This window comes from Ylistrum balloti, unplaced genomic scaffold (assembly GCF_031769215.1).
Source record: "Ylistrum balloti isolate Yb309-2 unplaced genomic scaffold, AGI_CSIRO_Ybal_v1 Utg369934, whole genome shotgun sequence".
Taxonomy (NCBI): Eukaryota; Metazoa; Mollusca; class Bivalvia; order Pectinida; family Pectinidae; genus Ylistrum; species Ylistrum balloti.
In genome coordinates this window covers 911,841-1,056,019 of record NW_026782045.1, presented here as the reverse complement: position 1 = coordinate 1,056,019, position 144,179 = coordinate 911,841, and the positions used below count along the sequence as shown (strand labels likewise).

The 144,179-nt window shown below is 37.1% G+C and overlaps 8 protein-coding genes across 8 annotated transcripts in view; 2 read left to right on the top strand and 6 right to left on the bottom strand.

The window, feature by feature from the left end:
• Positions 1-2,069: 2,069 nt before the first annotated feature.
• Positions 2,070-9,970, bottom strand: LOC132547132 (scavenger receptor class F member 1-like). The gene is made up of 5 exons (XM_060210887.1): positions 9,930-9,970; positions 9,460-9,555; positions 7,605-7,742; positions 6,375-6,581; positions 2,070-2,161 (listed from the first exon to the last, which is right to left on the bottom strand). The coding sequence occupies exons 1-5, from the start codon at positions 9,946-9,948 to the stop codon at positions 2,130-2,132; spliced, it is 492 nt and encodes a 163-aa protein (XP_060066870.1). The 5' UTR covers positions 9,949-9,970; the 3' UTR covers positions 2,070-2,129.
• LOC132547115 (platelet endothelial aggregation receptor 1-like) lies at positions 9,958-26,290 on the bottom strand (the record flags this gene model as incomplete). Its single annotated transcript, XM_060210870.1, has 8 exons — positions 26,212-26,290; positions 20,868-21,068; positions 19,835-20,089; positions 18,425-18,523; positions 17,654-17,752; positions 17,347-17,442; positions 11,259-11,354; positions 9,958-10,022 (listed from the first exon to the last, which is right to left on the bottom strand). Coding segments are annotated over exons 1-8 (990 nt in total), but the record flags the coding sequence as incomplete, so codon positions are not given.
• A 14,716-nt stretch (positions 26,291-41,006) lies between these two features.
• LOC132547114 (uncharacterized) lies at positions 41,007-42,106 on the bottom strand. Its single transcript, XM_060210869.1, is given in 2 exon segments — positions 41,007-41,534; positions 41,537-42,106. Coding segments are annotated over 2 exon segments (1,098 nt in total).
• Positions 42,107-46,326: 4,220 nt separating this feature from the next.
• On the bottom strand, positions 46,327-48,542 carry LOC132547113 (uncharacterized). The gene is made up of 2 exons (XM_060210868.1): positions 48,519-48,542; positions 46,327-47,499 (listed from the first exon to the last, which is right to left on the bottom strand). Exons 1-2 carry the CDS (start codon positions 48,540-48,542, stop codon positions 46,327-46,329), a joined length of 1,197 nt encoding a protein of 398 aa, XP_060066851.1.
• Positions 48,543-54,218: 5,676 nt separating this feature from the next.
• Positions 54,219-55,319, bottom strand: LOC132547112 (uncharacterized). The gene has a single exon (XM_060210867.1). It carries the CDS (start codon positions 55,317-55,319, stop codon positions 54,219-54,221), a length of 1,101 nt encoding a protein of 366 aa, XP_060066850.1.
• A 17,262-nt stretch (positions 55,320-72,581) lies between these two features.
• Positions 72,582-92,285, bottom strand: LOC132547125 (uncharacterized). The gene is made up of 23 exons (XM_060210879.1): positions 92,239-92,285; positions 91,650-91,814; positions 91,278-91,345; positions 90,453-90,543; positions 87,960-88,106; positions 87,568-87,715; positions 86,992-87,118; positions 86,617-86,727; positions 86,168-86,309; positions 85,500-85,642; positions 84,702-84,871; positions 81,529-81,660; positions 80,739-80,903; positions 79,814-79,928; positions 79,222-79,389; positions 78,624-78,763; positions 77,640-77,858; positions 76,949-77,201; positions 76,502-76,665; positions 75,817-76,012; positions 74,569-74,730; positions 74,061-74,171; positions 72,582-72,782 (listed from the first exon to the last, which is right to left on the bottom strand). The coding sequence occupies exons 1-23, from the start codon at positions 92,270-92,272 to the stop codon at positions 72,672-72,674; spliced, it is 3,282 nt and encodes a 1,093-aa protein (XP_060066862.1). The 5' UTR covers positions 92,273-92,285; the 3' UTR covers positions 72,582-72,671.
• A 1,282-nt stretch (positions 92,286-93,567) lies between these two features.
• Positions 93,568-120,344, top strand: LOC132547082 (pre-mRNA-processing factor 6-like). Its single transcript, XM_060210838.1, has 25 exons — positions 93,568-93,663; positions 93,996-94,055; positions 94,828-94,912; positions 95,366-95,563; positions 97,419-97,513; positions 98,110-98,191; positions 98,734-98,859; positions 99,922-100,016; positions 101,464-101,528; positions 103,857-103,984; positions 105,548-105,674; positions 106,095-106,213; positions 107,436-107,598; positions 108,057-108,165; positions 108,679-108,748; positions 108,906-109,027; positions 109,291-109,384; positions 110,254-110,418; positions 110,859-110,960; positions 111,852-111,926; positions 113,548-113,681; positions 115,233-115,300; positions 115,875-116,013; positions 116,611-116,740; positions 118,032-120,344. Exons 1-25 carry the CDS (start codon positions 93,575-93,577, stop codon positions 118,182-118,184), a joined length of 2,793 nt encoding a protein of 930 aa, XP_060066821.1. The 5' UTR covers positions 93,568-93,574; the 3' UTR covers positions 118,185-120,344.
• A 10,102-nt stretch (positions 120,345-130,446) lies between these two features.
• Positions 130,447-144,179, top strand: part of LOC132547111 (solute carrier organic anion transporter family member 4A1-like) — a 17,316-nt gene continuing 3,583 nt past the window's right edge. The window contains exons 1-9 of the mRNA XM_060210866.1: positions 130,447-130,623; positions 135,529-135,867; positions 136,911-137,025; positions 138,434-138,536; positions 139,442-139,563; positions 141,744-141,911; positions 142,144-142,233; positions 143,509-143,716; positions 144,078-144,179. The exon at positions 144,078-144,179 is cut by the window's right edge and continues 55 nt beyond it. Of these exons, the coding sequence (XP_060066849.1) occupies positions 130,447-130,623; positions 135,529-135,867; positions 136,911-137,025; positions 138,434-138,536; positions 139,442-139,563; positions 141,744-141,911; positions 142,144-142,233; positions 143,509-143,716; positions 144,078-144,179 (1,424 nt within the window). The remainder of the gene's footprint in view (positions 130,624-135,528; positions 135,868-136,910; positions 137,026-138,433; positions 138,537-139,441; positions 139,564-141,743; positions 141,912-142,143; positions 142,234-143,508; positions 143,717-144,077) is intronic.

Sequence of the window (144,179 nt, the reverse complement as noted above, 5' to 3'; positions counted from 1 at the left end):
CATCCCACACCACAAACATCACCTGCATGTACGACATCCCACACCACAAATATCACCTGCATGTACGACATCCCACACCACAAATATCACCTACATATATGACATCCCACATCACAAATATCGCCTGCATGTACGACATCCCACACCACAAATATCACCTGCATGTACGACATCCCACACCACAAACATCGCCTGCATGTACGACATCCCACACCACAAATATCACCTACATATATGACATCCCACATCACAAATATCGCCTACATGTACGACATCCCACACCACAAATATCACCTGCATATATGACATCCCACACCACAAATATCGCCTACATGTACGACATCCCACACCTAAAATATCGCCTGAATGTACGACATCCCACATCACAAATATCGCCTGCATGTGCGACATCCCACACCACAAATATCGCCTGGTTCCTGATTGAAAAGCTGTGACTTGTTTGTGAGCAGGTTGACGCATGGTGTAAGTTTTAGTACATGACAACAGTAATATGCAGAAATGACCCATTTACCTTTGTGTATAAGCAGAAACTCATGTCAATTTCAGTATTCTGCATATTTCGGTCATTCAGGCGCAGTTTGCACTAACAAGACGTTTCGTTCCTAACATTGCATTCATATACGGAGAACCTTGTCGATCTATTTGCGGCGTCTTGATAAATATTCATGAACGTTGTGAACAGTAATAGGAATCTAATGACAGTATTTAAGATTTCAATAGAATGTCAGCCCCTGTCATGATGTTTGATATAAACGTTATAGTTGTTTACATCACGTACACATGTTACCGTACTTACCCTGTTGACAGCCCTGGTCTTTGGCTATGTTTACACAATAAGATTCCGTGCTTTTGTGTTGTTTATCATTTTCCAATTCTGTTTAGCAGATGTGTACATAATGGCACATATTTCATTGAGCGTTTATGACAATTCAGTGCAAATATTGTCACATAATTCTGTGTGTGATTTGGGTTTAGTATTGAGTAGATACGGTATTCATTTGTGTTCATATTCTTAGTCTGTTTATGTTAATTGCAGTGTACATGTGTACCTAGTGCCATTCTACTGCACTGTATCCGGAGAATCACTTCCTTACTGTAATTGTAGGCCCAACCAGTGTAAGTTTAATGATATATAAATGATATTGTTGCCAAATGTAAATCCGATTATCAGTGATATTAATTTGCGAAACCATAAGTTCATTCATATTTGATATGGACATAATGTAATGTAAAAGCGAATCAGATATAATTATAGTTGAATATATCATTTGGTAAACATTTACATGGAATGAATGACAAGGACAGTTTAGAATAATTTGATAAAGTTTAATTGTGAAAATTGAAACAGACATTTTATACTTTGTGTACATCAAATGGTAAAAGTGATTTACAATTCATACTTTGTAGTTTTACGGGATCCAATAAATATTGAGTATTATCTTGAGGAGCTCTGTTATCTGTCTGTCCCATGATAAAGCAACATCTACACGAGGCAGAACAAACACCACGAGGCACAGAACTATTTCAAACACAGAAGTATTTCACAATGTCACATTTTGAAAAGATAAACACCATAAGCTTATAATCTGAAAATGTTATTGCATGTACAATACAGAATTTCCAAACATTAATGAAGTTGGAAACAGAATTTTATAAACTCATCGTAACCAAGCTATATATTTCACGTTCAATATTATTGTGTATAATCTGGATTAATGTCGTAGTGATTGGCTATATAAAATATATAAATTTGGCTGGGAAATCCATCTTAAGGAACAATATTTGTTCATAAACCCTTCTTCTCCAAATCAAATAGACAACTAACCATTCAGAATCGTACACCATGATTCATTTCTCATCGCTTCAGATGGCAATATTCATATTATTAAAAACGTCCTTTATCGTGTTTTATTTAGGTAAAAACGGTAGTTCAAGATAATATACTTAATAACATATCATGCGTTGTATTCATTAAAATACAGTTGAAAGGCTAAAAAAAGGAAATGCACCGCCAACAGGATCGTCTCTTAGGTAATCTTTTTCCCATTATTCTTTCAATTTGATAGTTGACATTTCGAGATAAAACATCGTGGCGGTGTAGCAGTCTTCTACAATGGAACCAAGACATCCTGGATATCGACTGGAAAAAAAGATAGCATGTTTATTTCAAGCCGCCAGGACTTGTTTACTATTGTTCAAAATGCTTTTGATATGTTCTCTTAAAACAACTTCCGGTAATCTTATCAAAGGAAGTGCGTGCAGACATTTTTAGTTTCGTTCTTTTCAGGTTTTTGTAATTTTTGGAGAACCTTGCAATGCGGTACGTACAAAGACTTTTTGCCTTTTCTATTCCTCTAAAGTGTGCTCTTCCGTATGATGCCACACTGTCATGCTTGGGCAATCCGTACATAAAGCAAATAAAGTCCGCCATTACTGAAAATCTTAAATTTACTGAAAAAACAACTGTTTTCAGCGAAACGTGCAAATGAGGACCTCCATCATTGATAATCGCAGCTGTAACGACCATATAAAGCAGAAACTGTTCTGATAGTTAAGCGCCTAAACTGATATGAAAGGGAAGGAACAGACAAACCGCAGCACCGTCGTTCTGATGAGACACCGCGTCTACGTTTACAGACTTACCCAAGCTGACAGGGTGTATTGAGCTGAAAATCCTATATGAAGGTGAAGGAGCAGACGAACAGCAGCACTGTTGTTCGAATGATACGTTAAGCCATGTCCACGTGTGCAGCACCGTTGTTCGGATGAGACGTTGAACCGCGTCCAAGTGTACCCCATGCTGACAGGATCATCCAAACTACATAAACTGAAGGTGGAGAAACAGGTCGTTCAGATTGTATATAGAACTCGGACATCGTATAAAGAGATTTGTTAGATAACTTGAGTTCAGACTTCTTCTTTGTTTCACCTTCAGTAATTGATCAGCAAATATTGATCAGAATAAAAACAAAAATGTATGTCCAAGGCTGACTTTAGTGATGAAAGGAACTTCTTTTTGCAAGCACTGATAGGATACAGACTATCATTGAATCAAGTAAACGGAGATGTAATTTTCTCCATGATCTCGAAACTAGACTTTCTGCAGACAAACATTTAGAGGTACTTTGTCATAGAGACTGTGAATCTATAAATACATCCAAAACTCACACCAAGAGGCACTTGAATAAGACATTTGCAGTAAAACGTCTGCGTCGGTCCGGACCGACAACCTTCAACTTCAGACAACATTGCCGTTTCTGTGGACATTGATCCAAAGCATCCAGATCTGTGGAGAAGGGTTGTTCAATGCAGGACAGCAGGCCGTGCTGTGGGGAGGAAAAATTATAAGGAAACCCTTCCAGGTATCTGCAGATTCCGTAAGGACAACTGGGGACACGAAGTAGAGACACGTTTGACTGGGGCAGTGCGTGATCTGCATGCAGCCGATGGTAGATACCATATAGACTGCTATAAGAAGTTCTGTTCATCACGGTCAGTGAAGTCATCTTCAGCAGCATCTAGTAGCATTCAAGCGGAGGTGGATGTGGCTTTTGAAACGACAGTCAAATACACGGAGAGCAGAATCATTGTGAGTGTGGAATTCCATCGAATTATACGACCTACACCAGTCAAATGGCGGAGAAGGCATTAGCCGCCGAACTTTAGTCTCCAGGTTGTTAGAATAACTCGGTTCGGATCTTCTCGTGCTAAGTGGCACCGGTGTTGCTAGTCTTCTTGTGTTTCAATGTAAAGCATCAACGTTGTTGAGGCTAGTGCCGAGCAGTGATGAAGATGATGTTGAGATAGGACTGGAAAAAAATGCCAACCAGATTGTCAATGATGTAAATGAATCATTAGTTGATGAAAAGAAGTATCATGCCAGAGTCAATATGGACATTGCCCTTGACTGTGTTTCATTTCTGTCCAACTTTCCATAAAGTTGGACCACACTTTACCAGCCGCTCTCATCGGAAACATTGTTACAAATGCCATAAGCGGTAGTTTCACAACCTTCCAGATTGATCTTGACTTGTCTTACAATGGAAGGACCAAGCGCATTGGGACCACTGCGAATGAACATGGACACTTGCTCTTACAACTGCCTTTCAGGCTGTGGCACTGTCGCTCAGTGCTTCGGAATAGGAAAAAGCACAGTCGTCAAAGTTCTCAAGAATTATATAGCACTGGAGAAATTGGGTGTGCTATCTGAGGACATGGGTGACATAATTCAAGAAGTAACATCATTCATGGCTGCATGCTACGGGGTCAAAGGCTCTGTCACGTCGAACATGTCTGAGGCCCGGGGAGAGTTCTGATAAAAAAGGATGGGCAGAAAAAACGTAACAAAGGCTGCAGAGCTCAAGTCACTCCCACTTTCCCAAGAGGCGTTCAAGAAGAATATAATGCGGGCGCACATTCAAACTGCCATTTGGAAGTCTGCTTTTGATTTCGAAACTCCAGCATTTGATCCTGTCCAGTTAGGATGGGAACATGACGACCGTACCCGATGCTTGAGTCAATTAACAGTGCAACCAGACATTAGTGTTGCTCCATCGGAGGTGCTGGAAGTGATAAGGTGTGGCTGTGCTACGGATAATCCCTAATCGACAATAATGTGTGGATGCTTCAAAGCTCACCTGCCGTGCACAATGTTTTGTTTATGCCAAGGGGAAGTACACTGCCAGAATGAGCACACCCGACGTGTTGATGACAGCGACAATGTTTCTGACTGACAACGTACATCAACGCAAGTAATTGGAATGTTCTTTGACGATTCACATACACGTTAAAGTTGATTGTCCAATCTTTGCAGAAAATACAGTTGTGATCAATACTGGAATAGCCTAATCCGATACTTTACCCCTAAGAACATAGGTATGACCACAAAAATTATTTTGCTACCACATGTAATTATTGAGATATTGACAAAAACAAGATTTTCAGTAATGGTCGCCTCAATATGTCTATTCAGCATAAAGTTATTGGTGCATTCTTTACTGAAATGATTTATTCTGATTCATCACCCCTCAAAACCTGGAGATAGACACCAAAATTATTTCGATACCATTCATTGTTACTAGGAAATTGATAAAAACAAGATTTTCAGTAATGACTGCCTGCATTTGCATATTGTACGGATTGCCCAAGAATGACAGAGTGGCACCATACAGATTTTGAAAGGGCACATATCAGAGATATAGAAACAACAAAAAAAACTTGGTATCTGCCACCGGACTATGACGGAATAACAGTTACTTACGCGCATTTGTATACCCAGAGATACCCAAACGTGTTTCCAAACAAGACTGAAACTATCAAGTCTCACTTCCTCACATGTGAGGACCAGAAAGTAATGACATCTCAGGGAGACATGTTGGAAGCATTCTTGAGACTTTGTCCATTTTTTAAATTAGAGTTTCACAACTTGACAGTTTACAACTTGAGCCTCTTGAAATATTAATGTTGGTTGACTTTCCCCGATAAAATTGGAATCTCAGACGTGAAATGCTTGACATTTTGTTTTTGTTTGCTACAGTTGAAACTTGCAAACTGATAAGATTTTGACGTGTTTTCAAAGCCACTAATATTACTTTTGATAAGATTCTAACATTAGTTGGTATTATATAAAGTAATATAGGTAACAAGCAACATTTTGATGTAAATGTGAATTAGCGGAAATGTTGTTCAAGATGTTGTGTACAGAAAGATGAAATATCTCATGATTTCTATTACTTATATTACGAAATTCCGTGTTCAGTGTTTCTCCATTGACATTAATTGTCATCTGATGTAGTAAGAGGTGCTTTTATCACTTGAATATTGAACAATTCATTTTAGTTTGAAAGGGAACACGATGCCAGATTGTTTATGTCCGATGTAGCAATATTCAGTTCATGGTGATGAAAATGTAATTTGTTGCCTTGCTTTCCACGTGTTTAGTAATTCAAAATATAATGACTATTACGAAGTCGATCGATGTTGTAAACAGGATATACCGACATAAATTTCAAAACAGCCATGCATTCTTAGACTTCGGAACAATGCTCTGAATTCTGAAATCTTTTTACGTGGAATTGTTATCGCTCTCTTTTTTCCTGAAGACCTATTTGATGAGTGTTAATAAAAGACATTAAAGGTGATAATTTTCTTGCTTGGAATTGAATTCCATGCGAAAGGATAAGTCCTGTTGTTGATATATCTTACTATATTTGGGTGTCATACCACCATGTTCAAAGTATGTCTTTTTAGGGCGATGACACTATAAGTGGCCTTGTCATTTGTGGACTTTGTAACCTTGGCTGGCGTGAAGACGGAAACATCAAACGAAGAAAATAGGAGAATATTAAACAAACCTGTTTCTGGTTGAAGAAACTTCTCAATATCCTTGAGGCCCACGTTTGCTATGGGGCAATCGTCTGTCTGGCGCTGTGAATGTTTTCGTTTCGCCTGTACAATTATCACAAGTAAAAGAGCTAGGATGGCAACTCCACATCCTAGCCCGACCGAGAGTGTGGTGTGTCCGCAGCTGTTTCCAGTCCTTGATATATATCTATATATAACTGCAAATACAAACCATAAAAATATCGTCAATTATTTAATGCCCACTGAGTGTGATTCATTAATAATAATCTAATAACACTTAGCAAGGTATACTCACCAGGATTAGTACGGGTTGCAAAATCTATGAATATTCACATATTACACCAAACAAAAGAAGTCTAGCTTGATGTATGCATTTATTAGCGATGGGGCACATGGTGACTGTATCGCTAACCTGGATATTTAATAATTTGATCAAAATAATGCAACAGAAGCAGTTGTAGGCCATGAAGATGGGTCAGCAGTGGTGCTTTTGATGGTGAAGCTCACTGTACGAACTGTGGTGGGAGGAAATCAGCATATTCCAGAGATTGTTCTGCTTGGCGCAAGGAAAATGATATCCTTCGCGTCAAGTATACCAACAATATTACTTTTCCTAAGGCAAGGGATTTTGTTGAAACGCCTGTATCGGGTCCATCCTATGTCAGTCGTGCAAAGTCTGGTAATACGACCATGCAGACCAGTGATACTGCTACACAGACATGTGATGCAGGGTCACAGACTGACATGGTGTGCGACAGTCATTCCGACCCACGGCCTGCTGCATCAAAGTCTGCTTCTACACAGTCATCACTACCAGCACCATCACCATCAAAACAAAGTCAGAATCCTCAACCAGCATCAAAACCAGGTCACAACGAAGTAATGAGAGCTGTGATCCATTCAGACTCTCTTTCTGTACTAAAAAGTCTTAGCAATAGAAATATCGAAAATATTTTCATTCGTAATACATTAATACTATTTCATGACCTTGCCTTTTGCTTGGTTCCTGGGCACATGGGAATACCAGGAAATGTGGGGAAAAACAGATCGTGCCGCAATGGAAGCTTTATTGCTACCAACTATTGTTTTTAAACTTCATTTTACTGATTTTAAACCTATTATCAAACAATTTTTAACAGCTCAGTGACGGAGGATTGGAATCAATATACCGATGCTCTCCATAAATCTGTGTTGTGTAAATGTAACTACGATGTTAGTACCTTCGACGTCACATTTGTCGCCAGCATATCCATCTTCACACAGTGTCATACATTTCCCGGTGTCTTTGTCACAACTTCCACCTTTACAGTGTCCACACTTCTCTGAGCATTTGTTTCCATGGTAGCCAGGTACGCACGCTGGTGTATAAAGATCAGTGTCGTTATTGTGTTAAGACTATAGTGGTCATCAATAGGTATTACTATATCTCGAGTTCAATGGACAACAGGTGTAAGTTTATTCTTATCACAACGAAGGCACATTTTGTTTATCAGACAGCCTTTTAAGCTAATGTATACATTATTACATTGCACTCTCCATCGTATAACAGATTAAACTAAATATGATTATTGTCTTTTCATACTTTTCTGATGGGCCATACATTCATTACGCATTCATGTATGGTGAATGGCGAAGATAATCCTAAAAAAGGATGTGACGAGCCTTTCACCTTTAAACTTGTTTTATTGGATTGCATGGACCTTCTGTCTACTCGAGAAACTTTTTATTGTAACGTCTAAAGACCCTTTTTGAAACTATTTAGGTTATGATGATGGTCCATATTGTAGACTATGACTTACCTTTTAAATAAATTATGATAATAAAACCATTTCAGATGTTTAGCATTTGTCTTTTACCTTTTAGTATGACCTTTAAGAATATGATAATAACAATACCCAGAGTCCGTCTTCACACAACCTCACCCTTTTTTGTGTTAACGGTGTCTACAAAATTAAATGGAACTTCGCACTCCTTATTTGTCGTTTAACATTGAGTGGATTCATGAGAACTGGTTCGCCCGTTGGATAAATTTGTTGTGTTAGATGTCAATCGGCCGTGTGATGCACGGTCACTAGTGAATACAGTTTTTACCCTTGTGATGATGAATATATTGTTTCAAGCTCAAAATAGGTAAAAAGAAGGTTAAATGTGAAATAATTTGCGTATTAGTGCGAAGGCGATTGAAAAGTGAAACGATAACACGGCGATATGTCATGGGAAATAAAGTCTTTAACGACCTCCGCCAAGCAGTGCCATGTTCTAAATGAGAAAGAGGGGGTAACCTTTAGTATTGGTTATTATCGGCAAATTCTATTTTTATGCATGATTTATTCATTTATACGGGAAATTATTTAACTTATTTGAATAGAATTGATCGTATAGAATGACAATTTGTTGCACATATTGACTCTGGATGACCCCCAGGGGCTGATGGGCGTGGCGAAAAAAGGTCAAATTAAATGAAATTTCACAAATCTGTTTAATACCCAAAACTGATAGAACCTAATCTCATGGACGGAGTGGTCTTAAGGTAAAACTCGTCTGTCCTTGTAAACATGGTATTTTTGATTTTCTCCTCTTTATACTACACATTCAATTCCTTTGGTAATCGTTTACGCCCCTAAGCCTCTTATGTAGAGCTGCCCCAAGAAAACAGTTTCAGAAACGTCGTGAGCCAATGCTTTTCGGTTATTCACAAACCGTTCGAGTATTTTTTTATTTACGAGTTTGACCACTCTCCTGTAACTTAATTCAAGGTCTTTATTTATCTCAAACATTATCATGTTGCTAAACCGTAAAGGTGAATGTTATATATCATTACCTTCGACCAACAAGATCTACTGAAGGAAGTTTTTATGGACGGACACCTCGTCACCGCTAGTAAGCTTTTGTCAGTTAAAATAACATATCTTTATCAAATTATATAACAAGAATGTACATGTAATGTAAAATTTAACGTTAACGAGCTCATATTGCCAATGCAATGGAAACTACGTTTGTTTTTTTTAATATTGACAATCATGTAGTGTGCTAGACAGCAATGAGTGGTAACAAAATAGACATAATGCCACGTACCATAACAGATCCCAGTATCCATGGTACAAAGGCCATCAGTACAGTTAGCTGGACACTCTTCCCTACATGTGTTGCTGTAATACCCTGCAATACAACCTGGAACATAAAATAAAGTATTAACAGATATATATGTAGTACTTGCCTGTAGACGTTGAAGCCGACCTTTGCATTAGGTATGAACAATGCAGTAATATGATAAAAACGTTCAGGGTTTAATTACCGATTTCATGAGCAGTGATCAAATTTAAAAGAATGACACGTCTTTATCGTGTTATTCCGAGTAACGGATTCGAACAAAAAACTCCAGTCGTAACTTGCCTAAATATCAGTTAAATAAAAATACGTTTCATAATTCACAGTAGAACTACAGACGATTGTCAATGCTAAAGTGGAGTTAATTCAGATATCCGTGTTGAAATTTATTACCCCTCTAGTTAAGATCAGGCAAACGCACTGATAAAACTGCTTACGTGAACAATTTCCATACATGGTATCGCACGTGCTATTGCTACAGCCAATTGGACATGGCACACAGAGAGGGCTGTGGAATCCATCATTGCAGCCTGAAAATAACGTCACGTTATCCAATTGTTTAATAGATAATCGTTGTTTCTTATGAAGTTGAAGTTAACAATGTAGGCATACTACATGACATTTAAGAAAAACACGAGATTCAAAGCATCAACTGAGTTGTCCATAGTCTTAATCAAAATCATTTGTTCGATGTCCAGTCTGAATAAATAAAGTTGTTCTATATTGGCCTCACTTAGGAAATAAAGGAATCTGTTAAGTTGTTGGGGTAGTGCACCGCTTCTAGAAGTCGATATTGTTTGGTCACTTGAGAGTTTCCTCAATCACCTCCTCCTAGGTGTCAAACTTCAAGCCATTAACATCCCTAACGAGTCCTAGAAAGACCTAGAAGTCCCAAAACCAAAAAGTCACAAACGGGTACCAAAAGATACCAACAGATGAAATTAGAGAAAGGTCAATGGCGAACTTCAAGAAATAGCCCTTACAACTGTTAAAATCCAAGAGGATCGCTTATCATCAACCATTTTAATTTTCCGATCGTTACCAAGAATGCAAAAGGATAAAAGGAACATCATTATGTATTTTGAGAATGATCAATTATTAAAGAATTTTCAATAGATAGCGACAACAATAATTGTTGAAGGACTGAAACGGATGGAAAGAAAAACGGACAATGTACAAAGTGCGATGATAAAAGTGAACAAGACTACTGATATGAAAATGATGAATTTAATTTTGAAATACTGAAAACAATTCAGTTGCATCATGAATGAGTTTGATACTCGTGAAAGCATGTGGTCTATCGGCGTAATTGGGGGAAAGAACATGTTGCAGAAATAGTGTCATCGTTTAATGAGAAACTCTCTTGAAATAACATACTGTACAACGGTTTTCCCCACGAATTTCGTCGTTTGGTGTCGTAACCGGGATTTTAAAAGCATAAGATAAAATTGTGTGAAGTTGCCCCTTCTCCATAAATAAAAATTACCACATTGATATTAGACATTTGGCCACTGGTGAATAAAACCGTCTATACGGTATGTATAATAAAATTGAAATTCTGTTAATGTTGTTGTTTTCGTTGGTACAAACATATATCGCCAACAGTTTATACCATCATTTCAATACAATCATAATCCAAACTCAAATGCAATAAAACAAAGGTTGGGTCCAGTCGCAAACGGATCTCATTAATCGAACGACTTCATTGCTAACAATTTTATCAATTTATTAACTGATCTTTAGAAAATGATCTAATAATGACTTACTATAACACATTCCGGTATCCATATCACATAGACCATTCGAACAACTGGCGGGACATTCCTCATTACAGGTGTTACCATGAAACCCCGCAACACACTCTAAAACAAAAGAATATGGAATTACCCTTTTATTATCTGGTAAATACGTGCTCTGACACAATATACTGTTTGGATATCAGTGTAAAATGTAACAAAACGTATTTGTGGTAGTTTCAGCCATTGCACTAGTGATAAAACATATCTGAGCAGAATCCTCGTTTTGGGCCACTACACAATCCCTTGTTTTACCTAAGATTTAGAGTTTTATCATAAACAAAGGCCCTTCGACTTTCAACAAATTCTCTAGAAAAAACCTACCTGAACAACTTCAAGACGATACGTCCTATGCGCCATTGTTACGACCAATCGGGCATTGCATACACAAAATAAATTTATCAGTTACATATAAAAACGGTTATGGATTTGTAAAGTATTAATAAAATACAGAAGAATTATACAAAACCTGATAAGTCCTCGATGTTGGATGTGAACCTAATTTAGTAAGGAAAGACTTAAGAATCCTTCATGTTATTCCGACATTCATGCTAAACTGTTTTTTTCCACACTCAGCCTTAATTCAAACAATCCGACGACCATCTGCCATGTTGCTATACCGTCCTTGTAAGATCTAAATTACGATTACTTCAATATTTCCTGAATTGGTTTTTTTTTCATTTCAAAGCAAGTATCTATACTGGAATGATGTTCTGCAGAATCAACTTCGATATTCGACCATCATTCGTCCACAGTTAACTATGTTCATAACACGATTTCTTTAAAAAAAATATATGGTAGAGAAGCATAATAATTTGCTGGAAGGTTCCTTTGATAAAACCTGACAAAGTTTCTTAAAAGAAATGACCGTGACTTCAACACAATCAAGTGTCGGCGCTAGTCTCTAGCAAGGATACCATAGTCACTTTAACTGTAAACACTATGTTACCTGTATAATTGTTCCGATCAATTTGCCAAGGTGATATTAAAAATCGGTTTGAGAAAATATCGACGAGTCATTCCAACGAATAACTGTTTCTGGCATACGCCTCGAGATAGTCTCCGTAACTGCACACGTGTTTATTTCAGGTCGGAATCAACTACCAAAAATCAAAGACGTCACATATACAGTACACACAACATTCAGGGAAACCAAATCCCAAAATTTTAATTTACTACCGAGGTAAACGCGAATCAACAAAATCAACACAGTTCAATTTCACTATTATAGTTAACCAAAGAACATGCAAAGACACTGACTAAACATTTAGGTGTGAAAGATCAAATCAAATCCATTAATTCATATTGATTTATCTTCGAACACAGTTCATGTAATAATCGTACAGTTTAACACTTGAATGTCCAAAATTTATCTGGTACTTCCAGTCAATAACACAAATAAATCGCTTAACGCTTAACACAAATTTAAACCAGTTACTAGGTTACATAATATTCAAGTCTCCAGGGATTAAAGCTAACCCGACCACTTCTGGTGGACACGACATTGGATTTGTCGGAATTGGTTAATGGACTGTCCGGTGGTTTGGTCCGTGGGGTGTTCACCGGATCACGGGATACCACCGGCGAATTTGTAAGTATGACGTCATGATCCGCCGGATCGTCAAAAGTGGATATTTTAGGTATTATCGGAACACATGTAATGATTTTCGTAAACATCAAGAATTCAGCAGGGCTTACTGCTGCAGCTTCGATCGGTGTTGACCGACAATCCATCAAAACATTGAATACATCGTCCTGCTTCAGAATTCGTTTCGCGAATTTGACTCCGCTCTCTACAGCCCCGTTCGATTGCGGATAATGCGGACTAGATAACGTTTGCTTGAATTGATATTTTTCCACAAATACCATGGACTCTTCACAGACAAATTGAGTCCCGTTGTCGGATACTGTTTCTTCCGGATTTCCCCATCGGCAAAACATGTTTCTGAGTTTACCGATGACAAAAGCACTAGTCGTCGTTTCATGGTAAGCAAGTTCAATGAAACGTGATTAGTAGTCTGTGACAACGAGATACTGTTTCCCTAGCGATATACACAAGTCCATTCCCAACTTTTGCCACGGCCGGAGAGGCAAAGGTGTGAACTTCATCGGTTCCCGGTGCTGTGACGGCTTGTTCACTTGACAAAATTTACACGTATCAATCTTGTGTTGAATGTCCTTGACTATTCCGGGCCACCATACAGTCGAAGAGGCTTTGAGTCATGAAGACTTTCAAGGATTTCTTCCCGAATATCCTCCGGAATAACGATTATATCTCTGTATAGTAACAAGCCATGCGATACGGACAGTTCATAGCGTGCAACAAAGTGGTCACGAAGCTCTGTACGAACATCACTGATGTGTGTCGGCCATCCATACCGGGTATTGTTCATAGCTTCCTGTAGTGTTCCATCATTAGCAGTAGCTTTGTTGATCTGTTGTAATCGTTTGTCGGCAATGGGACGTGACATTTCAAGAGTCGACATAACTCTCGATCTTGTCCTGGAAATCGCTACGCACTTCGTCAATCGGACATCGAGATAATACCTGACACATGTTCAGTTTTCAGATTGTAACCTCTGAGGCGCATAAGCATACGTTGTCAACGAATCGGAACTTTGTCTAAGTCCTGAGTGTTCATAAGCGGTACAAGCGGCCTGTGATCCGTAAGTAAGCGAAATGAACCTTGGCCAATGAGATAACGAGAAAACTTCTCACATGCCCATAGTGAGGCGAGACACTTTTTCTCGATCTGGACATACTTCATCTCGGTGTTGATAAGTTTTCGCGAACAGAAGGCTATCGGTTTCAACATATCGTCTTCCTGTTGAAATAATGCGGCTCCGTAGCTACTGGCATCAGCACTGACGACAAGTGGCTGATTTTCGTCATAGAATGTGAGTACTGGGTTATTAGTTAGTACAGATTTAACCTTTTTGAAAGCCCCTTGCTGTGACGATTCCCATGTCCATTCTTTCTCAGACTTCAGTAGTCAGTCATCGGACCGATTACGGACGCACGTTTTGGCACGAATCTACCCAGATAGTTAATCATACCAACCAATCGGCGTAGCTCGGCAATGTAAGTTGGTGCAGGCATTTCATTGATTGCGCGAACTGGATCCTCCGTCGAACTAATGCCTTCTGCACTAACCTTATGCCCGAAATCTTCCGCCTCGCTCCTCCGAAACTCGCATTTGTCACGGTTCAACCTCAACCCGGAATCCTGAATCCTACGAAGAACATCTTTGAGACGATTGTCATGTATCTCGCGATTGGCTCCGGATATCAACACATAGTCGATAATGACATCCGTAACGTCCAATCCGGTAATCAACTCGGTCATTTTCCGTTGAAAAATCTCATTTGCACTGGTGATACCAAAGGGTACCCGCGTAAAGCAGTATCGGCCCATCGGAGTAATAAATGTTGTTACCTCACAACTGTCTGAATGTAATGAAATCTGATAGAACCCGCTTGAAGCGTCAAGCTTGGAGAATGCAGTCGCTCTAGCCAATTTTGGTGCGATATCATCTAAGTTGGACAACATGGAGTGTTCGCGTTTTACGGCCCCATTTAGCTTTTTCATATCAACGCAAACACGCACGTTTCCATCTTTCTTTAGTACTGGGACCACCAGTCAGTAGGGCGTTGGATTTTCTCGATAATTCCTCGGCAACTTTCGACATAAGCGGAAATGGGACTCGGCGGGCAGTAGTAAGGCAATATGGAGTAGCATCATTGCGCAGTGTAATCTTCACAGACTCACAAAAGCCCAAAACTCCCAAACACATTCGTTTGAATACTGTCCAGTTTCTGAATCAAACCTAGGGTATGTGCCGCAATACGACCCACTAGGTTGCTCCTACCTTCAATAACATGAACCGGAAATGAGTACCGTTTACCTTTGTGCACGGTTTCACCCATGAAATGTCCTTTGCACTTATATTTGCTATCTGTGCCTGGTCCATAAAGAGAAGATTTCAGTGGTTCCAACTTGGATGGGTGTTTCAATGAATCATACACATCATCGTTCATAAAAGAAGTGTCTGCTCCAGAATCAATCTAAAAATTGACAATTTTACCACACAGTTTAAGAATTATTCTCCATCGTCGTCATTACATGCGACTCTTCCGAGGAAAAATTTATTATCCGGGTCAGTTTCATTTACTTCCTGGACATCGGCGCGAGTGCTAGTACAACATACCGCGAAATAGTTGTAACCTAGGCAACGCCAACATTGCTTCCCTTTTGCATAGCAACGGTCCTGCTGATGACGTTGATTGCATTTATTACATTTCGAATTTTGCTAATTGTTATATCTACCTGGTTTATGGGGTTCATAATTACCACCACTACGGTAACTACTCCTACCACGGCCTTGACCGCGACCTCGACCTTTGTTGACACGCTGACCAGTTTGACCTTGATGGACACTCTCGACATGTTTTGTTGACACACCCTGATCTTTCATCTGTTGTTTTACTTGCTCAGACTGTCTAGCTCTCAATAGCTTGCTCCAGGGTAAGATCAGATATCGGTTGAAATTTCTCTGACAGTCCCGTATCCAGAATTCCAATGACAACACGATCTCTAATGTGCTCATTCTTGTCAGTAAAATTACAATGTTCCGCTATTTCACACAAACGTCACACTAGAGTTTCTACTGATTCACCTGGATTCTGTACTTGCTGATGAAATTTCGCTCGTTCATGAATAATGTTTCTCTTGGGCACAACAAATTCGTCTAATTTCTCTAACACTTTGTCGTGTTTTTCTTTGTCACTTGCCTCTTGAAACTGCAGTGATTTAGATACATGCTCGGCTTCCTTCCCATCAGCATAAGTAAGGGCGATAATCTGAACTGCATCGTCGTCCTTTTTCAGTTTCGGCGCCATTCTAAATCTTTTGAACCGTTCCATCCAACCCTGCCACTCGGACAGATTGTTGAAGTTTAAGCTCTCCGGGGTTTAAACCGAGATATACCTGTTTTGCCTGAACGTCCTTTTTACCTTCCTCTGGCGATAGGTGCGACTAATCTGACATCATGTTTCTTTCAAATGACTCCAGTCAGTCTCTGTAACTTCACACGTGTTTATTTCAGGACGGAATCAACTACCCAAAAATCAATCATGTACGGACTAAGGAGAAATACATATGAGATATGTCGGTAATTTTATTGCTAATTTTTCGATCAATCCCAAAACGTAAAATAAGGAACTAGGGACAAAGTTGATTTTACACATAAATTTGATAACGATCCATCCTGTACTTCTCCAGAAAGGGAATAAACAGAAACGTACTGTCAAAATTCAATATAGTAGCCCGTTGGCCATTTGTTTTTCAAAAACACCAAGAAAATAGCAACATGTCAACGTAATCATAATCATAACTCAATATCAAAAGATAGGCCAATGACAAATAAACCAAAATATTTACACTGAAAAAAATACAAGAGAATAAGACCAGGTGTTCCTGAAAAATAAGCGTCTTCTGCTTCATTGACGACACCCGCAATGTAAACTTTTGTCAATCCAGGTAAGTAATGTCAAGTTCTCAAGTTTTCAAAAAATAACAGGCAAACTAACGAGCATCAAACACGCCAAGACAATTTTAACAAGGGAAACGAGGGAACCTACGTATGAAAGAAGAGAATGTTCCAGCTTATAATGCCTCAGCTGAGCTGATACATCTGATAATAACAAACTATTACTGTAAAAAAAATAACTGGCACCTTTTGTCCAACATGCTAATCCTGCATCTGAAATTTGATATTGATTCATATAGTATTCATCGACGATAGCTCTAAGAAATTGTAAATGTCACAATCCAAGATGGCCGACTGTCGGCAAAAATGTTTTTCCCATCACGTACCAGGGGAACATACAAATGAAATATATGATCCTTCTCTAGAAATAGTAGAAACAAAACCAGGATAAGAACGAAAGCATGAAGAGCAAATTCATCAGCCGCCGTCAATATTACACGAGTTATAATCAACTTACCGTAACATTGCTGTGTAGAGTAATTACATTTGCAAGTAATAAGATGTACTTACGAAAGCATCTTCCAATGATTTTATCACAGGTAGTGTCGAGACAGTTCGATGAACAACTGTATTCGCAGGTAGAACCGTACTTTCCAGAAATGCAATCTGAAATTGATATGATATAAATAATCAGTAGTTCAAGCATGATAACTGAAATTCGATAGTAAGTAGACCAGCACAAAAGCTTTATATATTTTGAACATTGTATTGGTAGTTACTAATTTTGTATATCATTTTTAACATGTTGAATTGAAATATATACGTTGGTATGACCAAATAGCTAAATGATATTGCACATTGTATTGTAGTTAATAACCGTAGCAGTAGCCGGTGGTCTTATCACAATCGTTGTTAAGGCAGGACGTTGAGCAGTCGTCTTCACATTTGTCACCATATTTTCCATGAACGCAACCATCTGTAAATACCCATGAAATCTATATGGTAATATTTATCACCAACAATAAGTGGAATATGTCAAGTTCGATGTTGGAGTATAATTGTTTTAAAACATTTTGTGGTAAAAATATCCAATATTTGAACTTTCAACCCGGAGACAATGAAGTTGACAAACGCCTTCTTGATCAAGTTTGAATAAAATATCTTTAAAATATATGTTAAGCGGTAAAAAAAATACCACTACTTTGACTTTGACCTTTGACCAAGCACTTTTCATATCATTTTGTTCAACTTTGCTTGATGATGTCTTAACATATTGACCAAAAAATATATATAATCGAACATATACATATTCCGACTTCTTTTCCAACTTGACCTTAGAATGGCTTAAGCCCTTATTGCATATCTACACATCATACTGCATCATGTTATCGGTTAGAAAGTGTGACCTACTATATTCTGAGATAATCTCTCGAAACGAAAGTGCTGACGGACAGGCGGACGTAAGGACAGACCGAAAGACATCGTTATTACTTTCGGGCACTTTCCATACGGGGCCCAAAGTAAAAACTTATTAATATATATGTTATTTCATTCTTATTTTATTTAACGTTAATAAGATAAATCCCACTGATTTGTCTTGAATACAAATTCGTTCAAACACAACAAAGCATTCATGCAATTAACATACATAGACAAACTCCACTAGTAGGGTCACAGGTTCCGTGAAAGCAGCCCATGGAGCAAGTCTGACTACAATCACCCCTTCCATACTTTCCTGCTATACATCCTGTTAAACGTAGTAAACCGAACGAAAATACATGACAAATCCCATTATAGGCAAGTAGTTGTTTTACATATATACCTACTAAACTACCATCGCAACTGAAGAGGATATAAACTCACATATGTTTTTAACTTTCGATTTTTGATCGCTCCAAAACTAAAGTAATTTACACTTATATAGTTTGAATGTGAATAATCCACATGATAAAAACTTCGAAGAAATTTGGTTCATTTAAAATCTGTCAGTTTGAAATGGAAAACGCCATATTTTGTTTTGATTAAAATGCAGCATTTAATGTCTCGCCAGAACAATATAGATAGTCTGGAAGTTGAACAGCAAATACCAACTTACAACTTGTTGGACAAATAATGCATAACAAACTAAACTTTAGAAAACTTAGAATACTAAGATAGAATATTTTTTACTACTCATGACTACTAATTTTTTATTAATCTGCATAAATAGGTGTGTATATATATAGTGTGTGTGTGTGTGATATGTAAGATACATTTAAACATGTTATGATATGCATCTCCCCAGTGTCGTACTTTTCTTATTTGGAACTTAAAATCTAGAACAATCATATTGCTTGTTTGTTTGCTTGGTTGACGTCTAATGGCTGTTGATTGGTAATTGATTATTCGGTCAATCTGCACTGCTTTTCATAACTGTCAAACTCTGATTTCGCTATCACTTGATTGGTTCAACGTAGGTTGTAACTAAATATATAAGAGTATCTTTAAACATTGAATGCCGCACAAAACAAAGACCCACGAGGATAAAATCTGAACAAACTAACGATTTACGACCTTTACAAAGAGAGTAAGACGGGGTGTTTTGGAAAGTTCTGCTTGATCAACCACACACGAAATTCGATTGTTCAATTGATCGACATGTGAGTGATATCATTTTCTCAGATAAGAACAAAATTAACAACGAAATTGTTAACAAAAATACAACATAATCTGCAGTTAACAAAATTTGTAAACCGAAAATTCAAAATTATGACTAGGTGTTCCGGAAGCATACGCGTCTTCTGCTTCATCGACGACATATGGCCTGTAAAGCTTTGTCAAACCACTTCACGTCAAGTTCCCAAACGAGAACAAGGCAGACGAGCATTCCTCGAGACACTGAGTTTGAAAGTTGCTAACTTTTGCATTAAAATTATAATATTCAGTGATGTTGGGAACAAACCCTTTAATATTGAATCAACTACGACATGCAAATACCATCAGTTGGGGATGCAGGGATTTCGTTTTCACCTTCACATTATACATTAAAATGCTTGCCGGAATTTCTTTTACAACTCACCAAACACTTGAACCTCACAAATTTCTAGAAATGCCTTGTCAGAATACCAGTTATGCCGTTTTGGAGTTTCCCTATGATTATAAATGGTTACGTAGCGTGTCGTGTATGTTCCCGTGTGTGTAGCTGGTGTCTGCACCTCATCCGCCGTCCTGCTGGTTTCACTGTATACTAGAATCCCGTGTCCCATCAAGTTAGCATGCTCTGAAGAGTTGGTGACATAAATTTGATACCCAGCTACACGTTCTGGAAACTTTGCTGATAAACAATATCAAAATCATGATTAAGAACTGTAATAAAAAATGTCAATAAACATAAGAAATGACTTCCTGAGCAGAGCACCTGTTTTTCATTGTTGCGTTTTTGTTGTTGTTTTTTGTTTTTTTGTTTTCCTCAAAAATTGACTTTCTGAGCAAAGCATTTCTGGGATTTTTCTGTTTTTTTTTTTCAGGTTTAACATTTTCGCAACAGCCAAATTCATTTGTGGATGGGAGTAAAGAGAACACTAGTAATGGAGAGCACAGTTCTCTGCCGTGTCTCCAAAGATTCAAAGACACTGAAGAAAGCCTCTTTGCTTGGAGGGGTTCAACTTTAAGTCGCTTCCTATGATCGTACGATTGGAAGATCAGCGGAAATCGGAGAAAACACTCTCAGTAAGCCACATGAAATGCGACATACAAGGAGGTACGTTACGGTTAATGTTTCCCGCCAAATGTATATCGGTTCATAAACTTAATTTGACGTTTTGCTTATATCATACACAGATCGTCTTCAGAGTATAACATATAATTACTATTTCGCAGTGAATCGTATTTGTTAGGTACATCCAGTCAACACTGGGTAATTTTTCAATGCTACAACCAAATATTTAGAACATTCTTGTCTACATAATATTGCTAGACCGTTCAAAATGCATACCGAACCATGATAATTTTCATGACTGATTAAGCTGTGTGGGTGTATTGACGTGTTGTCATCTGTCATTTAGTTTGTTTAATAGAGTATTTTTCGCATCATGATTTACACCTTAACTTACTCCTAAAGTATATTCTGATAGCCTTGACGATGCTTAGCTGCCCCAAGTCGACGCGCCACCAAGCCGTTATCTGGTTAGCACTTGTATGTGAACAACAACCATTGCCAAAGTGTGTATCCAAACATCCGTCCACAGCCTTTCCTGCCCAATAACTTTGATAAGCATCCTTTTGAATGGCCACTTTCCTTAACGCAATGTTTTCTGAAAATAGGTAGAAGTTCAGCCAAATTTATCTGCAAAACACTGCGTGCGACATGCATACGCCATCACTGTTATGGAAGATTCTAAAATATTTCAATGAAGATAGCTATGTTTGGTCAGATGGGGACATTGTGTTGTTTATGTGTGTCTTTCCAGCATTGTATCCTACTACAGTTATAAGAAGGCTTATAAAGTGTATGCTTTGTGTGATGGGGACATCAAGATACACTAGATATTGAAGATATGAGGAGAAGTTTTATATAATAATAATAAACTTTATTTATTGAGGATATAAAACAAGCCAAATGCTAATCTTCCACATGGTCCTCTGGTTAGTAAAATAATGTTTGTTAAAATCTACAAAGTTACATACATGAATCAAGTTTAAACTACAAACTTCATATTAACCAACAATAGGATTTAAACCCAAAAAAATCAGACATTAATTAAAATTATCACAGAATGCACAATTACTCATGCAAAAACATTTTGATCAATTAAATGGCTGTTGCCTAATATACATACATGCTAATATAGCAAACAGATAAAAATTGACATAGTTATACGCTAATATAGTATAATCTAAAATTTAGGTCAATATGGTGGTAAAAAAGTTGAATAAGAATGCCAAATATATCACTAAGATATCTAAGACATAGATATAAGATGTTGAATAAGTTTTCCTTCAAAAGTGGAAAAACAGTGGACATTCTTAATATCGTTGGTTAAAATATTCTATTTTTTAATGCTGTCAATAAGAAATTGTTTAGAATAAAACACAGTTCTATGTTTTGGCACTTGGAAATTGTTTTCAGAAGCATATCTAGTATTCCTGTTGTGACAATTCCTCACTAGTGATACATTGTTTGACAAATATTCTGGAACAGTCTGGTGATAACATTTAAATAACATACACAGCCTTCTAAATTTGTAATACATATTAATTAGCATCCATCTAAGTTGCTGAAACATTACACTGGAGGGTGTGTCAAAAGGTACATTTAAGATAATACGGGCTGCCTGCTTCTGAGCTTTGAGTTTTCCCATTAAATTTTTGTTGCAACCTGACCACACAGTACCACAATATAAAAGTGTGGGAAAACACAAGAATTAAAAAACCTAAGTTAAACTTCAGTAGGTAGATATGGACTAATGCGTCGTAATAAACCAAGTCCTTGTCTAATCCTAGATACAACAGATGTAATATGACTTGACCACGTAAGCCCATCACCAATGTTTACACCAAGTAGTTTATCATTACAAACCTAAAGGTTCATCACACATAAAAAGTTTAAGATTTAAATTGTTTCTCCTTGGTTTTTGCTTTGATGAGATACACATACATTTGTTGTTTTTTTTTTATTTTTATTTTTATATAGGCTTTGCCTGATGGGAACATAAAGATATACTATATTTGTTGCATAACGCCAGCATTACGCCCGTTGTTCGCCACCAACGCCAGTATGTAGTATGTCTGTAGTTGTTTCGTGTCATTCCTATTCTAGCATGTAATTACATTCTACATATAAAACGATTATTGTTGTTAATTTTTGTGAATAAGCTACGACAAAGAACGCCAGCTTGGCAGGCAGACGCCTTGAGTATTAAAGAGATAAGGAAGACTATATGTCCATTGTATATAAGGGTAGTACTTTACTTTGCAATGTATATGTTAAAAGTGCATACTTCATGTGTAATTTATGATATCCTTGACATCGTAAGCACGTCTTACTTACAAGTGCCTGTGCACGTTCTGGGCACTAATATCGTCCATAGGTTAAGTACCTCCCATATACTGAACGTACGCGATATTTCTGTACTCAAAGGCTTCGGAGCTATTCGTCTAATAATGAAGGGTCGTTTGTAGAGGATAAAAAACATGATACTTAGACCACATCAATGTTCGGATAAATTTGTCATATTTCATGTGTGTCTACTTGTATAACGTGTTTGTTTATTAGGTATTTTATTTTGTTTTCTACCGATGTTTAGTTGAGAATAACGTGTTTTCGTCTACAAGAGGATCTTGTATGAGTGTCCATTTACACATTTTTCAACGAATGCAATCATTTTTTATGAAGCAGTCATTCAGACACCTTTAATTATAGGACCTATTTAATCAATTAAATATGACATGGACATAGATGTAACGTTTTCTTTATCTAATAATCTATATCTATCCATACAATACATAACTTCGTTCATAGAGGTGAATGTTAGTTTCGTTTCGAGGGGTAGTGATATTGGAGATTTTCTGAATAAAAAGTGAGGATGTAGGAAAATCGTTTAGATGTTCATAGGTATAAGGAATCTGATATAAAGGAAGGAGGGATCTGGGAGGTTTGTTTATAGAGTTGGGATGTGAGGGGTTTGTGTGGAGATTAATGTATGTATGGATGTATGTGTAAGAGACATATACCCGTGTTAATGGGTTTGTTTACAAGGGCATGTGATTTGCTTACAGACCATGAGGGACATGACAGTTTTGTTATGCGATAGGAGACAGGAAGAGACACCAGGACAGGATAGATTAGAGGGTAGGAGATGTGAAAGATTCGTGAAAGAGACAATGGAATATATGAGTAGTTTTTTGAGCGTTACGTGTGATAGATTCTTTCAATAGTTTCATACAGAGAAAACTTTGGGTAGACGAAAACGGATTTAAATTTCCACAATCAAAAACATTTTGTATGCATTTTTGACAAATGTGGAAACAACACGACGATCCAAATCTATCTCTCTGTGGTGTACCCATTCCGGTTGTTGAGCAAACCAAATTCTTATATGTAATATTCGACAGAAAATTATCGTTCCTTACATATATGAAATACCTCCAAGCCAAATGCCTTAAGGAACTGAATATTCTAAAGGTAGTGTCCCACACTGGTTGGGGAGCTGATAGAAAAAAAATGCTAACACTTTATAGAGCTCTTATTAGATCAAAATTAGACTACGGTTCGATTGTGTATGGATCTGTTAGAACTTCATATCTCAAATTATTAGACACTGTCCATCACCAAGGTCTGAGGGTCGCTCTCGGAGCTTTTAAGACCACGCCTACAGCAAGCCTCTATGTAGAGGCTAACAAACCATCACTATATAGCCGTCGAAATAAATTGGCTTTGCAATACACCATTCACCTAAAGTTAAATCTTTCAAATCTTGCTTTTCCATTTGTATTTGATCCAAAATATAAAAACACCATTCCATAATTCTGTGTTCGGATTTCCGCTATTTTACAAAACACAAATATTGATATTGACCAAATTCAGTCATTTGGAACGATAGAAATTCCACCCTGGCTCTTGAATTCACCTGAAGTTGACTTTTCATTCCATGCTATGGTTTAAATCGGACAGTTGCACCTTTCGGTCATTCTTCTCGAACTTGCACTTAAACTATAAAACAGTTCTACATTTATATACTGATTGTTCAAAAGATAAAGTTGCTGCGGCCATGGTTACACCAGATGGAACCTACAGATGCCGGCTACCTCACAACGCCGCAATATTCTTGGTGGAAGCGCGAGATATCTACTTCGCCCTTAAAAATATTCGAACAAACAAAGTAATGAGAATTGTTATCCATTCAAACTCAAAGTCTTAGCGATAGAAATATCATATACATTAATACTACATCATGAACTTGCCTTTAACATTCATATTGCTTTTTGCTGGGTTCCTGGGCACATGAGAATACCAGGCAATGTCAAACGAGATCGTGCCGCAAAGGAAGATTTATCGCTACCACCTGTTGTTTTTAAACTTCATTTTACCGATTTTAAAACATTTATTAAACAAATTTTAAAAGCGCAGTGGCAGGAGGAATGGAGTACATATACCAATAACAAATTGCACTCTTTTGAACTTCTTATCGATGAATGGTCTCCAGGCTGTAGAGACAACCACCGAGACGAAGTTGTCATTGCCCGCCTTCGGATGGGTCACACATACCTTACGCATTCATATATGTTGAAAGGCGAAGATAATCCTTGGTGCATAGGATGTGATGGGACATTCACTGTTAGACATTTTTATTGGACTGATCTTCTTTCTACCAGTATCGTAACTTTACAAGTCTAAAGACCCTTTTTGAAACTGCCGAGAATTTTTTTTCTGAAAAATGGTGGTCTATACAATTTGACCATGACTTCACATACAAATTTTTTGTGATAATATTATCATTTAAGATTTTTAGCATTTGTCTTTGCCTTTTAGTATGTTTGATGTTTTTTTTTTTTTTTTTTTTCGATCGCTGTGTATTTTACCAGTTGATGACCCTAATGACCTTTTATGTATTGACCGGCCATTAAGAATAAATGAACATAATTGCATTGGACACAATGAGGGGTATGACAGTTTAATTTAGAGGGCGAGAGGTATGAGTTACTCGAAAGGAGATATAACAAATGTTGGATCAGAGTGAGAGGAACGAGAGTTTCGTTAAGTGATCAAGAGGGATATGAGAGTTTTGTTGATTGAGTGACAGGTATGAGTAATTCGATACGAATCAATTATGTATGTTAGATTCCTTTCAGAAACAGGAAAGGAAGAGCAATTTTATAAAAGTGAGAGGAATGAGATTCGTTAAGAGAACACGAGACATGGGAAAGGGAGGAATCAGAGGACTTTTTGTTAGAGATTGATAGGTAAGAGGTATTCAGCAAGCATATCTAGCTTTATTACATTTTCAGTGTAAATTGTTTAAGTCGTATTGTACTACTAATTCAAACTTGGCATGCAGCCGTTATGCACATTTCAATTTTGCAGTAAATGTACATTTGGTTCGAGGTACCGTTTTTTAATCAGATGAGTCTTTAATCAAAACGAAAACCGAAAAGATAACTGATTTATGCCTTGATCAAATTTTAGAATAATTCAAATCATCGTCCTTTTTTTAAGTTAAGTGTATTTGAAATAAGGGCGTATAATTATGAATTATAAAATGAAAATCCAAAGCTTATTCTTTACCGATAGCCTGAAATTTTGAGAAAGACATTACCTGTGATATTTACTGAAATGTAAAAAGCCTTAAATAAATAAATAGGTAAATAACGCATAACAATAATTAAGATAAAACGAATCAAAACAATTAAGGCAGTGTCATTCCTTGTAGGGATATGCATAACATTTCTTATACTAACCTTCTGATAGGGCAACATATAGGATGCTGTAAATGACTATGACAATTCTTCTAGTCCGTAACTCCTTACTTGTCGCCATGCTATCGACCAACAATTAGGGAATACTTGATCTCATCCCCAAGTATCACTCCACGTCACCACCTGTATGTACATAATGTTAATGACAAAAAGCCTAGGCTTGACACAGGATGAATGAAAGCATTGAGTGACGTATGCTCCTTCTGGTGTCCGTGTTGTTGGCCTCGTCTCCAGCAAAGTACATCTTATAAGGATATATAATTGCGTTTAACATATACGAGTTGTGTCAACAACATAAAAAACAGATTACTTGCAAACTTTTCTTTGTTGATATGGTACTTTTGTCGATCTTACAAATGTAATCACACTTTTCTTAAATTAAATGCTTGACTGTCCAAGCTGTAATATTACTATGCAATAATATCTTAAAATTCGAAATATTTGACGAACAATTTGAAGGGCTTTTCGTCTATAGTTGCAAGCTAACTAAAGTTTGTTGTCTAGTACACTGGAGCTCAAATTGTAGCGTCATCGAATTCAATAAATTAAGAAAGGGAGTTGAACATTGTAGTCCACTGGAGTTCACAAGCTTCTGTGCTATACGAAAAAATCGGAATAGATCTTGTTCTAAGCAGTATATTGCATAAATGTTTTATTACAGTACATTCATTTCACGACAGGGACTGTTGGTCTACCTTTACAATGTTTTCCCTAGGCCTACTTTTTTCAAATATAGAAGAAAGAGAAAATGGTGTAATAATCTTTGCGTACTGTTTCATTTAATTTATATGCAAGTTGCGTTCTGAACATTTTTTTCATTTTCTTACACTTTGTCATATATGTATATCGTATATCCACTCATCATGATTTAGTTATTAAAAATACAGGAAGAGTCTACGCATCTTTTATAACATTTTACATACTTTGGTATGTGTTTGTACTGTTTTACACGGCTTTGCTAAAACATTACACAGAACACAATAGCCTATTGAGAAAGTAATAATGAACTCATAAAAAAAAAAAAAAAAAACTCCAGACGAAATCGTGCTTCTGTACTGATATAGTAGCGATGACATTTACTTGCATTCTACCTGTGATATGACGTTAAAAAAGTAAGCAGCCCTTGCGATATCGTACTACATATGAAAACGCATCTACTACACATGTACAATTTATTTTTTTTCGTGGCGGCATTCTGAAGTGTTTATAACATTGGCTAGTGGGACGCACTTTCACAGCTTTGTAGGATTGTTTTGTAAATTTAACTCAACAATCTTCAGCTTTCAATCATACATTTTTCATTTAATAAACAAACGTCTTGTTTCGTGAAGATCAGTAATAACAACACTTCAATATGTAAAGCTGAGTTTATTTATTAATTTACTTAACGAGTTTAACGTCCGCTGTTACGACCTGCCTCCCATTCAACATTTCAAGAGACGATATAAATTTGACAATCAGGTTATTATGCATAGAAAAGAATGTCCCTACTCAGCTTATACAGGTTAATAGAAATTAATTCATTAATCTAGGTGATTCAACCTTGTTCATTATAAAGCCCAAACTTGCAGTCAATGCGATACGCTTACGAATAAATTTGTGAACGAACGGAAGAAATTGGAAAAATCAATAAAAAAAATATGACATTCTATTTATATGAATGTTTATATATATCAGCGTACAATATTCAATGCTAAGATGTGACGTAATGCATAAAGTTGTAATTTTCATCAGTTTCCGGTCTCTGACATGATCGTCATGTGTAAGAGCATATCTTTTTGCTAATACCACAGCTTCCCTCTTCACTCCTATTCTTAATACAGTGGCATTTGATTGTACAAGTTGAGGCTTCCTTCAGTCATTTACATTTGTTTATTTATTTATTCAATTTTCCCCTGCGGATAGGGGCTAGAATATATCCGCTTTATCCTACTGCACGTTGTAAAAATCCTCTAAAAGTGGTAACCTGTCTGTCGTGTTGTGTCACGTTAGTACTGGGAGAATTATTATTATTATTACATTCTTAACGGCCCGTCAACATATCAAAGGTCATTAGGGCCATCAAACGGTAAAACACACGGCGATCCAAAAGGAAATAGCATTAAACAAACCAAAAGGTAAAAGACAAATGTTACAAATCTTAAATGGGTATGTTAACACAAAAGATTAAAATAGTACGTCATAGTCTATTATATAGACCAACATCTTTCAGGTAATGTAGAATTTTACAAGTCTCTACAGTTTCAAAAAGGGATTTTAGACATGTAATGTTACGAAAAAATGTTCTCGAGTAGACAGAAGGTAACTGCAGTCCAATAAAAAAATGTTTAACTGTGAATGGCTCATCACATCCTATGCACCAAGGATTATCTTCGCCTTTCAACAAGATATGAATGTGTAAGGTATGTATGACCCATCCGAAGACGGGCAATGACAACTCAATCTCGATGGTTGTCTCTATAGCCTGGTGACTATTAACCGGTAACAGGTTTAACAGAGTGCAATTTGTTATTGGTATAGGTATTACAATCCTCCTGCCACTGCGCTTTTAAAATTTGTTTAATAAATGGCTTAAAAATCTGTGAAGTTTAAAACAACAGGTGGTAGCGATAAATCTTCCTTCGCGGCACGATCTGGGTTGTCATTGGTATTCTCATGTGCCCATGAACTCAGCAAAAACCAATACGAAAGTTAAAGGCTATGTTCATGATATAGTATTAATGTATAACGAATGAAAATATTTTCGATATTTCTATGGCTAAGAGTTTGTAGAACAAAAAGAGAGTCTGAATGGATGACAGCTCTCATCACTTTGTTTCTTTGAATATATTCAAGGGCGAGGTAGATATCTCGCGCTTCTGCCGCGAATATTGAGGCGTTGTTCGGTAGCCGGCATCCATAGATTTCATCTTGTGTAACCATGGCCGCAGCAACCTTATCATTATCTTTTGAACCATCAGTATATAAAAGTAGAAACGTTTCATATTTTAACTGCAATTTCGAGAAGGATGAACGAAAGGTGCAACTGTCTGTGTCTGATTTCATGAAGTGAAAATCAGCTTCAGGTGAAATCAAGAGCCAGGGTGGAATATCGTTCAAAATGACTGAATTTGGTTAACGTAAATATTTGTGTTTTGTTAAAGAGCGGAAATTCGAATACAAAATGATGGAATGGTTTTTGGTTTGCCTTGAAACAGGGTTTTATATTTTTGATCAAATCCCTGGGAAAAAGGATTTGAAGGATTTGACATTAGATGAATGGTATATTACAAAGCCAATTTATTTCGACGGCTATATAGTGATGGTTCGTTAGCCTCTACATAGAGGCTTACTGTAGGTGTGGTCTTAACAGGTCTTAGAGCTGATGATGAGCAGTGTCTAATAATTTTAGATATGAAGGTCTAGCAGATCCATACACGATGGAACCGTAGTCCAATTTTTACCTAATAAGGGCTCTACAGAGTCTTGGGGAAAACTTTTCTATTGGCTCCCCAATTAGTGTGTGACACAACCTTTAGAATAGTCAGTGCCTTAAGGCATTTGGCTTTAACGTATTTTATGTGTGGAAGGAACGACAATTTCCTGTCGAATATTAATTACACCTAAGAATTTCGTTTGCTCAACAACCGGAACGGGTGCACCAAAGAGAGACAGATTTGGATCGTCGTGACAATGACAATTTGAAAATGCATTCAAACTGTTTTTGATTGTGAAAATTTAAAACCATTTTCATCTGCCCAAATTTGTAATCGATTCAAACATTGTTGTAGTTGTCTTTCGATGGTCTTCATATGCTTAGATCGATGGCATATGATGAAGTCATCGACATAAAGACCGCCCTCTATTGACGGGGGATAATGCTTTGACAATACTGTTAATTTTAAGTCCAAAAAGTGTAACCGAAAGAATGCTACCTTGTGGTACATTCATTTCCTGCTGATGAACATCGGAAAGGGTCGTCCCATTCCGGACTTGAAACACTCTATCAGATAGAAAATTTGAAATAAAAATTGGTAGATTACCTTTACTACCTATATCGTGCAGATCTTTCATTATTTCCACGTTGTGTCGAAAGCCTTTTCCAAATCGAAGAAAACAGCAACCAAGTGCTCCTTCTTTAGAAAAGTCTCACGCACAAATGTTTCAAGTCTAACCAAATGATCGTTGGTACCTCGCTTACATCTAAAACCGCTTTGTAGGTGTGATATTATGCGGTTCGATTCCAGATACCAAATTAATCTTGAATTTATCATCCGCTCTAGAATTTTACGAACGCAACTCGTAAGTGATATTGGGCGGTAACTGGAGGGATCTGTTGTATATTTACCCTGTTTGGGGATAGGAATCAAAGTTGCCATTTTCCATGACTTTGGAACATTTCCCGATCTAAAAATATGGTTAAAAATATCTAGAAGTTTTTCTAATGATAACTCTGGTAGATGTTTTAGGAGCTGATAGTGAATATCATCAGGTCCTGTTGCAGAGTCATGTGATTTTTTCAACGATTTTCTAAGTTTTTTGGAATGATTAGTTTAGGCGAATTTTTGGAAAAACCAGATCCTAAAGCATTTGCAATATCAAATTTCGATGTGGCTAATTTTCCATTAATTTTCAGATATTCCATTGTTTTGAATGATGTTTTACCACTGATTCGTTTTATTGTATCCCATACCTTTTGGGGGGATGTATTGGAATTTAATTTGGATACATAAGATCTCCAAGATAATTTTTTGTGTAAGCGTATAGCACGACGGGCTTTCGCTCGAATATATTTATAGTTGTTTATTCTATCGCTTGTGGGGCTGTTTTTGAATTGCCTCAAAACGGTTTGCATATTTCGAATAGCTTTATCACAATCTTCATTAATCCAAGGTTTTTTATTGCGTTTTCTTTTTGATATTGGTATACATTCTTCGGCTATCTGAAGTTCGGTAGTAAAGGATTCTATCGCGTCTTCCAAATTCAGGAAATCAATGGTGTTGAGAATTTTGGTACTGAGATGTTAAAATTTACTCCAATCTGCTTTATATAATTTCCAATGGGGTACATGATTGCTCTCCGAGGATCCACAATTCCTTAGAAATATTGGAAAGTGGTCGCTTCCACAGAGATCGTCATGCACCGTCCATTCGAAATCCAGTAACAAAGATGGGTGACATGAAGTTAAATCAAGGTGCGAGAATGTTCCGGAAGAGAGATGCCAATAAGTTGGAGATTTATTGTTGTAAAGACAAAGGCTATTTTCCAATATGATTTTTTTCAATTTTTGTTCCTCTGTCATTAGTGTCGTGTGAACCCCAAAGGTTGTTATGACCATCAAAGTCACCCAAAAGTATGAAAGGGGAAGGCAGTTGCGAAAGGAGTTTGTCTAGGTGGTTGTTCGTAAAGTCAGAGTTTGGAGGGCGATAGACAGAACATACTGTTAGCGTTCTATGGAGCGTAACACTAACAGCAGTTGCCTGGAGGTCTGTATCTAATGGTATGTGTCTGTGAGGAACTTGGTTGTCGACCAGGATAGCAACTCCACCGGTTGCTTTGTTGCCAACAGGACCGAAGCAATAAAGCGATGAATATTTTCTGAAATTGATATTTGTCTCGGCTCTAATGAGCGTTTCTTGGAGACAGATTACACTAGAATTATGTTCCTGAGATAGTCGAAGAATTTCATCAATATTGGATCGAAGACCTCTACAATTCCATTGGATTATTGTATCCATTATGACGAACAAAAATAGAGATAAGTGGGGACCACTGATAATTAGCTAGACTATTTATTTAACCTAAGGTGGTTTGACAGCTTTAATACAGATCTTGGAAGATCCGGAATTAGTTACCTGATACTCCATATCCTCCAGAGATTCTAATTTGTTGAAAGTGTGAACTTGGTCGTCAGACCCTTTTTTCCTTCTATCTGAGGAAATTTGATTTTTTTTTTTTTGTTTTGGTTGGATTTTCACTTTTTGAGTTTTGGGAGCAGGTTTTGATGGTGATTGAGGGTTCTGATTCTGTTTTGATGGTGATGGTGGTGGTCGCGATGACTAGGTTGAAGAAGTCTTTGATGCATCAGGCCAAAGGCCAAAAAGATTGTCGCACGCCAAGTCAGTCTGTGTACCTGCATCACATGTCTGTATTGCAGCATCGCGGGTCTCCACCAACCTTTGCACGACTGGCATAGGATGGACCCGACACAGCTATTTCAACAATTCAACAATAATGCTGTTTGTTTACTTGACGCGAAGGATTTTTTTCCCTGCGCCAGGCAGAGCAATCTCTTGAATACGCTGGATGCCTTCCACAGTTCGCGCAGTGAGCTCCACCATCACAAGCACCATCTGCCGACCCATCTTCGTGGCCCGCAACTCATTTACCACAAACTTTCTGTTTTTTAATTATCAGAATGATGACCAAATTTCTGGCAACCAAAGCATCGCAGTGGATTTGGAATGTACACATCCACACCAACACTTTCGAAGCCAACCTTTACACGTTTTGGTAAAATTGGGGTGTTGAAAGTAAAAACGAAAGTACAGTCATGACAAAAACCTTTGTCATTCCAAAGATATTCTTGGCCTGTTGCTGGCTGATAACTTCCACGAGGAGTTCGCAAGACCGCAGTTTTTTAACACTCTTCGACTCTTCGGAGTACCGCATGTACTTTTTTTCTTTTACAAATGGTGACACGGTTGACATTTGTTTATCCTTTTCCAACAATCGTATTAACTGGTTGAAATCATGGTCATCTTCTGAGTTTAATGATGGACAAGGTCGTTTATTGTGTTGCTTTTTGTTTTTGTTTTTTTGTGCCCATTGATAGGTGTTTAGATTTTCATTATCCATGCTCCTCATCCACCTCGGAACCAAACAAGGGGACACTACTCTCTCGATTGACCCTTAAGTCACTGCCTTCTGGGACACAACTGCAAAAACTATACTGTTGAGTGAAATCAAAAGGAAAAAAAAATAACACTGGACATATAGTTGACCCAGGGCTTGGCATAACCAGCCGATCAATCATCGTCTTACTTAGATATAGGCCAAAGTGATGTATTGGGGGAGGGCCATGCGAGAATGCTTGAGAATAAAGCGCAAACAACATACCAGCCCCTCAACCACCAGCATCCTTTCTCCCAGTACTAACGGGACGCAACCTACGGCAGACAGGTTGTCCCTTTTAGTGAACTTTTACCACATGCAGTAGGACATAGCGGATATATTTTAACCCCTTTCCGAAGGGTACAGTTTTAAAAAAGCAAATTTTTGGTTGAACAGCTACAAAAAGCAACTAACTTTAATAATTGTAATGAAGAATTTATCGACAACAATTCCAAAAACACAGACAGTAGTAGAGAGGCAATAAAGGATGCTAGGAAAAGAAACACAAATACGAATTGTCCGTTTTCCATTCAAGAATATTTAAAAACACTTAAGTCCAAGAAAAGTTCATCACTGGGCTAAGATAATTTATGTTATACCATTCTGAAGCATTGTCCGCGCAAAATCAACGATATAATTCTGGTACTTTTTAACGCAATTTGAAAATCAGGCTTCTATCCGAATTCCTGGAATGATGCTATCGTTATTTCAATACACAAAATTGGTCGGGATAAAGATGACCCAGCCTCATACAGACTCAAAGCATTAACCTCCTAACTATGTAAGGTATCAGAAACAATCATAAACAACAGACTCAAACACCATCTAGAAAAACATTACATAATTATTGAAAAACAAAGCGGTTTTAGAAACAGCAGGTCAACACTAGACTCATATGTCAGACTCAAACGTTAAAAACTCACTTAGCAAAATCCATCATGCTATTGCAGTATTTTTAGACCTAAAAAAGCTTATGATCTAGTCTGGAATGAAGGACTTTGTTATCCATTAAAGAAATTGGTATTACTGGTAATATGTTATGATTCATTACGTAATTTTTGAAAGATAGAAAAAGAACAGGTAAGGGTAAACAACTCCGATTGAGAGAGAGGAGAAACTTCTAGACAATGGCGTCCCTCATGGTAGTGTTATCTTCCCTACTTTGTTGCATACCCTTATAAATAAACTTAATCAAAATCTTCATGATTTCACACATCAACAAATAAGCTTATATTCCCCAGTTCGCAGATAATATCAGTATTCGGAGTATTGATAAAGTTTTCGCAATTGATAGTAGGGCCAACTTAATTAAAGAGCAGGTGGATCAATGGAGCTTCAAAATTTCAAAAAGACAACAAAAAAATAACTATCGCTATGTCCTTCTCAAGAAAAAACTCAATACACCAAATCTATATCTTGGCGACAAGCGCATTGAGTATGTTAATAAAGTCAAATATCTTGGTATGAGTCCAAAACTATCATGGAACCAACACGTAAAATATGCAACAGAAGGGTGTAAGAGAGCTCTCACTTTTGTTTCCGGCAACTACCTGGTTGATCAAAAATATATTATGGTTGTCAAATATACTATTCGGCCTCCGATAATCCGCTAGACGTAATATAACACGGAGCGTTAAGAATAGCACTAGCAGCTATACAAAATACACCGTCAATTAGTTCACTAGCTGAGGCGTGCGAATTGCCATTAAAACTTCGACGAGAGAAACTAGCTCTGAAATATTAGGCTAGGACAGAAACTCTAGGACCAACTTTTCCTGCCATTAAACTAGATAAAAATACTAGGAAAACTGTATATGAATAAAATAAAATCTCACCAGCAACCAGCAGACATCGATCAGGTTGTTCATTTATTAAAAGAATTCAAACTGGATAAAAATTAAAAAAAAAAAAAGAATGAAAGAAAGAAAAAAAAGGATAAACGATCAATTATCCCGATTTAGTCATGGCTTAGACCGGAAATTAATGATGAAATTCTCCACGCAACTTACAAAAATCTCTATCTAACAGAGGCCAAATCCATGGCAACCTTTGGTGATAAATATAACAGTTTTGTTAAATATTATATTTAGTTAAAAAAAAATACCACAAATAATGGAGTTTTTTTCCTCTGACAACAACACAAACATAACAGTTAGGATTTCAGACAATTGCTCTGTTTACTCCAGTGAGTTGATAGCTATAGGCTTAGCATTACGGCTAAAATATATCAAACAAAGGTATACAGGGCTGTTATTTTATCTGATAGTCTTTTGGCCTTACAATCTATAGAAATCATAAACAGCTCGAGGCCCGTCACACTAAATTCAATCCTATGCTCGTTACATCTTTTAGAAAACAACAGGGGACCACTGTAGAGTTTGCATAATCCCATCTCATGTAAATGTCCCCGGTAACGAAAAAGCAAATTAGCTGAGAAACCTTTAGATCATGACGTCAAACATAACAAAACGGAAGCTTACTCCTGATTAATAAAGCTATACGTCATAAATGAGATCAAATAGGGAAAGATTTAAGAAACTCGAGCAATCTGAGGCAAATATAGACAAACCAATTAGAAAGTATGTTGGTTTTTATAAAATGGAAGATAAAATTATTCCAAGAATATGATTAAGCAAAACAAATTTAAAATCAAACATCAGTATCATGTTAAAAGAAATAGCAGCAAACTGTGGTTTCAGTGATAACGTAGAAACAATTGATCATGTCCTCTTTTTCTATGTCAAACATCTCACAGCTAGGACAGAACTCTATAAGGAATTAAAAAGAGAATTCCAAAACTATCCACCAAAAATCGTTTAGCATCACTGGATAAACAGTGCATTGTCCACAACACAAGCATTAGATATTTGAAAACAATAGGCTACTACAACAAAATATAACCCGAGTTGGCAACAACACATTGAAAAGACGATGGTGTCAGGAGCTGGAGACTCGGGCTCATTCTTTGGGCATTGCAAGGGATACAGTAGGCTCTTCTGTTAGACATCACAGCCCTGCGCAACACTCCTCAATAAGAAGGATTCCCCATGATATCTAGGAAGATTGTACCAAAGAGGATTACTACTGATCCTATTATTCATGTGTGCAAACTGACACCTCATGAGGTATGTGGTGTCCTCCTCTGTGCCCAACCCCCATCATTTTCATTTTTGAAAGAACTTGAAATGGGAAAAATAATGAAAACAACACACATAAGTAAACACGCCCCTTCAAGTATTAGTTAAAACAAACGACCAAATGATCCTATGATTCATGTGTGCAAACTGACACCTTATGAGGTATTTTAACATTTCTACAAGTAAAAGAAAAATCGCTGGAGCGTGACGAATTTATGGAGCAGCACAGAGCCACACAGGTGAGAAAGTGTTTAACAGCAAAACAAAAACGTTCAATGTTCAAACAAATGTATATGATGGGACGAACCGATAACTGTCAACGGATATTGATACCAGTCTATATTTAATGGTAGAAATGTTCCGAAGCTCACTTGCTAATTTTCGGTAATGAACGTGGTGAAATAACAAAATTCTACCGAGCATCTAAGACCATCAACCGGTAAAACATACAGCGGTCCAAAAGGAAATAACATCAAATAAACCAAAAGGTCTAGGACAAATGCTAACAATCTTAAATGGGTATATATTATCTCTAGAGATTAAAATGGTACGTCATAACATCTTTCAGGTAATGTAGAATTTTACAAATCTCATCATTTTCAAAAAGGGTTTTAAGACTTGTAATTATTGAGTAGACAGAAGGTCAATGCAGTCTAACAAAAAAAGGTTTTACGGTGAATGGCTCATCACATCCTATGCACTGAGGATTATCTTCGCCTTTCAACATATATGAATGTGTAAGGATGTTATCCGAAGATGGACAAGGACAACTTCGTCTCGGTGGTTGTCTCTATAGCATGGAGACCATTTTTTTTAGATATATGTATTCCATTTCTCCTGCCACTAAGCTGTTCACATTTGTTTGATAAATGGTTTAAAATCGGTGAAATAGACTAAGACGTACCTTTTATGTGTTGATGTGTCAGAATGTCATAATAATGATAATACTTCCCTACGATTTCTGAGATACAGTTGTATATATGGGGAAATTATTTCATTACCGATATCAAGGTATGCGGAATGATTGGTTGATTATAAATGATGGACACATACTGTCACATGTTCATATAATTCGTATACATGAGATCACAGGGGCTTAACACGAATTCCGAACCGACCTGTCCATATATGCATTACAATATCAAAGGTAGCAAATCGAAAGAAAGGTCTAGTAAAGTATGAAAATGTATTAGAAAATAGTGCAAGTTTTTATGTACTTCGTACATCATTTATAACCAATGTTTTCTTGGATAAATAAATTGATTAACTTTTATCGAAGAGTTGAGTATAAGGAACATATCTGAAAATTGAAAATTAAATATTTCCATATCTAGGTCGAAGTAAGTGATGATGGCAGTGACAGACTTGTCAACCGGAGGAGAGGTAGAGGAAGAGGTGCTGAAGGTAGCCGGGGCATCGAGGGAAGAGGCAGTAGGGGAGACAGGGACAGCAGAGGTAACGGCAGTAAATCTAGGGAAGGCAGGAAGGATATGACAATAGAAGGAGGAGTGCTACTGGTAGAGGAAAGACACAGCCACACAGAGATGTAATTCTCCAACTTATCCGAATTGTATCTTTCAGATATCCATGTTGTCCATTTAATTTATTCTTTTGTATAAATATCACAGATTGATTGAATAAATATTTGTATATCAACAAAATGGGCTAACATTGTAAATGTAGAGCTACAGCCCCTGACGCGAAATACATGGACTGTAATAATATACAATATATTATTCATTCAGAATTTTGCTTGTAGCACAAAACAAGCTTGTTTACTCCAGTGCAGTGATATTAACTCCAGTACACAAGCTAGTGAACTCCACTGGACAAGCTAGTGAACTCCACTGGACAAGCTAGTGAACTCCACTGGACAAGCTAGTGAATTCCACTGGACAAGCTAGTGACTCTAGTACATTAAGTATTAACTCCAATGTACAAGCTACGTAACTCGAGTGTACTACAATATTAACTCCAATGAACAAGCTACGTAACTCGAGTGTACTACAATATTAACTCCAATGTACAAGCTACGTAACTCGAGTGTACTACAATATTAACTCCAATGTACAAGCTACGTAACTCGAGTGTACTACAATATTAACTCCAATGTACAAGCTACGTAACTCGAGTGTACTACAATATTAACTCCAATGTACAAGCTACGTAACTCGAGTGTACTACAATATTAACTCCAATGTACAAGCTACGTAACTCGAGTGTACTACAATATTAACTCCAATGTACAAGCTACGTAACTCGAGTGTACTACAATATTAACTCCAATGAACAAGCTACGTAACTCGAGTGTACTACAATATTAACTCCAATGTACAAGCTACGTAACTCGAGTGTACTACAATATTAACTCCAATGAACAAGCTACGTAACTCGAGTGTACTACAATATTAACTCCAATGAACAAGCTAGTATAACTTCAGTGCACTATAATGTTTAACTCCAGTGTAAAGCTAGTAAACCTCAGTGTGTCACTATGATGTTAACTCTAACGTACACGCTAGTGAAGTCCAGAGTAGTACCATGTTAACTTTCAGTTCACTTTTCTTCTGCACTCTAGCGCACATTTCTAACTTTGCTTCAAAATTCCGATGAAAAGCCCGTCAAATTGTACGTTCTCTTAGATTCGTTTCACCAATCTTATTTGAAAGAATATTCTATTTACAACCCTACATAGTTTATCTGGTTGACTTGTTACTGATTCCCGGACGAAAGTATATCTAGAACAAAGTATCATATCTCGTCCTTCGAACAGTCCATAATCAGTGTTCCGAACGAATGCGACTAACATGCCAAATCTATCATTCCATGCATCTTGTCAAAATATAGAAATCTATTATTTGCTTCCTTCACGTTGGTCATTCATACCTGACTGGTGGAAATGCGTTATTTATCCAGATGTATCTATCATGTTTTCAGGGTATCGCTCTTTAGTAAATGTTTTCACATTGTTTGTATCAGATGCGACAAATAAGGCATACCCATATCTGTTTAAAGTGTTAATTTTTTTTACAGCGGCAGCTGAGAACGTTTGCCGTACTCTATATAATTCTGGCTTCTTTGGGCAGTTCAATCATTGTTTGCAAGTATTATATTATTTCAGTGTATCTTGCATTTTCACTAGTTTCTGAAATTGAAAACTTTTTTTTTTACTTAAAACAGAGATCACTAGTGTAACTTTAGTGACTAAAGAAACGATACAATATTAAGTTTAAAATTAAAGATTAAGTGGTCTCAGCATCTTTTTTTCTTTGTGAACAATCAAATAATTAAATAAATAAATTAAGATGCATGTGCATGGTATTCCGTGTCTCACAGAAATAGCCACTCCCACTAAATATCATATATCGGGATATGTATTTGTTTAAGTCTTTGTCCGAAATACGGTCAATGTAACTAGATGGTCTACTCCAAGGTACCGTTTAACAAACAGAGTGTAACTTACGACTGGGTGTAAGCCCGTATGTAAGTCATACGTAAAAGTTACGGTCCGTTTCACAAAGCATGTGTAATTCACGAGCGGGTGTAAGTAATCCCTCAAGCCGGCTGTAATTTACACCACCCCCAGAATTAGTGTAAATCCGTATTTATCTTTATACCAACTTGTCTCTCCGAATAGAAAATGGCGGCTGCAGTACATTTGGTAGAGGTGGAAAAGAAACCAGAGATGAGAAGCGGAAGAGAGAGATTATTTAGGGACAGGTCCAATTATTTTGAGTAATACGACGACAGATGTCTAATGGAACTATACCGCATTCCAAGAGGTGCGAATCTTGATCTTAAGGGCTTATACCGTAAATTAAAATAAAATAAAACTCGCACTCCGTATATGTACATGTATATCCAGTAAATATATTTAAAATCATAAACAAACGTATCAGTGACAAACAAGTATTTTTATTTATCTACATCGGCTCGGTAGTCATCTCTTGTTTTTTCCTCTTCGTTTCCAGCAACCAGGCACAGAAACAAGTAAACAAAACACAGTAGATTTACGGTTAACAGATAAAAGTGTATTTTGTGTTAAGTTTGATTGCCTTATTATGTATAAATTCTAGCTTTATTTGTATAAACGCAGGTATTAATGTCGATCGAAAATTACAAAAGAGTAAGTTTTGATAGAATTAAGAACTGATGGACCCTCAAAATACATTCGACACAAACGCAGTGTCCGACTCATTGTGTTCGATTCATCCGTGTTTAATTTCTTAAGAGAAAGAATCGAGACCGAACAAAACATTCAACTTATACGATGTATTCGATTCAAGCGTTTTTTACTTTACATCATACATATAGCAAACTAATTTATGGTTCTAAAACATGCAGGCAAATCAACGAAATCTAATAACATCTAATGATATTAATGTTTCATTGACTTATCCTCTATATATTTATTTCCTTATACTTAATGTTTTTACTTATTTCATAACCAATAATACAATATGCTGAAACATTTACTTTGTTATAAAATGTGTAAATAAAACGTATACCATATTGATAACTTATTTGACCCCATGATCTGACCGGGATCCCAAATTTAATGTGCACTGATGACCTAGTGAACCACGAGTCTTTTAGACAATTGAAGTGGGAAACCAATGACAGTCAACTTAAACAGCAGCACCAAAGACTCATAAAAACTCAACACTGACATTGCCCTCCCTTCTGGTCGATAAATGACTTCTCCTAAGTCCGTCTGTCATATTTACCTGCAAAGTGATATTAGACATGAACGACTGAGCGGATTTCTTACCAACTTTGATAAGGGCCATCAAAGTGGAAGGGAACGAATTGAGTATAAAGAGGTTTTATATGTTGGCTTTTTAACATGCCAAATCCAACATTTCCGGAAATTATGAGAACATCACATCTCGTCAAAATATAGAAATCTAATATTAGCTTCAAAAATCCTTTACGTTCGTCATTCATACCTGACTGATCGATATGCGTTATTTCTCCAGGTGTGTCTATCATGTTTTCAGGGTATCGCTCTTTAGCAAATATCTTCACATTGTTTGTATCAGATGCTACAAATAAGTCATACTCATTTTTGTCCAAAGTGTCAAATAATTTCCACAGAGCATCCAGCGGCAGCTGACTTCGTATTGAGTCATTGGGCATGTTAGGATTTCGCCCATGACGGATATGTGCACATGCTATCTTCTTTCGCTTTCGTTGTGTTCGGATAAAATTGTTAAATGCACGATCAGGCACGGGTGCAAGTTTAAAGAAATAATTATACAGATGTTTGTAAATATCAGTTTGGTGATACTGTGTGTAATTCATGGAATATCGTGTCCTATGTTTGGTCTTTTTCTGAAGTCCGCTATAAAGTCCCAGTTCATTAAGATAAATATCACATCGTGTTTGAAATACGTGTCGAAATCGTCACCTTGGAACATATATTTAGCTATCTTTTTATGGTTCAAATTCTTGTAGTAGTGGAAAGAACTAGTTCTATGTTGTAGTATAGAAGAATTATACCGCCAGTCAAAGTGTGCTGGTATGATATAATCAGTTAGAAAACACGGCGTGTCGAAGTGAATGAGAAAATGCCGTTTTGTAAGTATAGATATGATATAAGTAGTCATTATCCCTGCTATTCTATCAGACCAGCCACTGCAATGCATTCCCCTGGCCTTCGAACACTCGTATACAATGTATTTTGTTCTATGTCGACTAAAATTTGTGGCATTCTCTACGCTTTCTTGAGAAAATATTTCAAATATATATTTTTCGTAATCTAGTGTTAAATCGGAGTGCTTAGGCACTTCTTTGAGAGTCCGTTGGAATCCAGAACAATATCCCAATAATGGTATTGTAACGGCAAGAAGGAATAGGACGGTCATACGAGCCAAGTGCTGAAATATTAATTCATAAGCATGCTACAAGTGATAAGCGTTTAAATGGTGGTTCTCTGGACATGGATCCGTTCCGTATTTTATCAAAGCATTCTTGGGTAAAGGAGGATTTTTCATAAATGGTTTTGCTGTCCCTCTCTGGCAGAGGGTGGAACCCAAGAAAGAAAGAAAGATAACCTAAGAATGGGTTCATTTTCCGTTACATTGGATTTCAGCCAAACAAAGCCATGTGAGAGATACAGGTCCTCTGGGCCTCATGTTAAATATCGTAGCCTACATATAGAAATGTTTTGAAATACACAATATTTGTAATTCATGGTAACAAATGGGAAGAAAAATATGAGACATGCACGCAGATTCGAAAGACAGGAATCTGAAATAATATTGGTCTTTTGTCTGTAAATTTTTTGACAAAGAATTTGGAATAAAATCGGCCTTCCTGAAAATTGTATAAGCAAAGCCTGTGAAAATAAAACTGGAAAGCTTTCTGCAAAATCTATGAAAAAGAATCTGAAATGAAAGATTAATGATATCTTACTTTAATCTGGTCTGTGGCCCAACAAAAGTTTATACGAGGGTGAAGGTAACCCAGTCTATGACGAGAGTTACATTATGCATGTTTTTTCTCTCACAAACCTAAAAGCAGTTGTAATTAGTTGCGAAACATTCTCTTTCTACTATGATCCATGATAAATAAAATATGCATTGAAAGAGTTGATGTTATTAATTTGCGACATGGTTACGTTCCAGAGAATGATAAGACTTCTCCATTTTAAGTAGCGTCATAGCGAATGCTTGTTGTTAAATACTGGAATAAATCTGTGAAAAATGGGAGAAAATTATTATCATTATCATCTGAATGGTTCGTCAACACATAAAATGTCATTAGGGCCATCAACCGGTGAAACACACAGCGATCCAAAAAGAAAATAACGCAATGTATACGTATGTAAAAAACACTAACAGAAGAGATTCCTAGACATACTGTCCATATTTTATCAACTTTTACCCCTGTTACATAAGGTTTAGCGTTTTTGATTATACGTTTCCTGTGATATAATTACGATCGATGTGATGTAACTTTAGAACAAATACTTACGTTGATTGATCCAATTGAAGCCATCTTCCTGTAAACGGATAAAGCTTACATGATGGAACCAACTGTTAAACACTATAGTTATGTGATTGTACTGCTCACCTTTGCCCAAGAGGTGAACTGATTGATATTCATTTGTGCTTTTTAATGGATGATGATTTTTTGTATTATTACAGTCTGTTTCAAATAAGGTTACCGCTATATAATATATCTACTGTCTATGATAGTCAATATTATAATTTCAGTAGTTTTTATTAACATCAACCTGGTGTTTTCAACACACATTGATATGTAGCAATCACGTAATAAATTCAATAGATACATGTATATTTTGCTGTTCAAATTATGCATCGTTTGCTAGAATGAACGTGCAGACCTTATAAGTTTTCAAATATGTAACGAAAATTATATAAGTAACCACAACCGTTTTTGTTGGTTTGTTGTAAATTCTTCGAGAATTCTTAAGCAAAATCAATAAAGATTGATGTGGAAATCTTTCTGATCATGACACAATCATTCAGTAACCCCTACTTTTCCTTGTACACGTTCATTCATATTTTATTTCTGGATAGCGATATCCCTGCATCACCAACCTATAGTATTTACCTGTCACAATTGATTCCATATTCAAGGGCCTGTTATCATTATCATGACTGTCGTGCAGGATGTCGTTGACTGACTCGTAACACGAAGGTTCAAATATTGCAGGTTTATGAAAATTATGGAAAGTTTTATGGTCACCATAGTAATCTCATTGAAACATGTTCAATTTTTCATCGTACATCGTTCTTTTCTTCATGCTTTGCCCTAGTTCAATTGACCTTGAGTTTGGATTATGGTTATGTTGCCATGTTTGTTTTTTTCTTGATTTTTGTTTACGAATTGTTTCTTAACATTATTAAAAAATAACAAGTTGTTGGATATAAAATGTTTCAGTTTTATTTCTAATATATCAATCATTTATGCTAAAATGTAACATTATACTATTATTTTCTCTTAGTTTTTTCTGATAATTTTTTTATATCTCATTGAAACTGATTTTCCAAGTTCTTCATCGCTTCTGGTTTCCCCTGATCGTAGACTCTAATATTGCTCTTGAGATTTCTGCACCAGATATTATATCTACTCCATATCTCCTTCGTAGCTGCAATATCTTACATCGTATCTGTGACATATCTAACATGTAACTGTTTCTGCTGTTAATCACAACCGGAATACTACTTGGGCTTGTGGTCAAGATGATGTTTGCATTTTGCGGCTAGCAATTCATTAGCAAACCAATTAGGATCTTCGACAAATCAAACACTAGAGATATCACGCGTTACTTCACTGGCAAGGAAATACGAGAAACCTAAATATCCATGGCTATCTTAGACGATTGGTGGTTACTGTTATGGATGATAAAAATGAACAATCAAAACGTTCCTAAACAATGCTGGAAGAAATAGACAGCTGATCGAAGTTTTGTTGAGGACTTCATCATACCATTGATATACATTTAAAAGCCTTGAAGCTAACCGACTGAAAAATATTGACTGACATTGATAAAGACATAGCTCAAAACGTAGAAGAGATCAACAACATTTTATCTAACTGAATTGCCTGAAGGTATTGGAATGTATTAAGATGAAAGAAGCTAATGGTGTATTTTATAGACTTTCAATTAGAGACCTCAGCTATATAAGCTGTCTTCCTAAAAGCATTCCCATCTATACCGACTATGATCTAAAAACACTAAAAACAACGATGGTGATGAAAACACATGAATAGAAGTCTTTACCCTAATTCAATCATACTTAATCCGTGTATTATTTCTCTTTTACCACGAGAACAGTTACTTAATATTCACAACAATTGCTTAGCATTCTTTGTGTTAAGGGTAAAATTAAAATAAATGATCTTCTCTGCAAATCCAGTGTTAGATTTAAGTAGAGTTTTCGCCCCTTTGCGAAGTTTTGAGTTTGCTCCCTGGTAGAGAGTCTACAAAAGTATTAGTTACTGGTCTCTGCTTACCGCACACTGGTTTGCCAGTGGTCATTTTAATTTCACCAGGTAGTGTATCTTGCTGGAGGCCTTCAGCAGCATATTTCAGTTATATAGCACTATAACTATATCACAAGGAGGCTAACATGAACATATCGCAGACTCAGACTGAAAGACTTCACACATGCAATCAACTCAGATACAAAATGAGGTAATCTTTAAAAGCTCATATATCTTGATAGAACGTTAAACGACAAATCACATTACTAAAACAATCACGTGTCAACATTTTATTTTGGTGTAAAATGAAAACATCAAAAAGTCATATACTTCCATTTATCTTTTAGAATTAAATGTCTATAGGAGTAACCACTTAGGCCACTTTACGGCCATTATTGAAGTCGAAAGGTTAGGGGGAGCTGATTGAAGTTGTGACCATTTTTGAAGTCGAAAATTTAGGAGGAGCTGATTGAAATTGTGAGTCGTCTTACACAGGGAGGTCCTTTTTCAGGTCTGCTATTTTCTGACTTTTTAAGGTCGTCTTCCCAAATTCTGGAGACATGTGGTCAGTTCAAGTCGAAGAGGTATCACTCTAAAGTAAACAAGGTAGAATTCGTTTCCAAAATGGTCAAAAGCGCTGAAAGAGCACTGACACAATATTTGTATAAGAAAGGTCTAGCCCCCTTGGCTTTGTATTACATGTATTACATGGCTGTGAAATGTAGGGTGTATTTAACATACTTCTGCAGTATACACCAGAGCTAATCAATTCATTGGCAAAGGTAAACAGATGTTGAGTCAAATTGAAAAAAAAAATAATTAAAATTGTTCCAATATCTTCTTAACCAACCAACTTAACTCTGAACCTGGACGTCTTCTTTTTTTTTCTGTCATTACAACTCTACCAAAATACTTTCAAGATCCAAAAAATAAAAAAGTAATTTACTCTATGAGGCCTACACGTGCGACAAAGACTTGAACAATAAAAATATTGAACAAGGTTTCATCAATTGATCAACTCATAAAGAAACGTAAAAGCAATACCTTTTCTTTTTTTGTTTTTGTTTTTTTGTTTTTTTTTCCTGTTATTTTTTAACATCAGAATCTGAAAAACGAGTGCCGTGCCGAACTACTGCCTCAAGGTCTTTGGCTTTTTACCGAATTTCCCAGACGGAAATATATCGGTCACCGTATATCTAGAACAAGGTATCATGCTTTCTCCTTTCCAACAGTAAAGTCCATAATCTATGTTCCGAACGAATGCGGCTAACTTTCCAAATCCACCATTTCCGGAAATTATGAGAACATCACATCTTGACAAAATATGGAAATCCAATATTTGCTTCAAAAACCCTTCACGTTGGTCATTTATACCTGACTGGTCGATATGCGTTATTTCTCCAGGTGTGTCTATCATGTTTTCAGGGTATCGCTCTTTAGCAAATATCTTCACATTGTTTGTATCAGATGCTACAAATAAGTCATACTCATTTTTGTCCAAAGTGTCAAATAAATTCCACAAAACCTGCAGTGGCAGCTGACTTCGTATTGAGTCATTCGGCATGTTAGGATTTCGCCCATGACGGATATGTGCACATGCTATCTTCTTTCGCTTTCGTTGTGTTCGGATAAAATGGTTTAATGCACGATCAGGCACGGGTGCAAGTTTAAAGAGATAATTATACAGATGTTTGTAAATATCAGTTTGGTGATACTGTGTAATCCATGGAATATCATGTCCTATGTTTGGTCTTTTTCTGAAGTCCGCTATAAAATCCCAGTTCATTAAGATAAATATCACATCGTGTTTGAAATACGTGTCGAAATCGTCTCCTTGGAACATATATTTAGCTATCTTTTTATGGTTCAAATTCTTGTAGTAGTGGAAAGAACTAGTTCTATGTTGTAGTATAGAAGAATTGTACCTCCAGTCAAAGTGTGCTGGCATGATATAATCAGTTAGAAAACACGGCGTGTCGAAGTGAATGAGAAAATGCCGTTTTGTAAGTATAGATATGATATAAGTAGTCATTATCCCTGCTATTCTATCAGACCAGCCACTGCAATGCATTCCCCTGGCCTTGGAACACTCGTATACAATGTATTTTGCTCTATGTCGGCTAAAATTTGCGACATTTTCTACGCTTTCTTGAGGAAATGTTTCAAATATATATTTTTCGTAATCTAGTGTTAAATCGGAGTGCTTAGGCACTGCTTTGAGGGTCCGTTGGAATCCAGAATAATATCCCAATAACACAATTGTACCGCCAACAGAAAGAAGTACGATCATACGAGCCAAGTGCTGAAATATTAATTCATAAGCATCGTTATTTATTTTTTGAAGAATGTAAAAAGCTGGCCTATTCCATTACAAATGAAACACACTTCTATAGATCACCATGAATAATAATTAAATGCTACACATGCTTAATCTCCATTTATATGAGACCCTGCCTAAAAATCACAACATGTCTTCTGCCATACCGCGGCGTCTGCCGTCCGTCACCAATTTTCCAACAAAATGCTACAAGACATCAACGTGACAGATAATTTTTATCAAAATTTGGTCAAAGGTACTTCTGGCGAAGGGAAAGTTTTGTTTAAATGGTGGGTTTCGGCCAATATTGGAAATAGATCTAGCCTCTTCCTCCTTCTGCAGAAATTATTGGATTTTGCTCAAATTTAGTCCAAAGAATAATTCGGCACGTGGAAATCAATTTCGTATAAACCTGAAGCAATGATTGGATTTTGGTTAAATTTGATGTGCAGCATTGCCTAGTTAACTTTTGAATAAATGGCTTTGCTGTCCCTCTCGGACAAAAGGGTGGAACCCAAGAAAGAAAGAAATATAACCTAAGATTGGTTTCATTTTCCGTTACTTTGGATTTCAGCCAAAACAAAGTCATGTGAGAGATACAGGCCCTATGGGGTCTCATTTTAAATATCGTAGGCTACATATAGAAATGTTTTGAAATACACAATATTTGTAATTCATGTTAACAAATCGGAAGAAAAATATGAGCCATGCACGCAGATTCAATCTGAGAGGAGAGGAATCTGAAATAATATTGGTCTTTTGTCTGTAAATTTTTTGACAAAAGGTCTGGAATAAAATCGGCCTTCCTGAAAAATGTATAAGCAAAGCCTGTGAAAATAAAACTGGAAAGCTTTCTGCAAAATCTATGAAGGTAACCCAGTCTAGGACGAGAGTTACATTATGCATGTTTTTCTCTCACAAACTTAAAAGCAGTTGTAATTAGTTGCGAAACATTTTCTTTCTACTATGATCGGTTTTACATGAAATGTAGCACAAATACTTACTTTGATTGATCCAATTGCAGCCATTCTCCTGTGAACGGATAAAGCTAACATAAAGTTCGGACCAGCTGATAAACGCTCTGTATGATAGTTATAGAACTGTACTTACTTTTGCCCAAGAGGTGAACTGATATTCATTTGTGCTGTTTAATGGATTTTTTTTTATTATAGTCCGTTTCAAATAAGGTTACCGCTATATAATATATATAATGCCTATTATAGTCAGTATCATTAATTTCAGTAGTGTTTATCAACTTCAACCTGGTATTTTAGACATGCACTGAAATGTAGCAATTGTATAATAAATTCAATATATACATGTATATTTTGCTGTTCAAATAGTGCATCGTTTGCTAGAATGAACGCGCGAACCTTATAAGTTTTCAAATATGTAACGAAAATTATATAAGTAACCACAACCGTTTTTGTAATTTTACTGCATATAATTTATTTGTTGTTATGAAATTGTTGAATTTTAACCTAGCTGTCGGGTTTTATTTGCTGTACGTTAATTCCGTAACGTAACACATCTCTTACACGTAACTGTTTCTGCTGTTAATCACAACCGGAATACTTGGGCTTGTGGTCAAGATGATGTTTGCATCTCGCAGCTAGCAATTCATTAGCAAACCAATTAGGATGTTCTGTTCGCAAAATCAAACATTAGAGATAGCACGCGTTACTTCACTGGCAAGGAAATACGAGAAATTCTAGTAGATATTAACGGATTTTACAAAAGATATTTCGAAAAGATAAATAACCATAGCTGTCTCAGACAATTGGTGGTTTCTGCGAAAAACTATCCACTGTTATGGTAGCAGTATACAGTTTCCTCGTGTGACCATGGGTAATACAGTACAGTACAGAACCTCTATGTAAATACATGTAGAAAAATGAATAAAGGCTTAATTTGGTATATTCATGATGACGTTGGATATTGGGGCTTTACATTTAAAAAAAGAAAAAAATGTACCTGGTTTGCGATTACAATTTTGGCCATTATACGAAAGAGCACCTACACAGAAAAAGCTACCATTACCAGCAGCCACGGGGTATTGTTGTGAAAAATTTCCGAGTAACCTAATAATTTTGCTCTCATGTATGTAGTTGTCACATGCCATTTCTCTATACACCAATATTTTTGATTTTATTCGTTTTTATCTATATTTTGTTGTAATTTCTAGAAAATTTATATTAGCGCGTCTTTGGCGGGCGTGCATGTGTGCAAGAAAGGTTAAAAGCACGCTCAACGAGTTTAGCGTTTTGGCTCACTAAAATGCAGATTAGGGTTATAATTTAATATTTAATTTAAGATTAGTTTCCTTGTAGCCATTTCTGTCCAGATGAGTGATATTTAAGGTGTTTATGAGTCGTCAAATGTTGCCTGTATTGCTGTGTATGGCCCAGAAGCAATGACGCTCGTGTGGTCCATTGTGTGATAAACGCGTGTATGTTTACGAGTACTTGTTTGGTTTCGGAAGTATCTAGTGTGTGATTCTTAATAACTAACAATGGCAAAATAATTACTTTATGAATTAGGTGTAAAGTTAGCTTTAAATATTATATTGTTGTAGCTTGTTGTTCCAACTACGTAATGGTTGATCGTCATATTGTTGACAACCACCTGCGCTTTTGTATGGAGGCCCGGAGCCAAGGATACGGTACCCTGATACGTTTCATGTACCTGTCTGTTTTATCTGTACATCACGGATGCTGAATGATGATCTGATATAGACTGTGTGATCAGCTATGAATGGCTGTTTGATACCATGTACCTAGGGTGATGTTTGCCATTGTTGACGCTGTTTTATAGCTTACAGTGTAGTGATGACGTCACAGTATTTACGCTACGTCTTGGAAACATCACAGCTGACGTATAGTTTCCGTTCTACAGTGTTGTTTCTTTTGTTGCACGTTAAAGAAACGCTATGTGTGGGACAGTTATCGTTGCGGAGGTCATAGTTCGTTACATCCTGGGTGTCGCACTTCCATGTTGAGTGACTTACGACGTAACAAATGACCAGTTATTTCGTCGACAAGCATGAAGCCGAGGAACCATACTGGAAAGTCAGTTGACTACGACATTGTGTGAAGAGCTATGGTGACCTAACAGTGACATTTTAGAGTGATAGTGCGGTCATACATATTCATATTTCATATCTACATGTGCGTAAGGGATAGCTGTGTGTGTGAGGTGGAATGAGCGGAAGTGTGAGGTATCTGTGTGTAAATGCAGGGTAAAGACTTTGTAAATATTGTGAAAAAAACAATGTAGATAAATTTTGTAAATATTGTAGACTGTCTTCTCGTGTGGTGCAACGATCCCGCGCAGCATACGTTACAGTAGTGATATTTTTTTTTTATATGTGTCATAGTTGAAATTTCTGTCTTATTTTCAGTCAGAAATCACAATATTTTGTTTTTTAATGTGGTAACCATGGTTTTTTGACAGAGTTTAATACAGAGTAAACATGTGTTTAGACAATGCTCTATTGTATATCAAAATTGCATGTGGCGCGTAGTTTATGAAAATATATACTTTCATATGTCTGTTTTGCACGGTTAAACTCACCGTGTGTAATTAGCTGGAATGTGTCCCTTAATTTTCAGAAAACGGTCATTTAAACATTTCCTGCTACCAATGGCTGATAATATTGAACAAGTAAACATTAAATTGATGATCTTCAAACGGAATTCCTAAACAATGCTGAAACAAATTGACAGCTGATCGAAGGTTTTGTTGAGGACATGTTTTAAGATGAAAGAAGTTAATGGTGTATTTTATAGACTTTCAATTAGAGACCTCAGCAATATCAGCTGTCTTCCTAAAAGCATTCCCATCTATACCGACTATGATGTAAGAACACTAAAAACAACGATGGTGATGAAAACACATGAATAGAAGTCTTTACCCTAATTCAATCATACTTAATTCGTGTATTATTTCTCTTTTACCACAGTTACTTAACATTCACAACAATTGCTTAACATTCTTTGTGTTAAGGGTAAAATTAAAATAAATGGTCTTCTCTGCAAATCCAGTGTTGCTGGTCAATCACTGACTGCTGCCTTATGTATGCGAAGTTAGTGTGTTATATGTGTACTTTGACTTAAGTTGAGCATTTGCCCCTTTGCGAAGTTTTGAGTTTGCTCCCTGGTAGAGAGTCTACAAAAGTATTAGTTACTGGTCTCTGCTTACCGCTTCAACAGCATATTTCAGTTATATAGCACTATAACTATATCACAAGGAGGCTAACATGAACATATCGCAGACTCAGACTGAAAGACTTCACACATGCAATCAACTCAGATACAAAATGAGGTAATCTTTAAAAGCTCATATATCTTGATAGAACGTTAAACGACAAATCACATTACTAAAACAATCACGTGTCAACATTTTATTTTGGAGTAAAATGAAAATATCAAAAAGTCATATACTTCCATTTATCTTTTAGAATAAAATGTTTATGTGAGTAAACACTCAGGCCACTTTACGGCCATTTTTGAAGTCGAAAGGTTACGGGGGCTAATTGAAGTTGTGAGTCGTGTATTGAAGAAGTTAAGAAGGGAGGTCCTTTTTCAGTTCTACTATTTCCTGACTATTTCAAGCTGTGTACTCAAAGACTGGTGTCATTTGGTCAGTTCATGTCCAAGAGGTAACACTCTAAATTAAACAAAGCTGAATTCTTTTGCAAAATGGTCAAAATCTATGAAAGAGCACTGATACAATATTTGCATAAGAAAGGTCTAGCACATAAAGATATCCATACTGATATGGTAGCAACAGTAGGGAATGATGCCCCTACAGTGAAAATGTAGGTGTCTGAATACAAACGTGACAGGCAAAGCCCTGAGGATGACGTCTGTCCTGGATGGCGGCCTCTCACTGTTACAACCACAGAAATGGTAAATAAAAGTCGTGATATTGTTATGGCTGGTAGGTGAGTAACAGAGAGATATATAACCAGTAAAGTCTAGATTTCACATGAAAGAGTACATTCCATTCTTACGCAATACCTTGCAATGAGAAAGTTCTCAGCCCATTGGGTAACGGGATTTTTAACGGTTGATCAAAAGCACACCAGGTGGACTTTGTCGCGTGTTAATCCTAACCTTTATAGAGGCAGATCCTGCTAACTTTCTGCAGAGGTCTCTGGATGAAACATGGGTCCATCATTTCATCACAGAGGCCAAAAAACCACTGGTTCATCCCTGCCAAAGAAGACAAAGACTATTCTACAAGCTGGAAACGTTATGGCTTCGGTTTTCTGGGATGGTTGTTGTTGGTATGCTGATGGTTGATTATCTAAAAAGGGACAAACAATTGATGGCACATACAATGCATCACTTCTTAGGCAGTTAATAGAAATTATTATTATTGTGTCAATACATGCCTGGTGATCTCTTGAAGAGTTTTATCTGTTGAAAGTCCATGGAAGTATGTTGTGTAGGCTTTGTAAGGACCATATGGTATCCGAATTCTTGACATTTATGAACAAAAAACAAGCACTTCAAAAGTAAGTGTCAATCGTTAGTATTTAATAGCAGTGTTATATCCCTAAGTCCTTTTTTAGATAGCAATAGTGTTAAGATTGAAACAGGTGTATTAGATAAGCATTTACAAAAAACGAAGTTGATAAGTGAAATGGCACGATTAAGATACCGTATTACAGCGAGAGTTATCTCTCTTTAAACGATAATTGCAAATATTATGTACATATTAAAACCTGAAGTTATATCCCTCTTACACATATTAGGTTGAAATAGCCTCAACACGACGAATGTGTTTAAGGACATGTATGATAAACGTAAACTCTGTATTACGGTCAAAAGTAATACTTTACTCAATTTCTGTCTGCAGTGAGAGTCACACAAAAAAGTTTCCATTTTGTTGAATTCGTTCATAAGTGATACGCAAGATGTCCTAGATTTGGAATGCATGTTGCTGATGTTGAAATATCGAGAAGTAAATGTAGACTTCATGCACAAATTAACAAATTGGAAAAATACTGTGATCACCTGCGCAACGATGTGGGTTTTCCTCGGCTATGACGGTTTTATCCCTTGGTAAGACCCTCCGCTTTTCCATCCGAACTATTACGAGTTAATATTAGAAAATACAGTGTAAAAACACAAGTAAACAGAAATTATTTTCTCCTAATGGATCCTTGAATCACGCAATGGAAGAAGAATAAAAATACATCCAGATATCTATTCATATTAAAATTTAGTCTCAAATCACAAAACCACAGTACCAGTACAATTCTTATCGTCTCTTGCATTAATTTACATGAAAATCAATTTTATGACATGACTGTGAAATGAAGGGTGTATTTAACATACTTCTGCAGTATACACGACAGCTAATCAATTTATCGGTAATTAGATATTGAGTAAAACTGAAAACACGCGTGTAAAATTGTTCCAATATCTTCTTAACCAACCAACTTAACTCTGAACCTGGACGTCTTCTTTTTTTTCTGTCATTACAACTCTACCAAAATACTTAAAATAAATAAGATCCAAAAAATAAATAACAAAGACTTGAACGTTAAAAGTATTGAACAAGGTTTCATCAATTGATCAACTCATAAAGAAACGTAAAAGCAATACCTTTTCTTTTTTGTTTTTGTTTTTGTTTTTTTTTTTTTTTCTGTTATTTTTTAACATCAGAATCTGAAAAGCGAGTGCCGTGCCGAACTACTGCCACAAGTTCATTGGCTTTTTACCGAATTTCCCAGACGGAAATATATCGGTCACCGTATATCTAGAACAAGGTATCATGCTTTCTCCTTTCCAACAGTACAGTCCATAATCTATGTTCCGGATGAATGCGGCTAACATGCCAAATCCACCATTTCCGGAAATTATGAGAACATCACATCTCGTCAAAATATGGAAATCTAATATTTGCTTCAAAAACCCTTCACGTTCGTCATTCATACCTGACTGGTCGATATGCGTTATTTCTCCAGGTGTGTCTATCATGTTTTCAGGGTATCGCTCTTTAGCAAATATCTTCACATTGTTTGTATCAGATGCTACAAATAAGTCATACTCATTTTTGTCTAAAGTGTCAAATAATTTCCACAAAGCCTGCAGTGGCAGTTGACCTCGTTTTATGTCATTGGGCATGTTAGAATTTCGCCCATGACGGATATGTGCACATGCTATCTTCTTTCGCTTTCGTTGTGTTCGGATAAAATGGTTTAATGCACGATCAGACACGGGTGAAAGTTTAAAGAAAAAATTATACAGATGTTTGTAAATATCAGATTGGTGATACTGTGTAATCCAAGGAATATCATGTCCTATGTTTGGTCTTTTTCTGAAGTCCGCTATAAAATCCCAGTTCATTAAGATAAATATCACATCGTGTTTGAAATACGTGTCGAAATCGTCACCCTGGAACATATATTTAGCTATCTTTTTATGGTTCAAATTCTTGTAGTAGTGGAAAGAACTAGTTCTATGTTGTAGTATAGAAGAATTATACCGCCAGTCAAAGTGTGCTGGCATGATATAATCAGTTAGAAAACACGGCGTGTCGAAGTGAATGAGAAAATGCCGTTTTGTAAGTATAGATATTATATAAGTAGTCATTATCCCTGCTATTCTATCAGACCAGCCACTGCAATGCATTCCCCTGGCCTTGGAACACTCGTATACAATGTATTTTGTTCTTTGTCGGCTATGATTTGCCGTTGCGAAGATTTCGCGGAGGATTCTTTCCCATGTGATATTTTCCGAGCCTTTGGATATAACTCGATTTTCAGATGTTTCATTCAAAATGCCTTCCATCCTTTCCAGCTTGCAATGACATTTTGTAAACGTCAGTATGATAGGGACAATGGCTACCAGGAAAATCAGAAAATAGCACTGAAACAACAAAAATCAATTATGAACACATTTGTAAGATGGACGATGGGAGGAGAGAATCTCCAAAGTAAAGAAATGCAGTAATGTAATCGTTTTGTTTTGTTTTTTTTTTTTTTTAAACTTTCCATGATTACATGTTATTAACGATCATTTCATACCTAAGTATCAACAGAGCTGCAATTTTACTTCTTCATTAATCTTACACGTCTGGCTAGAGGTTAAAAACTTTTTGTTCTCCTATCTGTTCTACCTGTGTTGTTTTCCCAACTGTTTTATCTGTGTTGTTTTCCTACCTGTTTTACCTGTGTTGTTCTCTTATCTTTACCTGTGTTGTTCTCCCACCTGTTTTACCTGTGTTGTTCTTCCGTCTTTTTTACCTGTGTTGTTCTATTACCTGTTTTACCTGTGTTGTTTTCCCATCTGTTTACATGTGTTCCTCTCCTACCTGATTTACCTGTGTTGTTCTCTTATCTGTTTACCTGTGTTGTTATCCTACCTGTTTTACCTGTGTTGTTTTCCCATCTGTTTACATGTGTTCCTCTCCTACCTGATTTACCTGTGTTGTTCTCTTATCTGTTTACCTGTGTTGTTATCCTACCTGTTTTACCTGTGTTGTTCTCCCACCTGTTTTACCTGTGTTGTTCTTCCGTCTTTTTTACCTGTGTTGTTCTGTTACCTGTTTTACCTGTGTTGTTTTCCCATCTGTTTACATGTGTTCCTCTCCTACCTGATTTACCTGTGTTGTTCTCCCACCTGTTTTACCTGTGTTGTTATCCTACCTGTTTTACCTGTGTTGTTCTCCCACCTGTTTTACCAGTGTTGTTCTCCCATCTGTTTACCTGTGTTGTTCTCCCATCTGTTTTACTTGTGTTATTCTCCCACCTGTTTTACCTGTGTTGTTCTCCCACCAGTTTTACCTGTGTTGTTCTATTACCTGTTTTACCTGTGTTCTCCCATCTGTTTTACCTGTGTTGTTCTCCCACCTGTTTTACCTGTGTTGTTCTCCCACCTGTTTTACCTGTGTTGTTGTGTTGTTCTCCCACCTGTTTTACCTGTGTGTTGTTGTCCTACCTGTTTTACCTGTGTTGTTCTCCCACCTGTTTTACCTGTGTTGTTCTCCCACCTGTTTTACCTGTGTTGTTCTCTTATCTTTACCTGTTGTTCTCTCACCTGTTTTACCTGTGTTGTTCTCCCACCTGTTTTACCTGTGTTGTTCTGCCACTTGTTTACCTGTTTTGTTTTCCCGCCTGTTTTAACCGTAGTGTTCTCCTACCTGTTTTACCTGTGTTGTTCTCACACCTGTTTAACCTTTGTAGTTATGCCACCTGTTTTACCTGTGTTGTTCTCTAACCTGTTTTACCTCTGTTGTTCTGCCACCTGTTTTAACTGTGTTGTTCTGCCACCTGTTTTACCTGTGTTGTTCGCCTACCTGTTTTACCTGTGTTGTTATCCTCCTGTGTTGTTCTGTTTTACCTGTGTTGTTCTGTTTTACCTTTTTTACCTGTGTTGTTCTCCCACCTGTTTTACCTGTGTTTTTCTCCCATCTGTTTTACCTGTGTTATTCTCCCACCTGTTTTACCTGTGTTGTTCTCCCATCTGTTTTACCTGTGTTGTTCTCCCACCTGTTTTACCTGTGTTGTTCTCCCACCTGTTTTACCTGTGTTGTTCTCCCACCTGTTTTACCTGTGTTGTTCTCCCACCTGTTTTACCTGTGTTGTTCTCCCACCTGTTTTACCTGTGTTGTTCTCCCACCTGTTTTACCTGTGTTGTTCTCCCACCTGTTTTACCTGTGTTGTTCTCCCATCTGTTTTACCTGTGTTGTTCTCCCACCTGTTTTACCTGTGTTGTTCTCCCCTGTTTTACCTGTTTGTTCTCCTGTGTTGTTCTCCCACCTGTTTTACCTGTGTTGTTCTCCCACCTGTTTTACCTGTGTTGTTCTCACATCTGTTTTACCTGTGTTGTTCTCCCACCTGTTTTACCTGTGTTGTTCTCCCACCTGTTTAACCTGTTGTTCTCCCACCTGTTTTACCTGTGTTGTTCTCCCACCTGTTTTACCTGTGTTGTTTTCCTACCTGTTTTACCTGTGTTGTTCTCCCACCTGTTTTACCTGTGTTGTTTTCCCACCTGTTTTACCTGTGTTGTTCTCCCACCTGTTTTACCTGTGTTGTTCTCCCACCTGTTTTACCTGTGTTGTTATCCTACCTGTTTTACTTGTGTTATTCTCCCACCTGTTTTACCTGTGTTGTTCTCCCACCTGTTTTACCTGTGTTGTTCTGCCACTTGTTTACCTGTTTTGTTTTCCCGCCTGTTTTACCCGTGGTGTTCTCCTACCTGTTTTACCTGTGTTGTTCTCACACCTGTTTAACCTGTGTACTTCTGCCACCTGTTTTACCTGTGTTGTTCTCTTATCTTTACCTGTGTTGTTCTCCCACCTGTTTTACCTGTGTTGTTCTCTTATCTTTACCTGTGTTGTTCTCCCACCTGTTTTACCTGTGTTGTTCTCCCACCTGTTTTACTTGTGTTGTTCTCCCACCTGTGTTACCTGTGTTGTTCTCCCACCTGTTTTACCTGTGTTGTTCTCCCACCTGTTTTACCTGTGTTGCTCTTCCACCTGTTTTACCTGTTTTGTTCTCCCACCTGTTTTACCTGTTTTGTTTTTCCACCTGTTTTACCTGTGTTGTTTTCCCACCTGTTTTACCTGTGTTGTCCTCCCATTTGTTTAACCTGTGTTGTTTTCCCACCTGTGTTGTTCTCCCACCTGTTTTACCTGTGTTGTTTTCCCACCTATCTAACATGTGTTTACCTGTGTTATTCTCCCACCTGTTTAACTGTGTTGTTCTCCTATCTGTTTACCTGTGTTGTTCTCCCACCTGTTTTACCTGTGTTGTTCTCTTATCTGTTTTACCTGTGTTGTTTTCCCACCTGTTTTACCTGTGTTGTTTTTTCCACCTGTTTTACCTGTGTTGTCCTCCCACCTGTTTTACCTGTGTTGTTTTCCCACCTGTTTTACCTGTGTTGTTTTTACTGTGTTGTTCCCACCTGTTTTACCTGTGTTGTTTTCCCCTGTGTTGTTCTCCCACCTGTTTTACCTGTGTTGTTTTCCCACCTGTTTTACCTGTGTTGTTCTCCCACCTGTTTTACCTGTGTTGTTCTCCCACCTGTTTTACCTGTGTTGTTCTCCCACCTTTTTTACCTGTGTTGTTCTCCAACCTGTTTTACCTGTGTTGCTTTCCCACCTGTTCACCTGTGTTGCTCTCCCACCTGTTTACCTGTGTTGTTCTCCAACCTGTTTTACCTGTGTTGTTCTCCCACCTGTTTTACCTGTGTTGTTCTCACACCTGTTTTACCTGTGTTGTTCTCCCACCTGTTTTACCTGTGTTGTCCTCCCACCTGTTTTACCTGTGTTGTCCTCCCACCTGTTTTACCTGTGTTGTTCGCCTACCTGTTTTACCTGTGTTGTTCTCCCACCTGTTTTACCTGTGTTGTTCTCCTACCTGATTTACCTGTGTTGTTCTCTTATCTGTTTACCTGTGTTGTTATCCTACCTGTTTTACCTGTGTTGTTTTCCCACCTGTTTCACCTGTGTTGTTCTCCCACCTGTTTACCTGTGTTGTTCTTTTATCTTTACCTGTGTTGTTCTCCCACCTGTTTTACCTGTGTCGTTCTTACGCCTTTTTTACCTGTGTTGTTCTATTACCTGTTTTACCTGTATTGTTTTCCCATCTGTTTTACCTGTGTTGTTCTCCCACCTGTTTTACCTGTGTTGTTCTCCCACCTGTTTTACCTGTGTTGTTTTCCCACCTGTTTTACCTGTGTTGTTCTCCCACCTGTTTTACCTGTGTTGTTCTCCCATCTGTTTTACCTGTGTTGTTCTCCCACCTGTTTTACCTGTGTTGTTCTCCCACCTGTTTTACCTGTGTTGTTCTCCCACCTGTTTTACCTGTGTTGTTCTCCCACCTGTTTTACCTGTGTTGTTCTCCCACCTGTTTTACCTGTGTTGTTCTCCCACCTGTTTTACCTGTAGTCTCCCACCAGTTTACCTGTGTTGTTCTCCCATCTGTTTTACCTGTGTTGTTCTCCCACCTGTTTTACCTGTGTTGTTATCCTACCTTTTTTACCTGTGTTGTTCTCCCATCTGTTTTACCTGTGTTGTTCTCCCACCTGTTTTACCTGTGTTGTTCTCCCACCTGTTTTACCTGTGTTGTTTTACCTGTGTTGTTCTCCCACCTGTTTTACCTGTGTTGTTCTCTTATCTGTTTTACCTGTGTTGTTTTCCCACCTGTTTTACCTGTGTTGTTCTCCCACCTGTTTTACCTGTGTTGTTCTCCCATCTGTTTTACCTGTGTTGTTCTCCCACCTGTTTTACCTGTGTTATTCTCCCACCTGTTTAACTGTGTTGTTCTCCTATCTGTTTACCTGTGTTGTTCTCCCATCTGTTTTACCTGTGTTGTTCTCCCACCTGTTTTACCTGTGTTATTATCCTACCTTTTTTACCTGTGTTGTTCTCCAACCTGTGTTACTTGTGTTGTTATCCTACCTTTTTTACCTGTGTTGTTCTCCCATCTGTTTTACCTGTGTTATTCTCCCACCTGTTTTACCTGTGTTGTTATCCTACCTTTTTTACCTGTGTTGTTCTCCCATCTGTTTTACCTGTGTTGTTCTCCCACCTGTTTTACCTGTGTTGTTATCCTACCTTTTTTACCTGTGTTATTCTCAGACCTGTTTTACCTGTGTTGTTATCCTACCTTTCTTTACCTGTGTTGCTCTCCCACCTGTTTACCTGTGTTGTTCTCCAACCTGTTCTACCTGTGTTGTTTTCCCAACTGTTTACCTTTGTTGCTCTCCTACCTGTTTTATCTTTGTTGTTTACCTGTGTTGTTCTCCAACCTGTTTTACCTGTGTTGTTCTCCCACCTGTTTTACCTGTGTTGTTCTCCAACCTGTTTTAATTGTGTTGTTCTCCAACCTGTTTTACCTGTGTTGCTTTTCCACCTGTTTACCTGTGTTGTTCTCGAAACCTGGTTTCCTGCTCTCTTACTTATTTTACCTGTGTTATTCTCCCGCATGTTTTACCTGTGTTGTTTTCCAATTTGTTTTACCTGTGTTGTTATCCTACCTTTTTTAACCTGTTTTGTTTTCACGCCTGTTTTACCTGTGTTATTCTCCCACCTGTTTTACCTGTGTTGTTATCCTACCTTTTTTACCGGTTTTGTTTTCACGCCTGTTCTACCTGTGTTATTCTCCAGCCTTTTTTACCTGTTTTGTTTTCACGCCTGTTCTACCTGTGTTATTCTCCAGCCTTTTTTACCTGTTTTGTTTTCACGCCTGTTTTACCTGTGTTATTCTCCAGCCTTTTTTACCTGTTTTGTTTTCACGCCTGTTTTACCTGTGTTGTTATCCTACCTTTTTTACCTGTGTTGTTCTCACGCCTGTTTTACCTGTGTTGTTATCCTACCTGTTTTACCTGTGTTGTTCTCCCACCTTTTTTACCTGTGTTGTTCTCCCACCTTTTTTACCTGTGTTGTTCTCCCACCTGTTTTACCTGTGTTATTCTCCAGTCTTTTCTATTTCTTTGTGCGACACGAAAGTTGACTGATTTGATGCTCGTTAGTTTGCCTAGTGGTTCCGTTGTTGTATACCTTGTTCTCATTTGAGATTATGACATTACTTACTATGATTGACCAAGGTTTACATGGCCGGTGTCGTTGATGAAGCAGAAAATGCTTACTTTTCCGAAACACCTGGTCTTGTTCTCCTTGTACCTTTTCAGGGGTCTCTGTGTAAATGTTTCTTTTGTTCATATTTTGCACTTGTTTTATGGAATTTAAGTTTGCGTTATGATAATATAGCCATATTGGTATTTCCTTGATTTAAAAAAAATCCTCCTAAAACACAATACCATGTGATGTTCTAGTTAACAAAACGGCTGTAAGATTTTAGTGAATAGGAAGGCCAGATGGTAACATCTATATCATTTTCCCCATCAACCATCAACATAACTCAAGAAACATTTCTTTGCAACAAGTTTGGTTGACAGAATATCATGCATAACGGATACATCTACTTGAAACACCGTCCCTACAACAATGTACATTTTCACGCTAAGATCGTCGCTCATGAGCACGCGATATAAATAAAAATATTACATCTATAATATCAATTTAGTATATCTATTAAATTTGTATACCATTTGTCAAATGAATGTTTGTGTATTCCAAAAATATACTAATTTGTACAAATCGTGCTATGTGTTTTACTTTATGAACTTCTCCTATACAATATGTTCATGTACGGCTTTGTATCTATGGATCTTATTAACATACATATTAAAACAATGTAATAGATGTTCTCACTCATTATTGAGTAACCTCGTATTGCTCCATATCTTCAAAATGTTATTTTATGCATTACATACTTATAACGGCATAGCTTATTAAATTAGTATCGGAGTTTTTATCTACTTATATATAGGTACTATATCAGAACAGTACAGGTAAATAAACTACCTGTATATAGGTACTATATCAGAACAGTACAGGTAAATAATCTACCTGTATATAGGTACTATATCAGAACAGTACAGGTAAATAATCTACCTGTATATAGGTACTATATCATAACAGCACAGGTGAATAATCTACCTGTATATAGGTAGTATATCATAACAGTACAGGTAAATAATCTACCTGTATATAGGTAGTATATCAGTACAGCACAGGTAAATAATCTACCAGTATGTAGGTACTATATCAGAACAGTACAGGTAAATAATCTACCTGTATATAGGTACTATATCAGAACAGTACAGGTAAATAATCTACCTGTATATAGGTAGTATATCAGAACAGTACAGGTAAATAATCTACCAGTATGTAGGTAAATAATCTACCAGTATGTAGGTACTATATCAGAACAGTACAGGTAAATAATCTACCTGTATATAGGTACTATATCAGAACAGTACAGGTAAATAATCTACCTGTATATAGGTACTATATCAGAACAGTACAGGTAAATAATCTACCTGTATATAGGTTGTATATCAGAACAGTACAGGTAAATTATCTACCTGTATATAGGTTGTATATCAGAACAGTACAGGTAAATTATCTACCTGTATATAGGTACTATATCAGTACAGGTAAATAATCTACCTGTATATAGGTAGTATATCAGAACAGTACAGGTAAATAATCTACCTGTATATAGGTAGTATATCAGAACAGTACAGGTAAATAATCTACCTGTATATAGGTACTATATCAGAACAGTACAGGTAAATAATCTACCTGTATATAGGTTGTATATCAGAACAGTACAGGTAAATAATCTACCTGTATATAGGTACTATATCAGAACAGTACAGGTAAATAATCTACCTGTATATAGGTCGTATATCAGAACAGTACAGGTAAATAATCTACCTGTATATAGGTACTATATCAGAACAGTACAGGTTAATAATCTACCTGTATATAGGTACTATATCAGAACAGTACAGGTAAATAATCTACCTGTATATAGGTAGTATATCATAACAGTACAGGTAAATAATCTACCTGTATATAGGTAGTATATCATAACAGTACAGGTAAATAATCTACCTGTATATAGGTTGTATATCAGAACCATGCAATAGAACTCCCAGTTATAATCACCCTATAGTTCACTTCATAAATGTCAGTGGTCACAGAGGCGGAATCCTGTCTTACCCACTCATTTTGTGCACATCAACAGCAATTTCTGTACTTAAAATTGAGATGAGATACTACCTGGCTCGGTTCCATGACAACCAGTATATCGCGAGTGGTGGCTCCACACACCAAAGAAGTCCGTAAAAGTCATACTATTTTGATGTTGGTAGAAGTCATGTGACCATGTATATGTATATTTCATGCTAAAATTACATCTATATTAGACTCCGTGTGGTAACGCTATTACTTATTACCTATCAGTGTACCCGACGCTAAATATTAACTTCACTACCTAATATTATCAATGATTAGTAACACATTTTATACAAACACTTCTAATTATGTACAGTTAGCATATATGATACTTACTTTGAACTTTTTCGGTAAATTCATGCTTTCCATTTGTTCGAAACAACTTATGGCGAGTGTTTTCGTGCCGAACTCAACTGACTACGTCTACCAATCACAAAGGATCTGAGGAGCGTTTTTGACCGATGGACATTTAACCTCGTCAAGTCGAAGTTTAAAAAAAAAAAAAAGAGATCTATACACATACACAAAAATGGGTAGAACAAAAGACAATTGTTTACGCGACGAATAGTGACACGATTCGAAATATACACCATCAGGTAATTATTATTGTCTGTATGTACGTTGCCATATTTTCCCAAATCGGATAGATTATGTTCTCACCATATTGTGTATTTTTTTCTTTTCTTTTATATTGTGTGTACCATCTCGTCACACTATTTTTTAACCTTAGTGTACATAGAATTATGATACAGCCAAAAAGTTCTTAACCATCTCGTACACTACGCACGTCAGTGCTAGTACGCTCCACACTTGTCATTTTTCTGATGAAGGTGACCGTGTAGATCTCGTACACTACGTACGTCAGTGCTAGTACGCTCCACACTGGTCATTTTTCTGGTGAAGGTGGCCGTGTAGATCTCGTACACTACGTACGTCAGTGCTAGTACGCTCCACACTGGTCATTTGTCTGATGAAGGTGACCGTGTAGATCTCGTACACTATGTACGTCAGTGATATTTCGCTCCACACTGGTCGTTTGTCTGATGAAGGTGACCGTGTAGATCTCGCACACTACATACGTGAGTGCTAGTACCCTCCACACTGGTCATTTGTCTGATGAAGGTGACCGTGTAGATCTCGTACACTACATACGTCAGTGTTAGTACCCTCCACACTGGTCACTTGTCTGATGAAGGTGACCGTGTAGATCTTGTACACTACATATGTCAGTGCTAGTACCCTCCACATTGGTCATTTGTCTGATGAAGGTGACCGTGTAGTAATTGAAACGTCACAATCTAATCATTTGCGTAATAAGAACTTCGACTGTAATAAGATGTTATTGTTTGCTATTCTACTGATTCTACAGTATTGATGACGTCATAGTATATAGACGCACTCAAACACGCACACAACCATATATGATGAGATGATGTTGAGATCAAAGTGGCAACTTTTATGTATGCCGACCGGAAATGACGTCACACCATTGTCATCCACATCTTGTTATCAACCGGGTTACTGCACCTCCAAATCTTAAATTTGACGTTTCGTTAATTTCCCTCAGCTCTTAGGAGTTCGCTTAATAAGCGTTAATGGTTTGTTTATTATTAATTGGACTAGGCACATCCCTGTCACAAACTTCTAGGATACCATCATAGCGAGTTAAATATAGGTTTTGTATCATAATACTTTTTTTATGAATTATTTTCTTATATCTAAATAGCGGTTGCATTTTATAATGAAATGTTATTCATCATCAATATTATCACTGTTACAATAAGCACAGAATTTATTGTATTTTTTCAACATTGTTAAATCTACCTGTTTTCCTATGTGATACCTGTTTTATTTTCGCGATTTGTTTGATATTTTGTAAGCCAGTAGATTTTATTAAATCCTCTTCAACATAAAATTTACCATCAATAAATCTTATAGTTTTAGTAGACTTATTGACCAAGGTAGCCTGTCAAATTCTTCATAAAACGCAATGTTAGGCGTTATTTTCTTAACCCCAAAATTCTTGTACAAAAATTTTATTGTAATTTTTCAATACCTGGCTCTTCATGAAACCCCAATACTTCGGATTCATAGTTCAAAATACCAAAGTGTGGAAAACACTGAGCTAGTTTCAATAATAATATGTGTAGTCTTACGCACTGTCCTTCCTCGCTCATTTTTTTTTCTTGTGTTATTCTAAATTTTCCATTGAATTTCATCAGAATTCCAAGATATCCAAAACTATTAACATACATTATAAAACCAATTGTCTAACTACTTCAGTTTATCAACATTTCTAAAAACCATTAACTTGGAATTTCAACATTAACATCTAGATCAGTTACAGCGAGTCTTTCATGTTTAAGTCCCTCTGCTGGTTCAGATGAAAATGTGGACATAACCGCGCTCTGTCAATAAGTAAAACTAGTGTGTACGGATTCATCACAATAAGATTTCTGTCGACTTTGCAAAAGACAAATGTAATCGGTTGTTATAAAAGCATGTTAGGATTGAGCAAGAAAGTAGACAGACAAATGGACATCGGTTGAGAGACATATTGACAACAATCAACTTAATAATAAATATATCTAGTTCTTGAATTGCATGTAGTGTATTGTATAGTCAATAGCCAATCGCTATGTTAAGTCGGTCTAGAAAAATAACCGTATACCATATATACAAAATGCAAAAAGAAATTAGATTATGTAAGGTCTGTGTCTTTTTGTCTTACTTAATTGAACTTCTTTTCGCATTTCCCTTAGGTGGTATACGGATATTTTTTAATAGACTAACAATGCACAATTCTTCTTAAGAGTAATCATTATTATTATTATTACATCTTAACGGCCCGTCAACATATAAAAGGTCATTAGGGTCATCAACCAGTAAAACACACAGCAATCCAATAAGGAAATAACATCAAACAAGACCTAAAAAGTAAATCACAAATGCTAAAAATTTTGAATGGAAATATTATCACAAAAGATTAAAATTGTAATTCATATTCTATAATATAGACAAAAATCCTTCAGATAACCTAGAATTTTATAGACCTCAACAGTTTCAAAAAGGGTCTTTAGACTTGTAATGTTACGATAAAATGTAAAGTAAATAGGATTGAATGTTAAAACGGCGTTTGACAAGGTTTGAGGGTAATCAGAGACTTAAATCGTACAAGTTATCGCTATCATAAGCATTGGAGGGGTGATGAAAAAAATCGGGAATTAACATCGGCATTAACAATGCATAATTATTTTAATCCGTAATTATAATTACTAATTTCATAAAGTTTGAATTACCAGTTGTAGATCTCCATTGCTCGATGTCTTACGATCCCCGAAAAAAAAAAGAATAAGAAAAATAACAGGTTTTTGGAGACGTTGAAATTTAGCATGATACTTTTCTCATGGGTTTGTTGTAAAAAAACACAACGTAGGAGAACATGGTGATTGCACATTCCGGTGGTAGTACTGTGACAAAACCTATTAGTGCTAATTACTGCGATCAAGAGGCGTCGAGGACTGGAACGCCTAACACCAACCTTACACAACTATATCATTCAAATTGACAAATACATACACGTGTCTATAATACACAAATAAAGGCGATCTTATCTGAATGTCGGATCAATTGTGAATGAAGTTTAACGTAATTAACCCATTCAGATATTGAGCACGCCATTGTATACATAGGCACTGTTCTTTTGTAGTATTTCCAACCGAGCGCTATAGAAATTTTACTGAAAATATTTCTTTATACATAAATCTGTAGCTTTTTATGGTCTTGGTTTTGAACTTGTGTAGACTTAATCATTATTTGACATTGTATCTCACATTTTCGTGTCCGACATAATTTTGTCTTCATTGTGCAAAATCTATATACAGACAAACTATTCCAGTTGAGAAAATATCGAGTTCTGTTCGTCACATAAATGATAGAGTAACATAAGATATACAAATTACTCAATAGATTGAATACATATTTTAGTTCATTTATCATATTTAACTGTTTGTGGGTAAAATGTACATGTATATCAGCATAGCTTTTGTTGTGGCTAAAGGAATCTATTATTCTATTTAAGTTTCACTCCCAGGTAGGAAAAACCGTTGTAAGTCCATGATTCTCTATTATGTATACGACCTCCATTTCTAAAGACAACCATTTGTGTTCAACGGGGACACTTAATATTAACCATGTCACGTGTCTGAAGGGGTTACAAGGGGGAAATTAATATGAATCATGTCCCGTGTCTGAAGGGGTTACAAGGGGGAAATTAATATGAATCATGTCCCGTGTCTGAAGGGGTTTAACAAAGGACAATTAATATGAGCCATGTCACGTGTCTGAAGGGGTTACAAAGGGGAAATTAATATGAATCATGTCCCGTGTCTGAAGGGGTTACAAAGGGGAAATTAATATGAATCATGTCCCGTGTCTGAAGGGGTTTAACAAACATATTAATTGTCCTTTGTTAAACCCCTTCAGACACGGCTGCATGAATCATATTAATTTCACCAACTCCTGAATACAACCCCTTCTGCACGGCGACATCATATTAATTTCCAAAAGCCAATTTCAAAATACAACTGGCTGCAGGCATGATTCATATTAATTTCACCTTTGTAACCCAACACCATGAATACAACTGTAACTTCAGGCGAATCACACTCTTTAAAAAGCCAACTCCATGAATACAATTTCCCCTGGCCCCTTCAGCACGGCGACATGATTCATATTCCAAAAGCCAACTCCTGAAACCCCTACAACACGGCATGCATATTAATTGTCCTTTGTTCCCCTTCAAAAGCCATGATTCATATTAATTTCCCCTTTGTAACCCCTTCAGACACGGCGAATCATATTAATTTCTTTGTAACCCCAACTTCAGAATACAACTGGCTGCAGGTGAATCACGCTCTTTCAAAAGCCAACTCCTGAATACAACATGGCTCATATTAATTTCCCTTTGTTAAACCCCTTCAGACACGGAATCATGATTTCATAAGCCAATTTCAAAAACCCCTTCAGACTCGGGACATGATTCATATTAATTTCCCTTTTGTAACCCCTTCAGACACGTGACATGGCTCATATTAATTGTCCTTTGTTAAACCCCTTCAGACACGGGACATGATTCATATTAATTTCCCCTTTGAATCACGCTCTTTCAAAAGCCAACTCCTGAATACAACTGGCTGCAGGCGAATCATGCTCTTCCAAAAGCCAACTCCAGAATACAACTGGCTGCAGGCGAATCATGCTCTTCCAAAAGCCAACTCCTGAATACAACTGGCTGCAGGCGAATCACGCTCTTTCAAAAGCCAACTCCAGAATACAACTGGCTGCAGGCGAATCATGCTCTTCCAAAAGCCAACTCCAGAATACAGCTGGCTGCCGGCGAATCATGTCTTTCAAAAGCCAACTCCTGAATACAGCTGGCTGCTGGCGAATAATGCTCTTCCAAAAGCCAACTCCAGAATACAACTGGCTGCAGGCGAATCACGCTCTTTCAAAAGCCAACTCCTGAATACAACTGGCTGCAGGCGAATCATGCTCTTCCAAAAGCCAACTCCAGAATACAACTGGCTGCAGGCGAATCATGCTCTTCCAAAAGCCAACTCCTGAATACAACTGGCTGCAGGCGAATCACGCTCTTTCAAAAGCCAACTCCTGAATACAGTTGGCTGACGGCGAATCATGCTCTTCCAAAAACCAACTGCTGAATACAGCTGGCTGACGGGGGTGCTCTTCCAAAAGTCAACTCCTGAATACAGCTGGCTGACGGGGTGCTCTTCCAAAAACCAACTCCTGAATACAGCTGGCTGGTGGCGATGCTCTTCCAAAAACCTACTCCTGAATACAGCTGGCTGACGGGGGTGCTCTTCCAAAAACCAACTCCTGAATACAGCTGGCTGACGGGGTGCTCTTCCAAAAACCAACTCCTGAATACAACTGGCTGCAGGCGAATCACGCTCTTTCAAAAGCCAACTCCAGAATACAACTGGCTGCAGGCGAATCATGCTCTTTCAAAAGCCAACTCCTGAATACAACTGGCTGCAGGCGAATCATGCTCTTCCAAAAGCCAACTCCTGAATACAGCTGGCTGCTGGCGAATAATGCTCTTCCAAAAGCCAACTCCAGAATACAACTGGCTGCAGGCGAATCATGCTCTTCCAAAAGCCAACTTCAGAATACAACTGGCTGCCGGCGAATCACGCTTTTTCAAAAGCCAACTCCTGAATACAACTGGCTGCAGGCGAATCACGCTTTTTGAAAAGCCAACTCCTGAATACAGCCGGTTGGCGGGAAATGACGTTCTTCCAAAGGCCAACTCCTGGATATACCCGGCTGCAGATGAATCCAATTCTTTCAAAAGCCAACTCCAGCGCACCGCCGACTGTTTGGGAATCACACTCTTCAAAACGTCAACTCTTGTGTTCCTCAGTAATTCAGCAGTTTCTCGCCCTCCTCCCCACGCTGCATTTCAACCAGTCTGCTTCCTTCTATGCCAATCAACACAAAAGAGATTTTTTAACTAGTTCTCCCTCTGTGTAGTGCATCTATCCAAATGACCAGAAGGACTAGAAAAGAGTTATCATTTGCAAAAGTTGGTGGTTAATTAATATGGATGTAACTGAAAAATATGCGTACGCTTTTAGCTACTGTTTGAGGCAGGTATCCTTGTAATGACTGGTGGCTACCCCAATGAACAACAGACAGGAGGCCTACCATATATTATCCAGAGCACCTAGAATGAAATTGTTGCAAAGGACAAAATCAGGACAGCATGTGAAATTCTGTGATTTCAGGTAACAGAGAAACACATACTGGCTTGGGCTAGGATTGAATCCTATCCCTTCTCCACCTGAGGTTGTTCTACTGAGTTATCATACCAACATTTCATTTAAAAATCAATGTCAACTATAAAGGAAACTACATCAGATTATATCTGACAAACGGAGACCACAATTAAAAATAAAAACTGTGCAAAGATAGCATATATTTATTTTCTGTTACAGGATACTGACATCAAGTTAATATGAGTAGTGTTTAAATGGACGGAAGGTTGTTGTATAGCACAATACACCACCAGGGTGTTCTAACCTTGGGTCAATCACATTGTCAAGGTGCCTCAAGGCAACTCATTAATACAAGCCACTCAGATCCTATTGAAACATATTTCTTGTACAATAATTCTGGGCATGGAAGTCAATAATTTAAAGTCTGGTTTTTCCATTATTTTTCATATTTTCATTTATAAATTGGGTGGGGCTGGGAAATGGTTGTACATTTTTTACCCTATACTTTGAATACTGAAGGTGCAAAAGCTATTGTCAAAATTCACTATTTTAAAGCATGTCACCCCATATTTGATTATAAATGCATTGGCTGCATTGAGAAACCTTGACTCATGTTTATTATTGCGATAAATAAAATTCAAGTAATTACTTTGATATATAACAAATACAAACATTTGCCAGAAATGTTTCTTAATCACAATTCTAGTTTAACAAATTAACACACCATGAACAGAATAATTACCGAATATTGGAGCAGAAAAAATACATATAAAAAGAAATCTTTCGATAGAAACTGAAAAAGACTTCCAATATTTTTCGTCCTAGAATATATTGCACAGTTAATTCAAATTTGAAATGTAATACACTTTTTAGTTCCGATCACACACCAAAAGGAACATCATTACTTGATTATTTGTTTATGATAAAAATATTGTCTGTACGTTTTCAACTTAATGAAAGAAAACTACATAAATCACAAAATTAAGAAATTACATATATATTTTGAAAACACTTCTAAATATTTTTTGTAAAGTCAGAAATGCTTTTTATTTTCTTTCTGAACTTGGTACTTGGCTGACATAAAATGTATATTTCATTCTTAAAAAATCGATACATTTAAATTGGATGGATTCAGGACTCTGCAAAAACATAAATGTTATAAAAATTCTTTTCAAAACTAGAAAAATAGATTGAAAAAGACTTTAAGATGTATGAAACAAAACAGTACATTAAAAAAAAACAAAAAAAAATAGGACATGGTAATGTTTTTTCTGTTTCTATACAAAAGTAAATAATAATAAAAAACATTAGTATTAACAATAATTAGTTACCTGGTTTTAGATAAATACACATTACTTGTTTTGTCTAGTTCTAGCAACATTAAGTAAAATACATATCATCACAAATCGATATGAAGATTATTTTATAAAGCAAACTCCAGTCTGGCATGCTTGCTAAATTAACTGGAGGTGATAATTTTCACATATTTTTGCTAATTTGTATAGAATGTTATTTTCCTAATCTGAAGACCATAGTTAATCATGAATTGGAGCTCTTTGACCTGAGCACACATTGATGTGTGTACATTGGAAATTTACAAAGCAAAAATTTTTTGTGATTAATTTCTGAGTCCAATGGTAATTTTTTTTTTCAAAATACATAGATCTAAATTACATGTCTCAAACAAATATACAGTAACATTACATGTGGTTCTACAATGAGAAAATCCTCTACGTGTAAATAACATCCTACAAATTGATATAGATATAGAACAGTAAGACCTGCTTACATAAATGTAAAACAAAATCGTCTAAATTTGACGTGCTTTTTAAGGCCAGCTTATTAGAATATAAAATTTTATTTAACAATTAAAAGATTGAGATACACTTTATACGTGTTGAACAAATTATCTCTATCAAAGACCATTCAAACTTCAAAAATATTTTTTTTAAAAATACCTTTAACAACATTTTCATATGTTACAGCCAACTGTACTTACATGTACCAGTGTAAAAAAATAAAATGGACACAAAACTAATTTAGATTGGACACAAATCATTATTCCAAAACAAAATACATAATGAAGGTGCCCAATATTTTTAGTAGATAAAATACTTTTTTCTTGCGAGGTTTTCATCTATATATCTAGGTTTGTTTCTATTTTCGTCCATTAGATGTCTGTCATGTGATATCTCAAACAAATTTTACCTTATCGCCAATACCTCTCTTTTGCAGAGATTTCTCCTTGTAAGCAATACAAAACAATATTTAAACATAAAACATTAGAAAACCTTCAATGTGATTTCTTTGCCGGTAGATATACACATATTTATATATCCCCATTATTTGAATAATTCAATTTATCAACCATAAATCCATTTTTCTGAGCAGGAAACATTACCATTATCACTAACCCTATTACAAGTAGATATGTTGCCTTTATTTAGATCTTTATGATTAAAAAAATCACAATCCTGTTAAATATACAGAACATTCAAAAACAGAAAAAAATCATATATTATTACATGGAAATTCTCAGTTGGAAAACAGTCATATTTGAAACAGCATTCTCTGTCCTTTTATTATTGGATGTTCCGATACAAGTCGATTTGTCAAAAAGACGTAACGTGGTATCTACATTTCTTATGGGTTCATGTATTTCGCTGGTTCTTTTATGAATGAAAAATAATTTGGATCTTTCAAATCTTCCTAAAAGACGATGATCTTATCACAGATACGCGGTCACATTTACATGTGTTTCTTTGACTTGAGGTTCTCCAAGGAAGATCCAGCGCTGCTTGGGGTTGGTGAGTCGGCATGGAAACCGCTTCGTGTGTGAACAGTTTGTCGACCTCTGACCTATTAGATAAAAAAGAAGTAAAAAAAATTCATTATTCATTTTTCACATGCAAAACAATGCAAATATGTTACTTTAATGCATTTTGTCAATTAAATATTCTTCTAAAGACAGGGTGTCACGGATACACTTGAGTCAAGTTACAATAATGAAATCTCCAATCATAAATCATAAATCATAAATCAAAATCATATTTTACTGTTTATGATTAGAAATATATATGACTGAATGAAAGACAAATGATTTTTTGGAAACATTTGAATAAGAAAACAGACAGTATTTTTGTGGTGTCTAATTTCTAAATTAACACAATAGGAACCACTGTGACACATTTCTTGATTGTTAGTAATTTTATTATTTTTTCTTAACTTGTGTATTCTAATGTGCTGGGTATTTCAGTTTTATTCATATATTAATTTTTTCCTTTAACTCCACTGACCTCATCTCTAACTTGTTTTACATGGACTCTGTGTAATGGACCATTTCATAACATATACATAAATATCTTTAAATTCACCACAGAAATATCTTCACAGTATATTACCTTCAATCAGTATCCATTTATTGGTTTTTCTAGAAAACAGAAAGGATTCTCCAAATTTCAAATTTTTTGAAAGAATTTCTTTTAAAAAATGTCTTCTTTGATAATGAAACACTCTCAAACATCATTAACCTGATACTGAGATAGTGATCGGAAGCTTTAAAGGATTGTCAGTAAAGACATGCATCTGAAAGCCCATGAGTTTCCCCAGCCCCTTGGAGTCCTTCTCCAGTGATTATTAAGACACATACCTTGTTTAGGCTATCCTGAGAGCACATGAGTTTCTCCAGCCCCTTGGAGCCCTTCTCCAGTGTTGATTAAGACACATACCTTGTTTAGGCTATCCTGAGAGCCCATGAGTTTCTCCAGCCCCTTGGAGCCCTTTTCCAGTGATGATTAAGACACATACCTTGTTTAGGCTATCCTGAGAGCCCATGAGTTTCCCCAGCCCCTTGGAGCCCTTCTCCAGTGTTGATTAAGACACATACCTTGTTTAGGCTATCCTGAGAGCCCATGAGTTTCTCCAGCCCCTTGGAGCCCTTCTCCAGTGTTGATTAAGACACATACCTTGTTTAGGCTATCCTGAGAGCCCATGAGTTTCTTTCCAGCCATACCTTGTTTAGAGAGAGCCCATTCTCCAGTGTTGATTAAGACACATACCTTGTTTAGGCTATCCTGAGAGCCCATGAGTTTTTCCAACCCCTTGGAGCCCTTTTCCAGTGATGATTAAGACACATACCTTGTTTAGGCTATCCTGAGAGCCCATGAGTTTCTCCAGCCCCTTAGAGCCCTTTTCCAGTGCATTCTTGATATCCTTGTCCATTCCCGGAATACTGATATCTCCAAATACCTGTTATAGGATACATGTAGAAATTATATCAACCTTAACTTTCTATCCTAAACATCAACACCTATTATCATCTGACTCTATAAGATCAATATAGCTACATGTTGATGGTGAACATAGACTCAGTAGCTGTAGGACATTCTGTATAATCATCTCATCTCAGGGATTCTGTTATTCCTATACATTTATGTTAGTATTGCATAAAACTAAATTTTTTAGATTCTAAATCTTATATTTGACAGAATTACTTCCCTTTAGGAAGGCTGTTAGATCTGACATTTGACTTATGATGTTTCTGTGGGTTAAACATTGTGTAAAGATTAGACAAGACACTAGCAATGGCAACAAGTGTGATTTCTTGTCTCATTTATACTTATACTCATAAATACTTCTGTTTTACCTCAACAACAGCTCCATCTGGCAGACGTAGGAAATGTCGGTACAGTTCCCTCAAACCATCAAGATGTACAGTGTGAATAGACACATGGGTTGTGATCTCCTTGCGTCCATCTTGTCTCTCTCGATTTTCGATTCCCTTCTCATCCCAGATGCTGTCCTCTACCTGTTTCCATGAAACAAAAGCATTTCATAAAGCTTTTTGATTCACTTTTACTTTCCAACTGTACATGTTATCTGAGCATTATAATTTCTATATAAAGGTTCCGGCCAAAGTTTATCTATTTATTTATTTATTTTTGCATTTTTGGATACCTTGGAAACCTTCCATCAATTTTTTGTTTACGAATCACAACTGGTCATGAAGGACTGATTAAATTTTGTATAAAACAGTGGGTCCACGCCCTCTATGGTGGGAGGGAAGAGACCAAATCGGAAAATAGAACAAATTCTTTAAAAAAATTTCTCCTCTAGTAAGAATGATTGGAATTTGCCTAAATTTGGTTTGAAGCATTCTTGGGCGAAAGGAAATCAATTTTGAATGAATGGCTGGTCTCAGTTCCCTAGGAGAGGAGGGGGCAAGGCTCAATCGGGCAAAAAAAGGAAATTTTTAAAAATCCTTCTTATTCTGTAGAAATGTTCGTATTTTGTCCGTACTTGGTCTGAAGAATACTATGGTGAAGGAGAATAAATTCTGTTTAAATAATGGGTATAGGCCCCCCGGGTCCAGAAGCGCTAGGCCAAAGAATGGAAATAGATGAAATTCTCTAAAATCCCTTTTTTTTGTGAGAATGCCTTGATTCTGTCCCAATCAGAGATGTTGGCACAAAAGCGGAAATGTAAGTGCTTAAAAATCCTTCATCCATACAAGTATATTTTCCAAGTTTGGTCCGAAGCAATTTTTATGAATAGGCCGACAATCAGGAAATCATTTCAGAAATTTTTTTTAATGTTTGAAATTCTTTGTCAAACGACTGAATAACTGGATTAGCTTGTGAGTGATGCAGGCCCCTTGGACCTCTTGTTCATTATGACATAAACTTGAAGTAAATGATGTAAGAATAATTTCAAATAAAAACACCTTCATTAAGTGCTAATGTTAACCAAACCAGTATTCGATACTCTAATATGTTAATGTAAGGAGCAGGACCATGACAGTTTATCTCCTGATATGTCGGTACACACTAACGAAAAGTGCAGTGGATTGATCTCTGATCATTAACAAGATATATTAGTTTCTGTCATGTCTTACATCTTCCTCCTCCCAAATGTAGTCAAACACCGCCACTTTGCGTCGCTCACCCTCTTCCCCACGCCACATCTCAGCCTTCTTTGCGATGTAGTTTAGTTCTTGGTTCGAAACTTCAAGGTCATATGGGATGAAGAACTTGTCTTCATCACCACGGAGACGCCAGTATACATCCAGCAAACGGCCATTGTTATGGAGTCTGAAATATTAAACATATATATATTATCATTGGTCAAGATTGTTTTTCACACTTGTATGATTTTCTTCATAAAATAATCTGTTATTCAATTGCCCTAGTGACACCTAAATGGCCAGTGTGATGTTCCAGGTTATCTCCCTTTTCTTTCTTATGAACTTGGTTTGTAAACAGTGACAACAGAAAGTAAATAAGAGTAAGTCAAATAGATTGTGAAGATACAAAGATATCTCCTCTTATGGCTGAAAATTTGGAAAACGGCAAACGGAAAACTCCGGAAGATCACTTTTTTACATAAGTGTGGGGTATAATGCAAAATGCCTACATAATAATTAAAAAATTTTCAAGAACAGACAAATTTTAATGGCCGTCCAAGCATTAATATTTAACAACCCCCCAGATGAATATAACTTTATCCTTTAGAATACTTCCAAACAAATGTTTGAACATTTGTTGACAACCCTTGTTTATTTCATCACTGTTATTTATTACCTAAGGAAGTACATGTAGAGACAGGAGGCAGTCATAAACATGTGGAAGACATAGATGAATGCTGTGAGGAAGATACCAGCCAGACCTGACCCTTCCACTGTATCAAAGTGCCAGTACAACTTGGCAAAGTCAGCGATTGGATTAATGGCTGTCACCTCTTGCCGCTAGAATACAAAGTTATAAAAATTTTCACTGGATGTTTTAGCTCTTTACAGAATATATCTGCGAAATTGCTTTATCTTTAATGATGAAGTAAGTCTAAGTCTCCATTCTTTAGGTCAAGTGCCCATGAAATATTGATTTGTTTGAAAAAACCCATCAAATTTAAGCCTCAAAATATACATAATTTTACAGTATCTCTATCTAAAATCATTAAGTTTTGTCTTCATTACAATATAAGCTAGCATACTTATTGTCCAAAAAACTTAGATTGAATCACCCACTTACCCCCAACGAGGCATCCACAATGAGAATGGTCAGAGGATCAAGGAATGTATGGAGTCCATACACAATGACAAATTTACATCCAAGGTCTGGGAAAAGTCCAAACAAGAGCTGTGAGATCCAGACGAGGATGATAAACAGACAAAAGATGATGAGATTGAGGAGTGGACCGCTCCAGACTACTCCAATCTCTTCCCTTGTCACTAAAAGTGTCGGCTGGTAGTTCAGTTCCACAGTGTAGGGCAGAAAGTTAAACCTTTGCAAAAACAAAATAAAAGATAAGTGCTATCTAAATATGATGATTATTATCCAGGATGGTAATTTAACTAACACTGGATTTAATTACAAACTCATTACTTACTGGACGTGAATTGAAAATTGATTAAGAAATTAATAAAAGCAATTACTGAAATTACATTACACCATCATGCGACCTCGAGATTCTTTTAATGTACATCAAAGGATCAAACTAGCCTTTTCACAAGTCATCTTATCTTGAACCTTCAATTTTGCCATGATGTGTTCAAGGGGTGTAGAGAGAGATCGTAATCCCTGGAGTAACGAGGATGTTTTAAGATAAGTCATGAACTACAAGTAAATTCTACAAGCAAACAGTAAGAAAATTTATACTATTGTTTTGTAATAAGCCCATTGCCTATGTCAGAGGTCCCGCGGTACTACTACTATGACTTACGAGTTGACAGGAATATCGATGACATGTAGATACAACCACTGTCCTATGTAGTGCATGAACATCCTCATGAAGAAGATAACAATGAACAAGAGGATCATCCCCCAGAACTCACGGCTTCTCCACTGTGAGAGGCCAAGCTCTGCAAGAAATTGACGCCCCACGTACTGGATCTTCTCGTAACTCTTTCGTGCTGTACGACCCTTACCAGCAAATGCAGGTCTGGAAAATATTTCATTACATCAAAATCAAGTAAAAATGTTTTCAAAAAATAAAATTTTATATGTGGGCAATGATTATCATCATTTCTATGAATTCCAATGTGCTTGATACAACATGTAAATATATTTCATCTACCCCAGTTCTTATTTTGACTGCATGACATTAACCAAATTTTTCTTCAATTCAAAACAGCAGATGCACAGTAAGCTTTGGCCTTTAAGAATGCTAAAACTTTCCTGTTCTCCTTTCAGGGAGGGATTATGCAGAGAGATAAGAAATAGCTTATATCACTTGCAATGCTATAGTTAACAACTGGCCTTGCTGTGTTAATAAATCATTTTTTCTCCAAAAATAAACCATTCTCTCCAAAACTAAATCATTTCTCTCCAAAAGTATGTAAATGATCTGATAAATAAACAGTAGTAGACAACTTAATATTTTTCAAATTGATTGTGCTAACTTTTGCAACATATAATTTTTGTTAACTTATGATAAAACAAAGACATATTTCATCTATTTACAGCTGAAATACCACCCTATATTCTATACCACATTTAGCTGGAAACAGGAATAAAAACATCATTGTAATAAACAGCATAAAAAATCTGGGTATGGAAGAGTTATTTTATATTTACTCAAGTAAGCTTTGTGATACATTTCTTTCTTGTTAGGAGTATGAGATTTACTCCTCATTGGCTGACAACATGGTTTTAGTTAACCTATATCATCTATACTTTAATTTGCCTTCAAAGAATCAACACTAACTGTACTGCTATCGAGTGTTGTTCCAGCTGTTCCACACGAGTGAGTTTCTTCTTGTTCTTTGGAGGAGCAAGCAGTGTGGTTCGTGGAAGCATGGAAAACAACTTCTTATTGTAGTCATCTTGTGGGTTGTTTAGGTAATGCTACGAATTAAAAGACAAAATCACCCTAGTGTTAATTCGATTATTTGTGACCAATGTTTGTAATGGAATATTCTGTTGACTTCTAGCTACTGTTAGTCATCTAAGAATCGGTGTCAAATTTCATATTTACATTCACAAAAGTACAAGAGTCTGTTTATCATATATATATATATATATATATCTGGTAACTTTCAAATAACTTTCCTTATGCTGAAGGAAAAGTTAGACTCAGAAGTAAAATTTTCACAACCAAGACAAACATTCATTCATGGCTCTATAATTATGACTTTCCTTTCATAGTAGCAGTGACCTTGACCTTAGCATTAGAAGCTTGATACAATGCAATGTCAAGGTCATCCTGTACAGTTTTATAAAAATTTTTAAGAAATAAAGTTGGTAGAGCAATGACATTGATCCAGGAGTCAGAACAAGGTATAAAAAATTCATTAAGTAATTACCTTATAGAACATTCCTGGCATTCCTTTGACTTGTTTGAACTCTTGACCTTTCTTGATAGCATACATGTCGTCAATATCAGAGTCACTATCCTCTGAATCTGATCCGATGGCCATGTTCATTTTTCTATCTTTGTGTATGATACGCGAACCATAGGTTGTTGTTTCCAGCTGTGAAGTCATAGCATATCAATACCAGGTAGGTTTTTATTAAATGTAACCATGTTATTCACTAGATATACCCAGGTAATATTTTTATGTTTCACCTCATGTAATAGACATCAGAGGAGGACAATGAAGTGATGATGTCACAATGACAATAATATCTGTACGGCCTAGATGATCCTAAAATCTACTTTTAAAGTATGCGTTCTGTAACATTTCACAAAAATAATCACTTATGAACTATAACCTTCAATTTGTTTTCATTTTGTATAAGATTTCTGAAACTTTTTTTCCTTTTAACAAGCCAAATTAAAAACACAGAACAAGTAATATGATTTCTGTTTATGTTCTTTGTCACTGTAACTAGTAACAGTTTTTTGTGTAAACATATCAAATAATCACTGTTCATCATGTTTGACATAATTCTTACCATACTGTTCTCACTGAGTTTGACCTTGGTGGTTGTGGCTGTTGACCTCACAGAACGACCTCCCTCATTGTCTGTTTCGTAAAATGATGGAGATTTGAGACTATCACGTGATGCCCTGTAAGAAATCATGAAACAATTTGGTAAGTGCTCAGTAACTTTCTCCATGGTACATTAATAAAAACAACATGAACAGGGGCTCAAATTGACATATCTCCCAACTCTTTATATAAGTGGTCAAAGGTGACCTTTGACCTTTTAACCTTGACCAATGACCAATTACCATTAAAATCAAATCAAGCATAAACCTTGGTAACAGGTTGCTATGTCCCTAGAATGAATAAGGTCTGTTCAGGGTTCATGAGATATGAGTTATCAGGAAGGACACACACAGGTGCACAGAGAAAACTTGATTGCCTAGTGTCCACACTCCCAGTGTTCCAAAATGATCAACAACTCTTCAATAGAAACACAAGTAACCTCTATGTTGGATTTACAGATTCTCCTGTCCAATGCATTACAGATCATGTTACAGAGAAAATGGTGAAGATCTACACTTAACTATGGGCAGGAGGCTTTTAATTCAATTCTTTTAATAAATCTGACCTCTGTAAACAGAAGGACTATTAGAGCACTCCATGCATATTGTCTGGAAGATTATCATACCATAGGTCATTTATGGTCTCCTGTTTTTATCTCATTTGAAGCGGCTGGGGCACCACAAAATACACTAACTTAACCTTAGTTTCCTGATCAGAGCCTACAGTGGTGGCAAAAACTTACCCAATATCTGTTTCCTGTTGAGAGCCTACAGTGGTGGCAAAAAACTTACCCAGTATCTGTTTCCTGTTCAGAGCCTACAGTGGTGGCAAAAACTTACCCAATATCTGTTTCCTGTTGAGAGCCTACAGTGGTGGCAAAAACTTACCCAATATCTGTTTCCTGTTCAGAGCCTACAGTGGTAGAGGAGCCAGGTTCTGGATTCTCCCCGTCTCTATTTTCTTCCCCTCCAGTCTTCACTCTATCAGGATAGGCTGTCAGTGTAGAGGAAAACTCCAGCTCCACCTCATACTCCTTCTGTCCTGCAAGGAACCTGTAGGTAGAGAGCTTCAGGTTATAAAGTAGTCATCTCACAATAAGCTTAGCAACTGATAGCTGACTTGGGTGGGCTAATAATAGGATAAAAAAAAGGAAATTATTCACACTACTACTGACACAGCAGTAGGTGGGCTTATTACCAGGTACTGGTATATTACATGATGAATGTGCTGTGATATATATCTGTGGCTCGGGTAAAAATCCTATGTTACATGAAAATAATGACTCACTTGGTTGACATGTTATTGTACAGTTTGAAGATAATCAAATAATTTGTACTCACAGGACTTTCAAAAAGTCCTTCATTTCAAACACAACTTTGATCATTTTTTATTCCAACAAGTTACTAATGTCATAATGTCAGCATCCTGATTCTATTTATAGACTTTGTGGCTACTGTAGACAGAAAACATTCACTACAATTTGACTCAACCCAATTTTTAAAATTTTCACGCTTGACTGAAAATAACAAGTAACTAAAATTTGTTAAATAAAACTGACACATATGACTCTTTTGGATTTTAAGGTCAATTCAACTCTGGGCTTAAATGTACAATCTAATGTGAAGGCAAATGTTTTCCTGTTTTATAGCATTGCTTCACAAGGTGAAGGTTACATACCTTGGTAGCTTGACAATCTCTAGATACATGTTACAGAGCCAATGGTCAAGGTCTCCAGCCACCAACTCCTCGACCTTCTCATGTTTCTCGATGTTAGGGTCCATCTCGCCTCGTAGAAATGGACACTTGTACCTAAACAACAAAAACAACTTGATTAGTCTTTAGATCAGTAAAGATCATGTTTGTTGTAGACCATAGACTTTCAAAAATTGTAAACAAACTGAGACAGACTAAACGAAATAGATATCTTACATCTAGTCTTCAATAACAACTAATTTCCAATGATTTAAATACAACAGATGCCCTCTGGCAATGTCGTTTGGCCTACAGGTTACCAATATTTACACATGTCCCTCAGCCTACATGTTACCAATATTTACACATGTCCCTCAGCCTACAGGTCACCAATATTTACACATGTCCCTCAGCCTATAGGTCACCAATATTTACACATGTCCCTCAGCCTACAGGTCACCAATATTTACACATGTCCCTCAGCCTACAGGTCATCAATATTTACACATGTCCCTCAGCCTATAGGTCATCAATATTTACACATGTCCCTCAGCCTACAGGTCACCAATATTTACACATGTCCCTCAGCCTACATGTTACAAATATTTACACATGTCCCTCAGCCTACAGGTCACCAATATTTACACATGTCCCTCAGCCTACAGGTTACCAATATTTGCACATGTCCCTCAGCCTACATGTTACCAATATTTACACATGTCCCTCAGCCTACATGTTACCAATATTTACACATGTCCCTCAGCCTACATGTTACCAATATTTACACATGTCCCTCAGCCTACATGTTACCAATATTTATACATGTCCCTCAGCCTACAGGTCATCAATATTTACACATGTCCCTCAGTCTATAGGTCATCAATATTTACACATGTCCCTCAGCCTATAGGTCATCAATATTTACACATGTCCCTCAGCCTACAGGTCACCAATATTTACACATGTCCCTCAGCCTACATGTTACCAATATTTACACATGTCCCTCAGCCTACAGGTCACCAATATTTACACATGTCCCTCAGCCTACAGGTTACCAATATTTGCACATGTCCCTCAGCCTACATGTTACCAATATTTACACATGTCCCTCAGCCTACATGTTACCAATATTTACACATGTCCCTCAGCCTACATGTTACCAATATTTACACATGTCCCTCAGCCTACATGTTACCAATATTTACACATGTCCCTCAGCCTACAGGTCACCAATATTTACACATGTCCCTCAGCCTATAGGTCATCAATATTTACACATGTCCCTCAGCCTATAGGTCATCAATATTTACACATGTCCCTCCGCCTACAGGTCACCAATATTTATACATGTCCCTCAGCCTACATGTTACCAATATTTACACATGTCCCTCAGCCTATAGGTCACCAATATTTACACATGTCCCTCAGCCTACAGGTTACCAATATTTGCACATGTCCCTCAGCCTACATGTTGCCAATATTTACACATGTCCCTCAGCCTACATGTTACCAATATTTACACATGTCCCTCAGCCTACATGTTACCAATATTTACACATGTCCCTCAGCCTACAGGTCACCAATATTTACATATGTCCCTCAGCCTACATGTTACCAATATTTGCACATGATCCTCAGCCTACATGTTACCAATATTTACACATGTCCCTCAGCCTACATGTTACCAATATTTACACGTCCCTCAGCCTACATGTTACCAATATTTACACATGTCCCTCAGCCTACATGTTACCAATATTTACACATGTCCCTCAGCCTACAGGTCACCAATATTTACACATGTCCCTCAGCCTATAGGTCATCAATATTTACACATGTCCCTCAGCCTACAGGTCACCAATATTTACACATGTCCCTCAGCCTACAGGTTACAAATATTTACACATGTCCCTCAGCATACAAGGTGATCAAGACCACTAATGTTCATCGACCAACATGGTTACCAAGATTCAATCATATCCCTCTTTCTACAGGGTTACCAAAACTAATTGTTAGCCCTATATCTAATGGGTTACCAACATTTACAGATTCCTTCCACCTCTGGGGTAACAAAGATTTGTTGATGTCTTGCTATCTGCAGGGTTATCACGATTTACTAATGTCCCTCATTCTACAAGAATAACAAGATTTATGGATTCCCTCCACCTCCTGGGTAACAATGATTTACTGATGTCCCTCTTTCTATGGCATGTATTGATTTCCTCCATCCACAGGGTTACCTAGAATTAATTATTCCCTCCCTCCATAGGGTTACCTAGATTTAATGATTCCCTCCCTCCACAGGGTTACCTAGAATTAATGATTCCCTCCATCCACAGGGTTACCTAGAATTAATGATTCCCTCCATCCACAGGGTTACCTAGAATTAATGATTCCCTCCATCCACAGGGTTACCTAGAATTAATGATTCCCTCCATCCACAGGGTTACCTAGAATTAATGATTCCCTCCATCCACAGGGTTACCTAGAATTAATGATTCCCTCCATCCACAGGGTTGCCTAGATTTAATGATTCCCTCCCTCCACAGGGTTACCTAGATTTAATGATTCCCTCCCTCCACAGGGTTACCTAGAATTAATGATTTCCTCCATCCACAGGGTTACCTAGAATTAATGATTCCCTCCATCCACAGGGTTACCTAGAATTAATGATTCCCTCCCTCCACAGGGTTACCTAGAATTAATGATTCCCTCCATCCACAGGGTTACCTAGATTTAATGATTCCTTCCATCCACAGGGTTACCTAGAATTAATGATTCCCTCCCTCCACTGGGTTACCTAGATTTAATGATTTTCTCGATCCACAGGGTTACCTAGAATTAATGATTCCCTCCATCCACAGGGTTACCTAGAATTAATGATTCCCTCCATCCACAGGGTTACCTAGAATTAATGATTCCCTCCATCCACAGGGTTACCTAGAATTAATGATTCCCTCCATCCACAGGGTAACCTAGAATTAATGATTCCCTCCCTCCACAGGGTTACCTAGAATTAACGATACCCTCCATCCACAGGGTTACCTAGAATTAATGATTCCCTCCATCCACAGGGTTACCTAGAATTAATGATTCCCTCCCTCCACAGGGTTACCTAGAATTAATGATGTAGGTACAAAGATTGATGGGATACTTACTTTCCCTCAATGATATCAAACTGGGCATCACAGATAGGAAAGCTGCCCCAGCCCACGACTCGGTCTGATTTTACAGTCGCTCCTCGAAGCAGAAACAATTCAAACACCAATACCATACCCGGCTTGAGGGAAGCTTTGGAGGGTAGCACAGTAAACACACTCTGATCAAACTGGAAAATAGAAAAAAGATTTCCATGACCAAACTATATTTATTCTGCAATGAGATAAAATGTGTGACAGTTTACCTACTTCAAGTAAAGAGCTGGGCTTATTACAGGAAAATCTTATTGAGCAGAGATTATTATATGTGGATGGACTTATCACTGAGCATGGGCTTATTACAGGATAACCCCAGCAATGTGATAAAATATCTAAATTATGTTCCTAATCTAAACTGTTTTTACCTGGTATAGATATGAAAAATGTCATGAATAATAACTTCATAAATGTAATGAACATTGTATGTGATCTGTGTCATTCCTGATGTCATAATGTCTCTCAGTTTATCTTATACCTATGTATAGGTACATACAAGATATCTATATCTTGTACTGTAACGGCTAATCTTTAAGAAGTAAGTACATGATAGTGTTACTATGTCAATGACCAATCTACATGTTAGTCTTGAGTCCTGTACTGATAGAATTCTGACAGATCAGAATATCTGGAAGTACTTAAATTTTACATCATTGACCCCCTTTTTTAGCAATAAAGTTAAAAACCATTCATGAACATCAATTGTGTATTGATCACCACGATGTCAATTATTTTACTTTGCTAAAACTGGGAAGAACTGACCTTCATCTCTACATTATAGAAGAAACCGTCATGCTGGACAGGTAAGCTGGCTGCTCCCCACATCTGACTCTTGAGTTTTGACCAACGCAGCACATGACCTCCAAGTCTATTGTAGAGAGACACCATCAAAACATACCGGCCTCCTACAAATAAAAATTATACATATTCAAGCTAGGTCAGTAAATCAAGCATAACTTTATACATTATCATGTCTATAAATCAACAGCGCTCATATTTCACCATATTTTCTATTGAATCAGGTAATACAAATTTTGTAAAAAGCCTTTTTTTTCTATTTTTTTCCCAAAGAAATTATCAATGCAAACACTCTCAACCATGAACTATACATAAAAACAGCAGCATTAGATAGTGTGTGAGCCCAGCTCCGTGAGACACAAACAGCTCCACAGTAGGACCACAAACTTAACACAATCTTGGCAGCATTAGATAGTGTGTGAGCCCAGCTCCCTGAGACACAAACAGCTCCACAGCAGGACCACAAACTTTACACAATCTTGGCAGCATTAGATAGTGTGTGAGCCCAGCTCCCTGAGACACAAACAGCTCCACAGTAGGACCACAAACTTAACACAACCATGGCAGCATCAGATAGTGTGTGAGCCCAGCTCCCTGAGACACACAAACAGTTCTGGACATCAGTATTTTACCTGGCAGTTTATCTCGGACACCACGAAGACATCCTAATTTGACCTGTATTGGCTGTGGTGTTCTGTCCCAGTCGACCTTCCAGCGACGACCTTGACTTCCCCCATACTGACCATCTATAGTCATCAGGTCACCGTAGAATGTCTGCGAATATTCAATATCATTATCTGATGATAAAACCTAAGATTTGCATTGGGACAGTATATCAAGAGGAAAAAGTTTATAATTTTATTAGAATTTTCAACTTATCTATGGAATATTATTTCACAGCAATGATAACATTTTACAAGCATACAGAAATGTTTCTACTGCATTCACACTTGAAAACACTGTATTCACATTGACAACACTGTATCCACAATACTGTATTAGTGGACTGAGTATGAGATATGGAGGTATTGCTGGATAAATACATTGATAAAATATCCTATTCACTTGTGAAAGCACGGACCTTAACTTCACCCTTCCTGCGTTCTAAGACACTGATGAGCTGACTTTCAGCACGGCGGTAGGCACGATGCAAACGATCCATTAATAGTTTCTCTTTTTGTCTCAGCATGTCCTGTTAACAAAAGGAATAAATTCTTATCATGTCTTCAACAAATATGTTTGAAAACAACCACATATATAGATGAGATTCAGTTTTTTAATTATTATTTCTCTTAATTTTGGCAGTCAAAGCCAAATTTAACTTTATAGCCATTTTCTCTTTGGATCATCCATAGATATGTGCAATAATTTATCATTAAAAACCATGTAAAAATCTTAAGTCACTTGTAAAGATTTTGAACATTATGTCCTCAAATAAAGCCAATTAAAGTCTTACAAGTCTACGCATGATCTCTTCTCGTTTCCTCTTGGTTTCCTCAGCAACACGTTTCTTAGCCATTTCTTCTCTCCTCAGGAGTTCCTCTTTCTGTTTTCTCTTCCTCTCAGCCTCCTGATCCATGTACCTGAAAACAGTACAAAACTTTAAAATTAAAACATCAGGGTAGGACAAATCAGACAAGTATATTGTATTTACTCAGGAATAATCTCTCCATTGTATAACTTTATTCTCCCAATATTAATCCAAACCCTGATGGGATTTTGAAGCGTGTGGGGGTGGAATGACTGTGAAATTTGCTAAACAAGTCAAACAGGTTCACATCTTTCAGTGCAATTTCTTGTGTTAATACATGTACTTCAAGGTGGCTCAGTTGATGTTTACCAGCATAACATTTATGTTTGATTAGAGTTGTACAGGAATTTTATTTCAAAGAATTCATCTTTGAAATGAATTATCCTGCTCTCTGCACATAGGTACCATATGCAAATGAACTCATAAGAGCTTGTACCTTTAAAACTATAGGTATATCTGACATGAGGTGTTTGTACCTTTAAAACTATAGGTATATCTCACCTGATGTGTTCATCTCTCAGGTGTTTCTCCTCTTCCTGGACATCCTCCAGTGAGATTTGACCAAGCATGACCACATCATCTTTGACTCCCTCCTCAAATTGTTCCAAGTGAGGTCCCAGCTCGGCATCCTCAATCTCCTGCTTCAACTCTAAAACATGACAAAAGGTTAAAGGTTACTCCTCTACTTCCAGTAATAATCGGCCCTTCTCTAAAACATACGGCAGGTTTAGCAGTTAATTGACTACTTTGTCAATTCTAGTGACTATTGGTCCTTTTGAATGACAAATGATGTAAAACATTTGTTTTATTTTATTACATTAATTCTTTTAAACACATCTCAAGACTTACAGAAAGATTGTACTACATCAAGTTTTAAGCTGCAGAGAGAGTACCTGATATCTTCTTAAACCTTGGAAGGTGTTCTGGGCGAGTAAAAAGAGCAGGTGGCTGTCTTTCTGTCTCCAGTTCATTGTCTCCCCCCTCCAGTGTATCAAGCAATCGGTAGAGATCTGGCAGCGCCTCATCATTTGCTGGGGGGTCTTTATACCAAAAAACGAAGAGAAAGAAATATGCAAATTAGCAGAGATATCTTAACCATTTTATCACTTTATACGTTTTACTTAGTAGTAAAGAATCTTATCAGTGCAACTTTTATAGTTTTATCAATAAACAGCTCCCAGAATAACAATAGAGAGTAAGTTCTTCAGAAACTGTCACGATAAACTCTATATATTGATAAAAAATATCAACAATTCTGAATTTTCTACCATTCCAAGTAAACAGAATACAAATACAACCAAAAGCAAAACACAATTGTAAGCAAAAACAGAATACAACTCAAACCAAAGTGTTGAAACAGGAGAGAAAGCCTCTCGAGCACACTGAGTTCTCAAGTTTTTATCACCAGGTTTGCATTATCTTACGTTCCCAGTGTTTAGTCATTACTGGTCACCTATCAATTAAATAGTTTAAATAGAAAACATCACTTTAGCTTATTGTAACAACTTAATAACACTAATTCTAAATCACTATACTATTAATTAAATAGAATTTTCTGTAGAGTTTCAAATGGGATATCTAATCCTAGTGGGGATATCCAAGTCATTATAGATATCTATGTTTGATGGGGATATCTAATCCTTGTGGGGATATCCAGGTCTGATGTTCATATAGAAGTCAAATGACGATATCAAAGTCTTGTGGGGGACGTCATCATCTGACAAGGATATCTAAGTCTGGTGGGGAATGTCATCGTCTGACAAGGATATCTAAGTCTGGTGGGGGATGTCATTGTCTGACAAGGATATCTAAGTCTGGTGGGGGATGTCATCATCTGACAAGGATATCTAAGTCTGGTGGGGGATGTCATCGTCTGACAAGGATATCTAAGTCTGGTGGGGGATGTCATCATCTGACAAGGATATCTAAGTCTGGTGGGGGATGTCATCGTCTCAGTGGGATATCTAAGTCTGGTGGGGGATGTCATCGTCTGACAAGGATATCTAAGTCTGGTGGGGGATGTCATCGTCTCAGTGGGATATCTAAGTCTGGTGGGGGATGTCATTGTCTGACAAGGATATCTAAGTCTGGTGGGGGATGTCATCGTCTCAGTGGGATATCTAAGTCTGGTGGGGGATGTCATCGTCTGACAAGGATATCTAAGTCTGGTGGGGGATGTCATTGTCTGACAAGGATATCTAAGTCTGGTGGGGGATGTCATCATCTGACAAGGATATCTAAGTCTGGTGGGGGATGTCATTGTCTGACAAGGATATCTAAGTCTGGTGGGGGATGTCATTGTCTGACAAGGATATCTAAGTCTGGTGGGGGATGTCATCATCTGACAAGGATATCTAAGTCTGGTGGGGGATGTCATCGTCTGACAAGGATATCTAAGTCTGGTGGGGGATGTCATTGTCTGACAAGGATATCTAAGTCTGGTGGGGGATGTCATCATCTGACAAGGATATCTAAGTCTGGTGGGGGATGTCATTGTCTGACAAGGATATCTAAGTCTGGTGGGGGATGTCGTTGTCTGACAAGGATATCTAAGTCTGGTGGGGGATGTCATCATCTGACAAGGATATCTAAGTCTGGTGGGGGATGTCATCATCTGACAAGGATATCAAAGTCTGGTGGGGGATGTCATCGTCTGACAAGGATATCTAAATCTTATGAGGATATATATGTTATCAGGATATCCAGGTCTTGTTGGGATACCGAAGTCTGATGGGGAAATTCCAAATCTTGTGGAGATATCAAAGTCTTTTGTGGATAAGGAAGTATAGGTAATGTAGGTTAGTGGAGATATCTATGTATTGTTAGGATATCTAGATCTGTTGGTATCTATGTTTTGTGTGTACTGTTAGGATATCTAGATCTGTTGGTATCTATGTTTTGTGTGTACTGTTAGGATATCTAGATCTGTTGGTATCTATGTTTTGTGTGTACTGTTAGGATATCTAGATCTGTTGATATCTATGTTTTGTGTGTATTGTTAGGATATCTAGATCTGTTAGTATCTATGTTTTGTGTGTACTGTTAGGATATCTAGATCTGTTGATATCTATGTTTTGTGTGTACTGTTAGGATATCTAGATCTGTTGATATCTATGTTTTGTGTGTATTGTTAGGATATCTAGATCTGTTGGTATCTATGTTTTGTGTGAAAAGTTAATAATCCTGTATCTAGAAAGACTGTCAATATGTGGTACGGATATATTTTCTGGTGCAGATAACAACTTCTTGTGAAAGTTTATTATTGTATTACAATTTGTGTTTCTTTTGACAGCTTCCCTAAATTTAAACAGATTGAAACAGATTTTGCATATATTCACAGAATCTGTCGATACATGTATTAAAAAACCTTATGTCCATTATCTTACCAAACACAAACTCTTCTTCCTCAAACTCAATACCATAGGCCTTGGGGTCAATGTTGGTAAACTCAACAGACTGGCTCTCTTTCTTCTTTGTCTGGAACAGAAAGCATTTCTTCAGCTCTAGGAATGTTAAAAGGTAAATCAAGTATCTATTTTGATTCATACATACAAATATTTGTTATGATGAACAGAAAAAGAGAAATTGGGCTTTTTTCCAACTTTTTTCCAGAATTCTTTTTTCTAATAGTGTATTTAGGTGTTGTAGATTAAGTCTTATCCTATAATATATGCAATCAAAGATTGATATTATGATGTTTTATGTTTATAATTGGATATTTATGTTATTGTCGAACCTTGGAGACTTTGAGGTTCACCAATATCTTAAACATTAAACATTCCATTTAAAAGGCATACATTATAGGACCAAAGTACAGCCATGCAAAGTTTTGTATCATAATTACAGACTGGTTCACATCAACATTTATAAGAAAAGAGAAATGGAGATGAATTTCAATGTGAAGGATTCTAGTTTAGCAAGATGCTGAATAAATACTTGTGAGAGGATTATTGAATTATAGAAGTACAACACACTGTCTAAAATCAATAGAAATTTATCAATAAGTGATTATAAAGTATAATACTCTGCCTTTTCAAAATTTACACAGAAAACATTTACAGCTAGACAATACATTGGTTGTTACAGGAACAAAAACCACGTACATTTCTTCTCCTTTCCTACTAAATCTGCTCAAGATTATTTACTACACATAACAACATTTGACTGGAGATGTCAAGCCAACTAAACAGGTTTAAAAACATTTTACTTACCTCAACAGATTTAGTAGGAGATGGTGGCATCTTCTCTTTCTTTGGGACATCTGTGGGGAACACATCCTCTGATAAAAAATGGAAAGCAAACATTTTGATATTTTACTGGATGAAATATCCATCTTCCATCCCTCTTTATAAGTATATTTATTAAAAAAAACGAAAAAGTCTTTTCATGAGATTGATAAAATTAGAGTTTTTTTAAAACCGTGTATAACTTGAATACTGTATCTTTTCTGACAGACGTAATAATAATAAAATTTTTTGTGAAATCATTACATGCTAAAAGTTATTGTCACTGTGACTTTTGTCTGCTTTCATGTCACTAAACACCCTCGTTGATTTTACTCATCATAAGAGAAGAAGACTAACGAGATTTCTCTTTCACTGGCGATGCAGTTTTAGCTGGTGATGCCTGAGGGGTAGGTGTTCCTGTCTGTGATGGGGTAGGTGTTCCAGACTTGGTTGGAGAAGGTGTTCCTGGGTTAGAATGCCCTTCTTCTCCAAGCGGTTCTGGACGCTTTGATTTCCTGGCCCCTTTAACAAGTAAATAAGTTTACTCATTTTCAATTCACACTATCATACATCTTAAGAGGTGTACAAAAGTGATAAAATAGGTCAGTGAATCTTTAAGTGTTTTATACTGATTTTGAAATAAATTATGCGTAAACAAAATTGATTTGTATCGATTTCTAAAATCAGGTAAAAAATCTACACATACATTTCATGAACTCTTGTTTATTTTGTGATCATTCATCCAAAACATATTCAATACAATACATTAAGCACAACAATCTCAGTTCATAAATGGAAGACTTGTTTCATATTCCATATGTAACTGTCAGAGTTGTGTCTCTGTTATATTACAACACAAATTCGCGGGAGCAGTATCCCATGGATTTAGAATAGATGTAAGTCTATGAGTATCCATATTAAGAATATCATTCATTCTTTAATTTACCTTTCTTCTTGGGGGATGCTGAAGAATCTGCCATTTTGATTTTTGATGTTTCCTTCAATATAGCTCCTCAGCTGCAATAAATATATTTTCACAGTTTTTATCAACTTCGCTGAATGTGAAGTTTTCAAAGAAGATCATGTTGCATTATACACACAGGAAAAAAGCCTGGAGCAGCTGTCCTCTCCACCATCAATGTATTGGTGTCAAAGCTTTGCAGCTTAGGCAGTAGATATGTATAGTTATAGGGAAAATAATATGATGTCCATTGCTAGATGTCAATTATAATCTGAAGACCTGTGGCCGAGGGGTCCAGGTCGCTTTATATGTATGTGCTAAAGTGGCGGGAAATACATGTGAAGTGTCCTTGTCTGTCAATTGGTCAGTTGTTCAGTCATTATACAGCAGATACTGGTATGCCCTCAGACATTTAAGAAACAGAGCAAAGACAAAGACATATAACACAGGGCATGGCATAGCACACGATTACATGCACCTGTATATCCCGTTACACAATAGTATCTGGCTATAAAATTACTTTGAAATGTATATATTTGTGTAACCTTACTTCAACATAGATATTATTAAGACAGATTTACAAACAATTTTTACAGTAATACCTTATTACTCAAGAGCAAAATTGAACTCTGAAAAATTCTCCAACAAATGTAGATATCTATGATTTTTTTTTATTTACAAAGTTCATTAATGGATTTATGCTTTCCCAGTGGGACTCGCTAAAATTTTGTGAACTTTGTATTTCTTTGTAACTGGACTCATCGAAATTTTGTAAATGGTGATCTGGACTCACCAGATAAACCCTATAGAATGGGTTATGTTCATACCTGAACAGTACATCTCTAATTTTAGTGTACTATATAGGTGCCACTGCTTTGGCACTGATACCGAATACTGGCAGCAAAACATTCATATTGTATTCTGAGTTTTCTGAGGATATAGTCGTAATACAAAGTATGGAGAAATTGTAATCGTTGATGGCGTAAAAGACATGTGGCATTTTGCCAGGAACCCCAGAGGGAACTTACTCCCTTGCGTTTCTTTTTCGTTTTGACGTTATCTACGTTGCATATATTTGGCATGTAAATATCTTATCAAAATAAATCTAAATAGCATTATTTATCTGTGACTTGAGTTAGCTAGAGGTATGTTTTTCACAAGAAAGTGAAAAAGTTTCACGCACCTGTGCATCGCTAAGCAGCGGCCATTTTCAAACAAACTATGACGTCAATTGGAAGGGAAGTAACTCTTTCGTCGTAAAACGCAAGTTGGACGTTGATGCAGATCGCCGGAAGTGTGCAGAAAACCGAAAAAGACAACAATGTCGGTCCAATCTTTGGTTAGCCGCAAGAAAAAGAGTTTTATCGGTTTACCGGCACCTCTTGGATATGTTCCTGGATTGGGAAGAGGGTCTGTACAATAATGAAAAAGGTTTCATATGTATCTCACTTGAAATGACGCTGATTTACGGTTCAACGTGGGACGTAACCAGTTATGACGGATCACATGCATATCTATATATTTTCGAATTTCACACTTGAAAGCGAAATATATCATTTGCTCTTTTACGGTTTTCTGTTGAAAATTATTTCTGGGTCATTTTTGTTGTCTGTTTCATGGGATAAGTTAACGAGACCATTTAACTATGATTCTATCGAGATTAAAAACAAAATAAGATCTAAGTCTATGTCACCTATTTTGACGGTTTTATCAAGTAGTGATCCCTATTTTTTTGTTTTCAGAGCTACTGGATTCACCACCAGATCTGATATTGGTCCTGCCCGAGATATAGATGATATATCGTAAGTTAATTTTGTACATCTAATCTATCATCTTTTTTGGTACCAAATTGTATTGTATAACATAATCGCACTTTAGCAATTTGAGAGGTTATTATAACTTTATCAGAATGGAGAGAAAATAAGAATGATTATCAAAATTAGATATGTTTATTGAACAGTTTAATTGACATTTAAATATTTTTAAGTAGTTTAATCTTGTTAAATGTTGTTCTTTTGAGTACTGAACCCTATGATTAGGGCTATACGAGTACCCGGGTCAACCATTTCGGGTTGCAAAATCTGTACCCGGTTAACTGAGTCTATTATAAAGTTCAAAATAAAATGTTTTCATGTACATTTATGCTATTGTAGGTTGTCTGTTGATAAGAAACGATAGTTAATATGCACGTAAACATGTATATCTGCGGTATGAAAGGCTACTTTGTATGGTAGATTTTTGGTTCTGTCAACTAACCTTTGTCAACCACACAACATGGCTTCCCTGATCGAAGGGTATGATAATTGTAACTCTACAAAGTCTGAAATACCTTGTAGTAGTCATTATCCCGACATAGTCAGTAACCTGTGTACTGCTATATATGTCTAAATAAATGTTAGTTAATACTTGAGTTTATCGCTATAACCATGAATTTGGGGTGATCACATTACTAATAATTTCCAAATACTTTCATCATAATTTTTGTAATGGAAGTAAAAATTGATAATAATTTCCAAATACTTTCATCATAATTTTTGTAAAAAAAGTTCACAAATTATACAATTTCTTATCCAGTGATGACAGACATGCACCACCTGTCAAGAAAAGTAAGAATGATGAAGAAGAGGAAGAAGATCTGAATGAAGCTAATTTTGATGAGGTATTCAATTGTATTTTTAAACAGCAAGTCATCATTTTGAAAACAAAAACACTAGTGATAAAACCATGTGAGTTGTAACTCCAATAAGACATAGCTTGTTATCTATGAGATCTACAGTATTTGAAATAATTTTACTACATGCTCATGTGGTGTTTCAGATCTATGAATTTGAGAAAGTCTCAAGTTATACTCAATTACGGTAATCAAATTCTGATTAAATGAAAAGAAATGTAAAATAATTTTAGAAAAACTCTGTTGGTTTTATATTGATTCATCAAGACAAATATGTTTCTAATTAAATTAACATATTTGCCTCATACTAATCCTGGATTGATCCTTAATAAGATGTACTATATGATGCTAAATTATGATGAAACAGTCTGATCAGAATGCATTTTCACCAACCTGTTTTGCTGGCATTATTTTCATAAAATATATCTACACTATATCTAGTTTGCTGGCTACGGAGGGAGTCTTTGTTCTAAAGATCCCTATGACAAAGACGATGAAGAAGCAGATGCTATATATGAAGCTGTTGATAAGAGAATGGATGAAAAGAGAAGGGAAAGGAGAGAAATCAAGTTGAAAGAAGAGCTTGAAAAATATCGTCAGGAGAGACCAAAAATTCAGCAGCAATTCTCTGATTTAAAGGTTAGATATCTTTGTTGTGTTTATTTATTTTTTTGGTAAATAACATTGTTATCCTTGGCCATTACTTTGTCATAGTTTCATTTCTGCTGGAAATTCATTAGATTTCTCACAGAAACAGTGAAACCAAATCTGGACAGTCTTTTTCTAACTTCAATGGAAACTGGTAAACAAATTCTTCAGAACTTCAATTTTATGTCATGAGTTATGAGTAAACTTCTTATCAAAGCTTGTTACAAACTTCATGGTTGACAAAACGGGAATTACTATCAATCTGGTACATCTAGTTTCATTTCTTTTTTTTCTGTAATTAGAAAACATAAAAGTTTTGAAATTTAATTGAAATTTATTTGATTACATTTCAGTGGTGTAGAACACTGTAAAATATGTTTTATAGATGCAATTAAAAAAGAAAAAAACATTTGATTTATTTTCTCTTGTTTTCTTCTCATAATAAGCCCAGTAATGCCATCATATTACCTGTGAATTATACTTAGGTTGTGGTCTTATTATGGGAGGGCATGTTTCATGTCAAATAACAGGTATATTCTCTGTAGAAAATTAATAGATATGAGTGGGGTTATAAGTACTGTTGTCAATGAAGGTTTTCAGTTTTAACAGAACCAGTGAAGCTGGTATCAGGAAGAGAATACTCTCAACTTTTCAAATAAAATAGGATATTTAAATGAGTATTGGAAAAGAACAATCTGTATAGAAAAATGTTTTACTTAACAAAGTATTGATGCAATTTTTTATTGTTTTACAAGTAGAGTACTGATTTTGTTTTCAATATAGAAGCAAAGAACACAAACAATTAACTTGGAATCCAGAATATTTGAGTGACAAAATGGAAAGTTGTTACATTCTTTACGGTAGTTTTTCCAAAAGTTCATTTTTTTTTTAGTTGTTTACAAAGTGCTAGTGCTAGATAGAAAAGATTTAATTATTCAACCAACTCTCCCCCCCCCTCCCCCTCCCCCATCTCCCACTCCTCCACCCACTGAATCAGGTTTTCTATCCATCTGTCAGTATGTGGATCTTTTCTGCACAACACTGACACTTGTGAACTGATTTTAGAAACTACATGGGAATGTTTAAAGACCATGTGTAGTTAAGCATCCATGTTTTTATTGGCAGAAATGTGGGGTTGCCATGGTGCTGGCGTTGCTGTAAAGTGACCCATAGCTCATCAGTCGGTGCAATTTTAATGAAACTTGCCCAAATGGTGAAACTTGCCAAAGTCGATAATTTGACACACAAGGTGTTTCTGTTATTACAAGGATTTTTTTTTGTGAAAGTCTGGGTTACAATACATAATATGTACTTTTGTAATGGCAAAAGCTCATAATTTGACTTGTCATATGTATCCAAAATTGTTACTATGGAAACATAATGGAAGTTCGTGATTGGTCAGAATTGAGGTAATTGTCTGCTTAAACTGAAAATTGGTATGTGGGTGGTGCTATTTACCAAAATGTTAGTTTTCTTTTGTTATGAATCGTATTATATAAAACTACACAGGACTATCTAGAAACATATGCAGATGCATTTCTATAAACCAGCTATGTTTAATAAAGGAATGGTATAGAGAAATTGAAGGTCCTACATCAGATGTTCAGGTCACTGTGACTGAAACTTTAATGATAAACTCTTTGCACCTTTTAGTATTAGTTACCCTAAGGACAACAGTTCTAAGTTTCACTTGAGTCATGATAAAGATTTCTTCATTTTTTATTTCTCTATTGTATCTCTAGTTTTACAACATTTTTATGTCCTAACCAAAAAAATCCCAACCAACATATCAATTAAAACTAATCAACAGGTCTGATAGTTATAACATAATGTTTCTGTTTTTTAGAGAGATTTAGCAGATGTAACTGTGGATGATTGGTTGAATCTACCAGAAGTAGGAGATGCCAGAACAAAGAAACAGAGGAACCCCAGAGCTGAAAAGTAAGTTTAAAAGTCTGAAATGTCCTTAGCTTGAAGGCTGAAGGACTGAGGATCACAAATCTGAAATATCCTTAGATTTGAGGCCAAGTAACCACCACCATGGGGGAAAAGAATAGGATTGTTGTCTCCCTATGCCTGCCAATCTCTCTGTATCATTTTGAAAATTATATATACATTGTATATAATTGGCTTTGGGTAGTGAGCCTTTTTCAGAGCAGTAACATTTATTGTAAATGTAAATACAGATGTAAGTGATTACAACGTTGGGCCTTTTGATGGCATCATTTACCATCAAGTGTCTTATGTGTCTTTTTTGTCAATGGTGAAAATATGGTTTTTAGAGATGTATTGTCATTATAGCTTATTAATTTATTATTTACCTATTGATTATGTAAGTGTGATATAAGTTTGTTATTTTCATAACAAAATGAAGTGCACTGGTATGAGAGTGATATAATTCATATCATATTATATTATATCATAGGACATGATTGAAATGTGACCGAACACACCATGTAAACACCTTGTTACCACTACAGATTTATGTCTGAGGTAAACAGACGGTCATTTCTCTATAATTAGGATTTATATTGTAGATTTACCCCTGTGCCAGACAGTATGTTAGCTAGGGCAGCTGCCAGCACTGGTACAAGTAACTCACTATCTGATCGTGACCAGGTAAATCATTGATGTTAAATTTCCTTTTATCATTCAGTGTTTCCAACTTGTTAACTTGTAGTAATGATGACTTGGAAATGACTGTTGTAGCACATACAGGGAGCATTTTATTATACTGTGTGTGGAATTCAGAAATAGAATTTATCAAATACCAATCAATTTTAAACAGAATAAAATCAGCCATGATCGGCCGGCCCTTTTGAAGTAATTATCATAGTACAGACTGCAAAATATTGGCCTTTTCCTTGGTTAAGAAAATGTTTTCACCTATCACTTGCCAAATATCCTTTCAAGCATTTATGTGGAAAAAATATACTTAAAGACTTATATAATACAGATAGATTTAGTAAATATACATTTAATGATTTGAAATGGCATGTTGACAAAACTTTTTGTAAGATAAGTGTAATAAGAGCTCACATTTTTTCCTGTTCATTTACATTTTCTGGTTTAAGGATATTGGAAACCATAAGCACTCCCCATAATGTTAAAAGTTTAAAACATTTTAAGATTAGGTAAAAATCAGTATGTACTGTTTCCAGAAATATGGTGGCCATTCTTCAACTTTCGGGGCAATCACACCACTAGGTGGCACTACCACCTCAGACATCGATATGAAGAAGATTGGCCAGGCGAGAAACACACTGATGGATATTAAACTCACTCAGGTAAGTAGATATACATATCAAGCTCACTCAGGTAAGTAAACATACATATCAAGCTCAACCAGTTAAGTAAACATATGTATCAAGCTCACTCCGGTAAGTTAACATACATATCAAGCTCACTCAGGTAAGTAAACATACATATCAAGCTCACTCAGGTAAGTAAACATACATATCTAGCTCACTCAGGTAAGTAAACATACATACCAAGCTCACTCAGGTAAGTAAACATACATATCAAACTCACTCAGGTAAGTAAACATACATATCAAGCTCACTCCGGTAAGTAAACATACATATCAAACTCACTCAGGTAAGTAAATATACATATCAAACTCACTCAGGTAAGTAAACATACATATCAAACTCACTGAGGTAAGTAAATATACATATCAAACTCACTCAGGTAAGTAAACATACATATCAAACTCACTCAGGTAAGTAAACATACATATCAAACTCACTCAGGTAAGTAAATATACATATCAAACTCACTCAGGTAAGTAAACATACATACCAAGCTCACTCAGGTAAGTAAACATACATATCAAGCTCACTCAGGTAAATCAATATACATATCAAACTCACTCAGGTAAGTAAACATACATATCTAGCTCACTTAGGTAAGTAAACATACATATCAAGCTCACTCAGGTAAATCAATATACATATCAAACTCACTCAGGTAAGTAAACATACATATCAAACTCACTTAGGTAAGTAAACATACATACCAAGCTCACTCAGGTAAGTAAACGTACATATCACACTCATTCAGGTTACTAAATAGAGGTGTTAATCCCACTCAGGTAAGTAAACATACATACCAAGCTCACTCAGGTAAGTAAACATAGATACCAAGCTCACTCAGGTAAGTAAAAATACATATCAAGCTCATTTAAGTTACTAAATATAGATGTTAATTCCACTCAGGTAACTCGACATAACTTTGTAGAGTTTTTAGATGTGTCAGTTTGTCATTTTGAAACTACAGATCTTGACAGGGGTTAGAGATATATAGATTTTTTTTCTATTTTAATCACATTAAGAATTCCTTTCTTACAGGTGTCCGATTCTGTTAGTGGTCAAACTGTGATGGATCCCAAAGGTTACCTCACTGACCTCCAATCCATGTTACCAAGTCATGGGGGCGATATCAAGTAAGAATACTGCAAAATCCTATATCTTCAAGGGATAAAAATTTAATGGTTTTCCAAAAATACGTTTTTTTGCTGGCTCTTAATTTTGTAGTTAAATCTTACTCATGAAATCAGCTAGATCTTGTGAAATCAGCTAGATCTTGTGAAATCCGCTAGATCTTGTGAAATCAGCTAGATCTTGTGAAATCAGCTAGATCTTGTGAAATCAGCTAGTTCTTGTGAAATCAGCTAGATCTTGTGAAATCAGCTAGATCTTGTGAAATCCGCTAGATCTTGTGAAATCAGCTAGATCTTGTGAAATCAGCTAGTTCTTGTGAAATCAGCTAGTTCTTGTGAAATCAGCTAGATCTTGTGAAATCAGCTAGATCTTGTGAAATCAGCTAGTTCTTGTGAAATCAGCTAGATCTTGTGAAATCAGCTAGATCTTGTGAAATCAGCTAGTTCTTGTGAAATCTTTGTGAAATCAGCTAGATCTTGTGAAATCAGCTAGTTCTTGTGAAATCAGCTAGATCTTGTGAAATCAGCTAGATCTTGTGAAATCAGCTAGTTCTTGTGAAATCAGCTAGATCTTGTGAAATCAGCTAGATCTTGTGAAATCAGCTAGATCTTGTGAAATCATCTTGTGAAATCAGCTAGATCTTGTGAAATCAGCTAGATCTTGTGAAATCAGCTAGATCTTGTGAAATCAGCTAGTTCTTGTGAAATCAGCTAGATCTTGTGAAATCCGCTAGTTCTTGTGAAATCCGCTAGATCTTGTGAAATCCGCTAGATCTTGTGAAATCAGCTAGTTCTTGTGAAATCAGCTAGATCTTGTGAAATCCGCTAGTTTTTGTGAAATCCGCTAGTTCTTGTGAAATCCGCTAGATCTTGTGAAATCAGCTAGTTCTACATTTTATGTCAACTTTTCATCTGTTTATTATTTCATGGAAATTTGAGTTCATGAATTTAGACTGTCGATGAATTCCATGGAAATAAAAAAGAAATATATTCCCCACGAAAATGAATGATTTCCCACATAGGGTTTCATATGAGTGTTTTGTGTTGTTTTATGTAGTTCATGCATCTGAGACAGTATTGTTATGAATGCGTAAGTCCGTTAGTATTCTGATTTTGTATGTGAAAATGAAATGATAATTCTTATCACAATTATAAAGTACCATGTATGTAATTACATTATGTAAAAACTGCTTCCTGTAAAAATTAAACTGTTCTGGACTTAGTTTTAAAAACTTGGTCATTAAAATGTAAATATTATTTCCCGTGCATTAAAGGAGACCATTGATTCCTGTGTTTTTATTGGCAGATAAATGTCTTGTGTTCAGTAGTAATTGTTTAATACCTTTATTGCTGATAAACTTTTTCTAGATCAGAAGTGACTTCTCATTTCTACAAAGTCTTCATTGAAGCCATCTGCAAGTTAACTTTTGTTTTGTAACCTTATTAACAGTGATGTAAAGAAAGCAAGGTTGTTGTTGAAGTCCGTGAGGGAAACCAACCCAAAACATCCTCCAGGTAAGTGTCCTCTAAAACAGAGTATTGTATTCCTGTCATCATTTCATATGCTTTCTTTTCTTTCTCTTTGTCTTTTATAAAGCTGAGGGAGATAGTGTGGGTGTGTGAGGGTGGAGGGGGAGAACAATCAGCTGAGGGAGTTAGTGTGAGTGTGTGTGTGGGTGGAGGGGGAGAACAATCAGCTGAGGGAGTTAGTGTGAGTGTGTGTGGGTGGAGGGGGAGAACAATCAGCTGAGGGAGTTAGTGTGAGTGTGTGTGGGTGGAGGGGGAGAACAATCAGCTGAGGGAGTTAGTGTGGGTGTGTGTGTGGGTGGAGGGGGAGAACAATCAGCTGAGGGAGTTAGTGTGAGTGTGTGTGTGGGTGGAGGGGGAAAACAATCAGCTGAGGGAGATAGTGTGGGTGTGTGTGGGTGGAGGGGGAGAACAATCAGCTGAGGGAGTTAGTGTGGGTGTGTGTGGGTGGAGGGGGAGAACAATCAGCTGAGGGAGTTAGTGTGGGTGTGTGTGGGTGGAGGGGGAGAACAATCAGCTGAGGGAGTTAGTGTGGGTGTGTGTGGGTGGAGGGGGAGAACAATCAGCTGAGGGAGATAGTGTGAGAGTGTGTGTGGGTGGAGGGGGAGAACAATCAGCTGAGGGAGATAGTGTGAGAGTGTGTGTGGGTGGAGGGGGAGAACAATCAGCTGAGGGAGTTAGTGTGGGTGTGTGTGGGTGGAGGGGGAGAACAATCAGCTGAGGGAGTTAGTGTGGGTGTGTGTGGGTGGAGGGGGAGAACAATCAGCTGAGGGAGATAGTGAGAGTGTGTGTGGGTGGAGGGGGAGAACAATCAGCTGAGGGAGTTAGTGTTGGTGTGTGTGGGTGGAGGGGGAGAACAATCAGCTGAGGGAGATAGTGTGAGTGTGTGTGGGTGGAGGGGGAGAACAATCAGCTGAGGGAGTTAGTGTGGGTGTGTGTGGGTGGAGGGGGAGAACAATCAGCTGAGGGAGTTAGTGTGGGTGTGTGTGGGTGGAGGGGGAGAACAATCAGCTGAGGGAGATAGTGTGAGAGTGTGTGTGGGTGGAGGGGGAAAACAATCAGCTGAGGGAGTTAGTGTGTGTGTGTGGACGGGGAGAACAATCAGCTGAGGGAGTTAGTGTGGGTGTGTGTGTGGGTGGAGGGGGAGAACAATCAGCTGAGGGAGTTAGTGTGAGTGTGTGTGTGGGTGGAGGGGGAGAACAATCAGCTGAGGGAGTTAGTGTGAGTGTGTGTGGGTGGAGGGGGAGAACAATCAGCTGAGGGAGTTAGTGTGGGTGTGTGTGTGGGTGGAGGGGGAGAACAATCAGCTGAGGGAGTTAGTGTGGGTGTGTGTGTGGGTGGAGGGGGAGAACAATCAGCTGAGGGAGTTAGTGTGGGTGTGTGAGGGTGGAGAAGGAGAACAATCAGCTGAGGCAGTTAGTGTGGGTGTGTGAGGGTGGAGAAGGAGAACAATCAGCTGAGGGAGTTAGTGTGGGTGTGTGTGGGTGGAGGGGGAGAACAATCAGCTGAGGGAGTTAGTGTGGGTGTGTGTGGGTGGAGGGGGAGAACAATCAGCTGAGGCAGTTAGTGTGGGTGTGTGAGGGTGGAGAAGGAGAACAATCAGCTGAGGGAGTTAGTGTTGGTGTGTGTGGGTGGAGGGGGAGAACAATCAGCTGAGGGAGTTAGTGTGGGTGTGTGTGGGTGGAGGGGGAGAACAATCAGCTGAGGGAGTTAGTGTGAGTGTGTGTGTGGGTGGAGGGGGAGAACAATCAGCTGAGGGAGATAGTGTGAGTGTGTGTGTGGGTGGAGGGGGAAAACAATCAGCTGAGGGAGTTAGTGTGAGTGTGTGTGGGTGGAGGGGGAGAACAATCAGCTGAGGCAGTTAGTGTGAGTGTGTGTGTGGGTGGAGGGGGAGAACAATCAGCTGAGGGAGTTAGTGTGTGTGTGTGTGGGTGGAGGGGGAGAAAAATCATCTGAGGGAGTTAGTGTGAGTGTGTGTGTGGGTGGAGGGGGAAAACAATCAGCTGAGGGAGTTAGTGTGGGTGTGTGTGTGGATGGAGGGGGGATGGTAATGGGCAATTGCAACACATGGTGTCTGACATCTAAATCAAAAGCAGGGGATAAGCTTATTTAAAAAAAAATTAGATACTACTGCAAATAAGCATTTTTTGGAAATTCTATAGTACACCTATGTGTTGGCTTGTTACCAGGCATGGGCTTATTGTTTAACATAGTGAAATATCTAAACGGAGAAATCGGCTCAGCCTTTTGCATCACCCGATCTTCCTGTTTCATCAATATAGTCAGTAATGTTACATTTGTGTTTTTGTGTGCCAGCTTGGATAGCCTCAGCAAGGTTAGAGGAAGTGACAGGCAAGGTGCAGGCAGCCAGAAACCTCATCATGAAGGGTTGTGAGGAGTGTCCGAAGAGCGAGGATGCCTGGCTGGAAGCTGCCAGACTTATGGTAAGTGAGGCAGCCCAACTTCTTCATGTCAAGTCCAGATAGTTTTAGAATATGTAAGCAGAACTCAAACGTAATTTACCACAAAATATAGTCAATTTAGTACTCTTGTTCCCTGCAAGGTTGGACAAACCTTGTTGATGGTCAGGCTGCAAGGTAGGACAAATCTTGTTGATGGTCAGGCTGCAAGGTAGGACAAACCTTGTTGATGGTCAGGCTGCAAGGGAGGACAAACCTTGTGGATGGTCAGGCTGCCAGGGAGGACAAAGCTTGTGGATGGTCAGGCTGCCAGGGAGGACAAACCTTGTTGATGGTCAGGCTGCAAGAGAGGACAAAGCTTGTAGATGGTCAGGCTGTAAGGGAGGACAAACCTTGTTGATGGTCAGGCTGCAAGGGAGGACAAAGCTTGTGGATGGTCAGGCTGTAAGGGAGAGCAAACCTTGTTGATAGTCAGGCTGTAAGGGAGGACAAACCTTGTTGATGGTCACGCTGCAAGAGAGGACAAAGGGAGGGCAAACCTTGTTGATGGTTAGGCTGCAAGGGAGGACAAACCTTGTGGATGGTCAGGCTGCAAAGAAGGACAAACCTTGTGGATGGTCAGGCTGCAAGGGAGGGCAAACCTTGTTGATGGTCAGGCTGCAAGGAAGGACAAACCTTGTGGATGGTCAGGCTGCAAAGGTGGACAAACCTTGTGGATGGTTAGGCTGCAAGAGAGGACAAACCTTGTTGATGGTCAGGCTGCAAGGGAGGACAAACCTTGTGGATGGTCAGGCTGTAAGGGAGGACAAAGCTTGTGGATGGTCAGGCTGTAAGGGAGGACAAACCTTGTGGATGGTCAGGCTGCAAGGGAGGACAAAGCCTGTGGATGGTCAGGCTATAAGGGAGGACAAATCTTGTGGATGGTCAGGCTGCAAAGGTGCACAAACCTTGTGGATGGTCAGGCTGCAAAGGTAGACAAACCTTGTGGATGGTCAGGCTGTCAGGGAGGACAAACCTTGTTGATGGTCAGGCTGCAAGGAAGGACAAACCTTGTGGATGGTCAGGCTGCAAGGGAGGGCAAACCTTGTTGATGGTCAGGCTGCAAGGGAGGACAAACCTTGTTGATGGTCAGGCTGCAAGGGAGGACAAACCTTGTTGATGGTCAGGCTGCAAGAGAGGACAAACCTTGTTGATGGTCAGGCTGCAAGGGAGGACAAACCTTGTGGATGGTCAGGCTGCAAGAGAGGACAAACCTTGTTGATGGTCAGGCTGCAAGGAAGGACAAACCTTGTGGATGGTCAGGCTGCAAGAGAGGACAAACCTTGTTGATGGTCAGGCTGCAAGGAAGGACAAACCTTGTGGATGGTCAGGCTGCAAGGGAGGGCAAACCTTGTTGATGGTCAGGCTGCAAGGGAGGACAAACCTTGTGGATGGTCAGGCTGCAAGAGAGGACAAACCTTGTTGATGGTCAGGGTCATTTTTCAGGATCTAATGTGCTCTAAATGACACTTGTTAAAGCAGATAAACATTTATTATTATAAAGACTGTGATATCAGTTATTAAAGTATAATTATGCTTGGATTGTAGCCAGGCGACCAGGGCAAGGCTATTGTTGCCCAAGCCGTGCGACATCTACCATCGTCTGTGAGATTGTGGATCAAGGCATCTGACCTGGAAAATGAATTAAAACCAAAGAAACGGGTCTTCAGAAAAGGTTTGGTTTCATGTTGTTTAATATCCTATCAAGAGCAAAGGTCATTTAAGATCTTTCAATGTATACAAGGTGGGAACATGTGTTGACTACATGTGTCTGGGAGACTACAATATGTCCATGTATGCCTTCGTCTGATAGTTTGGAACTGATGCTGACATTATAGTGCTACTAAATTGAGGATTAAGGGGAAGTTGGGAGGGGAGGGGGGATTGGACAGAATATAACCATTGGATATATTTTGAAAGTTTAACTTGAGGGAAAATTATTCAGTTTCATGTGCAGTAAATATTGAAAAGCTTGATTCTTGGAATTCTGCTCATAGTAATCTTGAACAATGGGATAGCATGATTAGTATTTATTGAAAAGAAACTTTTCCAACAGAAAGGTTGTGATAATGTCTTCTGTTGTTTGTCTCCTCAGCACTGGAGCACATCCCAAACTCTGTTAAACTATGGAAGATGGCAGTGGAGCTTGAAGATGAGGTGGATGCCAGGATCATGTTGAGTCGAGCTGTTGAATGTTGTCCTACAAGTGTTGAGGTAAAACTTTTTGTATCCTATTTGGATTAAGAAAACATGTTGCATTCCAGATTAAATCAGAAGGTAGTGATAATTAAAAAATTAGGAAAATGCAAAAAATTTCTTGTATAGGTTCAGCCTTTTGTATAGGTTCAGCCTTTTGTTTAGGTTCAACATTTTGTTTAGGTTCAGCCTTCTGTACAGGTTCAGCCTTTTGTATAGGTTCAGACTTTTGTTTAGGTTCAGCTTTTTGTTTAGGTTCAGCCTTTTGTTAAGGTTCAGACTTTTGTATAGGTTCAGCATTCTGTGATAGGTTCAGCCTTTTGTATAGGTTCAGCCTTTTGTTAAGGTTCAGACTTTTGTATAGGTTCAGCATTCTGTGATAGGTTCAGCCTTTTGTTTAGGTTCAGCCTTTATATAGGTTCAGACTTTTGTTTAGGTTCAGCCTTTATATAGGTTCAGCCTTTTGTATAGGTTCAGCCTTTTGTATAGGTTCAGCTTTTTGTTAAGGTTCAGACTTCAGCATTCTGTGATAGGTTCAGACTTTTGTTTGGGTTCAGACTTTTGTTTAGGTTCAGCCTTTTGTATAAGTTCAGCCTTTTGTTAAGGTTCAGTCTTTTGTATAGGTTCGGCCTTTTGTTTGGGTTCAGACTTTTGTTTAGGTTCAGATTTTTGTTTAGGTTCAGCCTTTTGTATAGGTTCAGCCTTTTGTATAGGTTCAGCCTTTTGTTTGGGTTCAGACTTTTGTTTAGGTTCAGATTTTTGTTTAGGTTCAGCCTTTTGTATAGGTTCAGCCTTTTGTATAAGTTCAGCCTTTTGTTTAGGTTCAGCCTTTTGTATAGGTTCAGCCTTTTGTATAGGTTCAGCCTTTTGTATAGGTTCAGCCTTTTGTTTGGGTTCAGATTTTTGTTTAGGTTCAGCCTTTTGTATAGGTTCAGCCTTTTGTATAAGTTCAGCCTTTTGTTTAGGTTCAGCCTTGGACAGCCCTGTTGTAATTAATAGAACGATATATTATACCATATTTATTCATATAAGTTCTTGTCTGATAAGTTACCCATACTTAATGTGGTTTAGCAGCGTTACAAACAAATTGTCTACATTGTACTGGTATAATCCCACCACTGACTTAGAGTCAAAGGGTATGTGTTACCCCTAGGCTTATTGATTAACAAATATCAGATATTTTATCCTCGGCTTTGGCTAGCCATGGCAACACTGTGTATACTCAATATTCTGTCTTCAGCTTTGGTTAGCCTTAGCTAGACTGGAGACGTATGAGAATGCTCGTAAAGTTCTGAACAAAGCTCGCGAGAACATTCCTACTGACCGTCAGATTTGGATCACAGCTGCGAAACTGGAAGAAGCCAACGGCAACATACAAATGGTGGAGAAAATTATAGACAGAGGTATGGCACATGTTCTCATGAATTCTTTGATTTTCTGAAGGTGATTTAATCTGTTCTTAGTAAAAGGGAAAAACAGCATTGACACCAGCAACAGCAGGCATTGATAAACCAAAATCTGAAGCCAAATATTGTAAAGATTGTGTCTATCAAATAATGTTATCAATATTTCTGAATAAATACTAGATATATCTCACTTGATATCTCTTCTTGTTCAGTTTTGTGACCAATTAAACTAGAGGACGACTTATAGACATCCATTTTGGAGTTTTAGAGCCAAGGTTTATAGTTGCTGTAGAAAGTATTAGATATGTCTTTCTGAAGTTTTTGTTCATAGGACTTCTTGTTCAGGTTGGTGCCTTATTTGGAAAAAAGTAATTTCTGGTAAACATCTATTTTGGAATGTGTGCACCTTTTATTGTTTTATAGTTCAATATGTTGTGCATTTGTTTTTATGATAGCTCTGAATTCTCTCCGAGCCAACATGGTGGAGGTGAACAGAGAACAGTGGATTAAGGATGGGGAGGACTGTGAGAAAAGTGGCAGTATCATCACCTGTCAGGCAATCATGTATGTAACACCTCTTCTCATTGGTCCATTAAGATTATTTTTTTAAGTTACAGCTTGTCTCATTAGTCCTTAGGATTATTTTGTATGAAACTGACTTCCTCATTGGCCAATTGAGCTGTAGTATATAAAATATAACATGTTACATTGGTGCCAATTCACCTCATTTCCTCAGGCAGACTTGTTCATAAAAATGTTTTTGGTCAAAGCTAAAAAGCTTAGAAATCAAATTTGATAACTAAAATGATGTTTTAACACACAAATGTGATAAGGATATGTAAAAGTAATAATTCCACTGGTGATATTAAAAAAAAGTGATGTTTCATAGATGAAATAAAGCTACACTGTTAATATGTAAAAACTTTTCTCATTGGTCTATTGGAATGTTGCTTCTGCTCTGACTTGGAAATTGTGATAAATCTTTCCCTAGTCTTAATCTTAAGCCATCATGTATGTAACAGCTCTTTTCATTGGTCTGTTTAAAGCCAATATTAATGTAGTCTATTTCTTCTACAGCCGGTCCATTATCAGTGTTGGTATTGAAGAAGAAGACCGTAAACACACGTGGATGGAGGATGCTGAATCGGTAAGCACCTCATCACAAGTAAAAGTTTTTAATATTGAATGCTACTGGTTACATATAAACTTGGTTTTTAGCTTACCTGCTTGTAAAGTAAGTTGATACCATATCCTCAAATATGTAAAGGTTATAGATGTTTATGATGTTTAATTACCTTTTATAGTGTGCTGTGAATGGAGCCTATGAATGTGCTCGGGCCATTTATGCCTTTGCTTTAACTGAGTTTCCAAGTAAAAAGAGTATATGGTTACGAGCAGCCTACTTTGAGAAAAGTCATGGTACAAGGTAAATATATACTGTGTTGTGGTGGAGATTATCAGGTATTCTAGTGGTAAATGTATCAGATATTCTAGTGGTAAAGGTATCAGATATTCTAGTGGTAAATGTATCAGATATTCCAGTGGTAAAAGTATCAGATATTCTAGTGGTAAAAGTATCAGATATTCCAGTGGTAAAAGTATCAGATATTCCAGTGGTAAAAGTACAACCTGTATATACTTATGAGTTACAGCCATCCTAAAATGTATGTTGTAATTTTTATCTATCAGGGAATCACTGGAATCCTTGTTACAGCGAGCTGTAGCCCATTGTCCCAAGGCTGAGGTTCTGTGGCTGATGGGAGCTAAATCAAAGTGGCTTGCTGTAAGTAGAATGTAAAGGAAGGTGTTAGTGTAAGGAGACAGAGTCAAGAATGGAGATCAGGGAGGAGGTGTGAAAGGAGGGGAGGAGATGTGAGGGGAGGGGTAGGAGGTGTTTTGGGAGAGAGGAGCGAGGGGAGAGAGTAGATGTGAGGGGAGGTGTGTAGGGAGGGGAGGAGATGTCAGGGGAGGTGTGTAGGGAGGGGAGGAGATGTGAGGTTAGGGGTAGGTGGTGTTTGGGAGAGAGGAGTGAGGGAAGGTGTGAAGGGAGGGGAGGAGATGTGAGGGGAAGGTGTGTAGGGAGGGGAGGAGATGTCAGGGGAGGTGTGTAGGGAGGAGAGGAGATTTCAGGGGAGGTGTGTAGGGAGGGGAGGAGATGTGAGGTTAGGGGTAGGTGGTGTTTGGATTGAGAGGAGTGAGGGGAGGTGTGTAGGGAGGGGAGGAGATGTGAGGGAAAGGTGTGTAGGGAGGGGAGGTGATGTCAGGGGAGGTGTGTAGGGAGGAGAGGAGATGTCAGGGGAGGTGTGTAGGGAGGGGAGGAGATGTGAGGGGAGATGTGTAGGGAGGGGAGGATATGTGAGGGGAGAGGAAGGAGGTTTGAGGGAGGAGGTGTGAAAGGAGATAGGAGGTTTGAAGGGAGGTGTATGGGGAGAGAGGAATGAGGAGAGAGGGAGGAGGTGTGAAGAAGGAGGAAAGAAATTGCAAAGGGAGGTATAGGAATGATGAAGGAAAGGTTAATGTGAGGGAAGGGAGAGGTAGTGTGAAGGGAGATGTGAAGAATTTGAGAGTAGGTGTTGAAGTTGAGGGCTGAGAGGAGATTGACAGAGGTTTAAAAGTATTCTACAGTACTCATTTACTTGTTTTGTAAATCAGGGTGATGTTCCAGCAGCCAGAAGTATCCTGGCTTTAGCATTCCAGGCCAATCCTAACAGTGAAGAGATCTGGTTAGCTGCTGTGAAGCTGGAGTCTGAAAACAATGAATTTGAGAGAGCCAGGAGACTCCTACAGAAGGCTCGCGCTAGTGCCCCTACAGCACGGGTATGTACTCTAACAAACAGGTCAAAATCAAGATACTGAAATCAACAAGGAAAATGTTTAGTTCTGACACAAGAGTATATTTTGCAAAACTCTGCATTGTTTATCAAGCCCCAGTTACACAACGGTTAGTTAGAGTTACCCAACCGCAAGCGAAAAATTCAAAAGGTTACTCTTAAAAAAAACAAGAGCATCAAAGACAAAATTAACACACAAAATATTTCAATCTAGCTTTTCTCAACAAAATCACATTTAAGAAATGATAAAAAATGTTCCCAATTTATTTTATAGTTCATATTTACAATTTTTGACAAACCACTGGTTATCTCTAACAACTGGGGTTAATCAGTGTCAAGTGCATATGTCGCGACGAACGTTATAATACACAGAAGTACGAATCGTTTTTATATCCCGGATGATGATGGTTTGTTGGTTGTGTACAGGTGATGATGAAGTCTGTTAAGCTTGAGTGGTGTTTAGGAGAGATAAAGAATGCCAACACACTCCTGGACGAAGCAGTCAAGCATTACCCAGACTTTCCAAAGGTGTGTATGAAAATCTTTTCATTGTGTCTTGTGATTTAACAAAATATATTTTGAGGAGAAGGTTTTGAGAGAGCTCACTAGAGATTGATAATCATTTCTGTAGAAAATGTAAAGAAATCTTCTCTTATTTTTCACATTAAACAAATCAGCATGTATTATTTAATGCCTTCTCTGAATTATTTTGTTAAACCAAAATATCAATTCACTCCAAAAGTATTTTTACAGAAATCACATTTTACTACATGTTTCACTGTATCATGTTTGTTTGTAGGTTGATTTATGTAATAGTTAGACAAAAGTAAAAAACTAAACACTGTTATGGTAAAACAAAGTGTCTTTCAACTTGTGTCATTTCTACTGTTAACAAACGTGATCCAGGAAATAAATAATTCACGTTAATAAAGTGAGAGATTAATGGCTGGAAAAGTGAAGTAGATTTAAACCTCATAGACTTTTCTGATGACGTCACTCTTTTTCAATATATCAAAGGGAGATTACTGTAATTTAAAAACAGACATTAGAGCTTTAGGCTGCATTCACATAACCTGGCTGAAATGGTTTAGATGGTCTGGAATTATTGGAATTAATGGCGGGAAAAGTAAAGTAGATTAAATTCTCATAGACTTTTCTGATGACTTCACTGTAAATCAATTATTCCACTACATACAAACACACATGTACCGGGCGTTTGACCTGATATAAGTGCAGTTTAAAATTCACAGTTTAATTCACTGAAATTAAGATACCAACCATTTCACTCTTACTTTACATAGCACAATTCTACACAGGAAGTAAGAAAGAGAAGGAATATTGAAGATTTCACTTTTGATATTTAAGTCACTTCCATGATACCAAACTTTAACATTACAGAGTGTCTTTCTATTTTAACAGTTATGGATGATGAAAGGACAGATTGCTGAGCAACAGGGCAAGAGTTCTGAGGCTAGAGAGGCATACAGTCTTGGAGTGAGTTACATTTGTAACTAAACTAATGTGTTTACTTCATGTTTTATCTAAATCAGATTGAAACTTTTACTGTATTGATGTGTGGATTACAGTCTGGTGCTGTATAACTAAATACCTGTATTGATGTGTGGGTTACAGTCTGGTGCTGTATAACTAAATACCTGTATTGATGTGTGGGTTACAGTCTGTTTTACTGTATTGTGTGTGGGTTACAGTATAACTATAACTAAATACCTGATACCTGTATTGATGTGTGGGTTACTGTATAACTAAATACCTGTATTGATGTGTGGGTTACTAGTATTGATGTGTGGGTTACAGTCTGGTGCTGTATAACTAAATACCTGTATTGATGTGTGGGTTACAGTGTGTGGGTTACTGGTGCTGTATAACTAGATACCTGTATTGATGTGTGGGTTACAGTCTGGTGCTGTATAACTAAATACCTGTATTGATGTGTGGGTTACAGTCTGGTGCTGTATAACTAAATACTGTTATAACATCTTTATCTCTGTTTGTTTTACTGTATTGATGTGTGGGTTATAGTCTGGTGCAGTATGACTAAATACCTGTATTGATGTGTGGGTTACAGTCTGGTGCTGTATAACTAAATACCTGTATTGATGTGTGGGTTACAGTCTGGTGCTGTATAACTAAATACCTGTATTGATGTGTGGGTTACAGTCTGGTGCTGTATAACTAAATACCTGTATTGATGTGTGGGTTACAGTCTGGTGCTGTATAACTAGATACCTGTATTGATGTGTGGGTTACAGTCTGGTGCTGTATAACTTAATACCTGTATTGATGTGTGGGTTACAGTCTGGTGCTGTATAACTAAATACCTGTATTGATGTGTGGGTTACAGTCTGGTGCTGTATAACTAAATACCTGTATTGATGTGTGGATTACAGTCTGGTGCTGTATAACTAAATACCTGTATTGATGTGTGGGTTACAGTCTGGTGCTGTATAACTAAATACCTGTATTGATGTGTGGGTTACAGTCTGGTGCTGTATAACTAAATACCTGTATTGATGTGTGGGTTACAGTCTGGTGCTGTATAACTAGATACCTTTATTGATGTGTGGGTTACAGTCTGGTGCTGTATAACTAAATACCTGTATTGATGTGTGGGTTACAGTCTGGTGCTGTATAACTAGATACCTTTATTGATGTGTGGGTTACAGTCTGGTTGTATAACTAAACACAGCTATAACATCTTTATCTCAGTTTGTTGCCTGCCTATCCCAAATCCAACTTTATTCAGTACTTCTATATTAACAACCTGTTTTTCCTCAAAATAAGACTCCCTTAGTAAAATAAGACTATATGAAAAAAAAAGTTATTTTCAAAATATAATAATGTATTTAATTAATAAAATCAATGCTGTTTAAACAATACATTTTTCTTCAAAATGTTACTTTATTAGTGAAATAACTTATAAGAAATTCATGATATTTTTAAAATATGACTGTTATAAAATAATTCCTAAAACTTTAGAATTGATACCAACCTTCATTATACTTATGTTCCAGTAAGACTAAGTAAACGAACAGTATTGTATTGAAATTAGGTTGTCCATTGCTGGAATAACAATATATTGTGATTTGCATCTCAGCTGAAGAAATGTCCAAAAGCAATTCCTCTCTGGCTGTTGACGTCAAGACTTGAAGAAAAATCTGGACAGTTGATAAAGGCTCGGTCCATCCTGGAAAAAGCCAGACTAAAAAACCCACAACAGTCACATCTTTGGTAAGTACAATCTGATGTTATCTGTTTCTGATGAGGTGTAGCTCTGACAGAAGTCAATACTTGTATGAAAATGGACCAGGATACTTACAATATATTGTTTTTTCTCACCTCAGACAGGGATATCCCACGTAATATCCCATCCTACATATTTCTCCCTCACCTGATCTGTCTAGCACCCTTATGTGTGTTTTCGATGAATCTTTTATGCATTGGTGTATTCATCCACATGTAGAAATGTATATATATAAAAATCAGTTCAAAATTTATATTCTGCTTTATATTATCTGTTTTGTGTATTTTTTTATGTTAAGATTCCTGATGTTGTAGATAAAATAAGATCTTCACTGTAAAATGTGACATATTTTTTGTAAGTGCTGACTACATTGTTTATGCAGCACTATCTAGATGTTTAAAAGTGAAGAGGTTTTGTGGGTAGTTTGAGGCTCTCACGGGTACACCAAACTCTGATGAAATATTGAATAATTTTCAGAGTAGTAGGTGTGAGAGAAAAAATCTATTACCTGTAACTGAGCAAGATTGGGATATCTCAGTCTCGGGCTAAGATCCTTTAACATCCTAACCTCAGCTGATGCCTCGGTTGGGATTATGTTACAGAATCTAAGCCCTCAGCTGAGATACCCTGATTTCACTCAGTTTCGGGTAACAGATTTTATTAGGTCTTGTTACTCATAGTCCAATTGTTGACCCTTTGGATCAGAGATGAAATAAGTATGGACGTAGTGAACGTGGTTGACTTTATGGTAAATTCTGACAGAGAATCTCTTAGCCTGTTATAACTACTGAAGTTTTAGATTTATGATAATCAAACTTGACATACATGAAGACTACATGAGTATATTTTCTTGATGGAGAATTTGTGTGTATTCAGAAGGGAAACCTTCCACTTCTGGAATACACTCTTTCCTGGTAGAATAATTTGTCTGGATTCATCAATACAAGAATTTGACAGTAAAAAACCAACTGTCAGTGGTTGTGTGTTAGTAATTAATTATGTAACTGTGAATGATATTAAAAGTTTTCATATCACCTTTTTTAAGATTAATCACAAGATTGTTTAAAAAAAAACATTGCCATTGTTTAATTATAGATAATCCTGTTACTCCCAGTTTGACTGCTGTATCTAGTCGTAATTTGTATTCAAAGGTACTATTTCAAAACAGGGGGGTGGAGGATCAACGTCCCACAATCGAAAAGTTCAATTATTGCTCCCTGGGGCTGCCATGGATACCGAAAGGTATACAAGAGTCCTCACTGGTTCTTTCTTAGTAAAATGCATGTCAAGAGTGATGACAACACCAGCAGCTCCTTTCCCCAACAACTGTTGCACGAATAAATCGTGAATTTGTGTTGTCATCACTCTTGACACGCAAAAGTGTTTGTTTGTAGATAATCCTGTTACTCCCTGTTTGACTCTGCTGTATCTAATCGTAAATTTGTATTCAAAGGTAATATTTGATTGTGTGTCAGTTGTACAATCTTTGTGGTGAGTCAAGCTTATTACTCTCCTTTTCTGATATTTCCAATCTGCAGGCTAGAGGCTGTGAGAGTGGAAAACAGAGGCAGCTTAAAAAACATTGCACAGACCTTGATGGCAAGAGGCAAGTACAACAGCAATGGATTGAAGTCAGTTCTGATATCTGAAAAATATCCCCCCAAAAAAAAGCAAAAGAGGGGGTGGGGGAAAACAAAGATATGTACAATTTTTCAGCTTTAGTGCCTTCAGTGTGTTTTTCAGGGTGTAATTTCCAATTTTACAGGTTGCTTACTTCTGTAAATTCATAAATTTCTTGAAGCCTATTATTAAAAGCTGTATAAAAACTTGTATAACTGGATGACCGTGTATAATTCGAACCATTCCGTGGGTCCCTGTCAAATTTTACACAAAACATAACTCACTTGCATCGCATGCACGAGTATCGCAAAGTTTTCTCATAGTCGTACAGAGTTTAAGATAACATGGTTCGACTGTATTTAGTAGCTGTCAGGAAAATTTCACACCCATGAAATGTTTGTGATGTTTATTCATTATAAACAAGAACAGTGTACAGACCCTTCAGTACTCTAAGACATTACAGACTGCTGTTCTTGACGTCTACAAATATGTGCCAATTACAAGGATTCTTGTAAATGTATGATGTTTACTACAACTTTAACATACCTCTGACTCCACAGCTATCCAGGATTGTCCTAATGCTGGTATTCTGTGGGCAGAGTCAATTTTCATGGAGCCTCGCCCCCAGAGGAAAACAAAATCTGTTGACGCCCTGAAGCGATGTGAACATGACCCTCATGTACTTCTGGCTGCAGCCAAGTAAGCTACCATTTATAATGCCTTATAGCAAATAATTATCATGATTCAAAATTTTCATCATTTTCTTTCAAATTGACCTGAATAATATACAAAGAATTGGATTTTTATAATCTAAAGAGACAAATCTTTAACACCCATGTCTCGTTATTTTGCTGAGTAAATTTTTCACAATCATTTTAATTTACCACAAAATAGTGATAAACATCCCTGCGAAAATGATAAGCTATATGATAACAGAATTGTAGATATCCGTGTTAGATAAAAAGTGGGTGATTTTGGTGGCAAACTGGAAAGAATACTTGTGTATTTCTATGGTTTCCTGATCAGACAGGTAATGATCTGGTCACCTGCGCGATTATCATGAGTTTTTGGTACACTTTTTCCTTCGTGTACACTTTCAACTAAGCCATGTGGAATGACACGTAAAAGTTGATACTGATTGTTTTATATGTTGTGTGAACTACCAGAAGTTTTCATTATATCATGAAAAAGACTATCAGTAGTTTCATGACTGTGTAGAAATTACATATTGTATGATTAAATATGACTTAAACGATAAGATTTTAATCAATTAATCGTTGTTGTCTGTGTTCCCAGGTTTATATTTTGGGCGGAGAGGAAAGTGAACAAAGCTAGGGAATGGTTTAATCGTACCGTGCGGATTGACCCTGATCTAGGCGATGCATGGGCATACTATTACAAGTTTGAACTCCAACATGGAAATGAGGTAAGACATTCTGAGGACTAGGTCCCCTGGATATGTCACAGGTAACGTACTGTAATGTTATCCCCTATCTGAGGACTAGGTCTCCTCCACATGTCACAGGTAACATACAGTAATGTTACCCCCTATCTGAGGACTAGGTCTCCTCCACATGTCACAGGTAACATACAGTAATGTTACCCCCTATCTGAGGACTAGTTCTCCTCCACATGTCACAGGTAACATACAGTAATGTTACCCCCTATCTGAGGACTAGTTCTCCTCCACATGTCACAGGTAACATACAGTAATGTTACCCCCTATCTGAGGACTAGGCCCCCTGGATATGTCACAGGTAACATACAGTAATGTTACCCCCTATCTGAGGACTAGGTCTCATGGACTGATCACAGGTAACATACTGTAATGTTACCCCCTATCTGGGGACTAAGTCCCCTGGACTGATCACATGTAACATACAGTAATGTTACCCCCTATCTGAGGACTAGTTCTCCTCCACATGTCACAGGTAACATACAGTAATGTTACCCCCTATCTGAGGACTAGTTCTCCTCCACATGTCACAGGTAACATACAGTAATGTTACCCCCTATCTGAGGACTAGGCCCCCTGGATATGTCACAGGTAACAAACTGTAATGTTACCCCCTATCTGGGGACTAGGTCCCCTGGACTGATCACAGGTAACATACTGTAATGTTACCCCCTATCTGGGGACTAGGTCCCCTGGACTGATCACAGGTAACATACTGTAATGTTACCCCCTATCTGAGGACTAGGTCCCCTGGATATGTCACAGGTAACATACAGTAATGTTACCCCCTATCTGAGGACTAGGTCCCCTGGATATGTCACAGGTAACATACAGTAATGTTACCCCCTATCTGAGGACTAGGTCCCCTGGATATGTCACAGGTAACATACAGTAATGTTACCCCCTATCTGTGGACTAGGCCCCCTGGATGTTACACAGGTAACATACAGTAATGTTACCCCCTATCTGAGGACTAGGTCCCCAGGACTTATCACAGGTAACATACAGTAATGTTACCCCCTATCTGAGGACTAGGCCCCCTGGATATGTCACACAGGTAACATACAGTAATGTTACCCCCTCTCTGAGGACTAGGCCCCCTGGATGTTACACAGGTAACATACAGTAATGTTACCCCCTATCTGAGGACTAGGCCCCCTGGATGTTACACAGGTAACATACAGTAATGTTACCCCCTTTGTGAAGACAAAACCTTCAGATAACATACATCATCTTCATTTTTTTCTTCTTTTTTGTACAGGAATCACAGAACAATGTGCTGACTCGCTGTGTGAATGCTGACCCTCGTCATGGTGAAAAATGGTGCCATGTTTCTAAGGACATAAAGAACTGGCGTCTTCGCACAGAACAAATCCTTCCTCTTGTGGCAGATCTCGCAGCACTTCCGACATGACATCATTCAACAACAGCTCATATTTAATAAATCCAAAGCTGGTTATGTAAGGGACATGAATAGATTTGTGTAACTTTAAGATATATAACATGTTCAGTGGGATATTGCCAAGAGTTTGTGCATTACATTGTACTGTAATGGATCTGAGGAGGTTACTTAACAGGTAATCTTTAAAAAGTTGTGGAACATGTTGGTTAACAAATCATGTTAGTTAACAGAACATAGTTAATGGAACATGTTAGTTAACAGAACATAGTTAATGGTACAAGTTGGCTAACAGAATGTGTTAGTTAACATAACATAGTTAATGGAATGTGTTAGTTAACAGAACATAGTTAATGGAACATGTTGGTTAACAGAATATGTTTGTTAACGAATCATGTTAGTTAACAGAACATAGTTAATTGAACATGTTAGTTAACAGAACATAGTTAATGGAACAAGTTGGCTAACAGAACGTGTTAGTTAACAGAACATAGTTAATGGAATGTGTTAGTTAACAGAACATAGTTAATGGAACATGTTGGTTAACAGAACATAGTTAATGGAACATGTTGTTTAACAGAACATAGTTAATTGAACATGTTAGTTAACAGAACATAGTTAATGGAACAAGTTGGCTAACAGAACGTGTTAGTTAACAGAACATAGTTAATGGAATGTGTTAGTTAACAGAACATAGTTAATGGAACATGTTGGTTAACAGAACATAGTTAATGGAACATGTTGGTTAACAGAACATAGTTAATGGAACATGTTGGTTAACAGAACATAGTTAATGGAATGTGTTAGTTAACAGAACATAGTTAATGGAACAAGTTGGCTAACAGAACGTGTTAGTTAACATAGCATAGTTAATGGAATGTGTTAGTTAACAGAACATAGTTAATGGAACATGTTGGTTAACAAAATATGTTTGTTAACGAATCATGTTAGTTAACAGAACATAGTTAATGGAACATGTTGGTTAACAGAACATAGTTAATGGAACATGTTGGTTAAAAGCATCAAGTGTCAGTTAAATATTTTGCAGAATCAAATGTTATATAACAGAATCAAGTGTCAGTTAATTGAACATGTTAGTTAACAGGTACATGTTAGTTAGCAGGTACATGTTAGTTAACAGGTACATGTTAGTTAACAGGTACATGTTAGGTAACAGGTACATGTTAGTTAACAGGTACATGTTAGTTAACAGGTACATGTTAGTTAGCAGGTACATGTTAGTTAACAGTACATGTTAGTTAACAGGTACATGTTAGGTAACAGGTACATGTTAGTTAACAGTACATGTTAGGTAACAGTACATGTTAGGTAACAGTACATGTTAGTTAACAGGTACATGTTAGTTAACCAAATCAAGTGTCAGTAAAATGTTATTTAACAGAATCACTCATGATTGCTGATATTGTTATAGAACCATGGAGTCTTTTTTACAGAAATGTGTAACACATAATGTTAACCGATCCAAAGATGGCTATGTAATGGACTTACATATACCGTACAATTCCAGTGCACACAAGGGAACATGTAATTGTCTGTAGTATCTTTTACAACAATAAACAATTATATATGATGTAGTAAACTAGAGTGACAACAGTGGAATACAGTCCAATTGTTTTAACAATGGTGATTCATTGATACAGGAAGTGAATGTGTTTCTTTGGAAAATTTCAATTAGAAGTACTACTACCTGTAACATAGAAAAGGAGATCCATCAAGTTATCAGTCATGATACATTCAGAATAAATTGAACCAGAATAAAAACTATTGACGTGATGCATTAAAATTCATGAATTAATTTCATACAAACTCTTTTATATTGACATGAGGATACGAAACAAATTTTGTCTTCACTTTCATGTAAACTAAAAAACTGTTATTTGTAAAGATAAATATTTTCATTTTTAAACCACTACAATATTGACTTGTCTCAAACTGAAATGCTTGGTCTATCTCAAAATATGCACAAATATCTGAATCTTTCATTAGGACTGGTGTACCTTGTGTTACAGAATGAAAGGATAATCCTTATTTACACACTTGCTCTGAGGTGTTTTATGTAGTGCTATGTCTGTTCTGGTATGTGTGTCAGTGGATGATGAAAGAAAGAGGAAAAAATGATAGATGTACACTGAGAATTAAATTGATTTCCATCTTTTTATTTGTTATATTGTCTGTCTCTCTGTCAGTCCATTCATCTGTCTGTCCGTCCAAGGGTCCATCCATGTGTCCAGGCATCCGTTCGTTCAGCAACAGCAGTATGTGACAAAGTTTGTTAGCACTTGTAGTGGTTTCATCCCTTGAAGGATTCTCATTATACTCCACACACAAGCATCAAAATAGTGTCAGGACTGGTCAAGGTCACCATTACTAATTTTAGAAAATCAATCTCAACACTCAAACGGCTTCATTCCTTCAGAAATTCACACTAAACTTCACATAAGTATCAAACATTCAAGTTTTAAGATTTTTAGGACCTGGTCATCGTCTCTATTTTCAGAAAATCAATATTAGTGCTCATGTTTTCTATCTTTCAGGGAGGATCTTTGCCATATAAATCATTAGAATACGTTGAGGAAGCTTGAGTTTAAGGTTGTTGTGTCAAGGTCAAGGTCACTTACTGTTTTCAGAAAATTGTCTAGCAGCTTCACTCCAAGGTAGCTTTTCAAAAAACTCAGAAATTATTAAAGCAATTTTCAAGGTTGTTGGATCAAGGTCAATTACTGGTGGTATTACTGATTGTATTATTTAATGCAATGTTTTATTAAAACACTTACAAATTAATTGTATATAATTTTCAAATTGACACCAAAAAGTACCATCTTTATAAATCATTACAGTGTAAAATTTGTGAGGGCCAGTAGTGGATAGCTTTAGCAATACTTGGTATGCTTGATCAAATAGTAATGATATTTTTGTTATTAAGTTTATTTTTGTGTATAAACAACAACAATCCATGTACCACCTATCCATGTGATATAGAAAATTTACTCTCAACGTGAAATCCAAAATTGAAAGAAAAAAGAAAATGATTACCTTATACCAAAGCTGGTTTACCAACTGTATATAGTTTTGTAGAGATCGGTTGCACATTTGTTTCCATGGTAACAAAGAAAATATTAAAAATGAATTCTTCACAACAGAAAAAGGTATAAACATGATTACTAGCCTGATATAAAAAATTCTGTAGATCTCTGTCAAATGGTTTTCTAGGTGTCTGCAAAATCTTACAATCAGTAAGTTTATTCTAACGGAAACAGATCTAGAAAATAGACGAGACCTCAGAGGGATCTTGGCGCCCACAGTGATGTGCTCTTTATTTGTTCTTTAACCCTGTTATTCCCAGAAATTTTAATGATGCTCAGGAAAATCTGTCATTTGCTTCAACATGAATTTTCACCCTTTTCCTGTCAACTTTTTGGTAAACAACCCCTATATATTAAACATTGGAATAAAAGCTTTCTAAATCTTTTGACAAAAATCATGTTTGACAAATATGATGTTACCATAGCATCCAGATTTTTAAACATGTGGAAAACATATCAATTTGCTATCATTAGCAAATGTTTTTGGAAGCTGGAAGTGAATAAAAAAAAGACATGAAATTCATAGTATTGTGAACTACTGGATTAGGAACTTTACAGAAATTTACTGATTCCTGGTTATCGCCATGGTTACAATCTTGTTTTTTCGAATATTTGATGTTATTGAAAATAGTAAATTTCATTTTGGTCTGTCAAAATTTCATTACATTAGAAAGAAACTTTGTATAACAAAATTAACAGTTTAGTCAACCACCAGAAGATATAATAGGAAACTGAAAAACCTTATTTGTTAGAATTTTACAGCAAATTTATTTCTTGTTTGCATTTTAAAGTTGCCATGGCAACCAAAATTTGAAATTTTTGAAAAACGTTGATATTGTGTGTAAAATCAATTTATCTCATGAAGCATTGAATGAAAAGTTATTTTATACACATTTTGTAAGTACTGATGTATTGAAGAAGTGTTTAAATTACAAGCCTTATAGAATATCTATTTTCAAATATCACATTTAAGTGTAGTAGAAAAATAACATTAATTCTTCAACTGCTTATTCTGTGTGTGTTATAAGTTGTCAGGATGACCTGTAAGTTCAAACGTGGTTAGTCATTTAAATGTTTAGACATTTTCACTTCACCTGTGGGGTTTATAATTAAAATAACTGAAAATACCTTTATATCAACATAATGATAATCCAAGCACAAATTAAAACTAGGGCAAAATATGAACAAAAGTAGGTCAGACAAACAGACCAACAAAGCTCCGTAATAAATATATCTTAAATAAAGGATGATAGGACAGAGAAACACAGCAATAAAGCTCTGTAATAGATATATTGTAAACAAAGGATGACAGGACAGAGAAACAGACCAACAAAGCTCTGTAATAGATGTCTTAAACAAAGGATGATAAGACTGAGAAACAGACCAACAAAGCTCTGTAATAGATATATTGTAAGCAAAGGATGAAAGGACAGAGAAACAGACCAACAAAGCTCTGTAATAGATATGTCTTAAATAAAGGATGATAAGACAGATAAACAGACCACCAAATCTCTGTAATAGATATATCTTAAACAAAGGATGATAGGACAGATAAACAGACCAACAAAGCTCTGTAATAGATATATTGTAAACAAAGGATGATAGGACAGAGAAACAGACCAACAAAGCTCTGTAATAGATATATTGTAAACAAAGGATGATAGGACAGAGAAACAGACCAACAAAGCTCTGTAATAGATATGTCTTAAACAAAGGATGATAGGACAGAGAAACAGACCAACAAAGCTCTGTAATAGATATATTGTAAGCAAAGGATGAAAGGACAGAGAAACAGACCAACAAAGCTCTGTAATAGATATGTCTTAAACAAAGGATGATAAGACAGATAAACAGACTACCAAAGCTCTGTAATAGATATGTCTTAAACAAAGGATGATAGGACAGATAAACAGACCAACAAAGCTCTGTAATAGATATGTCTTAAACAAAGGATGATAGGACAGATAAACAGACCAGCAAAGCTCTGTTATAGATATGTCTTAAACAAAGGATGACAGGACAGAGAAACAGACCAACAAAGCTCTGTAACAGATATATTGTAAACAAAGGATGACAGGACAGAGAAACAGACCAACAAAGCTCTGTAATAGATATATTGTAAACAAAGGATGACAGGACAGAGAAACAGACCAACAAAGCTCTGTAATAGATATGTCTTAAACAAAGGATGATAGGACAGATAAACAGACCAACAAAGCTCTGTAATATTGATAAAAACTAACCCCCCTCCCCTGGAAAATGTGTGACGAGTTGCAAAAATCAGTAATTAATTTTCAAAACAAATGTGAAACTGACTCCCCATTGGTGATAAACGGTGATCTAAAAATACATCCCATTGATAAAGCTGAATCTTTAAATGGTTACTTTTATATCTGACTGAAAAGAATACTGAAATTTACCACCTGACTGTCCTCGACCTAGACATATTTTCTCATCAATCGATATAACTGAACAGGATGTTATTGATCAACTAAATCTTCTTAAATACTAACAATGCTGTGCGTCCTGGCACAGTTCCTCCCACATTCATTAAAGGAGTTGTTCATTCTCTGTGACATCAATATATCACATCTTCAATAAATCTATCTCTACAGGAAAATTTCTTTCCTTATGGAAAAAATGCTCATGTAACACCTGTATTCAAAAGGAAGGGTGAAAAAAGTGACCCATCCATCTACAGACTTATCACTGTTACTCCTGCTTTTAGGAAGATTTTTGAAAAATTTGTTTTTAAATATTTGTTTAAGTATCTCTCTAGATATGATATAATTTCTAAGAATCTGTCAGGCTTCATACAGAAGGATTCTACTGTCAATCAATTATTAATCATTTATGATGAAATTCTTAAACATATGGACAAAGAGACAAGATTGGTATTCTGTGATATTAGTAAAGCTTGTGATCGGCTTTAACATGATGGTCTAGTTTATAAATTGAAAAATATGGCATTAGTAACAACATAATGCAATGGTTTACATCTTACCTAATTAATAGGAGACAGACACAGATGTATTTAGATATAACTGGAAATCTGCACAGGCAGGGATACCCCAAGGATCCGTTTTAAGCCCATACTTGTTTTTATAATAATGATAGGAAGAAATATTCTAATGTAAAATTGTTTGCTGGTGATATGTCCTTATATGGTCTGATTGAATCAAACAGACAAGAATACCCTGAATAATGATCTGAAAAAAATCTGTTTGGTCCCAAAATTTGGGAATCATTTTTAATCCTGATAAGACTGAGTCCTTTTCTTAAGTCAATCCAACTTGAGACAATACACCTAATTAGTGGCTTGAGACGTGGAATGAGTCATCATGTCTTATACAGAGAATCTGCTTTACTTCTTGTAAAACGTCGTCACCTTCATCAAAATATTTCATTTTTTAAGATTTTTAACAATATTTGAATGGAATACCCCATCTTGTCTGTTTCCCACAATGTCTTTGTAAGTGTAATAAAAACAGATGTCTTATTTCAACCTGTTAAAATTAATATATATCTATATATATAACTATATGTCAGACATTCTGTCAGTAATTTTTACGCTCATTTATTTAATTCCCACTCAATAACCCTGTATATATGTGGTCGTACGGTTGAAGATTCTTCTCACTTTTTTCGTCATTGCCCTCTTTTCACCAAAGACAACTCCTTTTTACTTCTCATTCTGACCTTAGCGACCATGTTCCTTTAAACATTTCTAAATGGCCACCATGAGCTAGATGCAGTTACAAATAATTCCATTCTTGAGGTGATGCAGAGATTCATTACTGGAACCTGACCTCTGTTTTAAGTAAATATTCCGTTCATACATTGTTGTGTCAGGTTTTTATCTCCTTGTTATCTGTATGGAGTCAGCAAAGGAGGGTGAATATGTATGGAGTCAGCAAAGGAGGGTGAACATGTATGGAGTCAGCAAAGGAGGGTGAATATGTATGGATTGAGCAAAGGAGGGTGAATATGTATGAATTCAGCAAAGGAGGGTGAATATGTATGGATTCAGCAAAGGAGGGTGAATATGTATGGAGTCAGCAAAGGAGGGTGAATATGTATGGATTCAGCAAAGGAGGGTGAATATGTATGGAGTCAGCAAAGGAGGGTGAATATGTATGGAGTCAGCAAAGGAGGGTGAATATGTATGAATTCAGCAAATGAAGGTGAATATGTATGGATTCAGCAAAGGAGGGTGAATATGTATGAATTCAGCAAAGGAGGGTGAATATGTATAGATTCAGCAAAGGAGGGTGAATATGTATGACTTTAGTAAAGGAAGGTGAATATGTATGGATTTAGCAAAGGAGGGTGAATATGTATGAATTCAGCAAAGGAGGGTGAATATGTATAGATTCAGCAAAGGAGGGTGAATATGTAGGAATTCAGCAAAGGAGGGTGAATATGTATGGAGTCAGCAAAGGAGGGTGAATATGTATGGAGTCAGCAAAGGAGGGTGAATATGTATGAATTCAGCAAATGAAGGTGAATATGTATGGATTCAGCAAAGGAGGGTGAATATGTATGAATTCAGCAAAGGAGGGTGAATATGTATAGATTCAGCAAAGGAGGGTGAATATGTATGACTTTAGTAAAGGAAGGTGAATATGTATGGATTTAGCAAAGGAGGGTGAATATGTATGAATTCAGCAAAGGAGGGTGAATATGTATAGATTCAGCAAAGGAGGGTGAATATGTAGGAATTCAGCAAAGGAGGGTGAATATGTAGGAATTCAGCAAAGGAAGGTGAATATGTATGGATTCAGCAAAGGAGGGTGAATATGTATGAATTCAGCAAATGAAGGTGAATATGTATGGACAATTTGTCTTTGCTGCCTTCCATACAAGTTAAGTTTCGGACTGATTCTTGTCCCAGTCATTGAGTGATATTATTAACACTAGAACTGTAAGTATTTAATATTTATCACTGTATCTATACGTTATCAGACTGATGTGTAATTTGGTTAAAAAAGCAAGGATTGGACTTTAATAGGCTATGCCTGATGTCCAATTCCTTTTGTCAGACAAATTCATTATTATAAAATATTCTGAAATGAAGCAGAAACAGAGGAGTAAACATTGATACAACTACATGCAAGTGAATTTGGAAAAAAGCCCTGTCTCATTCTCATGAAATATAAATGTATACAAAGCAAACACAACACACGATATCCCGAATTGTGGGAAACCGTGAGCCAATATTTAATGCTTAATATAGAATGGATAAAACAGATATTGTAAGCACTAACCATTGTATGTATGGTAGTTCTAGACAGAGCAATGACATTTTCCCGGCGGAATCTATTAGACTCTGCAGATTAATATTGAAGAGGCGTTTAACCAGCAAAACTATTATTGAAGGTACAACATATGAAAAATTAGGATGGAGAATTGACCACACAGAAAAAATATCAGTTTTAGACAAGTATGCTGACAACATATCCAATAACTTGGTTCTTTAGTTTTTGTAACGAAACGACACGCAAGGTGTCGGAAGTCGTTGTACCCGTCTGACCCAGTCAGTCGGATTCTGATACCAGTAATTGTGATAATACAACACACTACTTACCAGTAATTACTGATCATGATAATCTTTTTAACAAAAACCTGAATGGAAATAAATCAATCCAATTAAAATCGTACAATATTTTACTCCTTGTTCTAAACCTGTTCCATGTAACGAGGCTCAGGAAACAAAGTGACCTGGTGAAATGTCTGATGTTAATTACATTGATAAAAGATTTTTACACAAATTAACTGATCAAACAGTACATAGCACCTCCGGCCACGTTTCACGTGTGTGATATCAACTCGTGATTAAAAAAACACGCAATGGAGTTGGAAACTTGAATAGACTGGTTGTTGACATCGATGTATTTTTCATAACAGAAAGTAATCCCTTCGGTTTCTGAATGCCTCGTACCAATAAGGCAACAGATTCACCTTGATCCATAGGCTTGATATTAAAATGGAATTCCGTGCTTGAACCTACACAGATATACCATAGGAAAACGTGTTCACACGCGTTAACGGAGCAATTGAAATTGGAAATTGATGGTATAGCTTGGGTGATGATGCAGCCTCATAACACTACAAGAGAGCGACACAATCCGTCAGGAAAAAAACTTAGCTGACTCATTTTAGAATTTCACAACACATGTACTGGGTTCGATATTTACGGCAACATATACACTTTTCTACATACACACATTTGTTCACGATGTTGCTTTTTCATTCCTGTACTAATTAATCAAAATCATAAAATAGGTATTTCTCGTTAGCGCTGTATGGCTCCCGACCAGTCTCAATACCGTTATTGCTATCTCCCGACCAGTCTCACGACCGTTAGTGCTATCTCCCGACCAGTCTCAATACCGTTAGTGCTATCTCCCGACCAGTCTCACGACCGTTAGTGCTATCTCCCGACCAGTCTCAATACCGTTAGTGCTATCTCCCGACCAGTCTCAATACCGTTAGTACTATCTCCCGACCAGTCTCAATACCGTCAGTGCTATCTCACGACCGTTAGTGCTATCTCCCGACCAGTCTCACGACCGTTAGTGCTATCTCCCGACCAGTCTCACAACCGTTAGTGCTATCTCCCGACTACTATCACGGTTATTACTGCTATCTCCCGACCAGTCTCACGGTTATTACTTCTGTCTCGCGACCGTTTGTGTTATCTCCCGACTAGTCTCACGACTATTATTGCTGTACCATGACCGTTAGTGCTATCTCCCGACTAGTCTCACGACTATTACTGCTGTCCCATGACCATTAGTGCTATCTCCCGACTAGTCTCACTGCTATTACTGCTAAATTTCGACTAGTCTCACGACTGTTAGTGTTATCAACCGACTGGTTCCACGACCGTTAGTGCTATCTCCCGACTAGTCTCGTGACTTTTACTGCTAAATTTCGACTAGTCTCACGACCGTTAGTGTTATCAACCGACTGGTTCCACGACCATTAGTGCTATCTCCCGACCATTAGTGCTATCTCCCGACCATTAGTGCTATCTCCCGACTGGTTCCACGACCATTAGTGCTATCTCCTGACCATTAGTGCTATCTCCCGACTGGTTCCATGACCATTAGTGCTATCTCCCGACTAGTTCCACGACCATTAGTGCTATCTCCCGACTGGTCCCACGACTGTTAGTGCTATCTCCCGACTGGTTCCACGACTGTTAGTGCTATCTCCCGGCTGGTTCCACGACCATTAGTGCTATATCCCGACTGGTTCCATGACCATTAGTGCTATCTCCCGACTGGTCCCACGACCATTAGTGCTATCTCCCGACTGGTCCCACGACCATAAGTGCTATCTCCCGACTGGTCCCACGACCATTAGTGCTATCTCCCGACTGGTCCCACGACCATAAGTGCTATCTCCCGACTGGTTCCACGACCATTAGTGCTATCTCCCGACTGGTTCCACGACTGTCAGTGCTATCTCTCCATTGCTATTCTCTTCTGCAAACGCTCCACACGGGTCACTAAAAGCCAACAGCGTTGTGCGAATTCCATAAAACAAAAAACAAAACAAAAACAAAAAGCAAATACAAAAAAAATAAATAAAACGACGGGCAGAACTTCGTGTGATGGAAAGAAAGCATATCTCCCTGATTCTAAAATGGACGAAGAAAAATTATTTCTGTCTTTTTCATATCTGTTAGCTGATCGTTAGAGGCTTGACAGAAAACATACCAATTTGACATAAGACACTGGTGTAAAAGTGAACATTATATCAAGAGAATAAAACATCTCAATCAAACCGTATTTTAAAATCTCATATCGATATAAATAGGTAGCACAAAGTATAACGATGTGCACGCAGACTAATAAGTACAGGGAGAATCTTGGTCAATCTACATAAGTATTGTCGTATTCTCGGAACATAGAAACATCGAACACGTCTCACTTCATATCACAAATTCAATTTATGAACAAAGTTCTCCCTTTTTCATTTGTGATATATTCTCATCACTGAAAGGTTTTTAATATTTGTTATCAATATTAAAACCAGAAAGCAGATTCCATAGATATTATAATATTTATCAGTCGATCACCTATCACCTACTCGAATGTTTATATCAACTAACAAAATATGCATTCACTGTGATACTATTCGAATATGTTATAACATTTGTGAGTTTGGTGAGCTCATTTTTTGAATAACAATGACGAGAATTGTCCATGAAGATATCGCGTATTGAAAATCTTAAATAATGTAAATAATGAAATCTTATCAATGAGAGGGACTGTGAGTGAAGTGAAGACAACTGTTAAAGGGGAGACAACTTATTTATGGTTTAGTCGATAACATACAGACGAAAGAATACAGTTAAGAGGTAGGATATGGAATTGATATGTCTTTTTTCACTCATTCACTCACCGTTCGAAATCGTCCGAATAATTCTGGCGTTTTACTTTCTATTCCACTAAGTGATATCACTTAAATGATTAGATGATGTCACCAATTCAATTGATGACGTCACGAAATAAATAGGTGATGTCACGATAATAAAGTGATATCGCCTTCCTGTTATAGGGATCTCATTTCGTTAAGGAAATATCACCTGTTGATTATAATGAAATCTTCAAATCGTTTTTGTTAACCTTTTCAAACTCTGTACGTGATATCGTCATAATGAATTGGTAATATCACTCTAAGTCGGTAACATTAAAGACATCTCTTCATCATTACGCTGAGGTCACTTAAATGATCACGTGATTATCACAATAATGAATTAGTGATAGCTCCACATAATTAAGTGATCGTTTTAGTGACATCATTTAAGTGGAATAAAAAGTGAGATTGTGTTCCGAATTCGGCAGACCAAGGTAGTTAAAACATAAATTCTGGTCTAGAGAACTTACCATACCCCCCGCAACCTCTCGGTGTAAACAATCGTTGTATCCTACGTTTGTATAAACACTTATTAGAAACACGTTGATTTACTTATTCTCATTAAAATTGCTATTAAGGAGAAGTGTTTCTGCTTTAAGTTCTTATGCGTGGACAATGACAGATTACATCGCCACCGATTATTGCCCGTGTCACTTACGCGTCACGGCTGAGTGACTGTTCAGGTATGTGTACATGTAAACAGGCGTCGGACTATTGTACTATCGGGTACACACGGACTGAATATGTGTGCTGTAGGTGTGGCGAACGGGGGAGGGGATCACATGGACCCTCCCGAGGACAACAGGACTAGTACTGAAAACGGTCCCTGTAAGTGGTGGTTCATTTCTCCACGTCTCTGTCAACGTTTCCGTACACCACGATGGTTGCTGTTCGTCCTGTGCTGCGCGAGTTTCATTCAGGTAAGTTTTGAAATCCGGCATTCTTAGCCTGACGTAGTACATATTACAACTGTCACTTCGGCCAGGGGCGTAGATATTTAGGCTATTGACGGATGAGTTCTGTCAATCCGATTTATCGTGTCGAGTTAAGGAACTGCTCGAAAATCATCCCTGGTAGATTTATAATAGAGATTTACGACTTTTTCTTAACGAGACAATACATCGATTGGTGATTTAACATGCACCAATCAACAGATCAAAATTTTAAAAACCAACCCACCGAACTGTTACCAACCATTTAATTTCACTTTTTATGTTTGTTACGTGAAATTTATTTACACAGTTAAAGATCCAGCAGAAATCCTTTTAAATGTTTTTTTTTAAATTCCTGTCATTTAAAGTGTTAATCATATTTCACGTCCGATTCAAGTGGTATAACATATATTCCCTTAAAGGGAGAAGTTGTATGTTACGTATGTGACAGATGAGACCTGTGGTTTTGATCACAGACATCAGTATCAAAAACGTATACAACACAAGCGTTTGATCGACCGACAGGTTTTTAAGCAGAGTAATTACAGTCTGCCTGTGTTTCATTCAAGTAGAATCAATCTATATATAGTGACACAATAATTATCTTTACTGCTACCGTACTATTCCTACTAAAGCCTAAACAAACAGACATTAGATTTTTAAAGTGACTTGCTTTCTCATATTGCAGTAAACTAATTTCTCAATTAAATATTGTCAAAACACAAAATGGAAAAATAGTATTAAAGAGTAAAAAAAAACCAGTCTATCATAGAACTTAAACAGAGCTTATTGATGGCTGTTTTATTTTCAGTTTGATAATATATATATATTGTCCACTATTGTGGAATGCCATCTTTTGTGAGTAAGTTGACTAACTTACCCATTGGGACTTGTGTTTCTGGGGATGCTGATAAATTGACAGATCTCTGCTACATGGTTATGTCCCTGTGCGATAAACCAAATCAACATCACCATGTCACTTTTCTCTCCCAAAAATCTTTCGTGAAGTGACATGATATAAGTAGAGTTGAATTAGTACATAAAGCTTTACTATTCTGTTGATCTGTAGACAATCATAGAATAAGGGAAAATATGGTAGAACACAAACATTTTGAGGATGTTTTAGTCTATCAGGAATGCTAACCTTCATTACCAAAGACATTCACTAGCATTAATATTGTAAAGAAAATTTTTTTGAAATTTTTCATGTTTTTACCAAAATAACTTGAAGCAAAAAAAAGATATTTTTCCAGAATTCATGAAAATAAATAATTATTCTTCTAAAATCTAGTTTTTCAGTACTAATTTTTAACCCTTGTATTCCATCCTAATGAAAGTGATATTCTGCCCAAGTTGAGATTTCATAAGATGCTTTTTGCAAAAATTGTACAAAAGCATCTTCTTATATTATTATGGAAATCGCATGACTTGTTTTCCCCTGGAAAATCCTTTTTCGCTATTTATTTGAGGAAATTCCATTTAAGTCTAGCTAGATCTGTTTACAAGTGTTCACGCTGCACTGATGACGTCACAACAGTTTTTTACCTGCATAATACACTGTAAATAAATGAAAATGGTGACTGCCATGGAGACACATTTAGGGCGAAAGAAAATGGTTTCTGTGTCGGAGAAAAAGAGGAGAAAGTCGAAAAATGTTGACGAAATCACAATTAGGAAACAGGCGGAGAGGTGGCAGCAGTATGGAAGAGAAATGCCAGTGCAAAACAAATGAAGATGCAGTGCGGATGATGTTGGACAACCGATATATCTGATTTTGCAGCCTCGCTTTCAAAATGAACACACGATAAAAATGCTATATTTACATATTCTAATTTTAAACTGATCAGGGAGTATTTCCACCAATTTCGCCTGTCCGACATGACCACATGGCCTTTATAAAGGTATCACCTGTGTTAAGAGACCATCACTGTAGCAATTTATCATCTGTAGTAAGAGGCCACCTGTGTTTAGAGACCACCCATGTAATGAGATCGCCTGTGTTTAGAGACCACCCATGTAATGAGATCGCTTGTGTTAAGAGATCATCATTGTAACTATGGAACATCTGTATGAAGAGGTCACCTGTGTTAAGATATGCCCATCTGAAGAAGACATTTGTTTTAAGAGACCACCCTTGTAATGTAATCACCTGTGTTAAGGGACCATCAGTGTGTAGTGTGAGCTGTTGTATTGAGATACCATCCATGTTTATTAAAAGAGCACTTGTGTAAAGAGACCACTTGTGTTAACTATAAGATACCACCTATGTGAAGGGACTATCTGTGTACTGTTAAGGGGTTGTCATTGTGTTCATCTGTATTACAAGATAACCCATGCACTGTTGCCCATTACCTTTAAGTGAGAGTATAAAACATCAAAAATTGGTGAAATTCAAGACTTGTACCCCTGGTTTTCAAGGACTCTCTCGTAATAATACATTTTAGAGACGACCAGTATCCTCAGTTTAAAAATACAAGTTGGGAGCTAGTATACTGCCATGTATTGTAACAAAATGGGTAGTAGAAATACAATTTAGAGAATATAATTTAAAACAGAAATTTAAAGTACAACAGGTTCTCTGGAAGCAATAACAACAGGTGTCAAAAGTCAGGCACTGGACCAGGGTTAACGTCCTGTGATGGACAGGCAGTTTGGTAGCCCTTAGATATCAAGGGTGTGCCTCATGCACCTAGCCACTGTAGCGAGATAGCTGGGGAGGGATCGTCGATCAGAGTAGATAGCATACTGGACGGTAAAGTACATCGGGATCTCTGAGATAAGGTTACATGAGCTTGCACGTGCCTTGATAATTATATGCCTCGCGGGGTGGGGTATTGTCATCCAATCGGGGCTTAGTTAGAATTGAAGTGTTTTGGTATTATTAATACTAAGACAATAGACAGTAGAAAGGGAGTAGCGGGAGAAGAGCAGGAGAGTGGTTGGAGACTAGAGCTCGGGAGTTAGACAAGGCAGTGCGGGCCTGTAGAGGGGAGTAGGAACTTAAGCAGGAGATGGGGGTGGACTTAAACAGGATCTTGTGTAACCACGGCATGAAATAAAATTTAACTCAAATACCACGTGTCGGAGTAATTATTGTGTAACAGTATATCTTGAGACCAACTGTTTAATGAGACCACCAGTAACAGTATAAAGAAGCCACCTGTGTAAAGAGACCACTAGTGATTATTAACAAATCACCTTAGTGATGAGACCACCTGTATAATGAGACCATCTACGGTTGCTAAGAGAATGCCTATGGCTAAAGATGAATTTTCAGTTATTTTCCTGATTACTAAATTGTTCATCAGGATGTCCAAAGTTCGATTCCTCTGTCCTGGGACAGACGAGAGAAGGTATGGGGCGACTTGATCACATAGGTGTTCTGTGGGTTATACTCTGATTTCCTCCCACAGTTAAACACCTCACACTCTTTCATCTGGGCCGAGAAGAGCAATTAATGTAATTTTAATAAAGTTTATTGTTGTCAAATAAATAAAGTCAATATTTTTTTAACATTTTGTTGAAATTTTACTCCTAGCTTTTCATTAACCGGCAGTCTCATCATTGTCAGATGGTGGGTTTCTGTATGATAAACTGGTTACGATTATAATCAGATTGTGGTGAGCAAATTTAATGACAAGCTAAATATATATCTAGAGGAAATATAATCTTAGTGATAGAATATGAAAAGATTTACTCACCAGACCTGTAATTTTTGTAATAGATATTGAAAATTTTGACAATATGGAGTATTAAGGCCCATGGTTAAAAACGTTGTACCTGTATGTCACCAGTAAAATATCACTGTAAATGAAATGTATATCGATGACTTTTTTATTAGACCAATAAAACGTTAATAAACATGTTTTTCTGCCTTACAATAAAATCCAGGGTTACCTGATACTTTTAAACAACGTCAGATGTTCACGAAGTTGTTTACATGATGAAAATATAAAGGATACGAGAAGTTAGAGATAAAATAGCATAGTTCGTGTTACTTGGTTTGTTGTTTTGATAAAATTTCATCCAATACTAGGTAAACTTGTGATTACCTGGGTATTTGCATAAATTAATATTCTGAATATATTTCCAGGTATAGACGTAATAAATTCCACCTCCCTGAAATCAATCCAGCCATCTTCTTTCTATAACATTTTTCTGTTTCCATCTCAATAAATTTCAAAGCTGTGTTTATCAAGCAGTAAACTCATGTATGCTTAGTAATAAGCCCACCTACATCTCCTGTTGAACTTGTAAGTTAACATGCTAGCAAATGCTTCGTCTTGAGGGCAGTATAAGTAATGGTGTCCTAGATATATGAGATCCTTGGAAAGATTGTGTCATGGAGGAGATACAGGGATGTTAGGCTGCTCAGCACACTTGCAGCTATATTCATAAAGAATTTCAAAAAAACTTCACAGATGAATTCATATTTCAGAATCCCAGGGGCAAGGTCACCATGACTTGTCAGCATTCCTTAAGCAATTTTGCCCATTTTCTGCCATTTGCCCATTTTTTGCCATCTTTATAGCAAATTATTCATAGCTGAATCACGAATGGATTTGTATTGCTTGCAGTGCCTTGTTATACAACAGATGCTACAATATTAAGATGATGTTGTACAGTCTTGTAAATAAAACCACCAAGTAGAGATGCTGTATTATCACAAATAGCAAAGGTGGTGCCTTCAGTGTGAAACTGGTAATGATAATCTCTATGTCATTCTACTACAACTCATTACATAGCTATGAAAAATTATTATATGTCAATTTCATATCATGATAAAAAAAATTCTAAAAAATGTCTGTTGTCTATGTGATGTTTGTTACTGGTCAAAACAATTCAAAATATTTTAACTTTAAGATATAAACTGACTTTGATTATTTATTCCAGATGATGGCCGTCAGTGGATTTGTAAATGTGGTAATATCTTCCATTGAAAGACGTTATGATCTGACTAGTGCTGAGTCAGGACTAGTGGCTAGTGCGTATGATATTTCCTCTGCCATTCTCATCCTTCCAGTCAGCTATTTTGGAGGTCTCGGATCAAAACCACGTTACATTGGCCTTGGATTTTTACTCTTTGGACTTTCCTGTATCCTGTTTGCTTTTCCTCACTTTCTGTCTGGGTTGTACAACTCGGGAATAGATTACGGTGGGTTATGTATGCTGGGAAGTTCTGCCACATCGTCATGTGTTGGGGACCACATTACGACATTGTCGAACTACAAGGTATTTATCTGATAATAAGTCCTTACTGGGTACCTACCGTAAAACTACAGGCCAAATCTTTGTAATAAATCCCAACCAGATAGGTTTTGGTTTACCTGTAGTAAGGTTATAACCAATGCTATTGCCAGGATTTTCCCTGTCTCACTAAATCTTTTATAGTGGAGTCCATGGCCACCAAAATTGCATAAATGTGAGTGTAGTAAGGAAGAACCTGTTCTTCATTTACCCACAACCAGCCTATCTGATTTGTGTAATAAAACATATGTTGGAACACATTGTAGGATATAAATATGGTGTTGCTGAGAGTAAAATTGATTTATGTGAATATGATAATATTATCTTTTATTTAGACAGGGTTGGTATATTTAGATAAAATCTAGTTTACAATATGGCCCTTCTGTTGAGTGTTGACCTATGTATGTACAAGTTTAATAAGACAATAAAAAGTTACAAGTCAACAATACATAGAGAAATGTACATGTAAAGTATATACAATGAAAAGTAGCACAGACAAACAGGTACTGCTTCATATAGCCTACTGGTTGTAAAACATTTCAATGTATTTCTTCTTAAAAACATCAACACCGGAAGCTCATACGTGATTTATTACAAATATCATTGATTTTGTAGTTGAGGTAATTTTTTTTCTGTGAATTTGACCTTGACCTAGTGCATTACATACATGTTGACCTTGAATACTTTTACAGAATATACAGATAATTGCTGTTCTAAATTTTTTAAAAGTATGTGAACCTTCACCTGTTTAACTCTACACATTGACCTTGACTTTATGTTACAGATATGTTTGGACCTGACTTTTGTTATACAGAACATGTTGACTTTGACCTCTAGTACAGTTATGTACATGTTGATCTTGACCTCTGATACAGTGATGTACATGTTGACCTTGACCTCTGATACAGTTATGTTCATGTTGAGTTTGACCTCTGATACAGTTATGTACATGTTGACCTTGACCTTTTTTCAGTGCACGTTGACCTTGACCTGAGATAACTATAAGTTTACCTTGACCTCTGTTACAGTACATGTTCTATGCCTCTATGATCCTCATGGGAGCTGGGACCACTCCACTGTACACCTTGGCGACGGCCTTCATTGAGGAGAGTGTGCCAGTGCGATCTTCCTCATTCTACCTTGGTAAAACTCTATATATCACCTGACAGAGAACCTGGAGTTTTTTATAGGTCTTCAGATTTGTTTGATGTACTTTTCTTACCAGGAGGTGTTTAACAGTGTACATACACTGTTGGTAGGGAGAATAAAACATTTATGTGTAAATATCTCTCTGTGTCATAAATTTATTGTAATCTGCTTGTGAGATTCTGCCTCAAAAAAATTGTATGTTTACCAAAAAGATTACCTTCTTACCAATTATTTGTGTTGTTTAGAAACTGATAAGTTGTATTTATTACAGCTTTCAGGTGATAATTTATATAAAATCTCTCTTTTAATTAATTACAATTTTGTAAACATATTAAAAAAGTACACATTCAACTTCACCGTAAAGCTTCAGTGTATTATCGAACAACTTCACTGTAAAGCTTTGAAATCAAACAGCAGGTTGTACTTGATGCCTATACATAGTGTGGCTGAGTACCGTATTTATCCTCAAGTAAGTCCTCTCCTTAGTGTGAAAGTTTAGTATCAAAGTTTCGTGAATTACCTTAAGTTTACAATTCTAAAATTGATGATTCTGCAAAAATGAAAAGGGGGCTTATTTTCAGATGAATACGGTATCACAAATCTAGGATTTGTAAAATATTAACTTTGATGAATACAAACATAAAATGCTGATGTATATGTAAAATGGCTATCATTACATCAAACAAGGATATGTAATTACCTTGTCTTTATGAAACACAACTCAAACTTTAAACAGAACTATTGAATCGTTGACATTCTTTTTGAAACACATTACACATCAATAAAATTGCAGCACATATTAAATCACCTGGCTCTCTCTGAATGACTATAGAAATAGATTGTTATTAAAGCTAGGTATTTCAGATATTCTTTTTATCTCACTGGTTCTGACGGACCAGTTATTGTGAGTGTTATGACATGGTGCAGCATCAGTCAACTTTATTTAGTTCTACAAATTACTATGAGTCATAAACAAATGTGTGGATTTTGATCAAATTTTGTCCATAGTATCATGGGAAAAGTGGATTAGATTTTGTGCAAATATAGGGTCTGGGCCTCCAGGGATGGAGCCCAATGTAAGAAATTTAGAATTATAGAATTTACAGAGTTTTGTCCATATTTGGTTGGAAGCATCCCTGGGTGAAAGGAACTGTATTTTTTTTATGAATATTTGGTCAGAACCCCATAAGAATAGAGGAGTGGTCAGTTTGGTTAATTTGCTGTTCACAATGATTACTTTAAAAACAGCATAAAGAAACTAGAAATAGCACAGTGATATTTTACAGCAATTACTTTCAGCACAAAAAGTACTTAAATAAGATTAATTCTAAAATGTGTATGTTTATGGTAAATTATCTTTGTGTCAAATATTTTACATGTTAAGGTATTGTTGTTTTTGAAGGTATCTATTATGGAGCCAGTATCCTCGGTCCAGCCCTTGGGTTCCTATTGGGCGGTTTGCTGTTGGATGTTTACGTGGATTTTAATGTTGTAGATTTGGACAGGTATGTTAAGTACCTCAGTAGCTGATGACATGCACTAGTCATATTCTATGTCTGACAGCCTGAATCATGAGATCTATCTTGACATGAATTTTGTATCATAAATCACAAAATATTACTGGTGCTTTATTTTGTAATTTCTGCCCAGGACATCTTTTCAATTCCTTTGTGGGTACTACATAATTGATGATATATACAAAGTTCTGTTATATGGAGTCTTGTTAATTCATCACATTTCATTATCAGCCCACCATCGTCAGATGAATGGCTACTAGTATTGCCCTTGGGCTGTGGTCCTCTGTAACGAAATCTTGTTATTGCTATTTCTTGAGAAGTACAGGGAGGAGCTTTCGCAAATTTCATATTGTTTTTCCCAGTTTTGCTCTTTTAATTTTGGGACTTATAAAAATAACAAGATGGCTGACAAGTGGCCATCTTAGATTTGACAGTTAAAGATACTACTTTTGTTAAGTGGAATTTTCAAAATTCATATAATTAATAGCACAAGCAGAGATCTGAAGAAAAATGAAGGGAAAAATTCTAACTTTGAATGAACAAATAAAGATCAAACAATGGTGGGCACTAAGATTTGTGGTCATTGTTTGTCTATTCGATAACAACAAATCTTTCAACATAATGGTTATACCACATCGTATTTGTTTTGTTGAAAAAATTTATCTTTTTGCTTCTTATTTCTGTTTTTAGAACTTTCCCATCCATAGATAAATTTTAATAGATTATTTTTCATTTTTATTCTCAAGGAAACATCAAAGATGAAATGATTTGTTGTCATTTTACAACAGTACAATAGAATGTAAGACAACGTCATCAGAAAACATAGGTGGATGTAGTGTAGGTGATCAGTGTTATTTCAATATCAATTAAGATGTTTTGTCATGTATTCGCAGTGTGACGATTGACTCCACAAGTTCCCGATTTGTAGGGGCGTGGTGGGTTGGTTTTGTAGTGTGTGGAGTGCTGGCTGTCATCATCACCATCCCCATAGCAGGCTTTCCACCTGTACTACCAAGTAAGTGATGACTAAATGCTACAGTCTACCCAGCTGTAAAAACAGTTCCTCACAATGTAGGAAGTAAATGTGTGATAGACTTGTGTCTTTTTTAGTAATGGCCATTTCTCTTTAAATGATCAACTTTTTCCCCAGTTATATTGAAAACAACAAGATGTAAAAAAAGTCTTTGGGCATTATGTCTGTCCATCAGTCCCATAATTTTTCAGATCAACGCCTTTTGCATAGTTTAGACTGTATTCACTTTTAATTTCATACAGATTACTGGAAGTGTTATTTTTGCACTGCTGGTTTTCTCCTTTTACTGTAGTTATGGCCCTCTTACTATTTGTTTGAAAAAAAAAGTGTTTCTGCAAACCCGATCTGCCCTGTATCTTTTATCCTTCCCAAAATTGAGTTTTGTTTTATTAAGTAATTTTATTGTGTATTTTGTATGTTTACAATTTTCTGGGGCAACAGTTTATTTTTATTTTAAATAAAATATATATAGCAAATAAAACATGTTTCTGGACTGATCTACCCTATTTTTCTGATATGATTGTGGAAATTCATTTATTAAATTCCTTCCACATATACACCAAATTGATTCAAAATTTAATTCCCTAGAACATAGTGTTTTACTTGTAACATTTTTGTTATTGTTCATTGGCATACAAAGTAATCGTGGACAAAAGTCACACGGAAGTTCAAATACTGGCTTAGGAGAAGGTTATCACTGTAATAATGAACCAATGCCACCCAACCACCCTGCACCTCCTGATCACCCTGCATCACTCGATCACCCTGTGCCACCCAATCACCCTGTGCCACCCGACCACCCTGTACCTCCTGATCACCCTGTGTCACTCGATCACCCTGTGCCACCCAATAACCCTGTGCCACCCAACCACCCTGCACCTCCTGATCACCCTGCGTCACTCGATCACCCTGTGCCACCAGACCACCCTGTGCCACCCGACCACCCTGTACCTCCTGATCACCCTGCGTCACTCGATCACCCTGTGCCACCAGGCCACCCTGTGCCACCCGACCACCCTGCACCTCCTGATCACCCTGCGTCACTTGATCACCCTGTGCCACCCAACCACCCTGTACCTTCGGATTACCCTGTGCCACCAGACCACCCTATGCCCCCCGACCACCCTGCACCTCCTGATCACCCTGCGTCACTCGATCACCCTGTGCCACCAGACCACCCTGTGCCACCCGACCACCCTGTACCTCCTGATCACCCTGCGTCACTCGATCACCCTGTGCCACCAGGCCACCCTGTGCCACCCGACCACCCTGCACCTCCTGATCACCCTGCGTCACTTGATCACCCTGTGCCACCCAATCACTCTGTGCCACCCAACCACCCTGTACCTTCGGATTACCCTGTGCCACCAGACCACCCTATGCCACCCGACCACCCTGCACCTCCTGATCACCCTGCGTCACTCGATCACCCTGTGCCACCAGACCACCCTGTGCCACCCGACCACCCTGTACCTCCTGATCACCCTGCCTCACTCGATCATCCTGTGCCACCCAATCACCCTGTGCCACCCAACCACCCTGTGCCACCCAACCACCCTGCACCTCCTGATCACCCTGCGTCACTCGATCACCCTGTGCCACCAGACCACCCTGTGCCACCCGACCACCCTGTACCTCCTGATCACCCTGCGTCACTCGATCACCCTGTGCCACCAGGCCACCCTGTGCCACCCGACCACCCTGCACCTCCTGATCACCCTGCGTCACTTGATCACCCTGTGCCACCCAACCACCCTGTACCTTCGGATTACCCTGTGCCACCAGACCACCCTATGCCCCCCGACCACCCTGCACCTCCTGATCACCCTGCGTCACTCGATCACCCTGTGCCACCAGACCACCCTGTGCCACCTGACCACCCTGTACCTCCTGATCACCCTGCCTCACTCGATCATCCTGTGCCACCCAATCACCCTGTGCCACTCGATCACCCTGTGCCACCCAACCACCCTGTACCTCCTGATCACCCTGCGTCACCCGACCACCCTGTGCCACCTGACCACCCTGTGCCACCCAACCACCCTGCACCTCCTGACCACCCTGTGCCACCCAACCACCCTGTGCCACCCAACCACCCAGTACCTCCTGACCACCCTGTACATCAATATATATAAATAAAATGATATCTTGTCTTTCAACAGATTCAGCACAGTACATGGCAGAACGACGTAAGGAAGTGTACAAAAACAAGGAAAAACCACAAGATGATGTGCCACGTAAAATCAGTCTCATCAATGTTTGGAAATCACTTAAGCTCTTGATTACTAATCCCACCTACGTGTTCCTGAGCTTAGGTACAGCAGTAGATGGTAGGTGTATATGTTATGATTGTATAGAGTATAGGGAAAAGCATGTGGTTTACGACAATTGGATATGAGATCTATGATATGACAACAACAAAATCTATTTATAGTAACAAAGACATTTTTCAACCCACCAGGTTGAAATTCTTTTTCATCCAAATCCATGTTTTCTTTTATGTATAATATTTATAAAAATGAAATGTATTGCACTGCATACTGTTTACGTTTTGTTCTCAAGGATTACTGTTGGTGGGTATTTCAACCTTCATCCCTAAGTTTATAGAGATACAGTTTGGCCTGCCGTCCTCCACTGCTGCCCTCTATGTTGGTAAGTCAATTTCTTTATACATGGCATAGTTGATGATGACATTAAAAAAAAGTCACTCACTTGACCCGATTTGTTCTCTTCCCCTGCATCTAGCACTAACATTGTTGTAATATGCCGGCCACATATTTTTGCTGTATTTTGCTGTATTTTTGCTGTATTTTGTTGTATGTTGCTGTATTTTTGCTGTATTTTTGTTATATTTTTGCTGTATTTTGCTGTATACAGAAAATAGCTGTATTCTAGCTAGTGTGTAAATTCTACATTATTAATTTCTTAATTTACTGAAGTATTACATTTAACGGTATAAATAACTGATGAAAGTAAGCAATTTTATATGTCGTCACGATCAAGTTTATTTAAGAAAAATTCATAAAATTTTCATAGCCATATTCTCTCTATATACCCTAGTTTACTTACAAACACCACTCAGATGTTCCCTCCTGGCTACCAAATGTGATCAATTAAAGCTCACACAATTTGTTATAAATTGATAACAATCAAAAGTCTTTGGGGAAACAAAATTGCCAGAATTTGACAAGAATTCCCGTATATAGTTAAATTTATAGCAAAAACAAGAGAACTGTGTAATAATTGATATAACCTGTTTCATATAGGTAGTGACACTTAGTAACAGATCAAACAATAAGTCATAATACTGTAGACAAATATATTTACATCTGACTGATGATCAAACTTAGTAACAGATCAAGTCATAATACTGTAGACAAATATATTTACATCTGACTGATGATCAAACTTAGTAACAGATCAAGTCAAATACTGTAGACAAATATATTTACATCTGACTGATGATCAAACTTAGTAACAGATCAAGTCAAATACTGTAGACAAATATATTTACATCTGACTGATGATCAAACTTAGTAACAGATCAAGTCATAATACTGTAGACAAATATATTTACATCTGACTGATGATCAAACTTAGTAACAGATCAAGTCATAATACTGTAGACAAATATATTTACATCTGACTGATGATCAAACTTAGTAACAGATCAAGTCATAATACTGTAGACAAATATATTTACATCTGACTGATGATCAAACTTAGTAACAGATCAAGTCATAATACTGTAGACAAATATATTTACATCTGACTGATGATCAAACTTAGTAACAGATCAAGTCATAATACTGTAGACAAATATATTTACATCTGACTGATGATCAAACTTAGTAACAGATCAAGTCATAATACTGTAGACAAATATATTTACATCTGACTGATGACCAAGTTTTATTTCCTTTGTAGGTTTTATTGCTGTCCCCGGGGGAGCGGGCGGTACCCTACTGGGAGGATACATCATCAAGAGATTTGACATGGATGTCAAAAGAATACTACAGGTGACCATGGCTGCTGTCGCAGGAAGTTTTTTCTTTGGCCTCGTCCTCATAATCAGCTGTCCTAGCATTCCTTTGGCTGGAGTCAATATTCTCTATGGAAGTACTGATGTAAAAAGGTAAAAATATGGGATTGTTTAGAAATAGCTAGCCTCAATCACTGAGTTTTAGTTATTCTAGTAGTTTATGAATTTGTGTGTTTTACTTAGTCAAAAGTTGAAGACATAGAAGGAAAAATGATAAAGTAATAGATCTAAGGAAGACACTTCCGTTCCTGAACACCTGGTTTTGTAATCCTTAATGAGTGATAATTTGAATGTTTCCTTGGTTCATAGTTTGTCTTTGTTTTATTGATATTTTACTTTGTTTATCCTTTCCTGTTTATACGCTGACATTTCTTTCATGTTCCGTATGTTTTTTCCAAGAAATTTGGTGATTAACACCTAAGCCACGATAACTATCAGTTTTTTTTTTGTTCAGTACATCATTCCTTGGAAGTTTTGTGGGGGACAGTTGTCATAATAACTGTGGATGTAGCCAGGAAGAGTTCAGCCCTATCTGTGGTCGTGACGGACTGACTTA

Excerpts from the sequence above, each read along its gene's own strand:
- LOC132547132 (XM_060210887.1), bottom strand. Across the intron at positions 6,582-7,604 it reads CGACAAATGTGACGTCGAAG|TTATATATAGATATATATCA; the intron begins GTACTAACATCG and ends TTGTATTTGCAG. Across the intron at positions 2,162-6,374 it reads GTTTCTTCAACCAGAAACAG|TCGATATCCAGGATGTCTTG; the intron begins GTTTGTTTAATA and ends CTTTTTTTCCAG.
- LOC132547113 (XM_060210868.1), bottom strand. The coding sequence starts at position 48,542 with ATGGCTGCAATTGGATCAATCAAA. Across the intron at positions 47,500-48,518 it reads CTGCAATTGGATCAATCAAA|CACTTGGCTCGTATGATCGT; the intron begins GTAAGTATTTGT and ends TTAATATTTCAG.
- LOC132547112 (XM_060210867.1), bottom strand. The coding sequence starts at position 55,319 with ATGGAAGGCATTTTGAATGAAACATCTGAAAATCGAGTTATATCCAAA.
- LOC132547125 (XM_060210879.1), bottom strand. The coding sequence starts at position 92,272 with ATGGCAGATTCTTCAGCATCCCCCAAGAAGAAAG. Across the intron at positions 78,764-79,221 it reads TGCCAGGAATGTTCTATAAG|CATTACCTAAACAACCCACA; the intron begins GTAATTACTTAA and ends TTTAATTCGTAG. Across the intron at positions 74,172-74,568 it reads CAGATGGAGCTGTTGTTGAG|GTATTTGGAGATATCAGTAT; the intron begins GTAAAACAGAAG and ends ATCCTATAACAG.
- LOC132547082 (XM_060210838.1), top strand. The coding sequence starts at position 93,575 with ATGTCGGTCCAATCTTTGGTTAGCCGCAAGAAAAAGAGTTTTATCGGT. Across the intron at positions 111,927-113,547 it reads GAGAGGCATACAGTCTTGGA|CTGAAGAAATGTCCAAAAGC; the intron begins GTGAGTTACATT and ends TTTGCATCTCAG. Across the intron at positions 115,301-115,874 it reads ACAGACCTTGATGGCAAGAG|CTATCCAGGATTGTCCTAAT; the intron begins GCAAGTACAACA and ends CTGACTCCACAG.